Source organism: Spodoptera frugiperda, chromosome 6 (assembly GCF_023101765.2).
Source record: "Spodoptera frugiperda isolate SF20-4 chromosome 6, AGI-APGP_CSIRO_Sfru_2.0, whole genome shotgun sequence".
In the NCBI taxonomy this organism is placed as follows: domain Eukaryota; kingdom Metazoa; phylum Arthropoda; class Insecta; order Lepidoptera; family Noctuidae; genus Spodoptera; species Spodoptera frugiperda.
Genome location: NC_064217.1, coordinates 6,438,721 through 6,573,354, shown reverse-complemented (window position 1 = coordinate 6,573,354; position 134,634 = coordinate 6,438,721). Strand labels below are relative to the sequence as shown.

At 35.9% G+C, this 134,634-nt stretch overlaps 4 protein-coding genes and 1 non-coding gene across 5 annotated transcripts; 1 reads left to right on the top strand and 4 right to left on the bottom strand.

Annotated features, from left to right (window-relative positions):
* Nucleotides 1-3,297: 3,297 nt before the first annotated feature.
* Nucleotides 3,298-5,713, bottom strand: LOC118267716 (collagenase-like). Its single transcript, XM_050694496.1, has 5 exons — nt 5,556-5,713; nt 4,788-5,064; nt 4,471-4,572; nt 3,935-4,134; nt 3,298-3,620 (listed from the first exon to the last, which is right to left on the bottom strand). Exons 1-5 carry the CDS (start codon nt 5,631-5,633, stop codon nt 3,516-3,518), a joined length of 762 nt encoding a protein of 253 aa, XP_050550453.1. The 5' UTR covers nt 5,634-5,713; the 3' UTR covers nt 3,298-3,515.
* Nucleotides 5,714-13,093: 7,380 nt separating this feature from the next.
* Nucleotides 13,094-79,218, top strand: LOC118267702 (uncharacterized). Its single transcript, XM_050694434.1, has 6 exons — nt 13,094-13,390; nt 74,680-74,887; nt 75,653-75,878; nt 77,251-77,424; nt 77,662-77,896; nt 78,080-79,218. The coding sequence occupies exons 2-6, from the start codon at nt 74,717-74,719 to the stop codon at nt 78,300-78,302; spliced, it is 1,029 nt and encodes a 342-aa protein (XP_050550391.1). The 5' UTR covers nt 13,094-13,390; nt 74,680-74,716; the 3' UTR covers nt 78,303-79,218.
* On the bottom strand, nt 76,394-76,464 carry Trnag-ccc (transfer RNA glycine (anticodon CCC)). The gene has a single exon. It is a non-coding gene; the product is annotated as a tRNA-Gly (tRNA).
* A 114-nt stretch (nt 79,219-79,332) lies between the features above and the next one.
* On the bottom strand, nt 79,333-91,847 carry LOC118267561 (uncharacterized). Its single transcript, XM_050694464.1, has 13 exons — nt 91,434-91,847; nt 89,492-89,666; nt 89,123-89,228; nt 88,602-88,817; nt 88,139-88,367; nt 85,808-85,990; nt 85,277-85,439; nt 84,547-84,638; nt 82,438-82,603; nt 81,604-81,757; nt 80,891-81,110; nt 80,199-80,381; nt 79,333-79,751 (listed from the first exon to the last, which is right to left on the bottom strand). The coding sequence occupies exons 1-13, from the start codon at nt 91,568-91,570 to the stop codon at nt 79,463-79,465; spliced, it is 2,313 nt and encodes a 770-aa protein (XP_050550421.1). The 5' UTR covers nt 91,571-91,847; the 3' UTR covers nt 79,333-79,462.
* Nucleotides 91,848-91,980: 133 nt separating this feature from the next.
* On the bottom strand, nt 91,981-100,084 carry LOC118267546 (probable methylmalonate-semialdehyde dehydrogenase [acylating], mitochondrial). The gene is made up of 9 exons (XM_050694405.1): nt 99,945-100,084; nt 98,323-98,433; nt 97,931-98,037; nt 97,653-97,766; nt 95,282-95,448; nt 94,773-94,893; nt 94,239-94,388; nt 93,330-93,470; nt 91,981-92,631 (listed from the first exon to the last, which is right to left on the bottom strand). Exons 1-9 carry the CDS (start codon nt 100,046-100,048, stop codon nt 92,147-92,149), a joined length of 1,500 nt encoding a protein of 499 aa, XP_050550362.1. The 5' UTR covers nt 100,049-100,084; the 3' UTR covers nt 91,981-92,146.
* Nucleotides 100,085-134,634: the final 34,550 nt, after the last annotated feature.

The window sequence follows — 134,634 nt, the reverse complement described above, 5'->3', positions numbered from 1 at the left end:
CGCCAATAACTTGTTAATTAATGAATCAAAAACGAAATGCATTAAATTTACAACACCAAATGTTAGACTTGTCAAAACCAGCGTGCTAATCAAGGGCGAGGAGTTGGGCCCTGTAGATTCAACTGTCTTTTTAGATATAAGGGTAGTTCTTCAGAGACAAAATTTTCGATGTCTATGGGAATATTTTTGAAACCAACTAACTAAAAGGCATGTAATATTTTTTTTAGTATAGTTTAGCTATATCAGTTACTAGGACAAATAATATTTTTTAAATAATTCCAGTCTAGGTACAAAATATATTTTTTAAAGCTTGTTCTTCTGATTCATATGGCGTGTCCGTTTGCCATTTTCCGGAACAAAGTAGTCGATTTCGCATTTTCCCTTTGATACTTCAATATAAATTATAATTACATCGAAAGGAGATGAGTTGTCCTCTTCAAAAAAAAAAATATGCATTCGTTATAACTATGTTAGTATGATTATAAATAAATAAATAAGAAGTGTCCGGCGTATAATACTGATTAATATGGCGTAAGCTACGAATGACCATACTTGGTCGGGTATTAATAATGAGAGTCTGGCTTCCTGTGCGGAGGGAAGCCAGGCGTGCAACGGACAAGCTAGGAGGCGGACGTGCGGCTGGTTGGCTTAGATCCAGGTGTTACTAAGGTAAATATCTGATTCATCTGTGTTTGGTTTACATGGCATCCTGATTACAATGCCTATTTTATAAAATTTACTTTACAGTTTTAAAACTTTAATCTATGTTTTGTGTGAAGCTTTTTGGTTATACATTCGTGTAGAAAAATGACAAGAATGAAGTCTGTATATACGATGAGTTATGCATGATTGTAAGCAAAATCCTGATTCATCTGTGCCTGATTCGTATGGTCAAAACCGCATATGAATCATAAAAGTTGCGTTGTCCATTTTTTTACTAGTCTTATTTTTAAATTAACTTAGCTATAAAGGTTATAGCTATAATTTAAAAACTTTTTTTTTGAGGAATGTAATTAATATGAGTCTGAAATTGCTAATCCGCCCTGAGCAAGCGTGATGATGAATGCTCGTGATTTCTCTGTGCGAAAGTACTCGAAAATGGTATTCTAAAAAGAAATTAAAAGAATATGAAATTAAAATAAATACAGAGCTCATTTACATACAATTTTCAATTGTTCAACAGATTCATCTGTAACAATTTCTGTTTCATCTGGGCAGAAAATATTCGAACGTCGATATCTCGAAAACTATTTTTTAAAAACGAGTCCCTCATTCGAATATATGTTATTTGGTATATCTATTTTCATATGAACACGTGTTACAGATCTTAAAGTGGAATTAAATTTTGGCCATATGAATCAGTCGAAGAATCAAATTTCGAAGAACTACCCATAACTTAGCCACATATAGATGAGTTGTCGAAAAGGCTCAGGTCAGCAACATATGCCGTTAAAAATAAAATTAACTGATGTAAATACAGTGCGTCTAGTATACTTTAGTTATTTCCATAGTGTCATGTCATATGGTATTCTCCTGTGAGGGAATGCTGCTGACATTCAGTCTGTCTTTGTGCTGCAGAAGAGAGGCATTCGATCAATTTATAATCTTAGTCCGAGGCATTCTCTCAGGGAACTATTTAAAGAAATTAATATAATCAATGTTGCCTCTTAATATATCTATGAAAATGTAGTGTATGCTGTAAAACCATTAAATTATTTAAAAAGTACAGTGATATACACAATATCAACACTAGAAATAAAAATAAATGTTGTTCCTACAACTAGACTTAAGAAAATAAGCGGTTCGTTTAGATGTCAATGTATACGGTTTTACAATAAAGTTCCCAGCCATATTCAAAGTTTAAACCTAAATAGATTTTAAAATGTTATTAAAGAAAAGCTTTGTAGTAAAGCTTTTTATAAAATAAAAAACTACTTGGATGATAGTCAGGGGGCCTACTCCGGTTCTCGAATCCGAAGTTTCGTTTAATTTTCGGACGTTGGGTTTATTGATTTACTAATGAAATTACTCAAAATAACGTTTTATAAAAATAAAATTTCAAATCAAAACCTATTTATTTATCTTCATTTCATTCGTTTATTTTTGTTCACAAAGGTTCACAGTAAATGGAAATGTAGTATTTGCGAAGTTTCGAACGAATGGGAACGGGCTTGGGAATGAACTGCTATAATGTCCACATAGGTCTTGTTGACATCTTTGTACATGTTTGACTAACGGTTGGTGCGGTGGCTGGGCAACTACTGGTAGCGGGTTCGATTCCCGCACGGAGCAATTTTTGTGTGATCCACAAATTGTGATGTGCATGTAACTTGTATGTTTGTAAACTCTAATGTGAGGCTACGTATTTTTTAAAAAAAAAAAGAAAAAAACATATAGTTACATTTTTTATACAATTTGACATTAACATAACTCGACATTTCTTTTATATATTTTTTTCTTTTTTATTTTTATATTTCCTTTTAAAATTGTTAGTTTGAGGACCGTGTGAGACTTTGGCTAGTCATTTTATTTTTAGCTAATTATATTCCTGTAGGGAGGCCTTTGCCCTGCAGTGGGACGACCATGACTGAAAATAAATAAATAATATTCTGACAGTTCGAGCATTTGTGTGACCTACCCAAATGTTCTTTTGGTTGGTCTTGTTCGTCGGATCATTCAGCAACAGCCGTCAGCTGAGCTAATTGTAAACTGATACATGCGTGCTGCCATCTGAACAGGTCCGCTTAAACTGTTGTGGTTCTTTCCTCAAAAGACCACTACAGAATCAACTTGCACGGTTCTCCGACACTTTTAATTGATTTTGTCTGGACTTTAAAAGAGACTAACCTCTAAGTTTGTTTCGGCATTTCTTTTGAGAGTAGTCCGATAGGAAATGTCGGCCTCATCTAGTTGTTTAAGAGATTGACGTGTAAAAGAGTTACATTGTAACCTATTTGCAAAATAAATATAATTTATCATTTATTTATCATTTAATGTGAAAACGCCCTTAACCGGATGAAACCGGTTGCGCCGTGCGGGAATCGAACCCACTATGATGTGCGGCAGCCAGTTGCCCAGCTAACGCGCCAACCGTGCATTCAAAAAAGTGTTTGTATGATCATGCGAACTAAACTTGTACACGAAATTCTAGTTAAATCGGTTGAAGATCTACTTCAAAAGCTAGTTTCAAGATTCCACTTCACTCACATCCATTCATTCATACATACATATATGTATCAAATATGTATGTACATACATTAAAAGATAAATAAAGGAATGTAATAAATAAAAATAAAATTCGTTTTAAATGTTCTTGCTGATTTATTATTATATGCTTTTTTCGTCCTTGTATTACGTATATATAGGTAATTCTCGTGAGACATAAAGAATTGATTATTATGTTTAACCGCTCACTCGCGTAGACTGTGACACTCCCTATGTGACTTGAAACTAGTTGAGTTACCTCAGGAAATAGATACGCATGTAAGCCGTTACACATAATAATTCAAATGACATTAGTACAAATGCTGTTTGATGAAATCCATGAAACTGGTGACTCGACTGTAACCTGAAGGTTCACCTGATTCACATAATTCAGCCCCGAAGGATGTGATACCAATCTGGAACAATGATTTTCTAAAATAAATCGTTGCTGATTTTTATTTCTAAACCCAAACTTTTAGAGACAGATATTGGAAATATCTGTCTATCAAAGTAGTATTGGAAATACGATGTCTTTTTTATAGGGGGATCGCAGACGTTAGTATACAATGGAAATATTCTGGCTTTATAAATTATACAAGGCCCTTGTTTATATTTTTTAGAAAGGCACTGTGCAATAGCACAATATTTAAAAATAAGTGATTTTGTGTAATACTGTCAAAAAACCACTCAAAGGATTATTATAAGTGCAACAATTTTTACTATCACTGACCAAGACTGGGTGTCTATTGCTGTCCAAGACGAAGAGAGGTCCGCCGGAGTCTCCACTACAAATACCGACACTTCCTGCGACACCAATCCCACTAGTACAGATTGTGTTTGGCAGTATTAAGCCAAAATAGTTGGCGCATTGAGCGTTGTCGATCACCTGCAATTCGACGTGTCTCAACACAGTTATCTCTGTATATTCTTCTGAAACGAAATTTATTTTGTTTAAGAACTATGAACCAATTATGTTAATTATACAACAGTTAACATTCATAAGACAAAAAAGAAATATTGAATACGTAAAGATAATACAGTAAGCGAGAAGGTAGTGTTTTGCTATATTAAAAGAGTAACGATGGAGTTTCTTGCTCGTTCTTCTCCATTCGAAGCTACACTTTGGAACGAGCGCCTAGCTTCACTGACAGACAGACTGACGGACAATTCAATTCGACGTTTCAAAAGTGCCTTATTTAGGATTAATTGAAATAAATGCTTTGACTTTGACTTTGATTAAAATAAAATAATAAAACTAAAACTCACCGAGGTCGTTGGTATATCCAAAGCCAACAGCCACGGCCGTATATCCCTCAAATGTGTTTGTTTGCTCATAATTATTTGGCAATCTTATCGGGTGTACAAGATCTTAAATAATAAAAAACACCTTAAATTAAAATTAAAAAACAAAACAAAAATTGTTTAAAAAAATTAAGTTCTATATTTAATTTTATATTATTTCCATTCCATTAGTCCCTCTGTGACTCGAAACCAGTAGAACATTCTTTATTAATTTGCGTAAGTAAACCGTTGTAAAAATTAGTATGTGTAACTATAATTTTATAAAAATGGAGTTAACTCACTTGTAAATCGAACGTTTTGTGGCAAGTATAATATAGCGACGTCATTTGTAAGGAACTTCGGGTCATAATAGGGGTGTACTTGGACATGTCTAGTGATATGTCGTTCACCGCCTTGGTAGAGCAGGTTAGAGCCTAAAACCACTTCAAACTTCGAGGCACGATCGTCGCCATCAAAATAGCAGTGTGCAGCAGTTACCACTCGATTAGAAGACAACAGTGAAGAACCGCAAAATGACTCCATTGTTGGTTTACCGATTAACGAGATGATTAAGCCAGCCTGTGTATAGAAGAATTCAGTTACAGATCTTGAAAATCTAAAGCTTTAATAAAACGATGAACATTTCCTTTTCCTTGAACCTCTAAGCAATTAATTAAGCCTTCATAAAAATATGATTAACAGATCCCGATATGTGATATTTGGGAATCATTTTGAATGAAAAGTACTAGATGATTACTAAAATTAAAGACAATAACAATTTTATTTTTCAATGAAACAAACCCACTACCCTCTCCCAAACCCGTTGCAACACTTGTAAGCCACGACGAAAGAATACAGAAAATAAAAAATAATACAGAAAAGAAGAAGAAGAAAGATACACGAAGTTAGATACACGAAACACTGATGTCTAAAATATCAATCAGTTGCACTGTCCAAATATGTCGCCGTCAACAATACAGATCATTATTATTAGAACTTATTACGGGATATTTACCATATTTATTAATTTTGATAAGTTATAATACAGATCATTGCTCAAAAGTACATACGAAAAAAGGATAAGGGTGAGGTGCTCTCTCTCCACCGATGATTCTACTCTCGATATTTATAGTTCCATCAGCTTGCATTGCTTCTTCCAGATCCTTGATCTTCTTTGCAGCAGGAATACCGACGGCATCGTGATAGTTAGCCTCTACTTCCAAGAAAACAAACAACCAGAAAGAAACCAAAGAATATTGTAATAGTCTTCATTATTTACTCGTGTAAAGACTAAGTAATGTTAAGTTTACAGACATATTAGTTGTATTTATATCGATTCATAATGAAACATAAAGCCTTTAGTAAACTAGCGACTTTTAATCTTGTGACACGACTTGTCTACGAGTTAAGGTAAAGCCTTGGAAAACACAGTTAATTTCCTTTACTCGTAGACAAGTCGTGTCGCTGCAAAAACGTGGAGTATGTAGTATCATAAAAAAAGCTGACAGTTCGGCAGCTGTTTTTCAATATCTATTGGTAGTATGTAGTATTCAAGGTAAATGTAAGTTTTAAAATATACGTATTTATCGGGACTAATTAAACTGGATTTAATTGTGTTATCAGAAATGTTAAAATAATACATTTTGATGCCAACTCTTATGTTAATAAAAAAAATCAATGTTAGGTATATTTCTAAAGACCTATTTAATTATAATCATAGTTTTGATATTGGAAAAATATTGCGATCATGAGTCGCGACTTTCATAACCTTTTATAATATCGGTGGTGTGCAAAGACTTAGCTATGTACGAAACATTTTCACATTTACGGAGAAAATTTGCAGTATGTTAATTAATTACCTATGTGATAAGATAGCAGTAAAAATCGGTCGTAAAAAGAATGTGTAGAAATTATAAGGAATGGGCGAAAGGTATGAAATAATGTATTAATGTCAATAAAAAGTTAAAGGACGAAAATATGTCGACACATACCTTCCTTATTAGTGCTAGAACGCAGTGGCACGTTTAGTACCTTGATACCAGTCAATATCAATGTATCAGAGGAATTTCCTCCCACGGACCCTCCGATTGTGGAATACCCTGCCGAGATATTTCCTAGGCTTCAAAAAGGGAGTACATACATTTCTTAAGGATTGGCAAAGCGCATGTAATGCCTCAAGTGTTGCAAGTGTTCATAGGCTACAGTAGCCACTTACCATCAAGTGGGCCGTGTACTTTCTTGCTACCGTCCTGGTATAAAAAATATTAACGAATATTGTCATCTCGATAGACTACACATCAATAGATTTTATACATTTTACATGAACGTGAATCCGACATAAAGTCGGATGAAACCGGATTAAGATCTGAGAAAAATTGTAAACTGAAACTACTGCATATTTTTTTCTATTGTCACCTATCCTATGATTGTCAGTGGGTGTTATACATGATAGAGTAAATTGTAGCAAAGCTCGTTACTTTTTAGTTTGTGTAACATACAACTTTTTGACCCACATAATTACCTCTACACACGTAATAATCTGTGACATTGAATTAAACTGGTCAGTAGTAACCGTGGCCGATATTACATTCGTTATTATTCTTATGCGCAATTATTTTATTCTTATGAAATGCCAATTCACGAGTTATGTTTCGATTTTAATTGTTTCTGTCATATCATCTGGTTCTTTTGTGTTTTAATCTTGGTATTTTATACATATAAATAGGGAAATGACTTAATTATGGGCATATTGTTTAAATAAACATACTTATTTTACTAACTTTAATTTTTTTAAGTGTGGCAGAGTCATGCTTCGGCACAAATGGGTCGGCTCGACCGGAGTGATACAACGAGCTTACAGAAAGCCGGCGTGAAACAACGGTTGCGTTGTGTTTCGTTGTGTGAGTGAGATTACCGGAGACGATTGCTTACCATCTGTTATTTATTAACTAATTGAGAAATACTCTACTAGTTTCAAGTCACAACGAAATTCTTACCACAGAATACCACACACGTCGTCGTCTGACACACGTCGTGTTGTTGACGTCGCGCAGCCAAATTAATTTCTAATTTAGTATGTTTGACTCCAGATAGTTTTTACACAAAAACAATAACTATATTGAAAACCTTTTAGTTCACATTGTAAAACCAGTGTTAGGTATCGGCATACTCGATTTACATTAAAAAAAGCCGTAACTACCACATGTCTGGTTTACCATTCAATTTCACAATACAGTTTTTCACACCGCACTCTGAATAAAATTCCCCTGAATTTTTCATACACTTTATTTATTCCCGTTTCCACCCGTACTGTGATGAAAATACTGTGAATATTTTATAATTTGTTATTGTCGGAATTTGTCAGTTTTCGGAATGAAATGTTTGCGTATTTTCTGGTCGAATCAAGGGAGTTTAATGGACCTTTATTCAATACTGGTTGATTGTTATTGTCGTTGATAATGATTATTTTATGCGTAAGTGATAAAAAGTTATTTAGTGATTTATAATTTGACAGAAGTCACGAAAAACGGTATATCTTTGAGGATAGCGCAAGCACCTAGCTTCACTGACAGACAGACTAACGGACAATTCAGTTTGACGTTTCAACAGTGCCTAATTGAGAATTAATTTATACTAGTGGTCGCCTAGTGGTTGAAATTCAACCATATACGATTTAATTTACAATACCACTTAACATACGTTCAAGGATAATTTTTATTTAACTCAAACTCAAACAAACTCTTTTATAAAACTCTATTCATATGCGACGTCAATATCATCGCAATGTCTATCGATTTTGACGTTTTGTCAAATACGATCAGATACTATGCATGTGTGTGTAATGTTTTATTTATTAATTTAATGTACTTTATAACCATTATTTTTGAAAAATATTAGCGTCCTGCACTTCTCCTACACATAAACTATAAGTGTACCAAATTTTATGCTCCTACGTCCGCGCAATTTTCGTAAAAAGCGGTCCAAAGTTTTTGCATCACGTATTAATATATAGATAACTTTGCTTTAAGTGGCGGCTTTGACTTTGACTTTGAATGCAATCAATTCCGTGTGTCTGACAAATGCAGCTAATTTGCAATTTAAAGTGCAATTCGCTTGATATCTTGTCGAAATTATGAGAAGGTCGTTGAATTCGAGAGCTAGTTTTAAATTCAATCAATCGCGATTGAACCCACACGATCTATTTTAAGACTTAGTATTTTATTATTTTTTTTCATAAGTAATTGTTATAAACGTATTTTTTCTTGAAGCGTGTCCGTTGCGTGCGCCCGCGCTATATTTTATAAATCAAGTTGTTCTACATTCATAATTCACTTACTACCCGTTTTATTAACTCTACCGTATATAATAAGGACTTATTTATGGATCCTTCTGCAAAAACTAAAACTAACGTGTTTATTGAAATTAATATTGTTACGCTATTGTGTATTACGAATACGATTTGAATAAAGTAGTGAATTAATTTTATTGTTCATTAGAGAATAAGGTCGACTTTAATACCTATATAAAAAAATCTTAATATTACATAGACACACAGAGAGACAGGTTAACTTATAACACCCCTCTTTTTGTTTCGGTGATTAATAAATTTAGAAATGCTTCTTCTTTAACCACGGATGGATTGGCTACACACTCCGAAGGGGTCCCGATACCCAAGCAAGCCTTGGATTGGAATCCTCAGCGGAAATGGAAGCGTGGTCGACCCCGTTAACCCTGGCATCGCACAGAGTTGGCAGAAGCGGCGGGCATCGGAATGACGTCGAGCGAGATGAAGGGGTAAGTTCAATACCAGTCGCGATGGAGGACTTCTATGGCCGCCCTCTGCCCCAACTAGGGGACATAGAACATTAAGTAAGTCATCTTTAACACGTTCAGCGTCATGAGGACATTGGTGAGGGTAACTTGAGTGACCTTCCACCTTAATGTCAGCTGTCAAACTAAAACGTTATTAAAAAACAATAAATAAGTTTTAAAGAACAATAAAATTACAATCAACTTTGATCAACCATTATTCACAGTAACTCATAAAAAATGTAAAACATCAACATACTCATCACTCTATACAAAGTTGTAGCGAATGAATTGTACCTAGGTACATATATTTTTTCAATAAATTGCGTCACCCACCGATGTCGGGGTACATTCCGTACATTCATACCCTCTGATTGGTTTGTTTTGTTTTTTATTCATCCGTATTCCGTTTGCAATGTTTGGCCGGGAAAACGTTCATGTTTATAGAGGGTGTTTGTGCATTCCTCTCACGTCCCTTTTGTGAAAATATATGGGCCAGTTTTAATGAAGCTATTTGGGAAAACAAGCGACTTAATTGTATAGCGTTTCACAACACGCTGTGTTTGCTCTTTCTATTTATTTGAATGTAAATTTTGCGTGTTTTGAAAACTGTATGATAGTTTTGTAAGTACATATTTTATGTATTTTAAACTTAAAATGTGACGTTTCTGATTTTCCCTTTAAGTAAAAATTAAACTGTAAACGTTTTCTAAAAATAATAAAATGCACAAAAGTATTTAACTGGAAAAGCTAGCTACTATAATAATCTACATGTGTACCGAAATGAATTAAAACCCGGTATAATAACTTATAGAATACCACCAACACAACGTAATTAATAGACGTAACAACACCAATTAATAAGTATCAATAACCGTTAATTAAAAAATTACCTAACGGCTAATTATAATGCCGAATAACTTGATCGATTACTCGATTATGTGGCTAACGTTTCAAATCGATATAACGCTCACTGCACTAGTGAAACTAAATGATGACTTTTCATTGATTCCATAATTAGTTTTTCACGCGTTTGGTGTCCATCGACCAGAAAATAACATAACATTGTTATTGTTTTTAAATAAGAGTTAGAAGATTAGAAGAATGAAATGAAAAGAAGAAAGAACTTAGAACTTGAAAGATATCTTTCAAGTTCTAAGTTCTTTCAGTTGCGGACTGCCTAGCGGATTATCGGGGCTCCGGCTCGAAAATCAAGGGTACGAACAGGGTGGTTTTTATTCAGTGTCAAAACAATCCTTCTCTCCTCATTCAAGGCTCGAGAAGTCATTGGATGATATTCCTTCATTAAAAAGGTGTTATAATATACCTAGCTTCATTGACGGACAGACTTACTATTAATTATTTCTATATTTGTTGATATTTCAAAAGTATCTATTTAATTGAAATAAAATTGGTTTAATTGGAATAAATAAATGATTTGATTTTGACTTGACTTTGGTGTGAATTAGTAAAAAAACTACGATCATTGTTATATACGATGGTTAAAAAAATTAATAAGTAACCACCTAACTCTTTTTTGCCTCTGCTTTTCCTTTTATACCACAATATTAAGTTCTGTAATCACAGTTATGACTATCCATTATTATCTAATATCTAATAATATTACAACTATCTACCGAATTTAGTAACCAACGGTAATGCGCAGCCAACTCATACAAGAATGCTACGTTTTTAATTTACTTGCCGCGCGTTCAACAAATGGTTAAAAAATAAACTTTAATGGAACATTGACTCGGTTGAAGAGAAAGTCGAGAAAAAAATATGGATTCTTATTTATTTTTAAACGTTTATTGTTGAGATTATCTTCACATCTAACGGGGACTTGATGAAAATATTCTTTTCATATCGGACATAAAGACATAGAGACATAAAAGAAGGTTCAGAACTAATCATGGCTTCACTTCTATTGTATCTTGAAGTAGATACCTAAAGAAGGAATGATGTATGTATTACATAATTAGGTACCAACTTTTAGATAGACACTGATGTTAGTGCCGAAGAAGATAAGCATTAAACGTGAATCTTGAATTATTTTTAAACCAAACCAACCATAATATGCGTGGCTCCAAAGTCTTTTGGTGTTAAAATAAATCGATCCCTTATTAAGTTGGTGTTAATAGGGATGATGACGGGGTATAAAAATTAAAAATCTATTTAGCCCGTTAGTTAGGTAATGAAAAAATATTAGACACGTATTTATTTTGTCATATAAGATAACAATACTTAGATAAAACTAATCAAAGTTTAGGAGTGGGAGTAAATACGTCATTTCTACGTATAAACGTACTTAGAAGTGACGTCACGCGATATTTCAAACTGATATAATATCTTCTAAGTATGTGTTTTCGTAAAAAAATAAAATATACATATCGGATGTTTAAAATAATGAACAAGATGGATGTTAAAATAAAAATTAATCAGTACGTATCTATATTATACCCCTATATTTTTTTACAAACATCTTGTAACTTCGCAGTCCGTCTTTACTGTTAACTATTGAGATATCTTTTACTATACAAATATCTATACAAGTGTCCATCTAATCACTGAGGTCTTTCACCTCTAGGAGAATGTTGGGTGTTTCTCTTTTGCATAAATAATCGCTACTTATGCAACAAATCACACCAGACAACTTAGGTACTGTCTGAATAAATAAACACTTGCACAATAACTTACTTGATGGTTTTCGGAAAATCGCCGTAGGCATTTTAAGTGTCGCCATTTTCTTTTTTTGTTGTAATTTGTGGATCTAATAGCACTTGTAATTAGTTTAGTGTTTGAATATCTAGCAAAGTGTGTACATTATGTACCCTTATAATTAAAAATATTTAAATGATAAGGTAATGGGTTCATCATCATCATTCGAAGTTTTAACACCCTATTCACGCGAAGATATACAAGGAATTTAAATTTTTTTGTTGACTTTGAAGTTAATCTTAAATTACAAACAATTCCAAAAATTATACTTAATCACGTTATTTTAAGGTGTGTTACATCCAATAACTATTACTACATCTGTACTTATAACTTCTTTTAAAATTCATTCCACGTACGAAAGTTCTAAAGTGCAGTTGGAAAACGGTACTTAATTTCTAAATTACCCCCTAGGAGTCAAGGAGCAACTAGGTGCACCTACTTATCGGAGAGTGGCCGGACACCGGCACTACCGCATGCCAGACCTTGCCAATCCTGTACAGAGCAGGAAAAAATCCCGCTATCCCTCCCTTATTTAGAGATACACTACTTGCACACCGCATTTTGCACTGCGTTACAATTTTATCTGAAAGTCACGACAAGAATTTAAAGTGATGTGGCTTATTTTAGATGGTAATGCAAAAGGAGTATCGTTTTATTTATGGAGTTAAAATGATTCTGGCTGTTTTGTTATGGCAAATCGAAAACTGCAAATTCGAATTTAACCGTTAATTCAATTTATGTAGAACACTACCCACACGCGTATGAATACACCTTCAACCTATTGTAAATTGCCTTTACAACTTTTCGCATTATTAATGGCTTCTATAACGGTAGTCCAAAAGAATAAACCCAAAGGAGGTCTAAGTAATCAAGCTGTAGTTAAGTTTCTTCTATTCGTTCGTCCATAAATTATACCTACGTTCATAAACCTGCCTCAAGACATTAATAAGGTCGCCGTGTTCATTGTTGGTATATGTATAGCATGTTATGGCTGGAGGCAAATCAATGTTTTATTTTGCCTTCAAGTTTTATCTACCATGTGAAGAAAAATAGCCGACTTGCAATACGGCATTCCTCAGGCAACAGTCGTAGTCTCAAGCGGCAAGCTACGGTGAGCAGTCTCAGTTCGAAAGTAGACGCTCGGTTGTGTGGACGCCCTCGCGTTGTACAAACGCGCACGCGCGCTCTCGGAGTACGGTGGAATTCTAAATTCAAATCTGACATATCGAAGTTTTAAACTTCTTTTATATTTTTAACAAAAGTGGCCAGTGTTGTGTTTTCTATTTGACTAATTGGATTTAAATCGGCGTGTATTGCTGACTCCCGAATTGGATACCGATTGATCTATCGATTCATCGATATTGGATTGTTTATTGTGTAAGTAACGATACATCATTATGTGTGATAATTGCGTTAAATTACTGCGTTGAGTTTAATAACCGGTGTTTCAGATTTCCAAGCAATGTGTAGGTAATTTAGTTTTGAGGATATTTAGATCGCACGCATCCGCAATTTGCTCCTATCCATCAATGTATAAACTGAAATATGATTTAGTATTGAACATTCAGGTTTCTTATACTTACTTACAGTTTAATAGCCTTCGGTTGTCTTACGTAAATAAAAAACGAAACATCTTTTTTCAGTTATAATTATATTGCTTTCAGTCAACGAAACCTGTTAAAAGTTATTCAATCTTTCTACTTTCGAAGCGATCGATTATTTAATCTAAGTAACAATTACGTTATCAAAATAAAATTAAAACTTTTACAGCTTTCAGGTTCATAAAACTTTTAACGACAAAATCAGAGACATGTATGTGACATTTGGTTTTGTATCTTTTACACAAATCTTGAATATGAATAACAATAAGAAGAAGCTTGCTTTTCGATGACTACTCATACTTGCAACATCACGCTTTTTATCCCCGAAGGGGTAGGCAGAGGCACGTAATGCCGCTATACAACGTACGTTCGTTATAAGTTCCATGTAATAGGAGGTTACCATTCGACCAACGAGGCAGTTATGACTACTCATATTTATTAGGTATATAATGCCTTCATTTTAACATTTTTTTCCATATAACCCGAAATTAAAACCATCAAATTATTTAGGACCCCAAATGACTCTCGCATTAAAAGAAAAAATCAGGTCTAACCCGCTTTACAGCAGAGACTAAACATAAACAACAATACCAGGCTCAGTATAACTGATTCACAATAACTTATTGTTCATTTTGACTGCCTCATTCTTCTAGTGGCCACAAGCGTGACTACGGACACCGGGGTCCTTTACCTTATTTAATAGATATAGTTTATATACTGAATAAATGTCAATGTACCCAAAAGATTCATGATACATAGTTATTTGATTTAGAGAAGCACATACATGCATACTTGACCGCACGCCTGTCTCCCATGGGGGTAGGCAGAGACTATGAAACTCTTTTTACGATTCTTACATAGGTACCTCTTTCGTTTCATGAACAGTCATCAGTACCACATGAACAGCTTTTGGTTCTGTAGATCCTACTAAAATTTGATTTACAAGTTATGTAATAACAACATCAAAATTCACACAGCATTTGTCTCCTGTGTATTCGTATTAGGATACTGTGTATGGCGTTCGCTGTTTTAAAGGTTTAGCCCTTTGTATAACTTTGCTCTACGTTAAACGAGAGCGCGTTCGGGACTTTGATTGGTTGATTCTTTCGAGCCGGCCAATCAGAGCAACAAACTCGCTCTCATACAGATCTCGTTAAACGTAGAGCAAACTTATACAAAGGGCCCTAAACCTTCTGAAGGTACAGGTAGAAGGTAAACCGACTGAGGGTGCAGGTTTATTAAAGAGTAAAGCACAGTCTACCCAGCCCCTATTTTAGATGTTCACCTACGTAGCTATGTACCTATCCATAAACATAACATACACACATTTTAGAAAGAAGTAAATAAAATAAACGTCAGTACAGTTACTTATCCCGTTTCAATATTTATTTAACTGCCATCTAATGGTTTCTCTCAATCAATACAAACTTCAAATCCAATAAATCGCCAGCTATCATTGTTTTTATAGACAGTTAAAAGTGTTTACAGCAGATGATTTCGCTCGTAAAGATTTATTCAAACGTGCCTAGATATTTTCACTCGCATACTCTTAGTCGATTTGCATCGGAATCGAATATGCGGAGTCGATTTCACGTCGGCTCCGGATGCCGAACGGCCTAGATGCGGTTTACATGCACAAGTGCGAAAACCCGAGTCACATGTAAAATAATCTAATTCTGGTGTTTCTTATTTGTGTCTTGATTCTGTGGCGGCTCAGGTTTTTCGGTATAGATAGAATTTTCAATTTCTTAGTTGCTATCACGAAGTAATGACTAGTGGCTAGTGTTTTATAGCTATAGTGTTGCCCCCTGCTATTTAAGTGATAGGTCCCATAACTGAGTTGGTGAAAATTGGGTATTAGGTACATGTATTTTTACTTCTCTGCCTAAAGTATTAGGTAGTGAGACACCGTTAATTGTATAGTTCGTGGTCATTATAAAATAGTTGTGATGTCGAATCGAAACCTCGCTTAGTAACGACGATACCTATAAGGTTTCCAGTAAATAGCGTAAAAAGAACAGATTAAGCCGATTTAGGTGTCAACGTCTTCGTTAACTTTAATCCTATTTGTTACGTGTTTTGGATTTAATCGCCTGAGTTCTGGTAGTTTAAATATCAATAAATAAACAATTTGCTCACGTAAATTAATGGAGAAAAACTACTATTTTGGAGTTACAGAGTAGGCTGCGCGACATCGCCGCGTCTGCGCACGCTGCTCATGATGTAGAGTCCCTCTGTGACTCGAAACTAGTAGAGCTTTTCTCCATTAATTTACGTGAATAAACCGTGATTATTAGTTAATTTAGCTAGACTTGTATTATAATATAGCTATTATCTTTACGATAGTTATTATAAAAATATAACAAAACTACGAAAACATCACAGAAATCATGCTATAACTGTGAATTTCAAAAACTCAATAAAAACCAAAAAATCTAATTCCAGTTTTGTAGAAAGTAGAAGCAGAACAAAATTAAACGAAGCAATTTTTAAACATGATCTACTCATAATAAACTCCAGACGCCATGTTAAGTCGCTGACGTTATCCAAAGATTATTCACCAACACAGTCATCTTAATACAATACAAAGTTTTACAATAACATTATATATTTTTAATAACAAAACACGTTGGCTCATCCCACCGATTATTTTCAAACATTCGCTGTTTTTATACATCTTGTGATCTTTATACAATACATTCTTCTTATATGTATCATATTATGTTTGTATATACTTAATATTGTCTTGTATATCTGTTGATACGATGATACATAATGGTTGTATATATTATGTAGTTGTTGTAAACAAATAATAACTGAATTAGTTAGTCACGATAAGAACAAAGTAATTTGATTTATAGACAAATATTTGAACCTTTCATTGGTATTTAAGGTTATAAATATTAGGTTTAACTTGTTATTGAAGTGAATGATAGTTTATTAAATGAATAATTTTCAAAATTCCGGGCGTTAATTGCCATAAAACTTAGTTATACTATAAAAAAATACAATCATCCACAGTCAGCATTAAAAAAGTCCAACGAGAAAATTTTGCTTTACGCCAACGACAACGTAATGAAACTGTCGACACAATAAGTATCCTATTGTTAGTTCTATAATAGACCTTAATACAATGCGTTAGGTAATATTTATTACAGAACATGATACCATCATTATTTCAGTTTAAAGATATAAGGAAGAGAGTTTAATCGCTCATATTGTACGGGACTAATGAACTGTAAGTATAGTTGTCGTAATGACTGGATAACTGGCTGCATATCACGGATTTACGCATCGATATGACTGCTTATAGATTTTTCTTAATCTTGAATCGTGGTGTTTAGATAACTTTCGTGCACTGGAAAAGCAAGAGTCTGATACTCGCTCTCACGTCGCCTAAGATGGGAGGTATATTGAATGATTTTACCCCGCCCCCCCAACAAAAGAAGCTGCCACGTAAATCCCAGCAATAAAAAAACCATTTGAAATGACAATGTCTTTAATTACAGCTAGTCAGAATACTACATGCAGACTATAGTACAATTAAATTCATCATTTTAGTTAGACATCCTAAATGGTGGGAAAGATTGTGAAAAATTTAAAGTACGAGGACAATAAGACATTTCAAATTCCATGCATAGAACAGACAAACCTTGAGAATACATAGTTAAAGTATTATCTAAGTTACAATATTTACAAAATATATCTATGTACGATAATATTTTGGTTTAGACGTTTCCGGACGAACGTGTAACATCGGATGTTGAATTTTGACAGTACTTATACTATACATTATAGGTATATCGATACAAATTGTTCAATAGACAATATGAAACTTTGGTGTGTATAGAAATGTGATTTGTAAAGACTTTCCATAAGTATAAACTTCAATTGACTATTATTTATTTATTCTGTTTTTCATTGATACACATAAATGTGTACACAAGGTGGGCCGTAACCATTTTCTACCAGCCAAACCTTTGGGTCTTGCAGAGACAAACCAGTAGTAGAAGCACGAAGCAAGTATAACCTGGAAAAACTAAAAGTAGCAAACTTCAATATATGTTCTCACTTACACATATATATTTAAATAATATTAAATTCATATAATAAGAAATTCACAATTACTTAATGAATATAACACATTTTAAGTAAATCACCTTCAATAACGCAGTATGCATAAAATGAATTAGATTACAACAAGGGCAGCAATTACATAAATTAATTACTATTATAATTACACAATCATGTATTCCTCAAACATTCTTACTTAGACACGAAGGTGTTATACTAATTAATCCGACCTGCATTAATTAACTCGTCAACGAGAGTGTTTAAGTAACAAGAAATAGATTGCGATTATATATTATATAAAAAGTAGGTAGCTCCAAAACTCCAGAACTATAACTGCTACCAAGCGGTGGGTAGAAACATCCTTTTAATCGGTAACTTTATTGCAATATCCAAACATCCCTTGAGCTTAAGCACAGCGTTCTTTAGAGAGAGCCATTTGTTAATTTTTTTCATAAAAAAGTTGCCCCACACTAGGATTTCGCCTGTGTCCCACACTAGGATTTACAGACATAATATTTTACAGATCCGAAACAGTAATTTGTGGATCACACAAAGTGTTGCTCCGTGAGGGAATCGAATCCGCTACACGTTATACGACAGTCATTATTGTTCACCAATAGTTATAATATTTTTTATACTGATTCAACTATCAACGATGAATTTCACTTAGGAAGCATGATATTTAGATAAGTCGATACTAACATCGATATACTGCAGGTAATTAAACCGGATAATTACAATTTTCCACGATCGAACAACGGTACAAAGTAGATACAATCGCAAAACTGCTGAATACTCGTATTAAAATACTAGTAAAAGTCTACTTGGCAACTAAGTAATAAAGTTAAAACGTCTACATCGGAAGACGAATATTAAACTTAGTGGTGTTTTGATAGAGAATCCCATATAAGTTTTGAAACTGACATGGTCACTAACACTATCATTAAAACTTGCGACGGGACATTTACTATGTTTACTAAACATAAAGTCTATGAGTTTCCGATATTTCGGCACAGTTGCAAGCGATATAATCGTAAATAAACATGGAAAATATTCCGTCTCAAGTTCTAATGATGGAAAAATCCACATCTGTCAGAGAATGGAAGCGAGCTGGTGATCATTGTTTTTCGAAAGATTTACTAGATTAATCTTCAGTATCTTTAATACAATAGATATGAAAATTAAGAGTTGTGTTGCTGACAAACGATAAACAATGAGAAAACATAATAAACGACAACATAGCCAGAATATAACATAGCTACTATAAAAACACGTTACATACTATTGGCAGACTAGATATTATCTACACACAACACATCCGCCAAACCACGCAAGTACAATAACTGTTCTTAAAACTCCACGCGTTCATAGAAACAAACGTGTCTTCAAGCACCTGAGTTAGCATAATGAGTGTCAACTAATCTGCTGTCCTACATTTTAATAAACGAGTCGTTAAGTTACCGTTGCCCATGTAATAACAGGCCTTTGCTTTTGTTGTTCGTGACTCCAACTATCTTGTTTGATTGTAAAGTAGTTTTACTATTGAGATAAGAATGCGAGTTGGTTTTGCTTTCTTAAGGAGTTTGATTTCTGTTAGTTCAATGTGTAAAGAGTTTGTTACTATAATTGAAATGGCAAGCGTTATATTAAAACACCTAGCGGGTTTACCGGGATCCGGCTCAAAGGGCATAAGTAGGAACGGGGTGGTTTTTAGTCAGTAACAGTTTGACACTCCCTCTCGCCTCGCCCAAGGCGGGAGAAGTCATTGAATGATTATCCCCCCCATAAAAAAAGCGTTATAAACCCTTAGAAAGGAAACCTTATTCTCGAAATATATTACCTGTACAGCAATCTAGTTACAACTTGCAACTCGCGTGAAAAATATCAACGCATGTTAATTAGCCGGAAAAAAAAACATTATAATTATTAAAATCAGAAACTAGTTGTGTACAGCAAACACGCCAATCCTCGTTTCACACCATAACAGGCAAATAACAGACATTTTATTCAATTAAAACTTGATGAAAGTAAGGAATGTGAAAATGAATTGAATTAATACATTTTATAGTAAGTGCATAAACATCCGCGGAGCTAATTAGTTCGTCAATTACTGTTCGGGGTACGGCAGTGTAGACGGTAAAGCCAACTTTACTGGTATGTCTGAAGTTTCCAATTAAGTTATGCGGAACGATACCTCATGAACATAAGCGATATATCATGAACAGCAAGATTCTAACATTCTATCGTTCATAGCACGAATATCGGTTTCTTTGCCGTGTTTATAGATTAAACCTATTTGCACGAAACCTTGCAATTCCTTTGACAAAATGCTATCGAAATTTTACTGTCAATTTGTTCATGCTACTGCTGATGTTTGTGTGTTTTGAAGAATGTGTGCGTGATAGTTATTTGTTTCCTTTTCATGACTGAAAGTTTTACAGATATAAATCACAGTGAGTAATTAAATTCAACATGTAAAAAATATTATCAACCAGTTTATAATCACATTAATGAAACAACACAACACACATAACAACATTGTTACACCTAGCTTCACTGAGAGACTGACGGACAATTCAATTTGACGTTTCAAAAGTGCCTAATTCAGGATTAATTAAAATAAATGCTTTGACTTTGAAACAAAAGTGGTTACAATCTGGCTACCGTTTAACATTCTAAACACAACACAATACATAACATTCTTATCAGAAATATATTGAATCCAATAAGACTTAGAACAATATACTCGTAACTCAGTAATGTACCGTTTGAAATCCTTATCAACCATTTGTTTTATTCGTCTCAACATCTCACAGGTGGTCTCATAACCACGTGCTGTAGCTTAAATTAGCTACTTATTTTTAAACTTACACATAAATGTCATGCTGTCATTTTAAATGAGTAAGATTATTATTTAAAGTCTACTAATGATTAAGGACTTTTACAAATTGGGTGTCTTAAGTTTTCGGAGTAGAGTTAAAAATGGATTGTAGTATAGCATCAGATTAGTTTTCTTAATTATAGGATTTTTCGTCGCAATATATTATTAAAAGTTACGCCTTTAAAATGCAAAAAGAACAAGTTAAAAATATACATATCTGACTATTACATATAGATACCAAACTACATACCTATATTCTATTACAAACGAAAACAAATTAGTTTTAAAATTATCATACTTCCAGTCTTACAATATTCTAAAGTTTCTGTACAAACTCATTAAAGTTAATGTCTACTCATATTGCTTCAAACACGGATCAATAATCTCGAGAACAATGGGAATGCGTCAGTAAGATTTTAAAACACAAGTCAACGACACTTTTATTAATGAGCTTCTCAACGTTGTTATGGTATATACTTCCTGCCATGGTTTTCTACATAAAGTACGTCTAAGATTCTAAAAAAAAAATTGTACCTAATTAAATTCATCTAAGTTTGTTTTGCAACTCATTCATTATGTCCATTTGAACCTAAATTTTGGAACGAGCTAGCTTTACGGACAGGCTATTATCTTATTTCTATGTTGAAGTTTCAAAAGTAGGTACCTCATCAATAGCCGGAAGACGTCCACTACTGGACAAAGGCATCCCCCTTAGTCCTCCACGCTGAACAACAACTAGTTACCTGCATACACTGACTCTCCGCGACTTTGGCGATGTCATCGGTCCACCTAGTGGGAGGTCTGCCCACAGACCACCACATCTGACTTAAGTCACCGATGTTTTTATAGCATGCTACTGAAACATCATCTCAAATTGTTACAAAGTTACCCATATATCTATTTTTTCATACAAACAAATCCTATAGAGCAATGTGTTACATTCAACCGAGACCCAGTTTTTAACATTTGTTTGTTTAAAAACTAAAATAAAACTTCGTAACAGTGAATATGTGTCAGATAGAATTTGCATAGCGCAGTTCTTGGTTAGTTTTTTTAGCATGCAATGGTTAGATATTTGTTTAATCTCTCAATTATTTACCCGAGTAATGCGATAATCTAAAAGATTACCCCAATCAGTTTCAGTCAATAAAACTAGGAAAAGTAGATCGCAATACGAAAACTTTCAAATGATTTTAACAGCTCTATAGTATTTCCGTATTTATTACTTTTTCTAGATATTAATTAATTTTGTTTCTAGTACACATAGTTCTACTTTCTGTTTAAAGCAGAGAAACTTAATTAATTTTGGTTTTTATAGAAATACAGGAAATTCTTTGCAACCAATTTCTTCGTAAGATTCTTAGTTATTAATTAAGACTTAATTATTTATTATTTTTCACTTTATTTCGTAGAATAGGGGCAAACGCAATTACAGAAAAAGTTGATTAATTTTGATAATAAAGCTATTGTTAGAAATAAAACGTTAACCCAAATACCAGAGGAATCCCTCCCTGTACTTGTCCTCGGGGACTTCAATGCCAAAAACTTGGCTTGGGGTTCCCGGTTCACCGATGTTCGGGGTAGGATGGTGGAAGACTGGGCTCTGGAGACAGGCCTAGTCGTCCTGAACCGGGGTTCTGTCCCCACGTGTGTGCGGATGCAGGGTGAGTCGGTGGTGGATATCTCGTTCGCCAGCCCTGCTCTGTCACCGCGTGTTGTTGACTGGTGCGTTATGGAGGAGGTAGAGACGTTTTCTGACCACCGGTATATCCGGTTCAACGTCTCCGCCGAGTCCGCGGACCCGCCAGTCAGACAGGCCCCATGTGGCCCGCGTTGGGCGCTAAGACAGTTGGACCGGGAGCTTTTCCTGGAAGCCGCAATCGTGCAGGCCTGGGTGATACCACCGGACAGGCCTGCCGACATCGACGAAGAGGCAAGATGGCTCCAGGACGCCATGTCCAGAATATGTGACGTGGCGATGCCCCGGGTCCGGCCAGGTCAGCGCAAGCGCCAGGTGTACTGGTGGTCGCAAGAGCTGGCTGCTCTGCGCAATGCGTGCGTAGCTGCGCGCCGCCGGTACACGAGGCACCGCAGGCTCCGTATCCGCGCTTCAGATGCGGAGGTAAGAGAGGCGGAGTTATACGAGGGGTACAAGGTGGCGAAGGCCGCCCTCAAAGCGGAGATTTGGCGGGCTAAGGAGGAAGCCCGCCGGGAGATGCTGGAGACTCTGAACAGAGATCCATGGGGGCGCCCCTATCGGATGGTGCGTGATAAGCTCCGCACGTGGGCTCCCCCACTGACTCAGAGTCTCCGGCCAGAGGTCGTAGAGGAAGTAGTCGGCACCTTGTTTCCCCGACTACGGAGGGGTTTCACCCCTCCATCCATGACTCCGCCCCCTGCGGTGCCCAATGCGGGCCACAGTGACGACGACGACGACATCGTTCCGAAGGTGACCGAGGCAGAACTGAGAGCGGCGGTGCGCCGAATGGGCGCCAAGAACACCGCCCCAGGACCCGATGGCCTACATGGCAAGGCGTGGGTCCTGGCCTCGGAGGCTCTCGGGCCTCGATTAATAGGTCTCTACAGCGCATGCTTGGAGAGGGGCCAGTTCCCACTTCAGTGGAAGACGGGAAAACTGGTCCTCGTGAAGAAGCCGGGGCGCCCTGCGGACTCTCCATCCGCATACCGGCCCATTGTGCTGCTCGACGAGGTGGGAAAAGTCTTCGAAAGGATAATTTCGAACCGCCTCGTCGCGCACTTGTCCGGATTTGGGCCGGACCTCGCGGATGGCCAGTTCGGCTTCCGCAGAGGGCGCTCCACGGTGGACGCCATCATGCGCGTAAGGGACCTCACGACGGGGACTGCAGTGTCCAGGGGTAAGGTCGTTGTAGCGGTGTCTCTGGACATCGCCAACGCCTTCAACTCCCTACCCTGGAGCTGCATACTGGAGGCACTCCGGTATCACCGGGTTCCTACCTACCTCCGTCATATAATCGAGGCCTACCTGACAGACAGGTATGTCATATACCCCGGTCACCAGGGCGAATGGAAACGGCGAGAGATGTCGCGCGGTGTTCCACAGGGTTCGGTTTTGGGACCGCTCCTGTGGGATATCGGTTACGACTGGGTGCTGCGCACCGACCTCCCGAACGGCGTTGGCGTAATTTGTTACGCCGACGATACGCTAGTGTTAGCGCACGGGAGGTCGCACCAGGCGGCGGCCAACTTAATGGAGAGAGCGGTTCCGACAGTTGTTGATAGGATCCGGCAATTGGGACTCGAGGTGGCGCTCCACAAGTCCGAGGCCATGTGCTTTCATGGCCGCGGGAACGCGCCACCTCCGGGTGGGTTCCAAATAACGGCGGGAGGAGTTTCCATCGGCGTCGAGACGACGATGAAGTATCTAGGTCTCGTCCTCGACAGTCGATGGAACTTCGTGGAACACTTTCGACGTTTGGCTCCTAAGTTGGAACGGACGGGGGCTGCGCTTAAGCGGCTCCTGCCAAACCTCGGGGGGCCAAATGCCTCCTGCCGGAGGTTGTACGCGGGGATCGTGCGGTCCATGGCCCTCTACGGCGCCCCTGTGTGGGCGCCGAACCTGATGCGGCGGCCAGCTCGGGCGCTGCTCACGTCTCAGAGGGTCATGGCCATCCGGGTGATCCGTGGATATCGCACGATCTCCGGGGAGGCAGCGAACCTCCTTGCCGGATTACCGCCGTGGGATTTGGAGGCGAAGGTGCTCGCGCGCGTGTTTAGTTTGCGCGCCGACGCGTGTCGCCGGGGCGAAACCCCACTGCCGCGCCAGATCAGTGCGTGGCGGGACGAGCTCCGGCGCGATCTCATGGCGGAATGGCAGCAACGACTGTCGCAACCGAGGGCTGGGCTCGCTGTCATCGCAGCGGTAAGTCCCCTCTTTGAGGAGTGGCTAGAGAGGCGCCACGGCGTCCTCACCTACCGCCTGACGCAGGTGCTTACCGGACATGGGAGTTTCGGTAGGTTCCTGTTCCTTATTGGGCGGGAGGAAACGCCCGGGTGTCATCACTGTGAGGACCGCCCGGAGGACACGGTAGAACATACGGTGGCGGTGTGCCCTGCGTGGGCTGAGCACCGCCAAGTCCTCAGGGATGTGGTCGGCGACGGCGACCTCTCGCGCCCAGCACTGGTTCAGGCCATGGTGCGGAGCGAGAGGGACTGGGATGCCGTCTCCTCCTTCTGCGAAGCAGTCATGCTAGCTAAGGAGGAGGCGGGGCGCGTGAGAGAACAAACCTCCTCACGCCCCAGCCGTCGCGAGAGACACTCCGGGCGTCGGGGATCGCGAGACGATCTCCGGCCACCGTAAGTGCGGGCCTGCGGACGGCGAGCAAGGGTAGCTCACCGCCCGAACAGAACCAGACCCGTGCGTACGGCGCGTAGCGTTCCGCGCGCGCCTCAAAGAGCCATCAGACCACCACAGATGGGGCCCAGCAGGGCTGATGCCTGATCCGGAGCTGCGGACTACCTAGCGGGTTTACCGGGGCTCCGGCTCAAAAGCAGGAGAAGGAACGGGGTGGTTTTTAGTCAGTAAGAGTCTGACACTCCTTCTCGCCTCGCCCAAGGCGGGAAAAGTCATTGGATGATTTTCCCCCCTCAAAAAAAAAAAAAAAAAAAAAAAATACCAGAGGAATCCGTTGCTCAGTAATTTACTCTGGCTAACCAAATAAATCCAATAAGGTAAAATACCAATGAAAAATTCTCAGAACACTAAAAAAAAGTTAGGTACAAAACGATATTGTTTTAAGTACTAAGTATAAAAGAAAAATAAAACATCTGTTCTAGAAAATTAGAACACTTTCAAATTCCTTTCTGTTTTGCATTTAAAAAAACAAAAGAACATTGATGTTTGAACGTTTACAATAAGAAACAGTACCCTTAGTATAAGTTTGCTTTACATTTAAAGTAATCGAAACAAGAGCGCGTTCGGCGCTCTAATTGGCCGGCTCGAATAAACCAACCAATCAGAATGCCGAACGCGCTCGCGTTTCGATTACTTTATACGTAAAGCAAATTCGTACTAATGGTGCTTGACCTCACGTAACTATGCAGTTTGTTTTAGATCTAAGTAGGTCCTGATATTGTTTTATCTCTCTTTAACCATTTGTATAGTTTCATACTACTTATACCATCTTCTTACTAATATTATAAATGGCGAAAGTTTGTGAATTTGTGTGTACGCAATCACGTCAAAACTGCTGTAAGATCAGGAAGAAATTTGCAACAGGGGCAGATTATGATCTGGAATAACACATAGGTCACTAATATCTTACAGAGAACGTGGGCGAAAACACTTGACAGAAGCATGTATTGATATTAGTTATTTGTAACATGAGTTCAGCTCATCAAGAAATTAACCTTTTTAGGCTTTCACTAGCAATTTATTCTTTTAAATTTTGGTCATGGTATAACAAATTGATACTAGATACCGTGGTATCAATGCAAGGCTGCCTGCAAAGCGTAGTATGTAATATAAAAACAATCAAGACTCGTAATGACCACCTGCACTCAAGAGGTATCATTACTTTTTTAGGAACTTGACTAATCATAATACAAATTCTTACAAGTAAGCGTCAGCGCTTTGAATATGCACACATACATCGGTACCCAATCACTATATGTATTAAAGAAACACAAGACAAAACTCACACAACTAAACTCCTAGAAAACTGCACTACATTTTAAAGTATTATATAACAATCTAATCTGCAACCAGTAGCAGTTTTGTATGCAATACAGAGGACACAATGCAGGGGCCATTGCAACTGACCCAGCAAATGTAACGTGGCCTGGCTTTCAATGCACATTGGACAATGTTCTTTGGGTCGTTTTCGCTTCATTATGCGATTGAAACTAACTGGGCGTTCACTTGACTTGTGACAACTGTGACACCGTTAAGGCATTAGTGTCAGGAAGTGCTAAAAGTAACAAGTTGTTGACGATAGCGGTATAGGTACAATGTACATGTTAGTTGAGAACTGACCTAAAAGTCAGAGAAAAATTATAAGGTAGGTTTTTTGTTAAAAACATAAAACAGCAATTATTGTCATTTAGATTTTCGGCTAAATGAGTAGCAACAAACTCAAGGTAGGCAGAGACAATGGAACGCTAATTGAGCTGCTACGCATCTTACACATCTCTTTCGCTTCATCAACAGTCATCAGTCTTGTTCATAATACTTTCTAGGTAACTCCTAAGTTTAAAAGCAACGTAATGATTTGTTAGGTTCTATTCAATACTCAATACTTACATACAACTAACTCGATAAGTGAACTGTTACTTGGTTCTTTGGTTACGTTACCTTTTTATATTTACTAACCCTCAATAATATATCATAATTTAAAATTTCAAACGTAACACACATAACAAGAACGTATGTGCTACATAACTGCCTTGTAAGGGACCTTCAATCAAGTGTGTGTCCATGCATAAACCTGTTACTACCGTTTCATAACATTTAATAGTCGTTAAGAGTAAAAAATATCTTATTACAATATATCAACAACTTATAAATGACCCAAAGGCCCCAGCGGCTTATTTCTCTTTACGAAATTTATTGCCGATTCACCTTTAATCCCATCGGCCAAAAATAAAGCCTCTGGCAATTTTTTTATCCTACAATATCCATTACATTGTTTTTGCAACTTTAATCGGTTTATAATGAATATTTAATGCTATAGTATTTCGTGGCAGACAAAAAATTACGAGGAACACAATATGAAAACGTATTGTATTTCCTTTTTTATGCAATTCGAACTTAGATTTGGTTGTGTTGGTATTTGAATGGTGTTCCGGTATTTTCTCTTTTCGCACAGATTATTCACTAAGTCATATTTATTCTAGTTCGTGTAACCTTTTTCTTGCAATATCCGAAAAATATAAACAATCCCTTTGTTATGAGTTTTTTGGGCAATTGCCTATTTGTACCTAGGCTCATATTGATAGACTGACATACCAATACATTTTGATCATTTGTGTATATATGCAAATAATTATTTACTCTACACATTTACATTTACTAATTTCATCACTTACCAAACAATAGTTCATGCGCTCCTAACTTGCGCCGATCCGGTAAACCGCGTGTCCAATCGACTGTCCGGCGATTTGTCGTGCATCGCTTAACAATAAGCACACGTAAGTCGTTCTGTCGCAGTGTTGGTAATATCACACTTAGTCCACTAAGTAGAGGAGACACTTCAATTTCACATTGTTGGCGATATGTCCTATAGTATCGTCGATGTGGCCGATAATCCTCTCGTGGTGAGAATGCAAGCTGAGAACTAAATTAGTGATGAATTTAAATGGGGTTTTGTAGGAAAAGGGAGACTAAAGAAGGAACTGAATGATTTAATTTTGTACTTTAAGAATATTATGGATAAGAAAACGAGACGTATAATGGTACAGATTGTGAATGAAGAAGTGTGTAATCCAAATAATAACTTAAAAGAAGCAAGACTAAACGATAATCCGCTCCGCAAGCCATGGAAAAATTCTCGTAATGAACTATTGGCTACATGTAACTCAGATATTTATGAACTAGTTGTAAATTTTAAGCGAACAATAATATCATTAAACAAGATGCATAATACAACTATGCATATATTAAGCAAAAAACATTGTCTTAAGAAAATTATGCTATTTCTTTAAAAGAGGTATCTATTATAAATAACGTAAAACATTAATTAAATATGAAAAAGAAACTTGGAAGTCGAGGTTATTTTGGCTCGTTAAAGCATTCTAACTTGAAAGATAAAACATTAACTATGCTAATAAGAGGAAGTTGTTCATTATAAACTCTAAGAATCTTTCAACAAATTATTTTTAAATTTTCATGCAAAATAGATGTTGTTCGGAACAAGTTTTCATCTCTTTCTTAAAGTATATAATTGAATTGTAGTATTATTTTTTGATATATGAACTTCAAATTAGAACTGCTCATAGAAAATTCTTATAGGAGTACCTATTCACTTATATTCCTACATATAAGTCCGAGACCTAAAACTTTTTAACAATCGCCAGCTATTAAGATATCACTGCACCGGTAGCTTGTAAACCAAAACAGCTTTTTGCGGTGTTGCCATAACAATTACCTAATTAATTCACCAAAATTATTTAATAGCTCTGGGTAAATATTCACAATGGGCACTAAAAGAAATGGATTCATTTTAAAGTCGTCGTAGGTCAAAAGGTCAAGCAAAATGTTCATGAAAATGTGAATGAACTAAGAGGTGACTCTTGCGCAGCGTGCGAAAGAGATCACTCGCGCGATAAGAACCAAGGCCAGAATATACCTATATTTATATTTATTATAGCCACGCCTGGATTATGTGTTTATATGTAAATTATGTGTTTTTGCACTGTCTTGTTGTTTTTTTGGTACATTTTAATGGCGGTCTCGCCATCAATTCCACGTGTTGATGTTAATGTAACCGAAAACACAGAGAAGATTAACCATGGACAAGATTATTAAGCATGTTGTTTTATGAAATATTTTGTGCATAATATTTTTCAGAGAGACGCCACTACCAAAATTTTCTTTTACAATTTCTAGGTGTTCTAGCAAATTAATTTAACAAGTAAACAGTAGATCAGATACAAATCTACTTTTTTTTTAAGAGTAATAATCATCCAATGATTTCTCCCGCCTTGGGCGAGGCGAAAGGGAGTGTCAGACTCTTACTGCCTAAAAACCATCCCGTTCCTACTCCTGCTTTTCGAGCCGGAGCCCCGGTAAAACCGCTAAGTAGTCTGCAGCTTGGATGTAAACAGTTGATATAGTACCTACTACCTACTAAGGCATGTATATCTCAACTATATTCTAGAAATTATTGTGGCACACTTACAAAATCATAAAAGGCAATAACAACATCGAGTTGTAACGGCAATATGAGTAATAAGGAGTATTGACCCTCATCTCTTAAGGAGTGAGAGGACTGACTAGTCCTCACATTCTCTCCTTTCCTAGTAGTTAGTCTAACTAGATATAGAAAGTGTTACTTCTATATTATTATGGAGACTATTATGTATTGTAGACTCTGTTTTTAAGTAAAACTTATGTCAATTAATAGACTTAATGAACCGTTTGAATCAAACTAATGGAACCCAAATGACCGGTAACAACTTCATCAACTTGTTTGGTATTGCAGGTTTCAATGAATGGTGTTGTCAACCATCTGACCATCTGGTGATCCATCTTCTCGTTTGCCCTTAATCCCATACGAATCTTCAGTTACAGTACAGCTGATTTCTATCCTTACTCCTATTCACGAGTAACCCTTGTGAAAGTGTGAGTTTACTCATAATTATAACAGATATCGCGAAAAAACCAAACAAGTATATAATTATATTCTCAATTACCTAATAGCTAACACTTAAAAAATTAAGATTCGCGTAAATTATTCAAAAATAGCAAAAAGAAATTTAAATGTTGCTAACTGACGTAAAACAAACATGGCGCCTTTCCTATCAATTTGAAAAAAGAACAACAACCATAGTGAAGAAAGCGGAAAGGTTTACGCGAGTGGGTGTCGAACGTGAGGTTATTGCGATCTACGTACGTGACAGCATGCGCTTGCGCACGAATTGTTACCACTCCCAGGAGAGTACTGCTATTTAGGTAAACAGGTCATTGTTTGTTTACATATACGTCACGCCTTTTTATTCTCGAAGGGTTAGGCAGAAGTGTACTAGGTTAAATATAACAACCATGTTTCTAGTTGTGTCATAATTATACCTAAGTAAAGCACGAATCCATTGCTGAATACAAATTCAAAGTATTCAACTAACATAAAAGTTGTTTAAACATTTTAGTGATATTTTTATTGCTTGGCTCGGGATTCAAACTCAAGCGAGACCCCTATCTCAGCAGTCGGATTTAAATATGATCATGATCATATAACCAAATATAAAAAATACAATTGTTTGTTTACAATATAAATTATATTAAAGCTCATTATGTAAACAAGGTTTTACATTAATGTTACAAAATTTTACTTTCATTTCTTAACTGCCCTTTCACACGTGCGCCGTAATCGTAAATCTTTGGACACGTGTTTGTTTGTTTATTTGACATTATATACATGTTATTATGTTTCTGAGAAATCTGGAACTAGGTTAGATCTATAAATCTAACAGATATAACTATAACTATTACGGTAGGTACTGTAAATAATACAAGTCTAGATCTAGTCTTATTTAAAATTGTTGTCTATTTATACAAATCCAATTTTGAATGACCTTTATTGTGGGGAGAAAATCGTCCAATGTCTTCTCCCGCCTTAGGTGAGGCGAGAGGGAGGGTCAGTCACTAAAAATCCACCCCTACTCTTACTCTTCGAGCCGGAGTCCCGGTAAACCCACTGGGTATTCCGCAGCTCCGGGTCGGGCATCAGCCCTACTGGTAACCATCTGTGGTGATCTGATGACTCTTTAAGGCGCACGCAGAAAACGACGTGCCGCATGCACGGGTTCATTCTTAATGACCTGTGGATATACTTTACATTATAAACGCTTACGTTCTTTTGAAATTACAACACACGTCATGAATTTTCTATCTAGACACCTAATACTATAAGAATTCTTGCATATCAGAACATCAACACACATCACTGCATCCTAAGAAACTTTCTTTTGCGTGTATATTAGAAAGACAGGTTTTACTAGAAACCAAACACGTAGGTACAAGGTACATGAATGTGTGAAAAGCCACTTAAAACGAACAGCTACGTAAAGAGAATTACAAACGCTTCTTGGAATGTTGACTTACAGTGTAACAAATGAAAACTTACGAAATACGTTTTAGTTTAGTTTGCACTCCATGTGGTATGCCACATGAATGCAAATGTGGACGAAAATGTTACTGTATGAGATTTAGGAACTGTTAAGATTTTTATAGTTATAGTAAGTTATTGCAATCTCAATGTTTGCTAGCTTCGTAACAGACGCGGCATCGGTAAAGACTGTCACAATTTAAAAACGTTGCACCGTAAAAACAAAGCCCTCATAGAAGTTTGCTTTATATTTAGAGTAATCGAAACGCATTCGGCGCCTTGATTGGTTTGTTTATTCGAGCTGACCAATCAGGGCCCTGAACGCACTCTCGTTTCGATTACTTTAAACGTAAAGCAAACTCATACTAAGGGTATATGTTCAAGATATAAGCTGTTATACAAATTTTCAATTACAAACGAATACGTGATGCAATAATGAGAATTTGGTAGTCCCAAACTAGGTTTGGAACAAAAATTTTACGCACTTAACTGTGAATAAAAAACATCAAATAGCAATTATAAAGTTACGCATGGACATACTTATGTTGAGTACCGTATCATATGATCATTAAGACCGTCCACAGTATCTGTCAGCCGGTTCGATGACCAGATCAGACGTGACTACTCCGAGCACCGACGTCTAAGCAACAATTACCCGTAATCATGATTTATCTTAATCATACGTTACCATCCCATCATTCGAAACGTTCTGGAGCAAAACTTTATTTGAAAATCTCGGCACGCAAGGCATACATTAACTGTATACTCGGTTTATAAAATAACATATACTGGATGTTTTAAAGAAAAATACGGTTTTAAGTTTTCAATGCTCTATCTTGCAATTAGCCAACCAAACTAACCTACTAATAAAGGGCTGAGTGTATTTAGTTTAAGAGAAGATGATCTTTAAGCTAAGACTTAGGACATCGTTGAAGACATTAATTGGTTACCGCGGACCTATTCTAAAATGACAGTTTTTGAATAATATAATTCATACCTATTCAAGTGGTGTGCTATAAGAGAGGCCTATGTCCAGCAGTGGACTAGAATAGGCTGCTGATGATGATGATGATACCTATTTCATATTTTCATATAAAAATCCTTACGGAATCCAGATTGTGATCCTTTAGTTCATGATATTATACGATCTTTATAAATTTCTTGTTATACTTACTCTATTAAAGGAATAGACAAGTTGTATAGTTTCGCCGTTAGACGACTAGTGTCGCTTTCGTGTTGCCCAATCAACAATCTCCGCTATTATAATGTTGGTTATGGGAAATGGAGTGTTCGTGATCTTTCCTACTTGTCTAACAATATTAATTAGCAGTGATTCATAGGCTCATTGTATACAAATTGTAATAGATATTATAACAGGCTCGTTTAGGAAACGTTGTTCTAACTTTATAGGCCATCGTATTGTTCACGATCTGTCAACGGCTATACTAGGTTTGTCTTTCTCGAGAATAGTAAGTTGATGGAGAGGTTTACAAAGTTACAATATTAGCTTAAACTGGAGTTCAGGATCATTTCATTTATTAAACAGCACGGACGCTACTTCTTCCTCTCTCCAATTTCTATTTTCTTTTCTCTTCTTTGTCTTGTCCTTACCCAATATTAGGAAGGGTCAGTTCTGATAATCAGACGGCTAACCGATAACAACCGATCTGTTCTGAATTTTTGCTTTCAGTATTTGGGCTTTTTCTTAGTTCACCACGGTAAAGTCGAGTGTCCTCATCCTCATTTCCAACATTTTAATTCTTACAGTTTCCTAAATTTGCTTATTTATGAGTTAGGCAAATATTTCAGTAAGTATTTACATAATAGCGTGTCTAACGAACTATTGATAGCAATCGGTCGGTTAAATGAAAGCATGAAAGCTAGCGTTGAAGCGTAGATCCTTATCTTCTTCCGTCTGCGTGAGTTTTATATGAAAGAAATTGTATATCATGTTATTCTCTATTAAGCAAATAGTATTTGACAGGTAATGTTTGATAGGTTACTTCTATGGTGATTTATACCCACCAAAGAGCGCTGTCACGCTGTCGATTAACTTCAAAATAAAGATAGCAGTTACAATTCAAGTGATTTAGTTAGAAGTTTTCAATAAATATGTTCTTGTTTAATATGAAGACCTATTTCACTTAAAAACAAAATAACATTAAGGGCACATGGCACATTCTCTATCAGTTATACCAAACACTTAATAATTCTGCAAAACCGCTTAACGCTTGATTAAAATTAATTAGATCATAAACAAAATACTTATGTTCTCCCCTTGCAATATCAAGCACAACCTGTTGACACAAATCTTACAAATCTAATACCTATTCAAATGGAGATTAACGTGAGAATGTTCGAGAAACACGCGCCGGAGTTATGATACAGGGTATCCGCACAATAACTTCACTGAATGACATAATTTATGCAAATCGGCAACAGTTATACTCCACTCAATTATGTATGAATGATACGCGCGTGCTTAGTAATGCACGACCGGTTTTATACGTCCCTTTGTAGATAGTCCAGTAGTGTCGTGGACGGATAAAGAAGCTTATACTATAATATTCAAACATCTTTGATGGACATTATAAGTACAGTTCTTTGAAACTCTTAGGGTCTTTTTCCCACTTCCATACAAATACCTGATAAACGTATGTGGCAAATTCCGTTCTATATTCAAATCTATCTGGTAGGTACGTGGCTGCTATCCAGAGTTCTGCACCCTTAGTATGAGTTTGCTTTTAACGAGGCGTTCGGCGCTCTGATTGGCCAGCTCGAATAAAGCAACCAATCAAATTGTGAAACAGGCCCTTAAAGTTTTTGGAGAGGTTCTACCTTGTTATTGACTGAATTTATGTATTTATTTGAGTTTTCTTTTGTTTCAGGGTAATTATCATTCAGTACCGTGCATACATTGGGTTTATACTGTAAGTAAATAGGTTATCCATATTTGTTTGATCCTCAACTTCAGTCATCGAATATGTAAAATGTTTTTATTAAATTACTGCACTTCAAATTCTATGAACGTGCACATACTAAATTGTCAACTGGCACCAGTATAAAAACACTGAACTAACTACACGAATGTTTATTGAAACATAAATCAAACACTACAAAAAATAACTCACGAACCGTTAAAATATATTCAGTGTTAAACCTCGCATTCACTTTACTAATAGCTCACAAAAAAGGCCGTCAAATCTACGAACAATTTCAATGTAAACTATTGGCACCTGTTAAATGGGTGCTGACTGCAAATTATGCCAAAAAAACCATTATTAATTGACCTCTTGTTTGATACGGCGAAAAAAGCAAACGAGGTCTATTTATACTGGTATAGTATACTTCAATTTGCTATTTTAAAATTGCAATATGTGCGGAAATAAGCTAGGAAATGTACTCAAATAGTGTTGTTTTGTATCGAAAGGGGCACGAACGTGTTTGTTGGTTTGCACGACAATTTCCTCAAGAATTTGATATTGCTCGTTTACTGTCAAGGTTTGTAACCTTGTAAACTTTAATTGCCGTTATTTAATTAATTTTAGTACCTATTGTAAATAGTTAATGGGGTCGAAAATTGGTTAGCAATATTTATTTTTACTTTGGTTACATAATTTTTATTCGTTGATAAACGATGCTGGTTTCTTTCAGGTTTGTAAAAATGTATTTATGTACATCCTTTATATCTTTAACTTGTTTGAGAAAAATAAGTGACGATAGCAAAACAATTTCATTAAACTTTAAGAAATGAAACTGGCTTATACTTAAAGAAGCTTGTTACCTATAAATTTTTATTCATAAGAACATTCAGTATACTAGTACAATTACTACATAATATATACAAAATAAAAGGACACCTAAAATGATTGATTATTTAGAAAGTATCAACAAAATTCTCCGCATCGACGTCAATTGGAAAAGTACCCAGAAGACTGGCAGCATATACTTATGTATTAAAGTTCTTAATTAATTAAATAAACAACTACATAAAGTTTAAAACAAGTTCCTTTTCCAAGTAGCCTAAGCATTACGACTCCTTTAACAAGTCTGGCTAGATTATAAATTACAGTACGTTGCACGGATCGTATAGCGATAATATATTAATGATAGAAAAGCTTTCCAGTATGGTGTTTGAATGGTTTCCTTTGACCATAACTTGAGCCCGCACTGTATAAGGCATCGCATTGCGCATGCCACCCGAACAATGACGCCAAGCGTTTCCGATACCATTCCAATTGAAAATCTATTGAGTCAGTCGAGAAGGTATGTAGATATACAGAGTTAGGTTTACATGTATTGGAATTGAAAATGTGATTTTTGCGTTTTTAATGTCAGTATTATCGGTGAAATTTCAACTCATTATCATCATTATGTTTTCTTAGCCGTAAGATAACACAAAAACGGATAAGCTACTCTTATTGTACCATGTAAGTACTTCTCTCTACAATCACTACAAAAAATATTCAATCTAATATAATGTATCTCACTTAATGTAGACATCAGCCTCACTGAAATCTGGAGGTCTTATAATTAAGCATCTAGTTTTATAGGTATGAAAATATTTCAGAATGTCCTAATGATCCAACTAGTCTACCTATTATGTCACCAACACTCCAAACTCTAAGATCAATCATAAACACAAAAGAGATTCACCCAGAAAGAAATTAGCCAAAAGAAACAAATTACAGTTACATTCAATTACTGGCAAGTTCGTTTACACAATGGATTGTCTATTACTTTTTACTGAGATAGCACTGGAGTGACATAATAATTTGGTTACGGACTGATAGTCCGCTTGGAACTATGTAGTTACGTAAAATTTGTGGATGGAAGAATTCAACAATTGAGTTCAACATTCTATATGAATATCACACATTTTTGTGTAGTTGCAATCACTACATACGAATGTAGTTCCTTGTATTTTTTTGTGGGGGGAAATCATCCAATAACTTCTCCCGCCTTGGGTGAGGCGAGAGGGAGTGTCAGACTCTTACTGACTAAAAACCACCTGCTCCTGCTTTGAGATGGAGCCCCGGTAACCTGTTATGTTGTTCGCAGTTGTGCCACTGATTACATGAGTTACAAGAAAGTTAACTTTATTTTCGAGATCACATCTGCCACGAAGTTATCAGACTGATAAGCACATACATGTAAGGTATATTAAGAACTTTCTAGACAACTAACGAAAACTGTATAGGTAAAAGTATAGGTACTTATATATATCGTTGCCTGACATGATTTTGACATGTTATTATTTATTTTGTCAGCTGTGGATGGTACCGTGACCTGATGTTGAAACAGTAAACTTCGATGTTTATTTATCTTTCACTTATTATGAAATTATTGTGATGTTTGAACTGTAATGTCTTAACTGTCTGTCAAGACTGTCAAGTCAGTCAGGTTTTAATATTTGCAGGACTACTTTTTTTAAAGGATGAAAATCATCCAATGTCTTTTCTCGCCTTGGGCGAGGCGAGAGGGAATGTCTCTTACTGACTAAAAACCACCCCGTTCCTACTCCTGCTCTTTGAGCCGGAGCCACGGTAAACCCGCTAGGTAATCCGCAGCTCTGAGTCGGGCATCAGCCCTACTGGGCCCGATCTGTGATTAGACTACTTGGAGTTTAAACCTCCCCGCTGCCATCTGGTGAGTGCAAAAATCTCCAATAACTAGATTCATCCATCAGAATAAGTTTAAAGTCTAACAGCGTAATGATACATTTGACACTGTGTTGTATCACGTTTACATTCAGTATTTTTATAAGGTACAATAAAAGACCTTGATACAAAAAGTGTAGTGGCTACTTATGATACGTGACCACAATGTATACCATGCAACCACGGAGTAGTTAGAGAATGGAGTAATAATCTGAATATGGTAATGTTATGACGCGTGAATATTATACATTTAAATAATGTACTGCCTATATTCTATTATTGCAGTATGAATATATAAGTCGTCGTATAAAACTAGTACTAAACAGGAAAATGTATATAAGATTTTATTCAAATTCATATCTTAATTGCTTTCCAATGTAGGCTTTAGATTCGAGTTACTAAGAGACTAGCTTCTGCCAATGGATTAGCATAAATTGTCTGGAATAGAAGTCTATGTGTTATTCCAGACTATAATTTATCTCTATATAAAAAAACTTTATTCAGATCTGTTCAGTAGATTTTTGTGACACAAACAAACATTTATGTTCTTATCTACAAACATATTTTATAATATTAGTAGTATATTAGAAGAGGTTATTTAGCACTCCGTTCATAGATTTCTCCGTGTACTTGGAGGAAGCGAAGCGTTGAAGAACAAAGTTATTTATACGAGTTAAGTCAGAAGTTTCCTCTTTCCCTTTCCGAGGTTACAGCACAGGATTACCTAATAGGCGATAACCGTAATTATAATTTTATACCTGACTCATAGGTAGTTGCCTTATGAATTCTAAGTAATCGAATATAACAAATGCAAGAATTTAATGTGTTTATTCCTCTCTTCTTTTGCCTACTTTATCCAAAGTTTCACACCAAGCAGTATAATAATAATAAGTTTTTTTCGATCTTCACAATCAGACGTCATTCGATCACAGACTCCTTGCTCTTTTATACCATTCTTCTTTCTCGAAATATAGCAATGTTTTCATAATCATAAATGACGACACCCAATTTTATATAAACACAAATCCATATACGTTTTTAGACTATCCATAAAAACAAAATTAAATATAAGATGAATATTATCCAAAAAATATCCATATAAATAAAATAAAAGATGAAACATTATCCGTATAATGGTAGAAATCGCTAATTCTAACTCTTGACCTTTTCTCGACAAGATGATTTAACAAGCTAACCAGTTTTACCTGACATCACGCACATCGTACATTTTAAAGTGAATTAATGTAAAATCTTGCTTTGAGCAAAATCATCAATCACCTTTCTTCTAACGTCAATTACATAATGTGTAAATAAATCCATAATACCTATAACGTGAGTAATGAGACATTAACGACCCAACCATACGAAGATAAAAATTGGGTACTTAATCTAATAATGTTTAGTTGAGAAAAAATTTGGTTGGTAGCAGATATCGAAAGTCTAACTTTAGAAAGTAAATAGAGAAACAGTAAGTAATACAATACTCGTAAAAATAATTTATATCCACTCGAACTAAGGAAGTAAGTACCTAAATTTAGTAGTGCACTCCAGTGCAATCCAATGCAAAATCAATCAGCATTAATCACAGTTGCGTTCAATTTAGTAATAGGTTCAATTTCGCTACTAAATGCAATAATAATACATTAGTATAGATTACAAATTGCTAATTGATATTGCATACTAAGCGGAAGATATTTTTGCTTCATAAACAAATAAATAAAAAACACGAAAAATTAAAAAGGAAACGAAGTTAAAAAATGGATAATGACGTCACAATTTTGTAAACAAACAAAAGTCTGACGAAAAACAAATGCTCACAGAGAATAGTCATTGAGAACATAATAAAAAAAAAATGTCAAACAGACTCATCTCAAAGGCTCGATTACATTAAATATTCACATTCCCAGCCACAGTATGTCACAGTGCATAATAAAGTCATTTTATTGCATTCGTTCATTAAATAATACACAACTTGTTTTAATAACGACTGTTTTTTAATATGAAATTAAATAAAACTTGCTTTTCATATTTGTATCCGAATCCTGTTTTGTTATTTCCACTTTTGCTTTTATTTGCCTTCTTTTTGTGACCACATACGATTTTTTATCGTCCTTATATTACACAGTTTTATGTATCTTCTTTACTTGTAATATTTTCGTATCTTACATAACATTTAGCACGATTTCTGTTAAATCTCATCCAATCTCATTACACATTCTTATGACGACTTCTCAATGTTGGCTAAGCAATTGTTTAAAATTTTCCACACACAAACCATTATACCAGTTTATTCAGCTTTAAACCCTTACCTGTTAATCGTAAATCTGTTACACATGACACGTAAAGACAGCGTCCATTAAAATTTATGAAACAAGATTTCGATTGGCGATAGATTGACGTGTCGAAAGCTGATCTATATTCTTAACCTTAAGTAGATATAATGTCCATAAATACACCAATTACCAGCCTATACCGACATTACCCGCGTAGAATTGTGTAACTTCTTGTATCTATTTATGGTCACACGCAATTTACTGTGTTTCTATAATAACTTAACTATCGTTGGCAAACCTCCCTAATGGGAAAATGTTTCAATTTTGTTGTTACTTTGCACTCCTTGGTACTTTATAAAGTGGAAATGCATAATTTAGTTTAGAATAGGCCAACGTAATAGTTTGGAGATGGTGATGAAGAATAAATGGGAGCAGATTTGAAAGAAAAAGATTCGAAGACTGTTTCACCCTGGGGAACACGTGTACCTAGCGTTTAGGGAGAGTATTAAACAATTGACAGTCAAATTAATTTGAAGTTTGATTTATTAACCACTAGGTACTTATTTCAATGCCATCACGATTAACAATTTCTTAACCGTAATTTATAACAACAAAAGAATTAACGCAACAACTGAACACTGTCTCTCATCAAGATTAATGGTTAGCTTTCATTAAACTAATTAAAAATATGTATCGATAAGCTAAATCGATCTAGTTTTGTAAACATAGTAATCGATTTACGAGGCACTAAATCGAAGTCTGCGTGATCTCATCAGGTATGAGCCGTGGCCTTGACTAGGTTGAACGATGGAAGGTCATGCGCACGACTTGTAGTACTTTAAGTACTTATTACTGTTAAGTAAAGTTTACAGTACACTAGTTGTTCATTATTAAGTGCCATGCTAATCGGAATTGCTACAACTAAACATTGCGTCTGGTATTTCAAGTAAAGCCAAATTTTTCTAACCAAAAAAGGATGGAAAAAGATTTTTACCCGAAGGCAACCATTCGACATTTGTTCCTTCGTGGTGTGCTTATGCCTTATTGGATGGTAACCGACTCGCCATATTTTTTATAGAACGCATAACATTACCCACTGATAAAAATTGGATGTTATATTTTAATCTGCAATAAATAAAAGGCCCGATGTAACTTGTAACTTAAGTTGTCGTTCAAGTAAATTTTCTTGTAGTTCATGAGCACCTTCCTTATTTGAAGTGAATTGTTTTTCTTCTTAATGTATTCTATTGTTTTGTTAGCCATGAACTCTTACTTTTTCTGTGATATCTGTCTTGTTCGTTACTTCGTTAGCTACAATTCATTTGAAAGAATCTCAAAAGGTTTCATATTCTGAATGAATTTTCTACTAACTGTCCTATTTTTGAGAATCAGAATAAATTGATGGATCTTCTGAGTATTACATTAAGGTTTAATTTCATGAGAGTAGTGTTTCATTCATGGCTGCCAATATGAACTCAAACACAACAAATATTCACTTTGTTCTCGCATTTGTGTACCCCATTCTCTTTAGCAAACAGACAAACAGACGTTAGCACGCACAACTCGACGGTCTCAGAATCTTGCGTGCGTTCGTGAATTGCGAAATGTAACAAAACCATAGCAGTACCTATTATTTGCTACAATTATCTCTCCACCAACATTTGCTAAGTGGATAGCGAATATGGGAACAAAGGTACCGAAGCTGGTAGAATTTGTGACACTTTACACAATATACGTTTCCAAATAGTTTGTTATTTTGGATTTGTTACGTTTAATAGGCTTGACTTTTTTTTCAAGCTTTACCTTTTCATAGTTCTCGAGACTATTTGTACTAATTTAGTTCAAGCTCAACTGGATGGCTTTATCTCAACTCACTACATGTTATGCTGTTTCTAGACTATTACTCACTTTGGATCGCGCCATCGTTTTCATACGGCAAGCATTTCAAGCAAGTTTCCTAAATAATTATCAAATGAATATAATTCGGGCTATTTCCCTAGCTTCTTTAATTATATCAACTTCATTATCTACAGAATAATTCGTTTCTATTTCTAAGCAAGTGTATTAATTTGATGGTTAACGGATGCGATTCGCATCTAATAGCTCGTGCGATGAACCATTTACGTAATACTGAACGCACATACAACGCTTGAAATACAGCGTAACTTCGTTTCGTAATGAAACGAAAAATCAACATTTACTAGTACAAAGTAACTAGTTCAAATATTCAAAGAATTAACATATTTCACATATTTAACGTCGCTGTTCTTCCTCAAAGAAGGTTTTATTTTTGCTAAGAAATCAACGCTTTGCGACTAACCGTTCAGCCAGCTTTATTATTCCGCGCGAGCTTCAAAGGGTTATCAGACCACCACAGATGGGGCCCAGTAGGGCTGATTCCCGACCCAGAGCTGCGGACTACCTAGCGGGTATACCAGGGATTTTGCTACCAAGGAGCAGGAGTAAGAACATGATTATGTACTTGACTTAGCAGTAAAATTGACTGCATTCAATTATCTGTTTCATGTAAAACGTAAACCTTTTTTGTAAGCATTTAAATCTACCAGCCTAGATTACTCCTACTAAGCACGAAAGCATTCGTGCTTGCTATCAAAACGGCAATTATAGCAATAAGACAAAACAACTCTTATTAAGACATCTGTACATAGGTACTTAATATTTTAAATTGCTTGTTTGACCTACATCTTCTTATTTCAATACATCGTCTTTGCAGGTGGTCAATTCGGCACGCACCGACCGCTGGTTTAGACATCAGTGGTTTCTTAATTATGAAACGTACATATTTGTTGATTGTGGTACAGAGAGAACATGTCGTATGCGTAACTTACCTACTATATTTACCAGAACTTATGTAGTTGGAAATATTAGAATCATTTTATTTAGCTTTGTCTGTTTTTACAATTCGCATTTGTAATAAAATGCTAAAAAATATTACAAAAAATGTATCCAGTTGCAGCGATTTTCAGCAATAGTCTTGATCGCAATATTTATGATGCCTCCTTTCTAAAAACCTGCATAAACTGTAACATACAATTATATTAATGTTCGTTACATTTTATAAACCAAAAGCCTCCATATCATCCATTAATAATCACGTCAATCAATAACCAAAACAACATTTGATTCAACTACTTCATACAAGGCGTGGTCAAGTTATAGCATTCCAATGTCTTTCAAACCTTTAGTTTCCCCTTGCACTTATGAATTGATAACTAACGACCTTCTTGATATGATGGCATGAAGTCGGCCTCGGAACATATTGAATAGTAATGCGCTTGAACAAGTGTCCATTGCTATATACGACACGTCAATTAAAACAGCTTTCTAGGTTTTGCATTGGTAATTTTATTCTTTACAATTTGCATATTCAAAGTAACGAGTGTTTATTTATGTAGATTTACAGAAGCTGATTGCATCGTGATTGAATGTTGCTCAATATTTTATTTGCACTCATCTTAATTTTATTTGCTAACTGAATATTGCGCAACATTTTCAGACGCGTAAAGTTGCGTAAAAACAATTTTATTGCACAATCTTTTTTTTAACACAGGAATATAAGCAATATTATTATTTGCACATTGACTTAATTTTTCCTTGAAATACGGAAGTGTGGTTTGCATAAAATTTTCTCAGTTGCTGAGTGCAATGGAGTTGCGTAAGCGATTTGTTTGTAAACACTGAGCGTCCGTCAAATACAATTGACCTAGTTCAATAGAACCTGATGCCGGTTACAATTGACAAGAACAAGCAATTATGTTTCTTATGCCGATGGAGTAAGACATCAATAGTTTCTACTTTTTTTTTTTTTTTTTTTTTTTTTGAGGGAGGAAAATCATCCAATGACTTTTCCCGCCTTGGGCGAGGCGAGAAGGAGTGTCAGACTCTTACTGACTAAAAACCACCCCGTTCCTACTCCTGCTTTTGAGCCGGAGCCCCGGTAAACCCGCTAGGTAGTCCGCAGCTCCGGATCAGGCATCAGCCCTACTGGGCCCCATCTGTGGTGGTCTGATGGCTCTTTGAGGCGCGCGCGGAACGCTACGCGCCGTACGCACGGGTCTGGTTCTGTTCGGGCGGTGAGCTACCCTTGCTCGCCGTCCGCAGGCCCGCACTTACGGTGGCCGGAGATCGTCTCGCGATCCCCGACGCCCGGAGTGTCTCTCGCGACGGCTGGGGCGTGAGGAGGTTTGTTCTCTCACGCGCCCCGCCTCCTCCTTAGCTAGCATGACTGCTTCGCAGAAGGAGGAGACGGCATCCCAGTCCCTCTCGCTCCGCACCATGGCCTGAACCAGTGCTGGGCGCGAGAGGTCGCCGTCGCCGACCACATCCCTGAGGACTTGGCGGTGCTCAGCCCACGCAGGGCACACCGCCACCGTATGTTCTACCGTGTCCTCCGGGCGGTCCTCACAGTGATGACACCCGGGCGTTTCCTCCCGCCCAATAAGGAACAGGAACCTACCGAAACTCCCATGTCCGGTAAGCACCTGCGTCAGGCGGTAGGTGAGGACGCCGTGGCGCCTCTCTAGCCACTCCTCAAAGAGGGGACTTACCGCTGCGATGACAGCGAGCCCAGCCCTCGGTTGCGACAGTCGTTGCTGCCATTCCGCCATGAGATCGCGCCGGAGCTCGTCCCGCCACGCACTGATCTGGCGCGGCAGTGGGGTTTCGCCCCGGCGACACGCGTCGGCGCGCAAACTAAACACGCGCGCGAGCACCTTCGCCTCCAAATCCCACGGCGGTAATCCGGCAAGGAGGTTCGCTGCCTCCCCGGAGATCGTGCGATATCCACGGATCACCCGGATGGCCATGACCCTCTGAGACGTGAGCAGCGCCCGAGCTGGCCGCCGCATCAGGTTCGGCGCCCACACAGGGGCGCCGTAGAGGGCCATGGACCGCACGATCCCCGCGTACAACCTCCGGCAGGAGGCATTTGGCCCCCGAGGTTTGGCAGGAGCCGCTTAAGCGCAGCCCCCGTCCGTTCCAACTTAGGAGCCAAACGTCGAAAGTGTTCCACGAAGTTCCATCGACTGTCGAGGACGAGACCTAGATACTTCATCGTCGTCTCGACGCCGATGGAAACTCCTCCCGCCGTTATTTGGAACCCACCCGGAGGTGGCGCGTTCCCGCGGCCATGAAAGCACATGGCCTCGGACTTGTGGAGCGCCACCTCGAGTCCCAATTGCCGGATCCTATCAACAACTGTCGCAACCGCTCTCGCCATTAAGTTGGCCGCCGCCTGGTGCGACCTCCCGTGCGCTAACACTAGCGTATCGTCGGCGTAACAAATTACGCCAACGCCGTTCGGGAGGTCGGTGCGCAGCACCCAGTCGTAACCGATATCCCACAGGAGCGGTCCCAAAACCGAACCCTGTGGAACACCGCGCGACATCTCTCGCCGTTTCCATTCGCCCTGGTGACCGGGGTATATGACATACCTGTCTGTCAGGTAGGCCTCGATTATATGACGGAGGTAGGTAGGAACCCGGTGATACCGGAGTGCCTCCAGTATGCAGCTCCAGGGTAGGGAGTTGAAGGCGTTGGCGATGTCCAGAGACACCGCTACAACGACCTTACCCCTGGACACTGCAGTCCCCGTCGTGAGGTCCCTTACGCGCATGATGGCGTCCACCGTGGAGCGCCCTCTGCGGAAGCCGAACTGGCCATCCGCGAGGTCCGGCCCAAATCCGGACAAGTGCGCGACGAGGCGGTTCGAAATTATCCTTTCGAAGACTTTTCCCACCTCGTCGAGCAGCACAATGGGCCGGTATGCGGATGGAGAGTCCGCAGGGCGCCCCGGCTTCTTCACGAGGACCAGTTTTCCCGTCTTCCACTGAAGTGGGAACTGGCCCCTCTCCAAGCATGCGCTGTAGAGACCTATTAATCGAGGCCCGAGAGCCTCCGAGGCCAGGACCCACGCCTTGCCATGTAGGCCATCGGGTCCTGGGGCGGTGTTCTTGGCGCCCATTCGGCGCACCGCCGCTCTCAGTTCTGCCTCGGTCACCTCCGGAACGATGTCGTCGTCGTCGTCGCTGTGGCCCACATTGGGCACCGCAGGGGGCGGAGTCATGGATGGAGGGGTGAAACCCCTCCGTAGTCGGGGAAACAAGGTGCCGACTACTTCCTCTACGACCTCTGGCCGGAGACTCTGAGTCAGTGGGGGAGCCCACGTGCGGAGCTTATCACGCACCATCCGATAGGGGCGCCCCCATGGATCTCTGTTCAGAGTCTCCAGCATCTCCCGGCGGGCTTCCTCCTTAGCCCGCCAAATCTCCGCTTTGAGGGCGGCCTTCGCCACCTTGTACCCCTCGTATAACTCCGCCTCTCTTACCTCCGCGTCTGAAGCGCGGATACGGAGCCTGCGGTGCCTCGTGTACCGGCGGCGCGCAGCTACGCACGCATTGCGCAGAGCAGCCAGCTCTTGCGACCACCAGTACACCTGGCGCTTGCGCTGACCTGGCCGGACCCGGGGCATCGCCACGTCACATATTCTGGACATGGCGTCCTGGAGCCATCTTGCCTCTTCGTCGATGTCAGCAGGCCTGTCCGGTGGTATCACCCAGGCCTGCACGATTGCGGCTTCCAGGAAAAGCTCCCGGTCCAACTGTCTTAGCGCCCAACGCGGGCCACATGGGGCCTGTCTGACTGGCGGGTCCGCGGACTCGGCGGAGACGTTGAACCGGATATACCGGTGATCAGAAAACGTCTCCACCTCCTCCATAACGCGCCAGTCAACAACACGCGGTGACAGAGCAGGGCTGGCGAACGAGATATCCACCACCGACTCACCCTGCATCCGCACACACGTGGGGACAGAACCCCGGTTCAGGACGACTAGGCCTGTCTCCAGAGCCCAGTCTTCCACCATCCTACCCCGAACATCGGTGAACCGGGAACCCCAAGCCAAGTTTTTGGCATTGAAGTCCCCGAGGACAAGTACAGGGAGGGAACGGAACCCGACGACGACGGCGACCAACTCCCTAAGGGAGTTGTGGAACTCGGCGAGAGTTCGGTTCGGAGAGAAATACACGCCCACCACAGCGATCTCTCCGAACCGTGCTGCGACACAACCCCGGCCTCTCCGAGCGCTCTCGAGAGTCGGGGTACCGGCGGCGGCCGACGAGATGATGGTCACCGAGCCGTCCAAGTCCGCCACCCAGTGCTCCCTGGGAGGGACGAAATACGGCTCGGAGACTACGGCGACATTGATCGACCACTGCGCCATGCTCTGGAGCAGGAGATCCTGAGCAGCGGCGCAGTGGTTAATGTTCGCCTGGAGGAGGCGGAATGGATGCATTAATGGCAATCCATTACAACCTCCTCCCTGGCGGCATTACAGCCGGCGCTGACCGCGGCGGCGGTGGCAGTGGCGACTGCTACGGTGGCGGCGGTGGAAACGACGGGGGCGGCGGAGGGCCTGCCCTTGCCCCTGGGTTTGGTAGGCGGGGAACAGGCCTTGCTCCCGACCCGGTGATTGGCCGGCTTGCCAGCCGCCGCACATGCATCGCAGTGCAGCGGGGCGGTGATAGTTTTTACTAGGCTGCAATATAGTTGAAGGTTTGGTGGTCAAAGTATCTTCGGAGAAAGTAACACAAATTGGGCCGAAAGAATTGTATAAGTTTATGAATGCATTTTTAAGCAACAAGTGTGGTGACTAATGGTCATATGATTGATGATCAAAGTTCAAAACAATGAGAATATTTTATAATTAATACGATATTAATGACTCGTAAAATTCGATACGTTTTTTATGAATTAAGTTAGTGATCTGATAATACTTGTATGCAGAATTCTTTTATTATAATCAATATTGTTTGATTTGTTTACTAACTAATTAATTCACGACTGTTAATAAATTTCTCCATACATGTACCTAACCTTAAAATACCGTGAATAAAGATAGTAAATTTCGTGAGAGTCAAAAGAAATGATGTGTAACTAAACTTTTGTATGTAAAGATTACAATAACCCACTTTCTAAAACCGACATTTGCGAATTCCAAAACAGTGTCTCACATTGTGGTATTTACCTGTATATAGAAACTATGTACAGAGCTATATTTGGAAGTACATACATGCCTACAATAGGTAACTTAGGCCCATAGTTTAGCAAAATTGAAGAAGATTAGAGGCGTGTGAAGTTTACCTATTTGTTCCTGGCCTTTCTCAATAAATAATATCAGTAGGTACCTTTACTACAGAGATATGCTATGCTACTTTGCTGTGGAAGCGTTTGGCTTCCACCGATTACATTCATTGGTTGTCACACTTAGCTTAGCACTGGTGGCAACGGACTCAGCTAAACTATGGATGTGTGCTATGGATGCCTTCTCTACTATCGATACATCGCATACTCAAGCTGCGCATCTTCCTCACACAGCTACTTTGCGGCGGCGCATCTTCATAACACATCTTACTCGCACAGCTACCTAGCTTAGTATTAGCGGAAACGGTCACATAGTTTCACAGCACATCTCTAGTTGAAAGGATCCCTTAGAGTTACTAATTTCTGCCCTCCAAATACTAAAAAAACTAATAAGACATACTAGGTAACACTCGTTAGTTGGTTTATGGATTAGGTTTAGACCATTAGGTACCCTTCACAACTGTCATATTCGAATCATATAGATATGACATATCTAGAGCTACGATTACGCAGTATTAAATGATTTATAACCAATACAGGTTTAAAATTAAATACAATTTACGACTAAAGCATACTTAGTACGTAACTTTAACTGTCAGTTATCCACATGTTAACTGAAGGTTTGGCTACGTGTAGTAACACCGGTTACTGTAACACGATCATGATTTACGAGCTCATGTCTTAAAGTTAGTTTTACGACTACTGTTTAAACTTTAACTACTGGGTTAGTTTTGAACCCTGTTTTATGTATTTTGTTTCTTTTTTGTGTTTGTTTTTAAGTGCATGCATTCTGTGGTGGTCTTGAGATTTATTTTAGAACTAATAAATGTCTTAAACTAATGATATATGGTTTAAAAATATTGTGAAACTGACAGATGTTGTTTTAGATTTAGATACTATTTAGTAATACCCTTTTCTATCGTCTTAAAATGTGGTCTATTTAAGATAGTAATTAATCAAACTAGTCCAGCTGAAACGGTGAAATTCCCCTTCTCTTCTCCATGGTTAAAACGATCCTATATCATCCTCTTTTAGAGAAGGGTTTTTTTTGAGGGGGGAAAATAATCAAATAACTTATCCCGCCTTAGGTGAAACGAGATGAATCTTACTGACGGGTCTTACTGACTAAAAACCACAACGTTCCTTCTCCTGCTTTGAAACGTAGCCTCGGTAACCTGTAACGTTGTCTGCAATTCCGGATTTAGAGAGGGTACTAAATCAAATTTCATTACATAAACATCGGTAATGTTTTATATCACTACGAAATACAATAAGACACCGTAAACAGCATTGCATACTTGTATGGGACAATAGCTATTGCGTAACTGAAAACAATAGATGTACTATTGTTACCAACACCAAATATAAATTATCAGTGAAATTTTCTAATGTCTGCCCTTTCAGTTTTCCTCTTCCGGTCATATCTCAAGTTACTTGGAGTCGCCACTGTTTTTTGAGGGGTTAAAATCATCCAATCGCTTCTCCCGCTTTGGGCAAGGCGAGAAGGAGTGTCAGACTCTTACTGACTAAAAACTATCCTGTTCCTACTCCTGCTTTTTAAACGAGAGCCCTGGTAACCCACTAAGTAGTCAACAGCTTGGAGTCGCCACTATGTAGATATTTTTTGTCCATTCTCCACGTTACAAATCTTCTATTCTTTCTTATAGTTCCTCAAACAACCCACCTTTTCTTTAATCGTCCTCTTCTTTTCCATCCATCCACATTTTAATACAGCACCCACCCGCCTCTAATACAACATCTTAACTAAAAGCTTACAAGTTATTACCGAACAATTAACATCCACGCCATACCGTTGTGGAAACCCACACTATAGGTACTATACACCATCAATTTACAAGACCATAAACCTTTGTAAGCAACGCATAATAAGTTGGCAACAGAAAATTTTCTTAATAACAAGTGGTATGCCATATAACAGGAAGCCACGGTTGGTAATACAGCACGCTAGACAATAGAGAAAGAAACAGAAAAACTAGTTTACATAAATATAAAATATGAGAATATTTAAGGAATCAGATAATCTGGTCATACTTCTCATAAAATGTTGTTCTGCTCTTGTAATTAGTAGGTATCAACTGTATTTATTTAACACTCTTATTTTAATCACAATACTGCAACTAAAATAAGTTGAAAAATACATCGCATCACATCGAAATTATTAAGTGTAAATTAGCCTAAAATGTCGACCGAGCTGACGTAACTTATCATTGAAGTATGAAATTCAATGTTGACGTAAGTTGTCAGTGAAAAAAGAAATTGAATTCAACTATCTTCTTCTTTAAACAACTTTCATAAACATTTCTAAACAGCTTCAAAGCAAAACAGATCCATCAACGCCTAATCATTTTTACGTATTTTATCCAAAAAATCAACACATTCACATCTATGTCAGTTACCCAGATATTTTCAAACGCAAATAAATTCTAGACTAATTTTAAGGCCAGTGAACCTTCTCTATATCTTGTTAATGTGATGTCAGCCACAATTTCCTAGCAAATTGAATGGTGACGTGAAACAGCCGTCGCGTGACGACTCCGTAACGATGATGACAACAAAATACAACACACCAATACTCATTGAGTAAAGAAATTTATGTAGAAATTGTTTCCCTGTTTGTAAAACTACTAAATGATGTGACGAAATGGAGTGCTTCCCATAAACTGAATTTAGGAAAGAACTCTTTAGGGTTTACCATTTCTTTTGTAAATAAGAATGAAACAAATCTATAAGTCTCAATACTAACTCAACTAAAAACGTGACATTCATAATTCAAGAAAATCGTGCTTGAAAAACGAATAGTAACAAAATACAAACATATTTTGTTTGTACCCTTGATATTTAACCCTGAGAAATTGTTAACACTATCGTGCGACATACAGATATAATCGGCATTCCTAATGCTGATCATGAAAGTTATGAAATATACATACATACAAAACCTACATGACATACAGTCCAATCAAATAATGAGCACATTCTCACTAATGCCGATATATTGTCAAACTTTACAACACCTAATTGTGTGGCAGAAAAAGGCAATACAACGCAACAATACACTAGCCAAAAAATAAGGCATTGTTTATACTAGGTCCTATTCACAAGAATATCTTAGAAGTGCCAATATCAATTGATACGAGTATCTTGATATATTATGTTAAACTATGTTTGCTTCGGGATTTAAGAGATTTATGTCGAAGGTGAAATAAAAAGAGATGGTAAAATTGGTCATAAATAAAGTTATTTCTCGATAAAAGTTTCCATTGATATTTTGTGTTTCAACACTACTCCTATTTGTTCTATACTCAATTAATCATATCAAATAAATATAAAAAAAGCTTTAAGTTATCAAAAACACCGTTACTTTTTCACCGTTCTGTTTTCTTACTCCTGGCAATTTTCCACTGTGTGTCGGCAATTTTCGACTGTGTCGTGGTCAGATTCTAAACCATAATATCTACTCCACTATTACAGGTTAATGTTTTCTTAAACACAAACACTATAAGGTCGATTTTGGTCTAGATTAGGGTGAATATTACAAGTATTACTTTCATTTGGTACCATTTAGTTTCACTTAAGCTATAACGTCCGAATACTCAAACGCTACTCATTTTTAAGACGCTCTCAAAACTAGTTCTGTCCTTATCAATACTTTATAAAATGACAGAGATAGCACGATATTTAAGTCCAACTTAAAATTTAGTAGCATTTCAGTATTCGGGCGTAAGATACTCAAATAACATATGACACTGCAACTATCCACGTACAAAGCATATATTATGCATGTGAAGCAAGCCGATGGCATCACAAACGCATATGACCTTGCCTCCATATTTATAATTACGCGTAACAATGTCCCACGAGGTTTCTTTACTATGGCGATAGAATCACTGATCATTGATAAAACTTACAACCATTATAAACTATAATATAACACCTTGCTAGTGTTTTAGATTGTTATCAATGTTTATTTATGACAAGTAATATAATAAATGTCTGAACTGTGATGTCATAATTCAAGCGTTGTTTATTGTTAATGAATTTGTTTTTAAGATTAATTTAAATATTTACTACTACTTACTCACGTGGAGTGTTCAAGAAAAGATTTACTAGTTTCAAGTCATACTAGGATGTACAACATATCACATAAACAGCGTTAAATAGAATTAAATTAATAACATTCTACTGTTATAGCAACTGTAGCAAACATACATTGCTTACTAATTGGCAAATTACATAACTTCAACTCAATCCTATCTCTCTTTAATATGAAATCAATCTTGAAGTCATGTGTAAAGGTGGCTCGAGATACCGACCTTACCGGTCTTCAATTTAACGAGGTTATTCATGTAACACCATAACATTTAAGACCAAAGGTCATATACTCACATCCAACGGTATTTTCTACAAGATTCCGTTATTATTTTCTCGTAATATCTGTGTTATTATTATATGTTTACGATTGCTGAGCAAAGGATGTGATTCCCAGGTCAAACAATTTATACTATATTTTAAAATAGTGTTTTCCTCATTGAAATTCTCAATAATGAAGTCAATTGGGCCACAACAACAATATTTCATAATTAACTAGCTGAGCCAGCAAACTTCGACCTTCTGACTTTTAAAACCTTTCTGAGCTTTAAAACCTTCCCTCGACTACGAGTAATTTAAGACCAAAAATAGCCAAATCGGTCGAATCGTTTTCGAGTTTTAGCCAGACTAACGAACAGCAATTAATTATTATTATACAGATTATAATACGGGACTTGCTTTCGTAGCTATTCGATTGCCCTCAACTAGTTACCAGACACAACTGGGGCTCATAATCATGAGAAACAGGAAAACAGTAAAATGTTATCCTTCTAGGGAAATATAAAGCCTGGTACTGTTCCGTTATTCTTTTCCCTGCAATATACTTATATATTTATTATTACATATTTATATTACAGATATATCTCTCACGAGCCATCTCATTTCCGTATGTCTCTTGTTTTTGTGTGAATTCAATAAAGTCGACGATACAGATGATCACACGCCGTGGGAACTGGGAACGATCATCGACTTTTATGTGTTTGCAATAACGCTTTAGTTAACAATGCCCTAGAATATGTGTTGATTGTTTTATGTTTAATACGATTATCTGTATGTTTGTTTTTTATATTATTGTGTTTGCTACGTGACCAATATTTTAGTAGTTTGTATTTGGTATGTGTTTCAAACTAAACACTAAACTAACTAATTTAGGTTTTAAATTGCAATCATCTCAGTTTGAAATCTACAGCATCATAATATTTTTCTCAACAATTTTTTAGGAAAATATTCCCAATATTGAGTTCTTCTGAATACCTAAAATATTTCACTTTACAGCCAAAATGTTACTTTTAAATACCGATATAAATTATAATATCTTTAACACACCTTAAAATATATTTAATGTAATTCCATTCTCTTGATCATAAAACATATATTAAATAATATACATATATTCATAGAGCATCTAATAAGTTCAAATTTCATTTGTTAGTGCCGCCCACCCACGTGAAGATGATGGCGCATTCATAAGACATAGAAGGCTGCAGGTCAGGACCACACAGTGAGATCAGTGTACTCACACATATTGCAAACTACATACCAACAGCACATCAAATTATACTAAGTTGTCACATTTCTGTAATCGAATTTTGACTTTATAAGAAAAGTTTTAAGTGCGGGAGAGCCATGCTTCGGCACGAATGGGCCGGCTCAACCGGAGTACATGGCCTCACAGAAAACCGGCGTGAAACAACGCTTGCGTTGCGTATCTTTGTGTGAGTGAGGTTACCGGAGGCCCAATTCTCCCCTTTCCCAATCTTCTCAACCCCTGATTCCCCAACAAACCTTGACTTCCTAACCCCTAAAAGGCCGGCAAAGAAATTGTAACGCCTCTGGTGTTTCGAGTGTCCATGGACGACGGTGATTGCTTACCATCCGGTGATCCGTCAGCTCGATTACCGGTCTGATCCATAAAAAATAAAAGTTTTAAGTTGAAACTATGTTAACAAATATGATAGATTGGAACAACTTGACCAGCTGTTGTCGAACATAACAATTGATAATTATAACATTCATTATTATGTTATGTCTCATTATTTTCTATGTACCAATTATTATCATGATTGATTACGAGAAGTATTTTAACGACATTAGATCGCGTGTTACAAACTTGTTGACTTTCAAGGTGATAGAATATTAAAGTTGTCGAAACTTTTTATAGGATTATGTGTTATGTTATGTTAAATATCTTGTTTTTTATACAGTTTCACTGTGTTATACGTCGTTTATGCATAGTTAAACTGGTGATAAAATTAATATTAAAATACAAACGAGAAGCCCTTTTTGGAAAAGTTCCAATATTATAATCTGTTACCTTATTAATTATTATCTCTAATGTGAAAGTTGCTTGTAACTAAGGTAAAATCTGCTTATGTAAATTAGAAAGGTTCATTAGGTAGATGATAGCGTTTTACCATAGTACCTAGCTTAAGCTTTGTATATATATTTAGCTATAGAAATAGGGCACTAAATATATAAGTCATAGTTTTAATTATAACTATAATAGAACACATTTTTGAGGGTGGAAAGTCATCCAATTACTTCTCCCGCTTTGGGCGAGACGAGAGTTAGACTCTTACTGACTAAAATCCACCCATTTCTACTCCTGCTTTTTGAGCCAGAGCCCCGGTAAACCTGCTAGGTAGTCCGCAGCTCCGTATAATATAACCCTACGTATCTATTTATTACCTTAAATACCAATTTCATGTATAAAATAGACACTATATACATTTTAAATGTGTGTTAACAGTATGTAGTAGTATAAGCTATGAATAAATATGTATACATACAGGTATTTTATGCAAATTGCAAAGGATTCCAATCTAAAGATAGTGGTTTCGTAATTATCTGATGTAAAGTCGGTTGATGTGTAGCCATAAATACTGATTACGTAAAACTGGCCTATACAACTGGCCTCCATTTTGATAATAAAACACTCATAATATTATATTTTATGAGAGTTTAACTACAAAATATTCTTTAGGAAGAAATCTTTAGACAGTGCTAAAATAAATGGCAAATTAATCAAGTTGTTACATGTTAGGATATTTTATGTTTGTGGCTATAAATTAAGAATTTAGACACAAGATCTTTACATAATATAACATTTTTTTTATTAATTTCTCAATGTATTTCACCTACAAATATGTTTAAAGTTCTTCTTACCAATTTTATAAGCTACACACGCTACACATGAATAAGAGTCCCAGTATGACTTGAAACTAATAGAGCATTTCTCAAATAGCTTAGCGATGCTTTCATTAACCTAAAGTTCAATAACCAACCAGTATTATAACCACCGCACAAAATAATTCTCATAAACGAGTAATCTCGTTCACAATCTATAAATAGACATGAGACCAATTAACGCGGTTTAAACCTAACTATTTTTCCATACCGAGTTCAAGTACAGACGCCAGCAGGTTAACCTACTCCTTTCTGTCACATTACTTTATTCGATTTTCAACTATTTTTGTTATGATATAAAGTCAAAAATATATTTAACAGAAAGGAGTAGCTTCACCTGCGATTGTCTGTACCTACATAGGTAATTATCGAGTTGTAAGACGCCGCACCTACATGTTTAACCTACTTACAAGATGTACCTTTAAGGGCATGGGCCTTTGAACAAGGTTACAGTACACACTAATTACATAGATTAAGTACACTACTTAATCGCTTCACTGATTCGTCAAACGATATCCGTTAGAAAAATTTAGGTTTGTTTTTCAAGTTATGGGAATTCCTTTTACAGTAACTTTGAAACTTACGTTTTGCAACAATCTAGGTTAACTAGCTTATCGCAAAAACGGCATAATTTTCATAAACCTCACTAAACTAATGTTATCTGACTGCCCCTTTGTGGCATCGAAACAAATTCAGTGGTATTATTTTTTTCTTAAAAGATCACGTAATTTTTCGACACATACTTAGGTACCTATCTAATTAAGAGGACACACTACGGTACCTTATTATCGATATCCTTTACTAACACGTACCTAAATCATATTTTTAGCTTGTAACCCTTAGATCAACTAGCAATCTAAACCTTTCCTCCCCATGTATCTAACCATTTGCAAAATACATTCCCGGTTTTATATCTACTAGCCACCCATAGCGTCATACTCGTAGAGCAATAAGACATTCTCGCCTACAAGTTCTCACATTATCATCACGTATTGTATGTGTGTCGTACGTCGGAATGTGTGGGAGTGGCAACTGGAACGTTTGACTCCACGTCCCCAGCGGCCACTAAACGCGCTAACTGATGTATCACGAACCATACATCACTCGTGATCGGCACGCGAATATTTTGTACACTGGAACTGTTTAAGAAGCGAGAAATGAGTTATTTTGGACTGATTGCTTGATATAAATATACATTTGAAATCAATCTTTTAAGTGTAAAAAGTTTGTATAACTGTGGCGTGCAAACTTCTGGCTCATTCTTCTTCACAGTATCCTATTCTTCTGAATGAGGAACAGGTGTCACTTCTAACATTTTTTAGCTTATTAAGTAGTATGTAATGACTTTGGCTAAGTTTTAAAAACAACCAAATACCTAAATAATTTTGGTCGTTTACATACTGTAGTACATTTGCTTATAACCTACAACTGTTGAGCCATGTCTGCTAAATTGCAGAAGAATCAATGTTCTATTTTCTTTGATACTTTTGAAAACCTCATTTTATGATTTAAGTTCTCAAAAAAAACGTCATCAAAACACACGATTCTCACGATACAAGTAGCCCAATAATAATCTTCGTGTAGAAACAAACCTAAATTACGTACAAACCGTCACGCTTGCAGGCAAATACCGATGTTTTTAAATGTCAATATGATTGCAAACATTCAAGATTCCACCTTGTAACCGAACCTTATGACTTACGAAACCTGTTTGATGTGCACTAAGAATAACAAATATAGGTACTGCATGCATATAAACGACACTAGTACTGGGTACATTAATACATTCTTAGAGGATATGAGTCAATTTGATGATGGCATTCAATCTCTAGAGGCTATGATTTGTTTATTAGTTCCCTATCGGATGTAATAGAATCTTGAGTTGAAAAAGGAAACAGTCGACTTCTTTTATCTTTTATCTAGCTAAAGAGAATATATTTTTAAGCGTATGATTGGCATTGGATAGGCCGGCGACGCTCTTGTAACGCGTCTGGTGTTTCAGGTGTCCATGAGCGACGGCGATTGCTTACTATCCAAGTGATCCGTGTGCGCGTTTACAGATTTATAGCAGAAAAAAAAAATTAATAACATGTAACAAATACTTTTCCCAACTAAATTATTGTATTTAAATAATATCTGCAGATGTTCAACAGCAGCGTCTTGTTATAAAATTATTACATTATAAAATGTATAAAACATGACTTAAGATACTTTGTTATTTATATTTAACATCACATCTTTCCACCACAATGTTCACGCTTTCAAAACATGCTGTGAATGCCTTAGAACAAGAATGTCCAATGTAATACTTACTAAAAAGGTAACATAATAATATTGTCAAGTATTGAGTAATGGGTTATAAACACTCTTGATTTCAATTATTCTACTGAAGAAAGATGAACTAATACATTGGTTTGTTATGAAGCTTACGTAGCACTTAATATTAATGGTAATAAATGCTATAATGCACTATTGATAGATATCAACTGCCGGGAAACGTTGACCAACTTTAACTGCTATTCTTAGAAATTAAATTGATTGAACCTAGTATTAGTCCATGTCTTATTAAAAGCACTAAAACCCTCATTAATGCAGTTAAATACAGAATATGTACTAACTGTTGGTAGTTAGTGGTTTGTGCGGTCAGCGTAGTAACCATTAGGTTATCTGTGTGTGTGTGTGTGTGTAGGCACACGACCGCCCATTTCACGCTGTTTAAAGACGATAAACGACGTGTGCGCAGCTTTTCTATTTCATGTTAAATGCAAGGGTGCATGCACTGTTACGTTAAATTGTGGTTTATTAATTAATTGTTATGCTGGTCCGGTTTGATTTTCTATTAAGTGGTTCCGGTATTGATTTAATAAATTTTTTTTTGAGTTCAGACTGTCGTTATTGGTGATCTGACTGTAAATATTAATCGCTTAAGATAGAATTGACCAAATACCTATATTATTGGGGATAATAAATCATTTTATTTTTAAGCTTTAATACTTAACAAATATCTACTTTATGCATATAATATTCAACAACAGAACACACCTATTATCTGTAGTCAACATTCAAAATGCTAATAGACAAAATGACAATGACATTTGTCAAAACATTTATTGGACAAAAAAGTCTTGCGCATGATTCACTGTTTTGACGAACTCGTACAGAATTTCGCATATCAATCAACACTACAGTATCCTTAGTACGATTTTTTTGTTCATTGAACGAGATCGACACGAGACCTCGTTCGGCGATATAATTGGTCAGCTCCAATGAATCAACCAATCAGAGCGCCATACGCCCGTCAATTTAAAACAAACTCGTACTAAGCCCTCTGATGGCAAGACAGCTACATAAATATTTGCAAACAATGTTCTTGTTATATTTTTAGTTCTTTTTAAACACTGTGTATACAAAATATCGAACTTTGTTTAAAATATGAGAGATTCGGAAGTGGATTTGTATTAAAACTAGGGCATTTGATTTGGCTGTGCATCGAAAATAGATTTAAACCGGATTTTTTTATGAATGTAAATGTTAACATCAGGATGTTGATCTGTCATTTTATTTGACATGTTTATTAGGAGCACATGTTAGTGTATTTAGTTACCGTTTTGATATTAATATAGCGATGGGATTTAAGTTTTTTTTTTCATACAGTGCTAATGACAATGGTGTTTTTAGGTAAGAAAATCATCCAATGACTTCTCCCGCCTTGGGCGAGACGAGAAGGAGTGTCAGACTCTTACCACCCCGTTCCTACTCCTGCTTTTCGAGACGGAGCCCCGGTAAACCCGCTAGGTAATCCGTAGCTCTGGAGTGACAGTGGTTTAAGTTATAAATTCTAGACTTACACACGTCAACATCTGAATGCTAAGCTGAATAGAATACAATTACCAAATTGTGTCAATCTTACCATCTTATTTTTTAAAGGTTTAAATAACACAATTAGAATGGAATGTCTATAACATTTACATAAACCCTATAATAAGACCATTGATCTCAAAATGTATATTTTAGATTCAGTCATAAAAAATCTTAAAAGTTAAACTGTGGTACTTCAAAGCGAATACTTTAAGCTTTTTATTACTGCTACTAAGTCCAATCTTTGATGTTTTTCAAAACTGTTTACTACTTGTTTAAAAATGATTAACTCTTCGCGCGTGTTCTTTTAATCACTCATAAAGAGTTCACCTGGCAGGGAATAATGTGTTAAACTCCAGTTGCTTATAAAATGTAATGTTTGTTTAAATATTCTCTAAACTTTGCTACAACTAGGTAACATTGCTGCAACAACATTGTTTTTATCATCACCATCAGTCCCCACCATTGCTGTACATTACAACAAACATACAATTTTTCCAAACCCCGATTCCCCTACAACCCTTAAATTTCTAACCCCCAAAAGCCGGCAACGCACTTGTAACGCCTCTAATGTTTCGGGTGTCCATGGGCGGCAGCGATTGCTTACCATCAGGAGATCCGCCAGCTCGTTTACCGGCTTATATCATAAAAAACTAAGCTTTTATCTTTGTGAACACAGTTGAAAAGAACGACGGAGGATAACAGGACATCAACACATTTAATAAACAAATATTTAAACAAAATACTTATAAATACTTTGATATAATATAGAAATGCACATCGTTTATCTAACGGATTACTTTTAAAACAGACCCCGTATTCATATATAAAATATTTTGGCATGTAATTAAGGTTAAGTAAACAGCTTCAAACATTTCATATTTTCGAAATTTATTTGCTTAATATTCGTTTAATCGTTTTCAATCAAGTCCAATCGTGTGTGTTTTTCATTTAGTGGTAATTACACTGTAGTAGTAGGTATAGTCGTTATAATAAGTGAGAGCATTTATTTGAAGTAGATTTCTCATTTATTTCACCTTTTTTAAAACGCTATCCCACACTAGGATTTTCTCTTTGCGTTTACAAACATACAAGTTTACACCACACCCAGACCCGAAACAAAAATTAGTGAAACAAGTGAAGATATAAATCACATAAATACTAAGTCGTATAGTTTGTCAACATTGAATTAAGAAAGTAACTGAGCATTATGTTTGGACATCTCAAGTTATACTTACTTATCTAGTCTATTTAAGATAGATTAACTATTAAAACATAAGACATACAAACTAATGACTAAGTAAGCATAACTATTAAGCATCGAGCTTTCAGGTAAAATGAAATCGAAACACAATCATTAGTTTTAATCACACCATTCATGAAAAGGCCAGTCATTCATCGTTAGATACGAATTACCCATTCAATAAATCCCCAACAAACCTATTAGTCCCAATTACATTATAAATATTTATTACTAAGTAAACAATATCCATTGAACAATAATGATATTACTTACTACATGGTCCATTTCCTCCGCTTCCTAACCCCGCCCACATCTGTAGGACGATTACCTCTCGGAGGTCATTGCCCCAACTCTCTATCGAGAAAAGACGGATACCGGCATTTTGTTACAGCCCATTCACACGTTAACTGTCCGGATTTTCATTGACGTTGATTGAATTATACCCGGAAAAAATAAACTATTATGAAGGAATCGGTATATTATTTTTATTTTAACACGATTTAGTAAAACGATTGCTTTTTGCTTAATAAATGAATTAGAAGTGTACATTTACACATTTTAATTTTATATTTACGTTTACAGAATTGTCACCATTTATCTTATTGGCTTTGATTGAATGCGTTCAAAGCCAAACCCAATTTACATAATTACATAATATATTTTAAAAATGCTAATATTGTTACATTTGTATAAACCAACCCGAAGTTTCATATTCAGTAATCGCTAAATTAGAAACAATTTTTTCGCTCCTGATAAAATATAATAACGCAAGAGTTGCTTCGGAGAGCCACTCCAACAAAAAAAAATCTGTTTGTACCTTTCATTCAGATTTACTCTTTCGCAATATAGCATTACAGTGATAACATTCTCATAAGAAAATAAAATATGTGCACATAAAAAATCCAAAGTTCTGAAAGTAACAATGTTTTATACTTTTAATGGTTAACATGTAACATTAAATATATTAAAATATTTTTCCTTATCCCCATCATCATATAGCAAAATAACAAAAACGTCGAGCAGTGTGAAGAGGCTTTCACAGTTCGAATCGTGACAGCGAATATTTTGCTTGTTACTTTTTATGAGTCGAATTGATTTTGACGGTTCAGAGAGTGTCTTCAAAAAATGCGAACTCATTTTGTAGTTATTGTTGTTGAAATAACTTGTAATATTATATATTGTATTAATCATATAACTATACTGCCTCGTTGGTCGCAAGTGTGACTGCCGAACAAGGGGTCTCGGGTTCGATTCCGGGTCCGAAAAAGTACTACTGGCTTTTTTTTCGGTTGTTCGAACTTGTCAGTAGTACCACGGTGTCTGGAATTGTGCCCTGTATATGGAAATAGGCTCACTTCCTATAACATGGGAATTATAACAAAAATGTTGGAAAGTGGGTGTACCTACATCGTACAGTGGTATTGCATGCCGTAATGTGCACCTCTGCCTACTCCAGCGGTAATAAAAGACGTGACTATATAAGTTATAACACGGAAACGGCTAAAGCTAAAGCTAACTCTGTGATTCAATCACTTATATTAGTCCTTACCATGCCTTATTTTGTGATTTTGTTTTACTTTAAGATTTGTCTTTAAGTTTTACTTTAAAATTTGGAAAATTTTAACATTTTATTTTGTGATTCAAGAACTTCGCACCATGTACTATTTAATTTTTAGGCTCTTACTTTGTATTCTATATATTGCTGTATAATTCGACTTAGTTTATCTTTAATATCTATCAATTTCGCTGTAATTTAGATTCACTCAATAGTCCTACCTAATAATGTACTCAAGATGCCTCAACTCAAGTCCCCAAGATACAGGATTATCCTAGTTTGGGGGCTACCGATACACTTGATGACAACACCAAAATTAAACAAATTATTATGATATAGTATAAGACCATGATGATTGTGAAGTTCATTAATAAATTTATTCTTATTCTTATTCGTAAATATGTTCTCCATTGACTGAGTAACCGCAAGCAATCATTTTATTCACGATTTTGACTTCATTCTTCCGTTGTTATTAATTGGATTTTCTATTCATTTCGACATTTTCAGTGAAGCTTGGAATAGTGCCCAATATTTTGCAATAGGCTCGTTCATATTATAATGCAACAGTGTTCTTAATTTAATTTTGGAACAGAACAACGGATATTGTTGAAAGAATTCAATTTCTCGACTTCACATGTGACGACATCCTGTGTAAATAGATCAAAACATTGATCTGAAGTGTTTAATAGTATGGAGATAATGTTAACGATACGAAAGAGTATTTGATTTTAGGTCGTAAAGTTATAAGACAATTTTAGCAACAGCTAAACAGAAGAGAAGACTTGTTATTTGTTATGTAGATTTTCGTAGTGTAGATTCACTTCTTGAATTGGTTGGAAAAGAGAGGAATACACCCGAAACACCAGAGGCGTTATAAATGCGTTATCGGCCTTTTGGGCGTTTGGAATTCAAGGGTTGTTGGGGAGTCGGGGATTGGGAAGATTGGAAAGGATGGTAATTATTATGTTATCATCCGAAATCTCCGTATAAACCACCGTATCAAAAAGTATAGTATAGTAACTATACAGTACATATAATACACAAGTACCCACAATCCAACTCCTAATTTCATATATAGACGTACGATATGCATTTCGGTAAGGCTTTCTAATGAACCGTGTGTCATCATTTCCATTTAAAGAGTTTGGAGAAAGCAAAGCATTACGTCACATTACAAATATAATACAGGTGTTGAATGACTCGATCAAGTTCTTTATACATACCATACTCAAGTAGATATGCTTATGTTTATAGTGTTACGTAATAGGAAGCCTATGTTTTTTGAAAATACGACTATTGATTATATGAGAATTTTGATAATAATCCAAGTTTTCAATGAGTTTTTAAATAGGAGAATGGTTTATTTATTGGATTAGCGGGAAATGATCGGATGCTAGTAGAGTATTGTCGTTCGACGTGGGTGCCTGACTGTGACGTGTTCTCCTTACTTTGTTCAGCTTTTTGTCTTCTGGCTTATAATAATTATAGTGTATCATTGTGCTATATCTGTAATTGAAAATATATCACAATTGAATTCTGGTTATGAGCGTTTAAGCGTGTTACTTACTATACAAAATAATGTGACTGCTGCTTGTATAATTTTCATTTTGTCGTAATATGTATTACGTCAGAACAATGTTCTTTTGTTAATCAGTTATTCAATCAAAAGTAGATCTATACTTTTCAGTAATAAATGGCATCTTTGACTGTCTTTGTCTTTATTAGATCACGGAAGCTATAACAAAACTATGTTTAATAACACAAAAAAAAAATCTGTCACATATTCCTCAGTTTCCTTAATCAATCAAACTTTATGAACGACAGAGCATTAAATACATAACGTGAATTATTACTTCACATGATTAAAATAGTTAAAAACTAATATCAACCTTAATAATTGCTAAATTAAAGTCTATTTTTCAATCACTACTAATATACAACATGCGTATGGATGAACGCGACACGAACGTCCGATGCGACAGAAAAGTCGCGGGTCCTTCACTTTCGACTTTCACCGATGCGTTGCGACTTGCGACCACTCCTATTGACCTGAACTAATGGACAAACAATAGACAGGTACCATGAACCTTCTATGCTTTATTCAATCACGTTCTTTGTTCAAAGCATGTTATTATCACGCCTCACTTTCCCTGTAGGTGTAGCAGAAGGGTACTATAGATGGGCACTTATCGTTAGTAATGAAAGGGTCTAATGACATTGGCAAAATTATTCCTAAGGCCATACTTTCCGCAACGTGTCATTTGACGAATGCTTGCAACCTACACATGACATATGCTTGCATCTTGCTTAGAAATAATACTAACTGTTCACGAAGCGGCAATTGTAGGCCGCCTTTGATGTTTTGTACGTTGCATGCATTTGGCAAATAACGTGTTGTAGACTGTAGACCTTAGTTCCAAACTAGTAATAGGAATTTCTCATTCTAGGACCTCTCGCAATCAAAAAATCATGCATTGTTACTACAACAATTCCTAAGCCTCATAGTGAAAAGAATTTCATCTCGAATGCTCAGTTATTTATTAAGAAACCCGTTCTGTTTGGCTGCATAGGCTCGTTTCTACTAAAGTAGCAACAGCCACACATAGACCTATACAAAACCAGTATAAGCTGACCATTGAATGCGCAGAGAGGTCTTACGAAGTCAGACCATGATAAACTGGTTTTGTATACTACAAAGAGTTACGATTATTTCATGCTTATGTTACGTAAATTAGATAGTGATTTGTTTTGGATTACAAACTAGCTCCAATTAACATACATTAGTCTACTTTTAGTATGTATGGCGATGCTAGAATTATTTAATGAAGAATCTTCGATAGGTCTTCTTTATTGTAAAAGCAGGTAAACGAGCAGACCGACGGTCACCAGATGGTAAGCAATCGCCGCACAACAACGAAACATAACGCAAGCGTTGTTTCACGTCGGTTTTCTGTGAGGCCGTAGTATCACTCTTTATTTTGCACTAAGATTCTTTTACATGTCTTTTATAAGTTTCTTATATAATTTAGACTCTCCTTATATTATTTTTTCGAGCAGATAATACACCTAATATACAACTAAAAATTATATTATCATATTTTCTCTGTCACTTTGCGTATACTTTAACCCACAAAATAGCATTCATTCCATTAAGTACTTTACCTAAGCCCCTACGTATTAAACTAACCGTACATTAAATACGAAGGTGAAGAAATTTCAACATTAGCTATTTGTCCACTATATTCACTATTTACTTACAATAGAATATCCAAACACGTAGCTCAGTAAGATGTACATATATAATTAAAAAGTAATTTAATACAACAACCGACAGACAATGATGAGATGATACTAATCTCAACACATGCTTATGAAAACAATGGATATTTCAAATTGTTTGTAATTGTTATAAATTTTACGATATACATCAAGTTTTTTTTCTATTTTAGTGCAGTTTATTGCTGCAACTGAGGATGTAATCATATTTGGACCAAGGCCCGTACTTAGCATTAAAATCATAATTTCAAATTCATTAGTAGGTAGATATTTGTGAAAACGACGCCTTTGGAATTTTTTGTGAAGGTTTTCGTTTCGTTTTGACGTTAATATTTTGGTATAGCAACGTGTTTATACTTACATATTATTTAAAGAATTTATTTCGATATCTGATATTACGTCACTAATGGTGGTTTTTGGATACCTATTTATTTACATACGTAACAGCTATCACATCAGACATAATACGGAAGAAACCTTAACGCTCGAAGAAAGATCAGATGATCGGATCTGACCGAATCGTAATGAAGTAAACAGCCTTTCAAAACGCACCCTAAAAATAATTGGAAAAAGACTTATAAAACAACACAACCATATTATACATATTATTTTAACACGCAATAAGTAGCAATTCAAAAAGTAAAGTAACAACTACATATTCTACATTTCCATACTTTCGCGGTAATTTCACTTTTACTTAGCGTATTTACATTTAATTCATGTAATAATTGGCCAGGGTAGTGTTAGTAGCAATTATATTAAAGTTTACACACATTCACGGTCAGTAAGCGTATGTTTATTCACACATTAGGTAATTGAATAATTGCACACGTTGTTCATCTTGGAGTACGCTAAAATGGCGCTTGCGTTTTGGATGAAACAAGATGGCTGCCTTATGTATATTATGCCTTGATTGATTTTATTGTTGGATTATATTTATCTATAATATAAAAATAAGTCGGGTTTTCCTTCCTGACGGACTGTTATAGCGTCAGCGTCTCCAGAACGCAGGAACCGATTTCGACGGTTTTGCATTCGTTGAAAAGATCTCGTGCTAAATGAGGTTTATAGCAAAAAAATAATCAGGAAAAAGTTCAAGAGAAACGCAGGAAAATAGGGACTACCATTGATGGCGAAACGGACTTCGCCGGGTTTGCTAGTATGTTATAAAAATGATTTATTAGTGACTAATGAGACTCAATGCCTTCAATCTGAATAAATATTTACTGAATACTCATATACCATAAAATTGCCTATTTATTACCCATCAATCTACATATCTAATCATACTAAGTACATATTATTAAACGAACATTAATTACGTACTCAATACTTATTTAAAGGTCTACCTGGTTACGTGTGAAGCTTGTTCATATTAGAAACCATTTACAATACAGCCACAGTCCACAGGATTCCCTTAGTGAAGTCAACGACAAATTACAAGAATTCCCTCGACCATTGAACAAGGTTGCCACTATTATTACGAGTACCGTATCATTACCTGTCAATTACGCGTTCCTATTATACCTTGAAGCGAAACCATTACAACAATTTCACTGAACTTAAGTGGTATCAATTGAAAACACGGTGGAATTTACAAGAATCAATAATACGGAATTAGCTATTGGTCAGTGATTTTGAATTGAAGGGAGATATTAACTTTTTGAAGAGGAATTGTAGGTAATTTGACAATCCAATTTTAAGAAACAACATTTATGCAGAACTAAATAATTATGATAGAAATCAAATTGTATTGAAATGTTGTTGTACTTTCAATGTCCAATCACACACACAGCACAGATTTTGTATGTATATAACATTTATTCCTTCTGACTAAAGGAAAAGGTAAAGTTCTGCAACATTCATATCAACACAACACATTCATTCATCACTAAAACATCAGCCTCAACAAAAAACAGGACGAAATCATCCACACGTATTTACAAAACAAAAAAACTAGTAAAAATAAACAGAAAGCAGCATTTTAAGTCCCCGTTCGTTACTCAACGCGTTTATTTGGATGCGCTCGGTCTCTTTCAAACTTTTTGTGTGTTTTGTGGCCGAAAGTGAAACTAAACAATCGCACTGTCATGTCAGTTACGCATACAACTGAAAACGCATTACGTTACGTGTTAGTTAGGTAAGTTGTTGCTTGTCTAGTTATCACTTTTGGTTTGTGATGGCTGATAGGCAGGTAGTGTTCGGGTGTGGTTGCTAGGTGACAGTTCTATGTTGTAGTATCTAAAGTTTAAAGAATAAACTGCCGAAAGGAAACAATTGATGGCAAAAACATTAAAACACGTTAACTGCATCATCGTCATCATATCAGTTACAGAACGTCTTCTCCCCCATGAATTCCAGACTTAAAGAGTTTACAAATAAATAAACTCTTTGGTAGAATTTTGTTTTATTTTAAAAAGGGGCCGAAAATTCTCTGTTTTGTTTTCATTATAGTGTATTATACTAAGGACTTATTCCACTATATCTAGATAATTTTGAATTAAGAACGCAATTTGTATGCGTTAACTGTCATATAATTTTATCGGGCACATATAGGATGGTGGTGAAACAGGCGCTTTGTAACGACCATAATAAATCGCAAATAAACGATGCTAATTACCGCTAGTCACATCGAAAATGGAAAAATCTAATCCATCAATTATTTTAACCAAAAGACTGCATAAGGCACAAACTGTCTATAGAGATTTTAAGATATACTGTATATAAAGTACTCGTAGCTTTTATTACATATATGATTTATTTTACTATGTGCATAACTTATGACATATTAATAACATAGACACAGACAAATGACAGTTAGACAGCCGCTATATGAACAAGCTCATGAAAATAAATTTGCAAGCTAACGACCGTGTGTAAGAAATTAATAACACCGGCAATACAGTCCTAAGTCATTTAGATTTATGCTTTACACTCGCTCTAGTATATTCAATACTTATTAGTTTATTAGTAGGCCTATACAATTTCCGGATAGACCAGTTTTATCTACACACATGTTAGATTTGGAAACTAGCTGTTACGGACTTTTGGATTACTGATGCATAAAAGAAGCCTAAGTTATACCTTAGTACATCAGCTACCCGCCAATAAAAACTCCTTCAAAATCGGTCCTGCCATTTCAGATATATTAGTCAGAACAAACAGACAGACAAAAATTGTAAAATAGGCCGGAGGAAAATTGCTTTTTATTTTATATCCAGATTCACTCACAATGGGACAAGATACAACTCAAAAATTTTAAGCATTTAACAACTATGCACTTTAGACGAAACTTTCTTGTTTAGAAATGCCGTAAAAGTTTCCGTAGCACTCGCCGAGGCAATAGCAAAACTCCTCTATGTTGTAACTACTGATAAAATCGTCCAGATAATTTTATTCTAAGAAAGATTAAACACGTTACTTGCTTAGCAAAATATTTCTCAATTTGCATTACTATAGACTTTGCAATTAGCAATATTACTTTACTTAAAGCAATGTAAATTATCAAGTTTTTTTTAGTTTTGACACATAGGTATAAGTATATGCTTGCTTAATATCTAGATACAAATTATACACTGATAAATAAAATTGTATCTATACTAATATTATAAAGCTAAAGAGTTTGTTTGTTTGTTTTTTTGTTTGAACGCGCTAATCTCCGGAATCTTTGCGTGATCCGAATTGAATAATTCTTTTTGTGTTGGATAATTGCATTTATCGAGAAAGGCTATAGGCTATAAAACATCACGCTATGACCAATAAGAGCCGAGCAGAGCGGGTAAAACCGCGCGGAAGTAGCTAGTAACAAATAACATAACAATAAGTATCTATTACCAACAATAACAAGTATCTATTACCAAGGACTAAGAAAGGTCTGGAGGTAGCATAACAATCGATCGGTTGTGAAACCGCGACACTTGGATAATACTTCGTATCATACACTAATGTGTGGGCGAAGGAATCACGCAGACTGAATATTAATCGCTGTCAAGGGTGCTTGTACGGGTAACCAGGTGTGGTGCAAGTTAGAAGACAAATGATTGAAGAGGAATTACTACCTAGTTTATGTAGAAGAACGTAGTTTTTTGTGTCTTTACTAACAGTTGAGAATACTTGATGTTTTGTAGATATAGTAAAATAAACATAATATTAGAAAATAATAACTGCGACGATGGCGAAGATTCATAAATGGTATTTCTAGATAGATTTTATCACAGTACGCACGTAATAATTATCAGGAAAAAGTAAGCAACACGTAGAATTTTATTTAAAAACAACTGACTTTAATTATTATGTTTATCGGCTTACTCAAGTAAATTTTTGACGAGAAACTGGACTAGTTTCAAGCGATACTAGAGGCTTATAATTATGAGCAGCATTCCGCGACATATGACGCGGACTAACGCGCTGCTACTAATAATTACGTGTGTCTTAAGCCGAAAAACAATAATTAATTTAGTGTGTTTCACGAAAGTTATAATATAAACAACTGAACATATGAACGTCCGTCGGTATTTCCGAACCGGCACCGTTATTGCTTAATTCCATTGGCGGCGCTGATCGCTTACCATCAAGCAACCCATCTGCTCGTTTGCCCCCTATTCCATAATAATAAAATAATAAACTAACTTTCTTCTAAAAACCGCTACAGTTCACCAAATGTACCAGGGGCTCATTAAGTGTTAGGCAACGGTACCGAGTCTATAACGAAACGGTCCGCAACGGTTGGGCGGCGCACATTACATATCGCACGGACGTGTAATAACTAATTAGCTGCACTTACCTATCATTTGCATCTTATACCAACTGCTAACGATTATGTCGAGTCATTTCATTTAAATATAAATTGAATCTAAAGTAGGTAGGACCAGCAAACGTTTATAATTTGTGGACCTTCATAAAATGCTGAATTTATAAAGTAATGGAGTCACTAAAAGGCTCACCTATTACATGGGACTTACAACATAAATTGTGAAAAGTAGGTTTAAAGTAGGTACATTGTACAGTAGCATTACGGGCCATAATGTGCACCTCTGCTTACCCCTTCGGGGATAAAAGGCATGATGATGTAGTAGTAGTGGAGTCACTAAAATTAAATCAGGTACATTGTGTTAAAAGTTAAACTAATATAGGTTAAAAGGTATTAAAAATATTCCGTTTTCATTGAATTTACTCAAAACCGGAATAGTATGCACGCTCATAAAATACAACGGCATTTCATTTAATAAAGTTAATATTGCATTTAATAAAACAATTATGTCAGCTCAATTCCTGATTATAATTAGTTGATTGACAATTTGACACGCTCAAATTAAGATAATCTACACTCAATCTTTCAAGAGATCGTAATCATGTTTGAAATCTGTCTTTAAAACAATACACTCAATTTTATTGATAACACACTGTGTTTAATATAGGTAACAAAGGCTTATTGTACCATTCAATCTAATCGTCTTCGGAGATGAAGATATCGTCTATAGATTAATTGAAATTGATTGGGATTATACCGGAGATCACACGTGTGTTGTACCTATTAATTTAGCTATTCAATATGATTAAATCAATAAACTTTCTGCCTCGTACAGCAAAACTGTGAAAAGAGCGTATTCCTTTTGACATTCAATCTTTCCAGAAAAGGCCGGCAATGCACCTGTGACTTTTCTGATGTTGCGGGTGTCCATGGGCGGTCTATCGTTTGTCCTATTCCATAAAAATATTTATAAAAAGGAGTATTCTTTGGTCCTGCTCTGAAGTCTCCTGTAAATAATAATTCTAAAAATTCTAATACTAATTCAACATTACTTTTAACCAATAACATTATTGTGTTCATCCGAAAAACAAAGCACATTAAACAACCGTCCACTAAAGTTATTTAAGCCATTACCAACTTTGACACTGAAACAGTTCTCAGCTGTAAGCAATTTGTCATGGATCGTAAGATTTTACGGCTCGACACACGTAACCATTACAGTCATATAGAGATTCCAATAACCGTCTAAATCCAGCCTCCCATTTCTGAGAACAAGTATAAATGGTACTCGTATCTTATTGCAAAACGAATAGCAGGACACGGGATGAATATCTCGCGACAGACTCGCAGGATATGCTAATTTTAGCACAGCATCCATTCCGAGATCTCACTTGAACCGCTTTATAGTCAGGAGCGATGCAAACCGGCTATGTCGGTTTGTAAAATATCATCGTCATCTCAGCTGCTGTATATAAATGCAAGTCTTTGATCTGCCCGTTGATAGCTGTTTCTAGTCTTATCTTAGATTTTGCTGAGTGCAGATTGCGTGATGATTGGACATTTTTTCTTGACTTTGCTACCTTTATGACTGTGTGTGTCGCAATTTTATAACTGTGATAATAGTTTATGATAAGTGTTTGTGACTTTGACACTAAAATAATTTCTTTTGCATGATTTCACGTTTTATATTCATTTTAGTTGTTGGACCTAAAACACCTCCTTGAGAACTCCGACTTTGTACATTTTTATCTATAGAAGGTTATCCAAAAGGAACATCTTTTAAAGGGACTGATTTTATTACTACAAAAGCGAATGCCACAATGCCGCCTACTTAAAACAAAAGCAAAGATTTCAAAGAAACAAATAAAGATCGGGGTTTATTACATCTTAGAAGTGAACTAGTAAAGTGCACACGCATTAACTTTATTAGACGCGACAGATTTAGAATGATAATAAATTAGTTGGTATGTCTTTCAGCGGTTTATTACTATTTAGTTCTTTAATTAGACCATTTAAAGTACCAAAAAGTTCTAAATTCACAAATGTGTTGGTTTTAATTAGTAAAACAGACTCGTCTTTAAAAAGACGCTAATTCTTCACCTACGGCGTTTAACCTTGATCTTGTGAATAAAACAAAAAGAATATTCACAATGTGTGAAACTCCCACGTTTTTGTTCGTCTGTATGTTGGATCATGTCACGTAATGATATAGGTACAACATCTTCCACTCCTCATGTAACTATTAGTCTCATGCCATCCGATTTACGATGTTTTGTTTTGTATTTAAGTGCCGATTTTAACTTTTCTTCCTATTGTAAAGACATTATAAGACGTAAGTTTAAAGACCACAAAAACTCCTTTCTATTTTAGGAATAGTTTACGATAACCGCCTATGAAATACACTTTAAGTATACCCTTGTCTAGAGTAAAACAGAAGACTATAAATTCTTAGACCACAAAGCAGGGCAATCAATCGACATCGTTGAAAAACGACGTATAAATGGCAACCACTTAGCAACAAATGTTGGCACCTCAGTCACAAGTGCCAATGTTTTTACCGGTCAGCTTTCATGCGGAACCGACGCGACTGTCGATCGAATAGAAAAGGACTTTCTTCTAATAATAGGGGCCTATTACGAGAGAAACCGCTGTTCAACAGTAATGGCCGGTACATTGATATCGACTATTTCATTCCAATGAGCATCGATAAAAATTGTAACCACTGTCTTTGCAAACGTAATTAACATTTATTGCTTCGGTTAGATATTGTAAAGAAATAATGAGTTTATTTGGCTTTTAAATACATAGGCAATTTATAGTAACAACATAGTTAGATGTAGTTATAGTAAATTACTTAAATAAGGAAAGTCGAGAGAAACTTTATGTATGATTTTATAGACATTATTCGAGTGATTAAGAATTACCAGTTAGCCGCATCGACTGTTTATAATGAAACCGTAGATCAAATTCAGATACTAATGTCGCTTAATAGATAAAATCAAGAAAACATAGAAGATAAAGATATTCTTAGAACTCGAAACGGGATATTTACCATGTTTATTTAATTTTAATGAGTTTCCGATATTTCGGCACTGTAGCAAGCCCCATGATCACGGATAAACTTCACACGCATCACGAGTTCATCCGTGATCATGGCGCTTGCAAATATCCCGTTTCGAGTTCTAATGATATTGTTAGTGACCATATCAGTTTAAAAACTTACCTATATAAAGATATTCCTCAAGAAAACAACAATGAAAACATTAAACAGACACACACAAATTGAGATGCAAATGCAGCAGCTGTAAGTACAATAATAGGAGAATGTGCTTATTTGCTATTGTTCGAACGTAGAACATGGGTGCTATTATAGACGTAGAAACAATAATGGAAAAACATACACATGGTGCTAATGGTTTTGTTAAAAAATATTCATTTCCTTTGTAAGATGCGAGTCAAGGATTTCTTCCTACACATAAGCATCGACATCCGGCAATGGTAGTGCAGACGGCTGTGGTTAATAAATCAAAGTAAGAAGAGTAGCATACAATAGTTGTTTATTTGTTTAAGTAGGTACTAGGTAGTAGGTACATTGTATTGTACAAATTGCCGGGTTTAATAAGGCTCGAATGTTATGTTTCAATCTTCAGTTAATGTCACATGGTTTATTATCATTTAAGAAATACCAGTTGCATATTCAGGAAATGATGAATAAAATTGGGTATATGTAAAGAAAGATTAAATTAATTCTACAATTTTATAACCATACAATTTGGACTATTCATTTAAAACAGCCTTACAATAAATAACTGTTGTTTCAAATACCTTGAATTTTAGTATGTAGATATATGAAAACCTATAACGTGGTTAGGAATATAAACTGAAAATCAAATAGACAACAAGAACAATAAAACCACAGCACCAAATGATAGGAAATACATTGTCTATACAGCCAACAATAACAAATAAAGTGACCACAATAATAAAGGTGTTTATGAAACGTACCATCCACCACATTTCTCGATAGATGTAAACAAACTTACACTCAATCGACTATTTCATGCACATCTATTTCAAACAAATATTTGTCTTTTAGTGCTCTAACAAATAAGGATGGATAGTTTTGCTTAGATTTAAAAATACGTCTTAAGCTGCATATGTTCACAACTACGAAAACACTGAAAAGGATGTACCTAATGATTGCAAACAAACGTTTAAAAATTGACTGATATGTCCGCTTCTGATTAGAAGACTAAGGACAAAAAAAAACGTGACTCGTTTTGTACATTTATATTTCGTCCTAATCTACGCTAGATTAGGACGCAGGATGAGACATCCCGCTAGACTATTTAAATCTGTAGATGGAAATAACTTTCCTAAACCCGAAATACTTCGTATCATCACACTTTATTCTTCTTTTCAAGGACATTCATCTCAATGTCAGACATTTGCCTCTTATCTTTATTTACTTTCTTCGCCGTTATAATCTTTACGTCACAAAACAATAACTTGATGTAATCTTGTGATCTTGACACTGACATTGTTAACCGTTACACAGAATTCTTCACAAACATTAATTGAATCAAGTATACTCCCACCGTCGCACGCGGTTCTAACCAGGTCAAATAACTCCGATTCTTCATTGCGTGGCAATTTTACTACAAACGCACTTATTATGGAATCTTACGCTTCGCTTTAATCAATTATTCGTAACCCAGATTCCTTAATCTAATAAGTTGGTATGCAATTGATCAGTTACGCGAATTATGTAACGATTCGTGACCGATGATTGAGTTGTTTCGGAAATTGTTCTATCTTCAATTGCTGTAGCACCCAAGATTGGGTGTTGTTCATGCCTATCATTAAAAACCTACTTCTGAACCGTAAGAAACGCCATCAGTTTAACTTACTACGCCTACGGCTACAGAGGTGATGTAATTAAATATAACTAATTAAAGAACAATGAGATGACGCAACGAAAACTCAAATTCTGGAGATGATTTCAACATTCTGAGAACACTCATCGTAAGATCTTTGCGAATAGATAAAATTATATTTGAATAACTGAACTACGCAATAGGTACGAGTAATAAGCGTTGATGTGTTAGGGAGTCTATGAGAGACAAACAATAAGATAATCGTAGTTATAAATTATTATAGCAGGACTACCTGTCAGACAGATATTCGATAGTTAGAAAATTATCCACAATACTAATGAAAATCCATTCCTTGTTACAGATCGAGTAAGAAATAATGTTTGCACACTGAGCCAGAAATGGACGCGCTCACGTGGTTATCGCTCGGCTTACAATTCGCGGCGCTATGCTCCATTGTGGGGGCATTGCTGCTGTACCTGCTGAGGAAGGTCAGGGTGGCTGAAGTGCTGCCAGCCGACAGCGCTAAAACAGTGCTAGTGACATCTGTTGATACAGCACTGGGATTACAAGTAAGTTTACTGAAACAATACATTATTCAGAAAATGGAAAATTCAGCTCACAGCATGGCGTTTCTTTCATAACTGGACAGAGGAGGATGCAAATCCTGGTCCCACGTTTCAATAGCTGTGTGTTAGATCATTGGATAGGTAATTTTAAGCTGAATAAAAGTCACTATAGCGCCAAATTTCATATCTTAGTCCGTTCAGAGATATCCTTTATTAAACATGGTAGTTTTGGCAGTTTTATCAGTAGCCAAGTAAACAGTCAGATTAATATTAAACAACCGTAAAATATCCTACAAATAGTTTTGATAATGAAATACCACCAAAATCGGACCTCGATAAATACCTTCCCTCGTGTTCGTATTAAATTTGTTATCGCCGTAAAATGTTATTACTTAGGGACCATGTAGCCAACACGGTCAACACCCACTTGGTCTGAAACCTGATTCAATAACTCTAGGCTAAGTCTTAGCTTCAAGAACATTGGAACTGTAGGTCAATTTTAACCAGCTGATCTATAAATAAATCTCATGATGTAGACGAAATACTGTCACTGAACACAAACACAAAACTAATCTTTGTTCGATTTTATTAGCATCAAACAGCAGCAACTATCTAGATACTCCCAATCTAATTTAATTAATTTCCAACCTTATTCCTTAGCTATAAAGTATTTTCTTCCACAGATCACAACATACCTAAGCAGTCGAGCAGTTACCCCCAATTAATTTCCAACCTTATTCCTTAACTATAAAGTATTTTCTTCCACAGATCGCAACATACCTAAGCAGTCGAGGTTGGCGAGTGATCGCCGGCTGCAGGACAGGTGGACTTGGAGCCCGCCTGGCCGAATCCTGGCTGCAAGCCCATATTGCTACCACGCCCGATGACCAGCCGAAGCCAAGGCTCGTCACCCTCGAGCTGGATGTAGCTAGAGAAGATCTATTGGAGGAAGCCGCGAGAGCTACTGCCCAGCATTTACCCGCCGGAGAACATGGTATGTATCGTCTTGTCTTTTATTTTTCAAAGGGATGACGTAGGCACCCGTTAATATCTATTAAAATTACAACACCCACTTTACCCCTATTATGTGACAAGTCACAGTCAGCCAACCTCCTTCTTAAACTAACCCAATGGCCCAAATTCAGGCACCATGCTTTATGCATCATGATTTTCGATTCAGGCACCATGCATCATACATTTTCGAAAATAACATTAATCCGAGAATTGAACCCAATATGTTACCAATTGGGAGAATAGGAACTTTGTACTTAAAATGGTAATACAATTACCGACAAAATAAAGTTTAATTATATTTGAGCTAAGGTCAAATTGATAAAATACGGTCTACCCACCTATTTAGATAAAACAAACTTCATTACATTTCATTGTCATAAACATTTAACGTTGTAGCGTTGTCTATACTAAGATTGATTTTCTGAAAATCATTAGAAAATACAAAAAAAGACGAGGGCATACCATTTTCAGAAGAAACAAGTGCAAAACGATAAGTGCACTGCCCGGGAATCGAACCCGGGTCGCAAGAATGGGAATCTTGCATGATACCACTACACCAGCAGTGCTTATTTGTAGGTGACGAAATAATGCTTCAAGATTTATTAAGATCCTTGAGAATCCTTTGAAATTTTATGTACTTTTATCATATACAGAAAATATAAAAATAAAATACTGATAAAACTTAATTACGCACAAATATATGTTTTCATTTTAAGGATCAATAGAACGCCATCTATCGGACTTTATAATACCTACTCACGTTTCCAGCTCTCAGGCAATGTAATGCGATATTCAACTCACACAAAGTGATGACGTCAATTGCGCATCTTAACATAGGTGGCGCTATTTGCAAATTTATTTTTTATATTTTAACATTGTGCTGGTAAATAAAATAAGTCTTTGGACGACTACTTGTATATGTACCCACATTCGCAACACTGAATAGTAAGTTCTAAAATATGTCGATAGGTTTTTAGATTAAATACCAAACCATTCAGTAACAAAATAACAAACTATTGCCAAACACCCCTTTAATTTCCCAAACGGATACGCAGAGGGTGCATATAGGTGCGGTGCGATAATATTACACCCACTTTTCGTCAGTTATGTTACGAGTTACCTAAATCCCATATAACGTGTGATGAACCTTTTGCTTTTAAATCAGAGAACCCTTGCGGGGCATTTGATCTTGCGACCTCTCGACCAAACAGTAAGTCGGAAGTCAAAGTCAAAGCATTTATTTAAATTAATCCTAAATTAGGCACTTTTGAAACATCAAATTGAATTGTCCGTCAGTCTGTCTGTCAGTGAAGCTAGGAACTTTTGTAAACCACCCTATTCTCTTTTTCCAGGCATCTGGGCGGTAATCAACACTGCAGGCAGTAGTGGTCGCGGCGGGGCTACATGTTGGGAGGCGGCGCTGCGGGGCAACGTGCTGGGAGCTCTCCGCGTCGCAAGGACATTCTCTCCCTTGCTGGCTGCGGCTGCGGCTGACCATCCGCATGCTGGCAGGCTGTTTTATATTGGTAAGTTGAACGTATGATCGCCAGTTTTAAGAAAAATAAAATTAGAGAAGATATGTACCTACAGCCGACGATTTCCACAATATGTAATATTGATAAAATATATTTTTTTCACGTTACAAACATCTTTCAAAACATTTCTTTCTTATAGTGGATGCAACAAAGATTTATCTAGTCTCTCATGCACTTATCTATAAAAGAATTCACTAAAATAATATTAATATTATTTTTTCATTACAGGATTGACATCAGACACAGCTTGCGACAGCCTATCTCGTCTCGAAGCAGGAGATACGGGTGAGAACAGTGCCGGTGCAGCGGCCGCGCGCTGGGGCGTGTGGGGCGCTGCGCGGGCGCTCCGTGCCGGCCTGCGTGCGCGCAGGCTACACGTTGTACTGCTGCACGCACCAGATCTAGCCACGCAGGAGATCTACTCGCCACCCTCACTGTTACAACCACCTAGCCAGCCCGCAAGGTACGTTGATTGTTGTCGTTTTATTCGTATGCTTTTAAGGTTTTTATGGTATCTAGATACCATTTATCTTTCTTAGAATTCAATAAACACTCGTGTTGATACTAACATTAGATTAAAAATGTTAGTTAGTGACTATGTCAGTTTAAAATTTATACTCATGGTCATGTCGTTACTCTTTTCCAGCCGTCCCGACACCCCAAGCTCCGAAGTAAGCGCTGGCACCGCCAGCTGTGCAGTCACTATGCCGGGAGAAGCGGCTGAATACAGCGCCAAGATCCTACCCACCAGTGCTCTAAAGATTCTAGAAGACGCTCTTACCGTACCTTCACCAAGAGACGCCTACTATCTGAAGGTGAAACAAGACTCCTGGTTCACTAGGATGCCCTCGCTGAGAGCCGCACACTGAAGGGAAACAACTCCCCAATTTTTTCACTGCCAAACAGATCGCATGTCACAATCAAGTTATATTCCAATAATGTCCGCACAGAATGTATGAACGTCTGCTTAACTCGAGAGAATGAGTTTGATAATCAAAATATTTTATACGTAAAGTATTAATTTTTAATAACATAACGTTAAGCTTACGTCGTTTTGTTACGGATTTAATCAATTGTTATTGATGTTTGAGTGAATATTCCTTGTCTGATTTTTACACACGATCACCAATATTGAGGTGAAGGGTCCAAAACTTTGTCACATCGAAAAACTAACTTCTAATCATTTTATTGTTATTTGTATGCTTTAATCGAGTCAGTTTTAATTTTATGTTTTATTAAGTTTGCCATTCGGGCTGATTTTGCAATTTATACTCATTTATCCGTACCTAAGTATACTATGTAATCATACTTTGTAAGTTTGAGCGACCCGTTGTTCCCAATGATATCGAAGACTCGGGAGGACGGAGGTGCAGCGCTTCGCAGTGCTATTATATAGAACGATGTTTCTAAGAGCAATATTCCATGTTGTAGTAACTGGAATAGTGCCTTTTCTTCAACGGTGACTGAAAATCTTTGCTTAGCGGCGCATTCTTATATTATAAAGATTGTTTTATTTGTGGGAATTGTACATAAGTATTTTCAAGCTCACATGGTGCCAAGAAACTTAGCGTTTCAATATTATGAAAACTGTATATTAAACACTATAGCGTCTTAGATCCAGTGGAGCCATTTTAACAAGGTTTCATAATATATTTCTATAGTGTTTGTACGATTTTCTGTGTTGTTTGTTTTTATATCGTCACTTATTGTGTGTTAAAACGATATGAATCATAATCATGTAAATAATGTTTGTGTTGTATAATAAACATTTTGTCTATAAACAAGGTTTTTATTTTTAATTTAAACTACATCGCAATCATGATCCCATCCAAATATTATAAAATACTATATCATTCAGAAGTGTCCATAAAAATAATTTTATTAGAATAAACACTAACTACAACAAAATAGTAAATTCATTATAGGGTCTCACAGGGCACACTTTTAGGACCAACTCAATTTAGGCCCTCACTCGATTTGGCCAAATTAACTACAAATCGCAATACCCCTACATATCAAATTTAGAAGATCACAGATCAGCGATGTCAAGTGGTGGACATTGCGGTTCAGTTACTTTTAAAATATCAAATGCACGCCATATTTGGAAATTGGAAGCGCAAGCGACAATGCCTCCTTTAGCACTTGGCGGTTGGTTTTCTATGTTGCCAGTACACATCCAATATTGGTGTTTACTAATACCAGATCTTTGCCACGCTCCTCCTGTGCTGACGGCAAATCCCATGCTGTCAGACGAATTGGTTATGTAATAAACTTCTTGGTCCGTAAACTTTAATGCTATTGAATTGATGTTACGTATGCTGAAACGAGTAATAATAAATTAAGACTTATTACTGCTACAAATAGTCTACTTGTTTGGGATTGTGTCCGATTTTCTCGCATCAAATATAGATTATCGATTAGGGAATGCAATCTCGATCTCGCGAGTTTAATGAGATTACTTTACTAAGAGATTTTGTTAAATATTAGAAGAGACGACTGGTTATTTCATTTTATACGTACGATAGTTATGTACGTCAAAGTAGAATTAGTAAAGTACTTAAAATTCATTAAAAGACTAGCTTCTGCCTTTAACTTTGATATTTGCATTCCCAACAACCTACTGATTAGGTATATTTAAAAGGGCCAAAGTCATTGAGGACTTTCACAGACTAATAGGTGTACGACTTGATAAAAGTACGAAAAAGAGTTTTTTGGCGTAGATTACATGGGTCAGTCTAAAACCAGCTGTTAATAAAAGAACTAACCTGTATTTCCTATCGCATTCTACCAATGCATTGTGTTCTTTATGGCCATACACATCCATCACAATTCCTTTGGTTTTAGCGAAGCTCTTGTACAGGCAACGCGTGTCCCCTGGACTACGAGCCAATATTAGACCACGTAAACTTTTGTCCCTTGTCACAAAATGTAATACTTTGGTTTTTCTCCTGTAAACACGAATAAATTCAATGTAAACAGAAAAGATTTGACTCAAAAGAGGTTTCGAAGCTACTGGATTCTGGACTGATTTAGGAAGTAAATAATGGTATGGTGAGGATCGAAATGTAAAGGCCGACAAGGCACTTGTGACTCCTCTGACGTTGCAGATGTTCATTAACGGCCCAGATCGCTTACCACCAGGCGATAATGTATGGTAAGGTATGTCCATTTCAAAAAAAGCTCGGACTTGGTGTTTGGCGAAAAACCACGAGCAATGGTAAAATTTGCTATCGGAAGTCAAGAGAAATTCTTAAGTGATGGGGTAACCCATTATAGATACACGCCCCTAATAATGTGGACTATGTATAGCTAAACAAAAAGAACCACTAGGATGTAATATTAACACATTAAACGCCATGGGGGGCAAAAATGACCGGCGCTAGCGGAGGATTTGCCTTCAACAAATTTTTGTTAGCAGTCAAAGTCTTAATAATTAAAACAACCAACTAATACTTACACGGAAGTTTTCGATATCTTTACTGGTTTATCAGGGATCATTAGGTTCCCCCATTCTGGTAAATAGGACTTCAGCTTTACTGGTATATTTATCCTTGGCACACTCGGTTCTGTTTGCTTGATGGCTATTGCCAGTGAGTTCAGTGTTGCTAGGTCTAGTGTCAAGCACATTAGCATGTGGCCATTCTTTAACTCTTCTGGAGGAAATATTGGAGCTTCAGCTGAAATCGAAACGCCTATCTATATTTATCTATACTTATTAAATAACATGCCCTGACGGACTGGCTGATTCATCATCGCCAAGCGCAAACTATCAAAGATGAAATTCGGCCTGTAGGCTGTATGTTTGTTATGTAGGAACTCACTAAGAAATGATTTAAAAAATACTACAATCATGCCAATGGCTTCAACACAGCATAGGCTAGGTTTTAGAAAATCTTTAGAATTCGATTCAATCTACCTAGTTTAGTATTCTATTTCTAAAATCTTTAGTATCTAGAGTACCATTTTTGTAGTAAATTATTTTGTAGTAAAAAGAAAAGTTTCTCAGCGTCCATCCGCGCAAAACAACGCCTGTGCAGGACCTTAGGCTTCACCTTGGGTGGTTTCAGGAAATAGGACTAGTTGAGTGGTAGAGAATGCCAAATTGGCATTAAGTACCTTTGTATAATAATGTACATAAAGTGTAAAATAAATTTGGTACTTTTCACTTACGTTTTAAATCTGGGAACCCAGGAACAGTATGCCCTATCCAAATGCCGCCCGCCGCATTGGCCATCATAATACCAAGAGACGCTGATCCCTTAAAATTTTCTTTGGGCTCACGGCCTTCGTAGACTACCAGTGCCATATAGTCTAGGTATTCTACCTGTAAATAAATAATTATAGAAATTATGAACAGAATTGAAAGCAATAAATATTTACTAGAAATGTTATAATAAGACCAATTTGGTCGCGACTAGGACAGTACCTAGATTTTTTTAACTACCTATACCCACGCGGTTTCACCTTCTGCTCAGCTCTATTGCTCGTTACGTGATGTTCTAACCTAATGGACTATAAATAGAATATCCAACACAAACAATTATTCAATTTGAACCAGTACATTAGCGCGTTCAAACAAACAAACTCTTCAGCTTTATATTTTTATACTAAAGTATAAAAATAAATGAATAAATTGATGAAGTCAGCATTATAAACATAGAAGATTATAATATAGGGTAAATAAATTTACAGATCGGTCTCTTGCCTTTTATGCTTACATTACTATTACATGGGACTTATAACACTAATGGTGAAAAGTGGGTGTACATTGTATAACGGCATTATGTGTGATTATGGGGACCCCTGCCTACCCCTTCGGGGATAAAAGGCGTGACGTTACTGTACTAAATAGCCACAGCCAACTCCAACAAATCCAACACAGCAACTCCTGTAAGCCTTATGGTTCACAGAAGTCGTTTTTTTTTTTTTAAGTACGTGTTGCTTTGAAAGTTATATAAGCTTATATAATAGGCAAGGATCATAGTAAAAGTAATAGATGCTTACATTGAACATAGGTGCCATGGTATACCGTAGCATGCCGTTTGAGAATATATGGCTGCGTCTACCGGCCGTCAACCTTCCAGACTCATCATTAGACGCGATATACGTGAAGTTGATGCCTGACTCCATAGTGGGGCCTATGTTGCTTGGAGGCTTGTACATGTACCACCTTCAAAAGAGACTTTACTTTGATATATAGATTCCGCTGTACCGGTACGGAGTAGTGGGAAAGGGGTGATTACAGTCAGTAAGAGTCTGGCATTGCCTCTCCCTCATCCAGAGGGAGAGGATGTGACATGATTAATTTCTACGCTTACAAAAAGTATGTGCGCGATGGAAGGAAGTGAGACCGATATCCCACAACTACACTTCAATTCCAAGTCAAAGTCAAAATTATTGACCGAGAAGGCACTTTTGAATGTCAAAGCAAATATTACAATATAAAAAAAAACAAAATGTCTATCCGTAGGTCAACCCTCTAGTGAAAATATTTGCTCATTCCAAAGTGTAGATTCCTGTAGAGAAGAACGAGCTAGAAACTCCATAGGTTACTCTTTTGCAATCGGGTTCACAATACAATTCTTATATATTCTACATTACTTAAGTATATCCTGATATAGAACATCTATAATATATCGGTATGACCTATGGGAGTCCTATAACTTCGATGTAGGCAAAATACAAGTTAAGTAAGACCATATTTATTTGATGAATGAAAAAGTTCAATACCAGTCCACAGGCTCATTGTTGTTATCTCTGCAATGTAAATTCAAGTACTCCCATCCTGCAACTAGTTTCAAACTAACACAGCACTCTAAAAAATACAGTATAAAAACAAATAATAAATAAACATGCTGCATTATTTTACTTTTAAAAATATAAACGACAAATCCTGGCCACTTTAAATTTTGTCCGTCAACGCCAATTTAAAATATTATCGAACAATAAAAAATAAATTGAATTTTGAATTTAGAATGCTATAAATGCGCCGTAAACACAGAAAAGAATGTGTGTGTTAAATAAAAATGCATCGATCTTATAAATGTTTTATTATAAAATTGAGTAAAAGACTTAAATATCTAAAGTTAACCTAAGAAATCGTAGTGTAAGAAATTCAAGAATCATATTTACGTATAGAATTGAGAATTTAGTACAAACTCATTATTAAATTTCGATATGACCAATGACTGAAATAAATATTTTTTCTCACTAACGCAAATTCGTCATTCGGTTATAAAATACATAATTATCGTACATTAGGGAATCAAATCGTGAATTTAAGATGTAAAAATTTCGAATTATTTTTTGCTTAAAGATTTATAAATACCTTTTAAGTGCTCTTACGACTAATGTAACACAATCGTATCCTATGATCACAGATCATAACACACCTTTTGTACTAACACTATGTTTTATTCAGTTACTTTTATTTCATTCTAAGCATTTCTATGTAAAGGAATGTAAGTACATTGCAAAAGTACGTATACAAATTGTAATCCGAGGGCCAGCTCAGACAGTAGCTAAGATAAAATCAATATCGTTTTGAAGTCAACTTTAGTGACTGAGAAATATGACACAAATTAGCATGACACTATAAATTACACATCACTATAAGCACTTTTTGCTTCGGTGAAACACAACATAACGCATCTTTCATTCACTATTTACAATTAAAATCTAATATTACTATAAGAAGACTACCAATATAATTAGGGAATGCTATCAACTAATATAAAAATGAGTTTAAGTAACCAATTGGAGGACCAATTCAACAGCAAATTCATCAAGTTTGTTAATTTTTGGTTCAATTGATTTAATGAAGATTATTTTATATATATACTTATTAACTACAATGTAGGTAAATTGTAATAATTTATTCCGCACGCTATGGCCGCTTTTATGGTTAGACAGATGGCATTATGGAAGACAATTAAACCACGTCATTAGAAGTTTCTACTACAAAATTATTCAGACAAAGTCTAAAATGCATTTTATTCACTTTTTCAACGTCATTTTGAGCCATTGAGTTTTGAACTTTATTGACAGTTACATTACGAAACAATTTCTTCAAACAGACGTTTTGTGTGTAAAGCAATTGAACTCTAATTACACGTCTGTACAGATTCTATGAGATGAGCAAAGTTACCCCATAAGATGGGACCTGACGTGCATACTGTACCGCCACCGCGTGACTCTTGTGGTAGCTGGAACAATAGGAAAACGTTTAAACAATAGAATAAGTGATTAGATAAAAGGATATTTATTTTATGCACAACAACAAGTCATAGGAAAACATGCAAAGAAAATAAAAGTGGACTGAGTTGATGGGAATGACAGAGTAAGTTTATTATAAATAAAGAAGAATGGACCTATAATTTAGGAAGTATAAAAAATATTAGGAGCCGTTTGTCCTAACATTTGAGACTACCGCGAATAAGTTTACTTAGGATCCGCTAGCATAGAGTTTTGATTTTGTTAATGAGACTTTGCGAGCCTGTTATCTTACTTGCAAAATTTCCGAAGCAAGTAAATTATCAAACCGTTATGTTATCGTTAACCAATGACAATTATATATTCAAAGTTCGACACCTACAGTGATTGGACAATCATTATCTGCGCTCCATTGGTACCACTTGCACTAAGGGTAGATCGAGTTTGTTTTACGTTTAAATCATCGAAACCAGAGCGCGTTCGGCACTCTGATTGGTTCGTTTATTCGAGCTGGCTAACCAGAACGCCGAACGCGCTCCCGTTTAAATTATTTTAAACGTAAAGCAAACTCATACTGAAAGTACTGGTGGTGGCAGCGGTGGTGCTTTAGAATTATAAAAAAAATACTAACCGCTCTATTGATATCTCCGACGCAGACCCAGTAGTCTGCAACCTTGGTGTCTTGGCTGTTGTGCATCTTGTGTGCCACCGCCACCGCCCACTTGGAGTGATCGTTGTGCGACGTGAACGACATCTTCGCTATCGGGAACTTCAGTCGCTCTATGTTCCGTACTCTGAATATAAATAAAACAACATTTAAGTTTTGTTTATTCTTGCTAACTTAGAATAAACCAGGTATATTTTTTAAGTATAGCATGTGAAATGGTCCTATCAATCTTTTACTGCTATTAGTTCTATGAGTTCCTCACCCATATTATGTTACCTATATTTTTTAAACCCCAAACTGGAAAATTCTCACATGAAACATCTTCGCCTCTTTTTTGGGACTGCAAATAGGACTGTGAGATTCTTACTGACTAAAATCTACTTGATTCCTTTATAAACTGCGAGAGCAGGACACCAAATCAAGATGATTTTCTTTACAAATAAAGTAAGTTAAGCCAATACCCCTTTTAAAAGAAAAAATGAATCAGTTACTCACTGGAAATTCCGACTACATTCAGAGTCTAATGTGCCAGGTCCATTAGTCCAGGATTCCACGAGGAGATCAGACTGCAACACCTCTGCCACCAAACCGCTGTACAGGTCATCGTTGAACATCGCACTCTTTGCAAACGACAAGAATTTCCTTCCCACCAGAGTCTCGAAACTTTCAATGTGGTACCTGGAAAATTATATAAAAAAAACACGTCAAAAAGCTATAATTAACTGATATAAAGCCAATAAATTAAAAATCATAAAAATCTGCCCAGCCGTTTTTGAGTTAAGAACGGAATAATGTTCCAAAATCTTAATATCCTTACTATGTCTTTATTTTTGATACATGCATGTTTTTAAAAAGGTGTTATAGTTTATTTGAAAGCAAATTGTAGAACACGACACATAGATTAAAACTACCGCAGACAAAATTAGAGTTGTTTATTATATTATTATAGTTTACCGCAGACAATTTAGTTTATTATAGTATTTAGTGGCTTCCAAGATTTGCGTGTCCCGATATTCAAAAGGTTATTCGTTATTAAATTGGCCAGGATACTTAATAAATAAACTGGGCAGTCACATGTAAAATAAATGTATTGTAAAGTATAAAATTCAATTCCATTCATTCCATCCATCAATCAATCATTCATTAATTCAGTAACTGACACAACTTCAAATAAACGATGAGCTAAGATTGTTTTCCGAAACATGGTCAGTCGTTACATGCACTATAAAAATACCACGACTTGGTATTGTTATTCTCATGTGCAGAAAAACAAACTTTTTACCATAAAGTTATATTTTTAAAACAAATTCTTTCCTGGACAATTCTGTCTAAGTTTATAAACTAGAACAATGGCATAGTAAAATATTTTTGTTTTTAAAAGTAGATAAAGTAATGACACACTCTTTATTACAATAACTTATCATATTACGTAAATTTTTGTTGTAACCTTTTGTGATCAGAGATCATATTATAACAATAACTAACTTACATAAGGATCTATTGTCCTACATTCCAATATTGGTCATCCATATCTCATAACTATCCTTTTAAGTAGGTATATAAAAAGATTCTAAAAAAAGCTAGGATCGAAGCATTCTTAGCCAAGTAATTACGTGTGTTTTATAAATAAGATGCATGAAGCTAAAGTATGAAAGTTATACTGTTTCTGACGCCCATTTTCGCATGGAGAAGGTTTGATAATTAATCACCACGGTTACCTCAATGCAATTTCGTTAGTGGTGTCTAAATTATATTAGAAAGTACATATAACTCTGAAATAGTCACATTGGTACTTGCCGGTGGTAGGTTTCGAAACCGAACCCTCATGCATGAGAAGCAGGCGGCGAAACCTCCGGGCCACTAAAGACTCAGAGTCGGACCAATGACGGGGACTCAAAGGCGCAAATATGTTAACTCTTTTGTTTTTCTTTCTTTTATTTAAAAAAGTTGACATAGTATGGTTTATACCTAGTTATTAGGCCTTTAGGCACATCTTTTCGTGTTGCTGAAGCTTTTTGTCATACATCAAATACAAAACCCATAGTAATGCATAATTATGCACTGCTCTAATAACAACAATACAGAAATCACGTCTGCCCAATTATTGCATTAAAACAAAAACAGACAGCATTCGTGACATTTCCCTTTTAAATGTTATGGTAACCAATTTAATAAACAAACAAACATCAGATTCGTGACACAATGTTTGTTGTGAATTACTTTTAAAGTGAATTGCATTGAGTCATTGAGGATGACCCAGTGTTTACATTACATAAATTAATTATGCAGTAATTTAAGAACAGCAATCAATTCATCATTATAAGGTCACATTACTTATTGTCAGATTTTTCGTCGTGTTTTAATATAAACTTTAAATATTTTAACGTGATTCAATTCTCTCTTTGCATAACAATCGCCATTTCCTTTAATATATCGACAATATAAACAGTATTGAGAATAATTTCATTGAAACATACTTTTCTGTACTTAAAAGGTTATATGATAAAATAAAACAACATCACGGCCCTTAGCCCCTGAAGGGGTGACCAAGGATGCAGTAGACATACAATTTAACCCAAATTTTTCACCAGTTATGTAATAAGTCACATGTAATGGCCGGCAGAGCCGACAGAGAGTACTCTTTACAAATCTTTTTGTGCAGAACCTATGTTTTGGAGTCTTGACATGAAGTTTCATAACTTGGTAGGTTCCTCTAATGGCTGATGTTTGTCAATATATCCATGAGAACGGAATATCCGAATCGTTTGAATGGAAACTACCTATGTTCTACATACAAAACTTTAAAAACATAAACATCCGACTTACCAGGGCGATGCGTCGATCGTTTTATTCCGTATAACTTCGACTAAGTTCGGTAATTCACTTTCGAACTCCGCCGGTATGTGTGTGTAGACTAGAAGAGGCTCGTTGTACTTCAACTGGGTAGCGATCTGGTTCAGGGTTGATGTCTGAACGGAGACGCAGAGGAAGGATTGGCCGTATTTCATTCCAGTAGAGGGGTAGTCGTAACCGGAGACGTTTAGACCACTCATAACTGTAAAAAAGAGGGAAATTGTAACTGATGACTTTGCTTAACTTACTAAGTATTTTTTACTTTAAAGGGTAATGTTACGATGAATATACTTTACAACTTACGAGAGGAAACATGGATAACCAAAATGTCTTAGGGACAAGCCTTCTACAGTTATTTCCTTCTTAAAATAAGGTTAGTTATAAACTGTAGAGTAGGTAACTTAAACAAAAATCATAAAATAAAGGTACCACTTACAGTCAGGTAGGGGCGGGAACCTCGGCACAGAATGCACTAGCCACAGCGAAGTGAACTTGTCTCCCAATATGACGCCCTTCGTATGTCCACTTTCAACTCTAGTCTTCATGAATTTAGAGTGCATTTTGCACATTTCAGCTAAATCATAGTCATCGTAGTACTTGTCACCAAGTTTGAATTTCTTGTACTTTCGCACGCCTGCTTGTTTTTGTTGACCTGGAAGTAACGAGTAAAACAAATTATGTAGCATGAAAATTACACTGATTAGCGACTGTCACGCTGCTATTGAGTCGCCGTATTGTGTGTCGCAAAATACTGGTCATGAATATGAGTCCCAGTAAGGCTTGAAATTAGTCGAGTTTCTCGTCCAACAGGTACGTTAGTAACCCAAAAAACGTAATAATTAATTTAGTATGTATTATTTCAGTGGTTTTTGAGACTAAGTAAAGATCTTTGACCCTTATTTTGTTTTACTGTAAATGTACATACATTTAGTAGTTAGTAGGTAGTAGAATAGTTACCTCTTTTACTCTTGGAGTACATATCAGCAACCGATTGCAGAAGATCAGGTTGGTTTTCAGTAGCAGGCGGCTGGTCATTGTAGATCAAAGATATTATATTTTTATCCTGGAAATAAACATGTTCGTGTTCAATACACATCATTTCATTTACACTTTATGTACAAACTCTTCTACTTGGTCTGAATGAGATGTATTTGATGCATGTTTGTAAACACCCCAAACGGTGCGTTCATATTTGGCGAATGCGGAGCTTGCGACTTTTTTTTTATACATATGTAATCGCCGCGCGATTTTCGCCGAGACTTAAAAATAATTCTGGCGTATCTTAAAGATAATTCAAGAAAATCAAGCGTTTTAATATCCTCTCACCTGATATAGTGGTGACAACGTCTTCCCCACCATAGACCTTGAGTCACTGATGGCCAAATCCGACATGATCCATCCTCCACGCAATTTCGAAGGCGTCAGATGCATGTATGCAACCCCTCGACGTACCAACGGATTCAAGTGATTCTTCTCCCGCGGTAATTTGTAAACATAGAACCTGGAATAACATGTTTTGATGATTATGTGTTTTTAATGGAAAGGGGGCATGGTTGTAAGCTATCAGCGCCACCTATAGACACCCGCAACACCAGAAGCGTCACAAGTGTGTTATAGGTCCTTTTAAGATGGTTTAAAAGTGTGTAAATTAGGACATTAACAGAAAACGGGCAAACAACGCTCTTCTGATAAACCTGAACCTTCCAATCTCCTTGCCAAATGTTGAATTTATGTAGAAGAGACCCAACAATTCAATAGTAAACTTTCAGGGATTGTTAATGTGTATAAATGTTTATCTACTGATTAGATACATACCAGAGCTTTATCAGCACTGGCTTCGAGCTTCCTAGGACTTCAGAAAGTAACTTAAACATTTTTGTTAATCATCTGGGTTACGAAATCGAAGTATTTAGGATATTAAGATATTAATTATAAGACTTATCAAACTTCAACTTTGCATGTTAAAAAATCTACTACTGACAGAATTTTGTTTCTGCGGTATAATCCAAACAATTTGGAGATCGTTCACACATATAGCCAATATACGGAACTTAGGTAGCATTGTGTTGATACAACCCTCATAATATTTTGATTGCACAATGCGCATACGTTCGTTGGTCGTTTTTTCAAACTCGTAAAAACGGTAAAGTATAGGGTCCCCTACAGATTAACTTTTTTATGACTTTTGAAGGGATCATTGCATTTCAATAGAATGGTGGATATAAAGGGGACGTTTTAAATTCCCAAGTAATAAATATCATTAGTGCGTTATTGAGATTTTTTGTTTGTTACATACAAATAAGTGTTTTTATGAATCTACTTGATGCACACATATATCTGAGATTGAAAGTATGCAGGGAGAAAGAAAGGAGATACATTCACGTAGGTGAAACCGCGTGCAGGAGATAGTTTTTATATGATTTAACATATGTTGACTGTACGGTTGACACAAAGGCTGTTGGCGTGCAAGGGGTAGCGGGTTCGATTACCGCACGATTCTTTGTGTGATCCACAAATTGTTACTTCGGGTTTAGGCGTCATGTTTATGTGAAATTGTATGTTTGTAAACGCACCCGCGACACAGGAGGAAATCCTAGTGTGCGGCAACGGCAAAAATGGTGCTTGATTGAAAATGGTGATTACATTAGCGTGGAGGGATTGAGAAGTTTGGTTATCTACCTGACATATGTAGGGTGTTAAAGGAAGGGACAATGGGTTTCCTTAAATATTGAAATAGTACGACTACTTTATGTAAATGGGAACAGTCATGGCATTAGAAATAGCAATGACAATTAAGTGATTCATACTTTGATGATAAATTCTTGACCTAAAGAATTTAGATTTGTATAATTAAAATAATTTTATGCATAACAAGTTTGTCTGACTCATTCAAATGGATCTAATAATGATTTTAGTAAGTTACAATTTTCCAAACAACTTACTTTAATAATTTTACCACAGAAACAAATAGATTGGTATAGAAAACAAAGGCTAAAAGTAACAAATATGTATGTAGTTACCATACTGTACTTGTTAATTTCAAAATTAACGAACTTAAATATGCCAAATTTCAAAGATTTTATTCAAATCGTTATTCAATAACTGCTTCTCATTCCCACATTATGTTTTGCAAAACACCAAACTACTTATCAATTCAAACAGGAAATATTTAACCACAATGTACGCGATGTAAACAAAGAACCGCAAAAGGATAACAAAACGCTTTGTGTTTATTTAAAAAGAAGAAAAAAATAAAAAATGTACTAACCAATCAACGGGCTCTCCTTTTTCATTCCTGCATTGTGGAGTCAACCCCGTACAATCAGTCACAAAAACAGAAAACACAAAAAGTACTAAATAATAAAAACACATCGCGACGCGTGTATGTAGCGCGAGTACCGGCATCGAAGTAACAAGAGACTCAGGAAGTTCGCGTTGCTCGTATGTTTATGATGTCATTCAACACGATCGCATCACTACCGGTAAAATGTATCAAACAATTATTCTATTTACACAACATCCCCATTTATTCCCTCGCTTATTACGCATGCGAGCCGAAAACCAAATGATTTCATAGTGTTACATTCGACTGTCAAACAGCTGCAACCAACAAAGGAATGATGCTACAACGTTGCTGAGCCGATAATAATACGCAATGTAGACTTTATTTGTAAACACATAAGGAGATAATGGCCTGCAAAATAAACCGACCAATCAGATGACCTCACTGGTGACTGGCCCATCTTATACCATATCATGCGCACGCGCATAAGACGCGGTTGATTTAAAATTAGTGTAAAATAAAATATATACAGTTTTTTAAACAAGAAATATTTAATTAGATTTTTATAAAAATATAAAAATAAACATTTTCCAAGATATAGTTATGGAAGACTTACATTAGATTATGGCGTAACAATAAAATATATACTTTGATTGTAAACAGTTATAAAAATATACATACACTTTATATCTTATACTCTACTGTTGTGTGGGCATGGCTACTGCGGACTTGGCGTGGGAAACATCACTTTGTCTCCAGAAAGAGACTACAGTTTTCAGTTCAGTGAAGAAGTCAATGCCTTGTTTGCCGCAGAAGTGGTTGGTGCCTAGGAAACTGCCTCGGGAGCCGGTGAACGAGAACATGGAGAGAGGTACTGGGATGGGAACGTTTACACCGACTTGACCGACATCGATTTCGTTGGCGAATTTCCTAGCGGTGGCACCATTGGTTGTGAAGATAGCTGTTCCGTTACCGTAGGGGTTTGAGTTAATCATTTGGATTGCCTGGTCTAAGGTGTCGACGAAGAGGCATACGATGACAGGTCCGAAGATTTCTTCTTTGTAGCACTCCATGTGAGTTTGTACGTCTGTGATGACGGTGGGGCCGACGAAGTTGCCCTTTTCGAAGCCCGGTACTACGATGCCGCGGCCATCGAGAGCCAACTTAGCTCCCTCCTTCACGCCTGTCAAAATTGATTTGGATTAGAAAATGTTCACTTAAAAAGAATTACAAGTTATCTTCAGTGTGTGGTATGCCTAATTTAAATATTCCTGTAGTGATGTGACTTAACCCTTAAAAGTATGCTTTTATTTGTTTTTCTGTTATGAGTATCACGTTACAGAGGGTTACGAAAATAGGAAAATTAAAATTAAATCTGAAACCCATTGTTCAGAAGTCTAAATAGCAACCACTTTGGTTTCTAGCGACGATACTTTCCTATTGTAATAATTCTACACATGCATTAACTTTAAAATAAGTACATACATATTATATTTTCCTGTTTATTTTAACTGTTGTTATATACTATAAATAACAACACAGCTGCTGTAATTCGGTAGAGTAACCTTTGCCTACATTTGTTTGTTAATAATCAGTATATTCATAATAATTAATAACAGATTTTTAATATTGGCCATAAAAGAAGTGTGAGTTTGGATTAAGATCAGTTTTTGACTTTAGTTATATGGAATTATTATCAAAAACGTCGATCCAGATATTTACATTAAAAGCGGCTAAAATTCCGTAAATCATCATACATTTTTCCAACTATCGCGTTGGTCGAGTGGTAAGCCGCGGGCACAATTCCTAATCCCAAACTTTTACTAATTTGTCTTTCATGTTGCAATTTAATCTTCTTTGTTGAATCCACATTAATCTCACCTGATTCAATAAGCCTGTGGATCCTTTCCTTAGCCTTGGGGGAGATGACGGGGCCGACATCAGTGGCTGGCACGTGTCCTGCGTTCACCTTCAGTGCCTTGGCGCGGGCCACCAGGTCAGGGATCCATTCCTTGGCCTCACCTGTGGACAAATATATTTATTACAGTGGTGTTTCAACAGATGAGTTCTACGATTGGGACACAGTACAATCGTCTTGGGTGAGGTGTGATGAAGTGCCAGACTCTTACTGACTAAAAATCACCCCGTTCCTACATTTTGCTCTGAGCCAGCATGCAACTGGAAAGATGTGGTGGACTCTGATTTTTACTTTTAAAAACCGCGAAAGTAGGCTTTTCCGGTATTCGGTATTAGATTGATCACCAAGCGAACGAAGTAAGTACATAGCAGCTTTTCGCCAGCTATAATAATAGCATTTAATAATAGGGGCACAATTTCAGCCTCCGCGTTACTGTGCATGCACTATATGTGCACTTTCTAAAGACTCACATTGTATAGGGTGAGTAGAGAAAAGATGGCCTTATAGCAGAGATGGCGACACAGATGAGAATACAATTGATAGAAAGTGCTAGTAATAAGGAAGATGACCGATAGGATTAATGTCCATCTTGTAGATTATTTAAAAATATTAGACACGTATTTTTTATTTCCTTACGCAATCGGTGACGGTGCGCGCGTGACATGACTTCAAGGTACATTTTATACTTAAAAATAACGTATTTGCTCCCACTCCAAAACTTTGATTCGTTTTATCTAAGTATTGTTATGTTATACGACAAAATAAAAAAAAAACGTGTCTAATATTTTTTCATTACCTAAATGACGGACTAATTAGATTTTTAATTTTCATACCCTGTCATCATCCCTATTGTAGTACCAGGATATACATACCAACAAACACAGCAGTGCTGAGCGCCATGCAGCGCTGTCCGGCGGCCCCGAAGGCGGCGCCGGCCAGCTGGTTGAGCGTGTGCTCCTTGTTGGCGTCCGGCATTATCACGCCGTGGTTCTTCGCGCCCATGTTGCTCTGGACGCGCTTACCTGGAACGATTAGAAGGGGTTATTCTCTTTTAGCATTTTGTAAAGTATAGATAAAATAGATTGGTGTTCAAATACTCATAACGCCACTCAATTTTAAGACCCTCTCAAGAATAGTTTTGTCTCTACTGCTGAACAAGATAAGACCTCCTTGAGGGGAGTTGTCATAACATCGCAGTAAGCGGTCTGTCTGTAGCGTAAACAGACAATGAAGTTTGAACAGACATTTTCAGGTTCTAATTAGTGCTCCTAACAGTAACTATGGCATAGATCTTCATATAACCATCAAATGTAAGTTAAATCAGTACCTACATTTTACTAATAAAAAACCATTTCTGAACATTGTATTGGTTTCTAAACATTCTACACACTTATTAATGAACTAACCGTTAGCAGAAGCTCTAGTGTAGATATGTTTGCCGGCGGCGTCACCACCGACGAAGGAAACTGCCTTGATGTCAGGGTGGTCACAGATGAAGTTCACCGAGTCGTGAGTACCGTGGATTACCTGTAACGAACGACATCGTCAATTAGTATATTATGAATATATAAGTATTAATTAATTGAATAGAAAGCTTTGAGTTTTACTCATTTATTAAGATATCAGTTTATTAGTAGTCACGTTTAAGTGAAATTAAAGTTAATAAAAAGGTTTTTTTGGTTGGCCCTAGTGAGCAAAAAGGTCTTGTCGGAGGTCGGATTAATTTACTAAGGTTCTAAACATTTGTGGAAATACAATATCAGGCAAAAGGTGATCTATTGGTATTTTAAAGACTACAGTGGCCCCACAATCTATGTAACCCGATAAATTATGAAAACTTTACTTTTTTCTTTCATTTCAATACATGCAGTTCTGGATATTCTCCATCCGTTTTTAGTATTTTAGGAGTACTTACGTTAACAACACCAGGAGGTGCTCCAGCCTCGTTGAGGAGCTCCATCATCATGACAGTCGCGCCAGGGTCCTGCTCCGAAGGCTTGATGATGCAGGTGTTACCGGTCGCCAGTGCCGGAGGGAACATCCACAGGGGAATCATCACGGGGAAGTTGAAGGCGGCGACACCTGACAAATAACACATTTATTTAAAAACTATGTTATACTGTATTACAACAACTTAACGCCTCGAATAGGTAGGCAGAAGTGCACATATTAAACGGTTTACACTTTTCACCATAATTTGTTATACTCACATATAAGTATATGTAATAAATTATGTTTATGTTTACGAAATAAAACAATTATGTTTAGTTAGTAATAAAAATAATCATTTTATATTTTTAATCCAAAAGTACGAGATTAATTCTTCTTATATTTTAGATACTATCTCTATACTTATAATATTTTAGATACTCACGCAATCATAGTACGACCCTGAATTAGTATTTAATTATTACTATATGCAAAACATATAGTTACGTACGAGTATGAGTAAAAGTGACATAATAATAATACAACATCATAATAAAACATGTTTTCATCTTTATCAAGTTAGCAAACAAGATAAATTGTGTAACTATGACGTAAGGATACATCAGACCATCGAAATAAGTAATAAGTACAAGATGCATTCATGAGTTTTTTTTTTTTATATTTTTACTTTTATCTTATTTTTCTTTAAATGGGTTACAGGTAGATACTCAATAAGGTCTTAAAATAAGCTATACAACGTGTAACAAAAAGGGGGTATACATATCAAATACACAGCTTCTAGATAACATAACAAACGATACGGTAAGGGTTTTTAAACAATTTTTTTCATGGTACCAAGTTATGAATTTTTCAAATCGCGCCGCCGCGTGATTCAAAATTAGGTAGACAGGTACTAGACGATCAGATTGACAGAATAAATGTTTCGTAATATTAGCGAGTGATCCCTGTAGTGTTGTGACACGTTTGTATGATTTAAAACGAAGTACCATGCGATACCAAGTATTTGGTACAAATTTTTTTTTAAACGTATTTTAAGCTGAAACTTCGTATAGAGACTCTATTCAACCTGTATTCATCAGGGCTTCTTGATGTATATGGGTATTTTGTTACACGTTGTATAAAAATCATAATTGATAGTAGAAGTGGATTTTGTCTATATGTATAATTTAATAAAATACATCGTTGAAAATATTAGATACCTAGCGTTATAGTTTACATTTTAGTTTTCGTAAGCACCAAAAAGGCCTTTACATAAGAAATACCCTTTAAGATACATGTATGGTGATAGTCATATTCGCCCGACATAGTCTTAGCGCAATAGTTATACAACCTAATATTATTTATTTATTAAAAACTACGTAATGTCTTAACATCTACATATAAAATAATCACGTGTTACGTTATCTTGTTTGTGATATAATGTTATTGTGTTTTTCATGGCAACTATATCAGTTATCATTCATTACCTAAGTAATAAGATAACTATGTGTATCACATAATGTGAATCTAAAATCACTGTATTATCAGTTCATTGTACATTATTATATTTTTAAATTTTAACTTTGTATTTTATTTAACTTGATCAACTCGATTTCTTTAAAGAATGTATCCAAAAATTATTTTATGTTGTGATTTATATGCAATCGCAAGTGTCTGATAAGAGAGAATGAAAAAAGAAAACAAATTATGCCAACCTAAAGCCTCAAATATCTTAAAATAGAAGCAAGAGGAACAAGAATAAACATCATTTCTGTAACCGAAATACCTTTTCGCTTCATTTTGAAATTAATTAAATGAAGGAGATTTTGTTCATCGAGGGAAAATAAGCATTCATTTACAAAAATAATGGTTCTATAAAGTCTTTGTAACGATCATTATTCGAGATTGAATCCAAGGAGATACAAAGGACATTACATAAATAAAATACTCGAGTAGCACAGATTATAAATGCGTTCTCTACTCCAAAATAAATGTTCAATTTGCGTAATTGATCTGGCAATTCACTGTGTATTCGAGGTGCGTGGGTCGAGCGCAGCGTAAACAAAAATATTAGATAGTTATTTTTACTGAACTTGACTTTTGTTTCACCCGGGTATATCCTGAAACTACGACTACGGACAAATGGACAGCAGATCTCCTATAAAATTTTGATAACCTGCATTGCTCAATGTGAAACAAGCGAGAAAAAAACATCTAGTATGATTAGCTCGCGGTAAATATGGTAAGTATTATAATCTAAAGAGGGACGTATTTAATCTGTTGTGAAAAACATCAATGTTGACGATGCAAATGATGACGATTCTGAAGATTATGATGATTCATTTATAAGTACTGACCTCCAACAACACCCAAAGGCACTTTGTAGCTGTGTGTGTCCATGTCTTTGGCGATGTTCTGGATGCAGTCGCCCAACTGAAGGGTTGTGATGCTGCAGCTGTTCTCCACTGACTCTGTGGATTAAGTTTAAAGAAAGATTAACTTCCCGTATGCCGTATATAAGACAACAAAAGAAAACACATTGTATCTCGCGTGGATCCACGTTCCAGACATACGAATTAATGACACATAATAGCCTCAGGGTGTCTACTTTTCTATATGAATAAGGTTTACTTACGGATGCCTCTGAGAACATCTCCTTCAGCATCAGCGAGAGTCTTGCCTTGTTCCTCTGTGATCTTGGCAGCGAGCTTACTCTGGTTCTCTCTCAACAGACGAGCGAATCTGTGAAAATTTGATGAAAACTTTATTTGTCATTGCTAAGGATATACCAGCTTTACTATATTGAAAAGAAAACTGTTTTGTAACGCAATTCCTGTTGAAAAATGTTGTTGTATCTAATATAAAGATTTCCAAAGAAGCCTATCAAACAATAATACATGAAAGGCCGAATAGGATAGTATTCAAAAATGGACATTAGATAGTCACATTTCATCACAGAAAAAACGTACTTATAATTACTTCCATACAAGCTATTTTCTCATAAAGCCTTTGGAGTACAATACATACCTGAACATCAGTTGTTGTCTGGTCATAATAGTGCTTTGGCTCCATGATTTGTAGGCCTTCTTAGCTGACTCCAAAGCAGCGTTCAATTCGTCCTTAGTGGCTTCAGGTACCCTTTAAATAATCACACAAATTGCTTATTAATTTTCGTCATTATTCTCATGCAGATAAGGTATGCATTTTTTGTCTGATCTTTTTAACCTGTCTCTTATCGGTAGGTATGATAAAAAATACGTCATACTTCAAAAATATTGTAGTCGAGTGGTATAGGCTCTAGAGTAATAAAAATAGATACCATTTCTATGATATTTACTTAATATGATATAGTTTTATATTTGGTATAGGTCTGAGGCTTAAAATATTACATACAAAGAGGGTTTGTATGAGGCTCAAACAATTTACCTTAGTTTTTCACAAAAAGCGTTTTGCCACACCCCCAAAAATGAAAGAACATTATGTAACACATTTTGCCTCTGACTTTGTTTTATTATATTACATAAGCATGCTAGATAAATAAAAACCAATCGTATAAGTTATATATGAAGGCAAATAAATATGAGATAACCAAAAGTAGTGTTATCAGTAATCAAGTCAGCATGAGGCCAGATTTGGTATACTTATGTGTGATAAAATACTGAATAAAATTTTGATTAAGGTGTGTCGCTAGGCTGTATAATCTAACTAGTAGCCACTAAAAGAATATCTACAGATTACTGTATGGTCAATAATTTAGAATGTGGTTAGCAACACACTCACTACAAAAAGACCATTAATGTTTAAGCAACCTGTAATAACTATAACGAATATGCTAATTACTGCCAAACAACAAAGCTATTTACACAATGATAATATTTCTTTCGAGTTAAAAATCATTGCGTTTGGTAAGATCTAACACAAAGAATAAATATTGACCAAATTGACTATGTCATTCACACCAATGAAAATAAATTGGCTACAATTGCTTCTCTTGTAACACTCAAAATTGATTGCAAGTATGCCTGCCAAACATGCATGACAAAATATGCATATTGATTTAATGTTCCATCTGCATTATACAACATTTTCAAAGAAATAAACAAAAAAATAACTGTAACTATGATAATGAAATTGTTATTGTATTAACAGGTGCTTGAAAGACTAAATGCATGAATGCAATGGAATCTATAGAAGTATACAATGACTACAATAGGCAGTGTTAGATACTATGTCAATGATATATAATTCGTTTTAAACCAGTTCGCTCCAGTTTCCCCTGTCACTAGTATATTCTCGTGTGCTGTAAGTGCATTAACAAACATACAAATTCACAGACAGACACATACCAACAATCTGTTAATCACATGAAGAGTTATAACTCTAAACTTACGTTCATAGGGCATACATAGACCTCACAGCCTGTCTCCCATAGAGGTAGGCAGACCTACCTATTCTAAACGCCAATTGCTATGATTCTTGTACACCTCTTTCGCTTCATCAACAGTCATCAGTCTTTTCATGCATGCTCAGTTAAAGGTAGTTTTAATTTGTCCTTCTTTAATATATCGTCCAATCAATGAACAGCTATATGTCCGTTTAGGATGCTCTCTACCTACCTATTCTAAACTTATTATAGCTATGTGACTTACCTGCCAATAACTTCATTGGTGGCTGGGTTTGTGAGCTCAATCCAGTTGTTAGTCTTAGATTCCACAAACTGTCCGTCAATGAACAGCTTTGTGGTATACATCATTAATTATATGTATATACTAAGACTACATAAACTACACTACTGAACATGTTTTTTTCATTTGCAGGGATCATTTCAAACTATCTATCTACCTTACTAAAACCTTATAAAGCAAACCTCTATTTAACTTTTAAAATTCTATATAATTGTTGACAGCATCAAAACAAACTAATAAAGCTTCTTTTTGTCACTACATACAAGCATCTTAATTAATTTAAACAGAAAGAAATAGAAAACCCATTACATAACAATTACCTACTTGATAAGAGATACAATTATACTAATTATGGTATAATTTCTACCATAATTCCTTTATCTTTAACTTTAATTTCATTACAAACATAATTATAGTTATTTGATGATACTGCTCACCACATCACGATCACAGAACAAACAACTTTATGTATATGTAATTAAGTTCCAAAAAGTCTTTGCATTGCTGAAAAAGATAAGTTAATTGATTGAACTATACTTTGGACTGTTACTGACATTGTTCAACTTTATCACTAATGTATAAAGCTGAAGAGTTTGTTTGTTTGCTTATGTGAATGGAACTACTGGTCCAATATGAATAATTATTTTTGTATTGGATACATTTTACAAGGAAGGCTATAAAACATTTCACCAAGACCAATAGAAGCTAAGCATTGGGTGCAAAATTATGTAAATACGAAAGTAACTTGTAACATCTCTGTTTTTTCTTTATGCCTAAACCATTGTACTGATTTGAACAATTCTTTTTGTGTTGGATAGTCCATTTGTTAAGGATGATTATAGACCATGATCTATAGGAGCCGAGCAGAGCGGGTTAAACTTGCAGAAGTAACCTTAGTGATAAAATATGACTGTGACATTTCTTAAATAAATCTGTGTGGTATGCTCAATTGCGCATAAACTCATCACTTGTAAAAAATATTAAATTTTTGGTTGAAATTTATCAGACAAACTTAGTTCAAATTCTTTTGGACTTGTATATTACATCAGTTGTATTGCTAATCCCTAAAGTAAGTTCCTCCTGTATTTTTCAGTATAGTAATCTATCACTGTAGACATGATGATTCCTTATTCTAATAGCCTATTCTCACATCGGTATTGTGTAAACTCAATGAAATTTTCAAAAGTGAATAAATGTGACATGTTGAAACTAGAACATCAACATTCAACTGCGCAGCAGCATATCTCTATAACTTATAAATAATGTAGCCAGTTTAAATACCAAATCATGTGAATGTATAAACCTCCTTTGTTTGTCTATAAAACAGCTACTTATTGACAGAAAAAGGGAAAAGGAAATCTTTTACGATATTCTTTGGATGGAGATGTTTACTGTTATAGAAATATTTTAATGAATTTTTTTCTATCTGTCCAAATCTGTCTGTATCTGACCAATCACCTAATGGTAAGCAATCGCCGCCGCCCATGGATACTTGAAACTCCAGAGGCATTACAAGAGTGTTGCCGGCCTTTTGAAGTTGAGGAATTTAAGGATATAATTAAATCATATAATTATGAAAAAATGTGGCTTCATGTAACTGGCTATAGCACCAATAGCACTAGTAATTTCTTATCTAAGAAAAACAACTATCTTACACAAAATCTTAAGACCGACACGTTCATATAAGTGTAGTTTTATTTTTAACTAAGAATTAGTACTGGAATGTATGTAGTAGTGTAATTCAATTCCCATAATTTATGATACCGGTCAGAGCAGTTCTTGTTTAAATATTTATAAGCCGATAACGTGACTGCGCACAACGTGCAGCTTTATAATACACATGTTGAATTAATAATGTCTAATGAATAAAAATAAAAATGAAACTCACTTCAGTTTTCAATAACTTCAGCATTGCAGAGGCCATGGCTGTTTTTTTTTTATTTTATCGTGTTAAAGATAACAGCCAGATCTGTGAGCGGCCCTTAGGCGTGAAGGGGGCAAAGCCAACTGATTAAAATACATATATCTGACCTTGAATAGATAAACTTGAATTTTATTTGTCGTCATGTATCGTAAAGTAGGATTGTTTTGATTTTCGGTAAGTAAAATTATTTGACATTAACGTTCCGTTTCAAGTCAAATTTCACTTTATTTATTTTACATCTACAGTTCGTTAATAACTCACAACATAATTATTTTAGTACATATATAAATATTTAATCATACAGATTAATTTTTGCCGTATACTTTAGCGGTAACAGAACATTGTTTATTATAAATTTCAAACTACTTCTCGTATAATGGAACGGACTAATCAGTTTTGTGATTGACATTTTGCAATTATGAGTTACCAGTAACCTAAATTAATATGCCATAAAAATTAAATTAAATTATTCTAATATTAATCTAGTTTAACCAAATTAAAATTGGATCAGAAATTATATTATTTTTGCTACATTTAAAATACTGCTACATCATTTATCATTGAACTAGTAACACCGACACAACATAATTCTTGTTAATAACACTGATTATTCATAGATGTCGCTACAAGTCTCAACTAAAGATCATTTTTTATTATTTTCCTCTACCTTCAATAATAAAATTCTTTGTCACAAAGCATGATTTGTATAAAATATGAAGCGGAACTGTTTTGAGACGTATAAGTTATGATAGGCAACAACTACTACCTTTGTTGTGTCAGTTCGTCCGTTAAACAGCAAATTATGGTAAATCAGGAAGTAGATAATGGTGGAATCTTAAATGATGGAAGGATAAACAAGGGCTCGATGACATGTCACGACATGTACAATATTGTTGTTATTTTAGTAGCACGTTTTGCATCCGGTAGGGTTGCCACCGTGGTCACAAAGAGCCGTTGATTGCTGACTGGAGCACAGCGGGCCACTGTGCTGATAAGTCGACACTTGATCAAACAGAGACATAGTAACTCTACTGTGCGAGGTATTTAATATCTACTTACATGTTTTCTTCCATAATATTCGTATTCAGTGTCCCATAACAATAACGAGATTGAGCTACCGTGACACTGGTAGATACACGGGTAGATAGGTACTTATGTATTGTATTACTACCTTCGCACTTCGGTATAAAGTAAAACATTATATTAAAACTATTAAAAGTACTAATAAAATATTAGCTGACATGACAACATGATATCCTCTACATTTTTTATACCTTGTTATAGATATTTCACCACCCATTATTTTAAAGAGAAGTTCCATTATATAGATCTTTCTGCATCTAGGCATCAAATCGTAGATATTGTTGCAAGTTGTAGGTGTAAGTGCTACAGTGCGGACAAAGTAACAGGTTAACCGGGGCTCCAACTCAAGGCGTGAGAAGGAACGGGGTGGTTTTTAGTCAGTAAGAGTCTGACACTCCCTCTCGCCTCACCCAACATTACTCTTAGAGCCACCAACAATACAGTGTAATGCTCTTAGGTTCTATTTTAGTGTGTAGAAAGAGAATATTTCCATAAACATTTACACAGGTAAAATATCTAGGTTGCTGTCATAATCTCAAGATTACGAAGTTAGTGATTTTGTAAGTTTTTTAATTCAATTCGTATTTCAATACGACGCGACGTTTCTTGGTTATCGAATCAGTCTTCCGTATTTATTGTGCTCAAAACTCAATACAAACTATAAGTGGAACTCAAACAAAACAAAGCTGGTGAGTGGTTGTTTGAAAGTGAGTATGAGTTAGGTACATTTCGAACTCAAACTACCGGCTTCAAAAACCGGCAACGCACCTGTGACTCCACTGGTGTTGCGGGTATCCATGGGCAGCGCTGATCGCTTACCATTAGGTGACCCGTCTGCTCGTTTGCCACTTATTCCATAAAAAAACTCATTCGTGCACTGCTCCTCTGCAGACCCCTTCTAGACGTGAAGGCGCGATGTTATGTAATGTTATCTACCTAAGTACCTACATAACATACCAAGTCTATGATTATCTATCTAAATTCCAACAAGGCGAAAGTTGACTGATAACACGAAAATAAATTCGATCAACAGCTACCTACCTACGTTTCGATTAGCACGTAGGAAAATCTCCGCAGTTTAGGTAGGTACAGCTAGTTGGTGCCTACATTATGTAAATGTCTAGCTGCCTAGGTGTGGAAACGATCTTTCAATGCAACAGAGGCGCACGTAGGTAGCCTGATAAGAGGGTCAACGACCGGCCTATCGGTCATGCACACAACGACTCACCGTTGCGAATGAGTCTACACACACACATGCGCACACATTGAAACAACTGATTGAAAATGCGGATGAAAATTTAATATCGTAAAACAGTTTCCATCTTATAACCACGATAAAAGGCGACATTTCCACTATTCGAAACAAAACTTCACTCTAAAGAAATTTTCCTGCGTTCCGTCGCACCATGACTCACTTTCAGCTAGAGTGACGAGACAAAGAAAAATACATTTTAAAATTAAAACAAAGAGCAATGTCCATGTAAATCACAAAATTATACGCTTCAAACAACATTTTTGGCTTGTAATTTATTTGCCGTTTAAGTAGGAAGAATGCTGATTTTCCGTAAACAAAAAGAAACTATTTTTAAATCGATAAAACAATGGCTCATTACATAAATCAAAGCTTGGTTCGAATACGAATCAAATAAACGTTGTGGTTCCCTTCGTTTGAACTTCGGATCACGTTGACTGACAAATGGATTAATCCGTAGTTTAAACAGAGAAACGAAATTGTTCTTAAAATATGCCAGGAAATACAGCTATCGCATTCGATCACATTTATGTTTTCAGTAAAATAGGTTGTATGTTAGACGGTACGAGCATGGCTTGTAGCTCGAACAATCAGCAGTAGTTTCAGTGCATTTGTTTCGCTAGTTCAGCTGAACATAAACTATTTTATCTAACTTTATTATTTCATGGAACTAAATCAATTTAGACGGATGGCATATTAAAATGTTTACTGGCGTGTGTGGCAGGCAGTTGGTATGACGAGGTCCTGAGCTTGTTACTGCTTAGCGGTGGTAACAGCACCTAAAATCATCAACAAAGTAAGTAAGTGAGTAGATCTTATCGTAAAACATGATTTTATCCAAATTGAAATACCCAACAATACATAAACAAGATTGAATGACTTTGCCATGTAACTGTTCGACGAGGTTACTCGACTAGTTTCAAGACATGTGCGGGGCCCTTAATCAGTACGTATGCGCGAAGAATAGGCAATAAATTAATTTTAAGCAATAAATTAATGAGGAAAGATGAATTATAACAAAACAAAAATATTAATGAAATAAGTACGAGTGTGGCTAGAAAATCCATACTACAAAATTAATTATAACTATGCATGAAACACTGGACTTTATTAGTTTTATAAATAGGTTAGTTAATTGCACACATTGAACGGATTTTATACAAATAGATGTGACTGTGTTACTATTTATCTCTGTACGAGAATCAATGCTTTTATTACATTATGTACATTAATTGCGCAACTGCAATTACTGTACACAATACACAATAAATAACACTATGACTGTAAAAGATCATGTAAACAACTACGTAGTCTTACATTTTGTTTTGTTGCTGATAAATAATCGACTAATAACTGTCTCTATCTGGTACTTATAATCGAAAGTCAGTGTAATTTGTAGAGGATTTGTGAATGTTTATTTCGATGACGCAATAAAAAGTAAATAATCAGTACCTATATCCTTTCTAAATACCTAACTTTAATTGATTCGTTAGAAGGTGATAGACATGCTACATTTCGCGTGAATTTAATTAAAACAGTGTTTAAATGTTATTAAAAATCTAAACTAAAATAAAAATGGCTGTTAAGGAATGTGATGCATTTAACAAACTGTTTTTATAGGAAGATTGTGTATATCTACCATAAAGTTATGCCGTTCGCGGATGAAACCGCGGGTTAGTGAGATATTAATTTAAATTACGCAACCGCAATGCAATAAAACGTAGAGAAACCACAACACATAGGTAGATATTATTATGTAGATAGGTACTTACTCTGTCTGAGATTTTTAATCTTCACGAGACGGTAACTCACAAATTACCTCATTATAATAATGAATATCCCGATGTAAGGATTCCAGGAGACAGGTCATGGAGATAACCCCTCCCGTCTCGTCGGAAAGCATTTTCAATTCATACCAAGTTTAGCATGCAGACACAATTGATCACGATTTTCATGCAAATATTTCAAGGTAAGGACTCGGTTGTAAATAAGATAACGTATAATACAATGTGTGAATCACAATCAACACGTTGTTTTGATGTCGATCCTTATTTTTAAATATGACGTCCGCCATGTTACATTACTTACGTTCGTATGAGCTGCGTACGCGCTGAAGTCCACGTTTTTCGAAGAAATCTCTCTGTCTGCTGTCATTAATTTTCCTCGAATGGTGACTAAGAAAGTACCTGTACAACATTTTATTTGGTATTTATATTATATGAAGTTGCAGAGATACCCCTGCCCTATCCAGTGGTAACGCAACATTATCACTAATGGTTTTCCAAAAAATATTTAGGTACATTCGACTCTGTATAATTCAAACCTTCGATAATTCAAATCTCCCAGTAATTTGAAGATCTCTATATTTCGAACTAAATCAATATATTTTTGGGCACTCAGTAATTCGAACAAAAACGTCATTGCTATGTAACCGAAAGGGACAGAAAGACCTCAGAGTTTGCAGAGGAAAGCACACCTAAATTCTGAGGCAAGTTCAAATGTCGGACCATTTGATAATTCGAATAATCGGTAATTCGAAATTCATATTTGAACCTACTAAACAAAATCAAAAACACTTTCTTTCTGTTGCAAAAAGCAAGTAATACATGATTAATTTACTGACGCATCAACGCTAGCCGATTAAAAGATCTTATTTATGGTTGAACAATAACAAATTATTTGTCACAAATATCTTAATTACTAGCTTATGTAGATTACTAAAATAATATACTCGATGATGTACGATTATGAAAGTGAAATAACGAAATGTTTGATAAAAATGTACTTACCTTCACTATCTACAAAAATGTCTAGGTACATTGTATCGAAAGATGAATGACCTTACGTTCGTTGCCAAGGCGACTCGCTTTATTATTAATGTACCTAGTTATTATGTTTAATAGAGTGTCATAACAAGGGATTACTGAGTGCTATATTACTTGGACCATTAATCAAATGACTGCAGGCGAATTGAGAAATAGGTAGTCAAAACGTTTATGGGTGACTCTAGTATTTGTTTGTGAAAGACTAAATAAAAGGTGTTTTATCTAAATGTTGATAACGGAGTATAAAAACAATAGCAGGCAAGTGATAAACATATTAAATATCCGGATCGTACTTTGTTTGTGTTAGAATTCAAGAATGTTTTTTTTTCTGATTTTTTTGTTTACAAAGAGCCTGGCCTAATAGACTTAGCTGCTGATGAAAAGATCAAACGAAGGATTGTGAAAAAGCCAATTGAACTGAGATCTTTTTAATATAACGGGTTTAATATTACCCTTTAACTGCCATCAGAAAACTAATGAAGGCAAATCCTTCAGCACGTGATGTAGTTGAGTCAAGTCTATAGTTAGGTCAAAATTTTCTCATCTGCGCAGGCTCTTAAATTCTATGTTGGTTGACTGGTCATAAACAGACTTATTTGGATTAGGAATGCAATTTACTCGTTTACTGATTCGGATATATCTAAGTAGTATACTAATCTTACAAACTTCTTACTTAGATACCTATTACTTTAACAACCGCTGAACCTGAAGACCTTTCTTTTTCTTAAGATACTTTAATCTTCTGAACTTAAAGGTCACTCACTTCTAACTTCTATATTTATTTAAACATTACTTCTGACTAGAAGAAATCCTATAGGTACATCCTATGCCCTGTATAGGACATCAAGTCAAAAGAGGTCTTAAACAACAACCTAGGACAACAAGCAGTCAAAACTTAGGCTTAGTCGCTGATAAAAATATTTTGGCCAGTTCTTTCAGTTTCAAAACACGTAGGTTTAATAGATAAGCGGTATCATCTCATTATTATTTAGGTACCAACCTACTTGAGAATTGTGAATGATATGATGCTTCAGACAGCCGGCTGATAACATTGTTTTCTACTTATTTAAGTACGTATGTATGTATTTGTAGATGTCTACAGTAAATAAGTATTCGCATCCGCTCCAATTTATGCTAAGTATTACATTTTCATTACAATGTTTGCACAATTTTTAGCAACGATATCTCGAGGGTGCCTTCCCTATAAAACTTGTGATGAAAGTAATGATGTTTTGAAATACATATTCTACTTGGCTACTTCGTATAAATAAGCAATGAAAGGCATATTTCCTTCTCAAACGATGTTCGAATCTCAAAGAGTTCTCATGTTGTAGAGTCTAAAACACCAAACGATAATACGCTTTGTTTTCAATTGCATCTAACCGGACCTTAAAAAGTTCATTTGGTTTTACAATAAAATTAATTTCGTGTACAATGTATGTATGCTTACGGTAAGAGTGAATAATTGAAAATATTAATAATGATCTAGGATTATTAATAATTACCGAAACTCGATAAAAGTGATAAATTAATCACATTTGTCGGTTATTATTAATAATATTACCCTTGTAGTGATAAATGTAATAAGTGGCCAAGATGTTATTAATATTTCCGTTAAACGGTAATATATACAATGTGATAGGGTTGGGACTTCTAACCCGTTAAGGCTGAGTACTACATCTAATTTTATCGCCAAAAAAAATAATATGGGTGGTTGAACCCCTAATTGATATTGAAAAATAGTGATTTTTTCGGTAAAAATAATTCACAAATGTTTTTTTCTAAAAACATTATCAAACATATGAAAAAAGTAATGAATTAGTTATCCAAGGTTATTAGCTACCGTTTGTCGTTTTTTTTTTGTTTCTATGACGCATACAACCTTTGATATCAAAAAAATTAAAAAAAATATTAAAATAGCCATAATTTTTATGGGGAGGGGATTCGACCCATTCGACCCCCGACTTTAGACCATAAAATTAGGTGTAGAACTCCCTTAACGGGTTAGAAGTCTCAAGTTCACATTGTGTTTACCGTTTATTGACTTGCACAAGAAATTTTGTTGGATTCTAATAATACTTTTAAAATTTTAATTTGTTACATTTATAGTGCTACAAAGATTTACAGGCAAGCCAAATATGATTGTTGATTTTAGGATTCGTGTTGATTTTATTAATGAAACAATAATTGTTTAATTTTTTTTTTGTTATAATTTTATGTACCACGAAAGACTTTCTTGCATAAGTTATGGTAGATTAAATTTTTAAAAGAATTTTATCAATTTTGTGATAAATGTGCCCTTTTTGGCGAGGCGAGAGGGTGTGTCAGAATTTTACTGACTAAAAACAGTTCCTACTCCTGCTTTTCGAGCCGGAGCCCCGGTAAATAAGCTACGTAGTCCGCATTCCGTTCAATTTTCGATTTAAGCTATTATTATTTTCTAATTTTAGCACTATTTGTGTACCTGAAATGTATGCTGAAATCTTCAAATTACAAAACTTAAGGGAATAGTTTTCATAGTTCACAATGAGTGAATTTGTTGTCCTTTCGTTTTAAAGCAAGTTGTACAAGTAACCTTGTTTGTGTGATTTCTAATTAATATAATCGTAAGGTGTGTTTAATATTATAAATAAATACCGGCTGATCAAAAAACATTGGGTTTATATTTATTTTATTACTTTCACCAATATGTGTCGTGAATTATTAATAATTACTGCTAAAAGTAATAAATTTCGATCAATTTTCACATTTACCAAAACGTGTGATTATTATTAATAATTTCGTAAAATTATTAATAATTTTCAATTAATCAGATTTACCGTAACATGTATATGTATTCAAATGAGTCAGAATGTCATTTGGTGGTTAAATTATTTCATTGTAGGTACAAGTTGTGTACGATCAGCTGTTTCAAGACACAAGACGTTAGTTCAATAAAATTCTCCATTTCCTTTCTTTTCACTTGGTGACAATAACACATGTTACACATGGGGTATCAAACAAAGGTCCTCGGTTTACATCACGGAAGAATTTTTGGGTTTAGAGTTTGTAATTGTCCTTTTTTTAGATAGTAGGACCTAAGGACGCTTGAATTTACGTCTAGCATACTATGCTCCTAAATAGACTAAATCTGGGTCCCCCACGGTGCAATATAAACATGGCTCATCGAGTCTGTAATTTTCCTAAAGGTTACGTAACAAAATCTTAAAATTAGTACCTACACAAGCTTCTTTACCTCTGACTACGCCATCTAAAACTGAAGAAAAAGCCACAATATTATTACTTTATTAGGTAAGTAGGTATCTACATAGGTATGTTGTTATATGTATTTGTGGGAATTAATTCCACTAGTAACAACAAACTGTAGAGGTATTATAACGTTCATGGAAAATAGTGTTACAATATCACAATATGACGGTTTTAAACTCATAATACTTGTGAATACTAATACATATTATTACAACAACATTTATTATTTAAACACGATCTAGTCAGCCGCTGAAATTTCCGAGAAGCGACGGTGACTCATGTGCTGTGGTGCAAAGTAACCATGCACCTCATGTGTCTCCCAGCTGTAATTTAGCGCGAAGAACTAACAATGGCGAAGCGTTATGTGCACGATTACCAGAAAATTAATCAAAAATGTGACTAAACAGTGACGCTTCGAAATTTTTTGTGAACCAGGTTTCGAATTGTAGGTATCCCCGGAACAAAAACATTAGGCAGTTTTCCAGGCGTTATACTCATATGACGTCATTAGGATTTTCGATCTGAATCACGAGTATAGGTAAAAATAGTTTTATCTAGAATTCTAGATTATTAGATAGACATTTCTTAGGAATAATGAGGAAGAATATGTGTTATCAGGTACTCAGATAATAAGATTTTTTTGTCTCGACAATAGTGTTCTACATCTCGTGTTTAACAATTATGACTTAGTGGATATTAGTCGCATATCCATTGATACTATATAAATAATACAAGTCCCAGTCGCAGCAGTAATCCAGCAGACCAATCACGTAATTGGTGCGCAAACGCATATCGACGCACAATCTCGCAGTACGTTCTCTATTTGAGAGCTAGGTCAACGCACGCCGTACTTATCGCTCATTTAGCTATAAACAAAGTTTATCGAACGCACACGCACCACACAATAGCTTGGAACGACATTAAATTCACGTATACTGCCTACTACCTACAACAGTAGCCAGTTTTCAGAACAATCACTCGGTTTATACGTTGAACTTTAAATATTTGCATGGATTTTTACATTTCTTGAATAAGAATTAAGTGTTTAATTAAATAATTAGCTGGGATTTATTAATAGATTGTTTCATCATTATCGGAATATGTTCACTGTGCTGAATGAACTATCATTTTCTTGCTTGGCTTACCGCTGACAGCAGTACCGTAGTTAGAGTTATAAATATTGTAAAATTGTGCTGCATTTTAGGACGTAGTACGTGCGACTCAGTAACCTTAGTACGAGTTTGCTTTACGTTTAAAATAATCGAAACGAGAGCGCGTTCTTGGCCAGCACGAATGAACCAGCCAATAAGAGCGCCGAACGCGCTTTCATTTCGATCTCGTTGAACGTAAAACTAACTCGTACTAGGCCCTCTGATTGATTGATCGATTGATTCGAGCCGGCCAATGAACGCGCTCTCGTTGCGATTACTTTAAACGTAAAGCAAACTCATACTAGGGGTACAAGTCTGACGAATACTTAGATTATTTACTTATTTCACTAGTGTTGTTTAGATTATACTTATTCTTTACGCCATATTTAGTACGCAGTATTTTGGCAACTATCAAATATCAACTTTCTTATTACCCACCTACCAGGCGATATGTTTAAGATAAGCTACACAAACATCCGGCAACCGTTTAGGTACTATTACCTATCTATTAAAAGCCTCTGTAGATAGGCCTTGCTTATCATAAAGTAGTCTCACTAGACTTTTTATCGTTCTAAAATATATTTTTGTTATAAAAACACACTAATTAGGTATGCAATAATTTTAATTACAAAGACGGTGACGGAAGCATACATATGTTGACCGATAACATGTTTCGTTTTCGACGTAGGTACAGGTCGTTGCTGTGGTAGTCAACAGCTCATCAAGCTACCCAAAATTGTCTAATTTCTTCAATAGATACTCGACCTTATTACAAGATATTATAGTTGAAAAATTACAAAAAGAAATACAGTTTATGTACCAATAACCATGTATAAGTGGTTAAACAAATGGCGAGCACTTGGATAAATAATAAATGTATCCGTATTGTTCTCTTTTCCTGCTTACGACGCGTTACACTTGTACCACCTCACTGCATTAAGACTTACCACCACCATAATTAGATGGGTGCGTTCTTTTTACCAATAATACTTCAATAATACAAATGCATTCCTAAAGTTCGCGCAACCGGATCGATTTTGGAAATATACCTACAAGCACCTGCTTTTTTGCACCTTTTTTTATTTGAAAACCGGTAAATTGGCGCCGTTTAGTTAAATTTAGATTTGGTTGGACCCGTCGAACGAGAATCGAGAAACCGAAGGCATACAAATACGAATCGATTCGAATTTAGAATGTTTTGATAACAAATATTCTTAAATTGCATTTTTTTCTGCTAAATTTTGTTAGGACATCTTAAGACTTGGTCGTGAATTGGAAAGATAATGACCTAAAAAAAGTTCTTTATATATTTGTATATATCGATCGACAGGGACTACCCTGTCCCTCGATATATACTGATATATTATAGGTATAATACCACTAAAGATTTATAATATGGCTCTAGTTACAACGTGACTGAAATGCTGTTTTTTACGTAACTATCTTATAAATCCCATGCATCAGAAGTGGCTATATCTTGCCATATTTTCGGTAGTATTTCTAAACTGAATCAGAATTATTCAGGATTACTGATGAAGAGGAAATAATAATTCACAAATTGCAATACCAACCGGAGTTTTAACCTCGACGATACCTGATGCAGGATACTACATAAATGTATGCAGATATGTCAACAAGTAAATAGGTTTTCGTAAAAGATAACAATGTTTGTTTCTTACATTTTCACGGCCAAATCTCAAGGAAAAATTGAATAAAATTGTATATGGAACTGTTTTGAAGATTGTTCAGTCCTTTTTTCGGTACAGGAAAAAACCTTCAAAGCTTCTAACTCTTGAGGAGGAAGACTAGGGAATGTTAGGAAAGGAGAATTGGTTAGAAGTGGCAGATCTCCAAGAAATTTTGTAGGACATAGGACACAAAAGACGCTACTGCCAGTAGCTAACAACTGTTCTAATAAGTAAACAATTAATACCACAGCCTGTCAAATATCTGTAATACCATTCAAACCTTATCGTGTTGAAATAAAGCTGAAAATCTAATAACCCAAGTAAACCCGTAAAGTATTTTGTCCAATCAAAGGGTCGATGGCTGTGTTTACTAAAAGAAATGAAGTGACACAGGTGATTCTTCTATTTGTTTACTGCATACCATTCCCTAATGTTACGATGTTTGCTTCAGACAAATATATTCACACATTTTATTATGTCTTCTTTACATTTTAAGTTGGTTTTACTTACTTTGGTACTTAATTTTGATTAATTTCTGCTATTGAAAAGACTGCCTTGTTAGTCGAGTCGCAAGTGCGTCTGCCGGGCAAGGGGTCTCGGGTTCGATTACCGGGCACAGTATTGGTGGGTTGTGGTATATGGTAATAGGCTCACCCTCCATTACATGGGACTTAAACGCAAAACGTGAAAAGTATGTCCCATAAGCCCATTGCGTGCTGTAATGAGCTTCTCTGCCTACCCCTTCTGGGATAAAAAGCGTAACGATATGATACGTAAATACTTAAATTCTAAAACTCCATATCGTACAGGGTTCATCATCATCATCGGCTTCTTTTAATAAGAAAACTAGCGATAATCCTAAGGCCTAGCGAGATTAAGTGAAGACCGCAATTTAAAGGTTCATGTTTATCAGGGCACGCTGCTGTCCAATCTTTGTCAAATGTGTAGTCCCTTTGCCGGCTTTTGCAACAAACTAGAAGAGTCGGAGTACACATAATAATATATTCTACTTTATCACCACACAACTCCTTTTGGTTAAATTAAACTGATTAAACATATCAGTTTCCAATCGTCCATTGTTAACAAAGTACAAATTCCGTTGTTGACCTCTCTTGTTATTTAGTGCATGATAAACTCACATTGTTATGACTCGATCAATATAATCTTTTATTGCATAAATCATCGGGAAATGGTCGTTACGTGTTATCTTATCAGCACTCCATTATGAAGTTTACAAAAGAGACACAAAAAGACGTGTTTGGAAGTTGGAGTTTATTATTTTTTATTTTCAGTTAAATCCAGCCATTTCCACATCGATAGCCCGAAACCTTACACTGAGGGACTTCTTCCTCTACATAAAAGGAGTTTGCCATTATCCCTACGCTTACCAGATTGTAGTAAAGGTTCAGGTTTACCAAAGTTGGCTCTATACCAGCGCGAAGACTATTACTACAACATCAACATCAACAACAGGCTATAAGTGGCCACTGCTGACCAAGGCCTCTTCTCACACGGAGAAGGTATATTACTATACGGGAGAGTATTATACATAAATGTATTGTATTCTGTCGTCACCAGAAGGTATATCTAAGATTATGTTAGCTAAATATTTAGCCATCATCTTAGACAGATCCAATAGGAGATGAAATTGACGAACTGGAATCCTTCTACAAGGATATACTGGCCACAGAGAGCTTTCCACTGAGGAGTGAATCGCCATTAGGGAGGCATTAGTCCTGCAGTGGACTAAACACACAATCACGACTAAAAACAAATAAATAATGTGTGCTAAAACATTTGACTTTGACTTTCATTGCAAATACTTTCATTAACAACAAATGTGCTAACATTTCATAACGTAACGGATAAAGCAAAAAAATGGCAGATAAATTGTTATAATTTCATAATATTGTGTAAGTAAATACGATCAATGTAGCAATTACTACAATCATTACACGATTTAATCATAATTAACGATGATTGCGTGTTTACTTGTTGATATCTTGGTTGCGTGTGCGCAGACAACCGCACAGGACCGGCAAAAGCCATTAAATGACGTTCTAATACTTGCTATAAGTCGTGTCGGCGGAAATTGCTAACATAAAATTATTTTTACAAAGGGGTAAATGAAGGTGTCCTTATCTTTACATAACAAACCTAACGTCACGCCTTTTGATCTCCGAATTAAATAGCTAAGAGTCATCGCACACATAAACGGCACGGCGTTTTTTGCTTTGGTAACAACAGAAAAATGCTGTAAGCGCGCTGCCAGCGCGCGGACCGTGCAATTACAGCCTTACTGTATTGACGTAATGAAATACATCATATTTTCAATGAGTTCTTTATATTAGGGGTCGTGCGACATTGCCACATACTGGACTATAATGCTATTAATTACTGACATTATTCTAAAACTTCCGATTTTCCCCGAACCCGCACTTATTTATATGACCACAAAATCAACGAAGCAGTTTTAATGAAAACTCTATCTAACCATGACTTTTCTACCCGTAGAGAAAAGCGAAAACTTAGTGTGACATTTGCGTTTGCACCCATTCGACAGGCGATACGGAAATTGTGTTACTAATAATAAATAAATCAATATTGACTCAGTGTTCGTGAAGTGGCGTTGAGACCTACTTTCCACCGTATCATCAGACTGTAAGTCTCCAATAACCATGTTAATGGAAGGAAGTAGGTATCAAGACAATCGTCTATCGAGATTACAGCTATCAGTTTATAAATGTTATCATTATCACAATAAAACACACCACAAATTTTCCTTCACGCATTTGGGTGTCAATTAAGATTACTTATTCTGTATGTTTTGCTGATTACTTTCGTTTTGGAGAAATTTTAGGTCTTTTAGGATGTTTTATCGCCATGATCACATAATGGGTGTGTCTCCTCTACAAGGGTAAGGATATTTACAAACTCGGAACATTTTAAAAATACCTATACCGCTTCAACTCAGCAATAAACTTGTCATTTTGAACATTAACTATTATATCGTATGATATATATTTATATAACATAACGTCAAAACAAAAAGGCCGAAAGCGCGCGGTCTGTATGCTGGCAGCGCGCTTACAGCATTTTTGTATTATTTTCAAAGATGATCCATTATGTATCCTTTAAGACATAGCGGAAAACTAGTAGTTAGTTAATTAAATAACCAAATACGGATTACGTCTGATACGAAATATTTAGCTTAGGTATTACCTACTTGAATATTAGGAATTAGATTTCCCTATGACACATGATTCGGCATTATTATTAGGACATAGGTTATAAATATTGTTGTTTTTGCTTCTGATGACACACTACTACCTACATTTATATTTGTTTACTAGGCTATAGATACGTAGTAGATGATTGTATTATAACCACAACAAAAACGTCACGCCTTTTATCCCTGAAGGGGTAGGCAGAGGTGCACATTACGTATGTAATGCCGCTATACAATGTACACTTACTTTTCAGCATTTGTGTTATAAGTCCCATGTAATAGGGGTGAGCCTATTGCCATATACTGGGCACAATTCCAGACTCCGTGCTACTACTAATGCAAAACAACAATGAAAACATTGAGATTAATTCTATGAAATTGAGTCTGAGAGTTTGACATTGATAAAGATCTGTGTTTTCTTTTATCTGACTTTGTTTTCGTAGTGCGGTGTCTCCGGAAATGCCACAGCTAAGGATTTTGCATGAATTTACATACTTCGTATACATACAGGTATAATACTTGCTTGAAACAGGTTCATAGGATTATGTGCAAGTTTTCACGTTTACTTCTATTGTGGTGACGACACATGACAAATAACAAGTCAGATGACGCGCATAGACGTAGTTTACATGCGAATAAACATAGATAGAAAACCCCAACGAACAACCGTTGGGCAGAAAGCCACGATCAGCTGGTCGGAGGATCCTTTTCCGATGTAAGAGAACTATACTCTCTGTTCCTATTATTGAATCTTTCCAATTACAGATTTAATGTAAATTAACCCTATTTTGGTCCCTACAAAAATTCACAAGGAATAGTAAATTATTAGCATTAGTAGAGTGCTGTACATTATGTCAGTAAGTACCAAATAAAACATTAGATTACCACAATCAAGAGTGACACTCGTTCATTATTTTTAGCGAATATATCTGATAACCAGTTATGTGGGCTATTGCTGGCTATGATAAAATTGCCAGGTCGCTGATAAATCTGTGGCCCTAGTGAAAAGGGGTATAAGTCCGATTTTGCCGAAAATGAGTTAAGTACACCAAAGTGTTCAGAAAAAAATGCTCTATCGATTGGTGTAAACGGATCTAACCTATCTCTAAAAATAAAGAAGTTACTGTGTGCAAAAGGGTTTAATTCAAACAAAAAAAAATTGAAAATTCGGGTATAAGTATATTCAAATTTCTTTATACAGAACTATGACATCTTTACTTTGTGAGTAGGAATTTAACTAATTATAGATTTCCAGCGTTTCGTTTTATTTGGCGTAAAACGGCTTAAGTGTACTTGTTCTTTAAAAAATGTTTAGTGAATAATGGTTTTACTAGACATAAATCTCTTTTCACCTACATAAAACAGAAAAATCAAAAACAAGTCTGTTGACATCTTTTTTCACGTTTTTAATATTGAAATTAATAAATTTAAATCGATTTAACTGTATTTGTATCCTACGAGTATGTTTCATTTTACGTGAAAAAAGTTACGAATGTACGACTCGGGGTACAGTGCGGGTGGGTGGGGAGCGCGCTGCAACTCGATTTACTCGATGCATTTTTTGCTAAACCAAAGCTGTTATAGTTATTCCGTTTATTGATTATTATTTTTGAAAATCGATAATTACGCGAGTGAGTTGTATCCTAATATTTTCCACTTATTTTAGTCGATTATTTCAATGTTATCATAAAATTTTATGGATTTTAGTCAACATGTACCGTTTTACACTGAGTTTCTAGTCTCTGTTCTAATAATATTTCCTACAATAATAAAATTAAATACGAATGATAAGTGTTTATTCCTGTAAAGAGTCGTAACTTGTTGACATAGGTTATTCTACTTACTACTCGGTGCTTTTTTTGTTATTCCGTTTATTAATTGTTACTATTTTATGTTTGTTATTTTCCTATCTCGGGACCACAGGGTCCCGGACCTTTGGAAGGCATACGAGGAACCGAAGCCAACTCGCAGAGGCCCGTTGAACAATTTTAATCTAAATGTAATGGGACATCAGCCGGCGATTATCCCTGAAGGCGATATGAATCCCTGTATGCACTATGGAAGTACACCAAAGGACAATCCCCGGTTGATGCAGGACTATTGTGAGATATGGTAAAAAGAAATGATAGGGATATGGGTGTGGGTGGCTGTGGAATAGTTAACCGGTTAAATATGGGGGGTACTATGGCCCCTGCCCCTGACCAATATTGATACATACGGATAAACAGGCAGGGGGTGACTCGCAAACTCAATTACTGGGCCCCTGAAAATGGCCGCTAGCATGTAGCGACAAGGGGGCAACATACGTTGAGCTGCTTGAGGAAGGAGAGGCATCCCACGGCTGTTAGAGCAATCCCGGAAGTACGGTCAAGGTAAGATGCTGGTAGGGGACCAGCATCTCACTGGGATACATCCTTCCCCCGAGTTGGAGTTGAATTCAAATCCACTCTTGCGAATCTCCACTCAAACTAGCCGGTTAAGGCAAGAATGAGGTAGGAGAGGCCTCTTCGGTTAGTCGCAGGTACTAACCGGAGTCGAAAAATAGGGCCTCTCTCGGGAGTCAGATCCGTGGGGTCGCCACTGCCCAACAGCTCGCCACAAGCTGCCTTGCGGACCTATTTTATGTTATTATTGTTATCACTAAGTATTAGGAGTCATGCCCGCTCGTCCCCCCTTCGGACGACTGGAAATGTTGCGTTCTGTTCATCTACTCTGTGGACGTATAGAACGCATTGTTCCTAGTCGTCCGCACCCCGTCATCTCACGTGTAGTCTAAGAATTAATCAAGAAAATATGAAAATTAGTTTAAAACTACATTTCTCTAATAAATCTAAAGATTTTTTTGCGTATTTTATACCTACTAAATGTATAACATAAAAATGTGTCACATTTTAATTTTACATTTTTTATTATAAATATTAGTATATCCAGGAGATTGTATCTTTTAAAACTTTTTATATATTAATTGTATTTAAACTCATATTGATACAATACTCAGTGTGTAAAATTAAAATGTGAAACATTTTATGCTATACATTTAATATAAAATACGCAAAGAATACTTTAGAATTAGTAGGTATGTACTTTTAAAGTAATTTTCATATTTTCTTTATTAACTCTTAGACTAGACGGTGAGGTGAGAGGGTGTGGACAAGCGGGAATGACTCAGTATTAGTTTTTTTTTTAAACTTTATTTATTATTTACACAAAACAATAATACAATAAATAACAAATAGCAACCAAAAAACCACTAAGGTAGAACCGTGCTATGGAATCTGCCTAAGTTGTATAAGTACACCAATTTTCCTTTTCGATTTCGTACTTACAGCCACTTTATACGCCAAAGGTTTTTGCAGCGTTTCCCAGGGGCATTTTTTTAAAGTAAATAATATTTTGTTTTTGAATTGCTGATCGCGGTTGCATTAATCGTTTGATAGATCTTGTTCACAAAGATATGGCAATGATGACCGAAGATGATTGGGTTACTGACGAATCTATACCACCGTGTTCCGAAAGCTATTCTCCAAGGGCTATGTGTGAATGACACTTTTTATTTTTTATTGATTTTATAAATTATTTTCATAATAAAAAACACTTAAAGTAATTTATTACTTTTACTTGTGTTAAAATAGATATAAGTTACACAAAATGATTCACATAAGTCTTTATGTCCCCCTTAACTTGTCTATAATCAATGTGAAAAAGGGGACAAATAATTACTTTTCATATTTTTTTAATTTTAATCATGTTGATGGTAAGTTTATTAAGAATACACGTGTTTCTGATAGTTAAACACTTATTAATCCATTGCATTACTTAGTTATCATAAAAAATATTCCAAATGCGTATCCTTTTTCACTTGTGTAAATGAACTTTTGATTTAAATGTAAAGGGGTATAACTTATTTTATACCCTTGAGGCTTTCATTTTGTGGTTGGTATAAGTCACTATTTCGGAAACTACTAAGTTTACATAAAAAATAACTACATAAAAGGAAAGAGCATACATCGTTTACCTATAAAACACATCACATGTATTTAATTCGGCAGCAGTTTGACCGCTACAAATATTGAAACATCGCGCGGAGCGTTTTTTGCGTCTCCTGTAAAGTTGCATTTTTAGACTTACATCCCTTTTCACTAGAGCCACAGAAATATGCTTAATATTGAACTCATTCTTGAGGTTTTTGGATTTATTTAATCCCTATTCGCCGTACTCAGAGTCGTCTAAAGGTTACTTAAACCAGCCCTTACCGATAGTTTTAGAAACCAAATCGTTATTAAGAGATAGTTTAAGTAATCATTAAATGTGCAGAAGTAGTAGTAGTAAGAATAGAATTACTTTAGTTAACCTTTTCGCCGCCCAGCTATACTAAACACGATGTGTCGCCGTACGCCAACGTATAAATGTATAGCACGAAAGTAGGGATGGCGGTAACATCATGTCGATAATGAAAAAAAATATGTGTAAATTTAAATTGGTACTCAAATTTACAATTAAAAATATAAACTGTTAAATTATAATGGTAATTTGTTTTATTTTATGAACATTTATACTAAGAAATATGGGTATCCGTTATCGGAGATGAAGATACATGCATAGAGTTGCTAGAGATAATAATAATAATTCGTAACATTAGCCACTTCACTATTCATTTCATAACGTAGTCTGTTAACTTCATATCAAGTCATTGGCGTTCATAGCACGATAAATTTCGTAAGGAATAGAGTTGTCTATGCTTTTCTTTCTTTCTATAGAGTTTGGTTTGCTTTTGGTTTTAGTTTACATTTAAAATCAGGAAGTTTGTAGTGATTAAAAGTGGCAACATATGTGTAGTTTTGGAAATGTAACTATTTTAATACATTATCGTCCTCTTCTGATGTGCTTTCCTATTCAACATCAAGGTCAGAATCAGGTTCCACACCTTCTAACAGCCGCAACAACTCATCCGAATCATATTCGGTCATTTTGCACTGCATTGGGAAAGAAAAATGTGCGTGCACGCGTCGCCCGGCACTATGACACAATGACCTTGACGCCTATGCGCTTACGACGTCACAGGTTTACTTCTATTGAAGTTGACGGCGCTAGTGTCACTCGACATCTTGCCATTACGTAGAGATGGGTCTAGCAATATCGAAAACCCTCAGTACATAATAATTAATTTTAATGAAATGATTTGATAGGTAGATGTACATTAATTTTTAAACGCATTGTAATACGTTATTTACTGACCGGAATTTCTTTTTATTCATAGAATTCAAAAACGATTCGATGGAAAAGAAAACAAATATTATAGTAAATAAAGATTCTAATGAATGCAACTTTCGCGTCACATCACTGGCCTACTTGATATGAAGTCGTTGGCGTGCGGGACATAAAATTATTTGAAACCTTTTATGTTTTACCTTTTTAAAACAGAAAATAGTCTGTTTTGCATGAGAAAAAATAGTTCGTCGTGTCCATATTACAAAATTACAAAGAAACAAATGTTTTATGTATCGTAAATGTATTTCTTATAGTAGGTAGAGACAATGAACTTCTATAGAAGTAATGGCGTGGACGGCACGAAAATCCTGAACTTCTATAGAAGTTGTTGGCGGTGAAAAGGTTAAATAAAGAAAATTAGGTGATAGATTAGTAGGTGAGGATACAGAGAGTGTCCAAAATTCAACGGTGCAAAGTTCCTACTTCTCTTAGTCTTATCTTTAATTGCACAATTACCCTTTAATTGTACATACACTCTTGCAATAAATACATAGTCATCCTTCCACTGTACCAGGAATTTCATTATTTCAATTTTGTTTACAGAATTGCGTCAGATTTCTATCAACTTGTTCATAATACATATAGAATGATTCAGCACATTGGGCAATCCCGTAAAGGAAGGACACTATTCGTGTGTTAGAGAGAAAATCTTGTTGAAATATTAGTGACACTGACGAGTCATCTAAATGCCATGTGCATAGGTATAAAGTTTCTTTGTTTTGTGAGAATAAAATAAAACATAAGTACTATTCGGGAATATCCCTGTTAATAAACAATCGACTAAATAACATTTAATTTCCCGAAGGTCCTGTTCTGACTGACGAATAGGACGAAAATTACCTGTTCATGCTGTTTACTAAGATTCATACATGGGTGCGTTTTCCGGTTTTTATTCATACCTTGGAACATAAGAAAATGTATATGTTCTTCAAACCCATTTCTAAATTTCCATAAAAACATTTAATAAGTAAGAAATTGCAGTGGGTAACTCTATCACCTCATCATGCGAGTAGGAAAGGCTTCTCAGAACAACGAGGAGTGTTGTCTGTCGTCGTGATGTAGTACAGTCGTATAACTTTATATAAGACATTCATACAAAATTCTTGCAATTAGTCACATTACTACATCTCAAATGAGGTCACGAATCCTGATTCATGTCCCCACTTACTGTGTAGATTACTGATCATTTGGCATTATCATTCGTAAGGTGAATGACCTGCATGGTTTACGTACTTAGTTGTATTTAATGTAGCTGCTGTTGTTAAAGACCCGGGTTCAACTCAAGTGTGAGAGAGCCATGCTTCGGCACGAATAGGCTGGCTCGGCCGGAGTGATACCACGGCCTCACAGAAAACCGAACAACAAAACAACGCTTGCGTTGTGTTTCATTGTATCGAGTGAGGTTTTCAGAAGCCTTTCCTCCATTGCCAATCTTCCCAATCCTCGATTCCCCAACCACCCTTAAATTCCTAACCAGCAAAAGGCCGGCAACGCACTTGTAACGCCTCTGGTGTTTCGGGACTCCATGGGCGGCGATTGCTTACCATCATGCGATCGAAAAATAATAAATTTATGCGGCTATTTAGGTACTAAACATATTTCCACCATTTTTAAGTTGAGGGGAATAACAGATACAATAATATTTCCATGTTATATAATTTTAATTATCCCCATGACTTCTAGATTAACGAGTTTGATGTGAAAAAGATTTTCCTTGCTTGACGCGAGGGGAATTCACGACTCGTGTTTTTTAACGATTTGTATATGACGTGACGTCAATCTGATACATGATCGAATATATTTTTTGTACACCTAAAGCAATTATATTGAAATGGAATGTGTGAATGTGCAAAAAAAGAGAATTCAATCACAGATGAGTCAAATAACCTTACTTAGGTATTGTGACCTTTCCTTGTTAATAACATATGTCGTGGGTACATCTGGAGTGATTCATATTTTCATAGTTCATCCTGAGAATGTCAATAAGGGTACTTATAGTTGTAATGAACTAATTATCCTCTAGAGACCTGCGTTTCTAGCCAAATGCCATTTAGAGCTTTCCTACAAAATGAGTAGAAAACTAAATTATATGGGATTGAAATTTTGACACTTATCAGTGTCTTCCCCATATATTGTGTTTTCTACTCTCTTTATAGACGAGCACTAAAGAGGCATTTGACTATAGGCTCTTGTGTAAACATCCACAGTCTATATACTACTTTCTTCTAGGAAGACGAAAGTTTCTTGAGTAAAACGTCACTAAAAGAAAAAAGATATGTAAAAAAACAAAAATAGTTTTATTTCTTAAAAATAGCTTTTATTTTATAGACTTTTGAGTAAATGCGGTGCTGCGGACTGTCTAGCGGGTTTACCGGAGCTCCGAAAAGCAGGCATCAAGAAGTAAGAGTCTGCCTCTCCCTCTCGCCTCGCCCAAGGCAGGAGAAGTCATGGGATGTTTTCCCCCATTAAATAAAAAAACTTCTAAGTAAAAAGCTAAAAACTTATCGGAAGAAATCAGCAATAAAAGTTTGTAAAAATGCTCATCGCGTCAACACATACAAGTCTACAGTTCCCGAATAGAAAAATAAAACACTTAACGGTGCACTAAACAATAAAAATACACGTGAGTGATTCCAAGTATCAAATAATATTGTTCTAGGATTATCACAATGGTATATTATAAAACATATTATGTATTATGAATATTAAAAGTCTAAACAAACGGTTATGAGTTGCTAAGTCCACGTTTTGTACGTGATCAGTGGAGTTTCGTCATTTCACCAAGGAGCTATCCTGGGACCAACCCAAAACGTGACGATAGTTTAGCGACAAAATTAATATTGGGAAATATTGACGAAGGGTGATTCTGTTACCTGTTCGTAAGTGTTGAGTTAAAATTGAATTTCATTCCTGAGTAGATGACAAACAGATAGTATAGGTACCTCGTTTCATTATTTCAAATAAAATTGGTTCGAGAAATTATAGTTTAAAATGAATCTGACAATAAGTTTATTAAAATTAGTTTGTTTACTACCGTATTGCAAATAACTAATATTACTAATGTCGTATACGTAGGTACCTATGTAATTAGTACAATTAATAAACTTGGAACACCAAACCTCTACGAAACTCTTACGCAGAAAAATGCTAATGACGAAAGGGGTCAGTGCAAACTTCAAAATACTAATGACACGTAATTAACTAATTACGTTATTAACACTACGTATATAAACAAGAAAAACATGTTGGTGGTCATGTAGTCATGTGGACGTAGTAAACCATTATCGAATAACAAACACTCAAATATTATGAATGTGACTAATACGTTATATTTAAAATAAACCAGAGATAGCCTAGAAGCAGGCTATCAAGGCAAATGCGATAGCAACGCTCTCTGTTATTGGAACTGTGCAAAATATTTAGCAAGAACTGGATCCATCACTATTTTTCATAATGTCGAATGTTATGAGGAAATAAAATTCATTACTAATGCTTTTAACGCTAAATGCATTCATGTGTTGCGCAGGATACGAACAACCCACTGCGACTCTGTAGCGCCAACGGCAATGTGTTCCTAGCTAACACACTTCGTAATTGTGTGTATGTTATTGTGATTAATTGCTAACAAAGTCGAGGATATAAAGAAATACAAAGGACATTATAGTGTTGCAAGCAGTAAGGTGAGTCAGGTTATGAGATGAGTAAGAGCCACCGCAGACTGGCCGGTTGTGCGCTGCGGTCGTAACAAAACTGGTTCAATCCATTAAATTTTTATTTTTAGTAATGAACCTACCTCTTGCTCGGCCACTAAGAAGGAAAAAACACACCGTTTAATACGCAGTTGGTAATAAATGTATTGTTTATTGGTTCAACTTTCCTTTGAGCTCGAACGACAGATATAGCCGTATCTAAGGGATTGAATCGTCTTTAATGATCCGTAATTAGTTTAAACTTTACCGAACAAATGTGAGGAACCTAGTTTGGTAATCGAAAATTAATTATGCTATTATCTATTTTGTTGTTGTGCATTTATTTATTCTGTAACTTAGGTAAAACTTGCAACAACAGTAAGACCAGCGAATCGATGGCAGACCGGTTACACATGTCATGTACCGATTAATAATAATTAAACTTTCAGATAGCTTATAAATTAAAATGTGAATTTAACTTGGTTACACGATTCCTCGTTAAGATAAATAATTGTTTTGATAACAAGAACAGACGGACGAATGGATGTTCATATAAAATGACAAATACGGACACGATACCTTATTGCATTTTATGTGCACAAATTACGTTATCTCAACAATTATTGTGTTCTTCATACATTTATTATAGGAATCATGGTAAACAGGAAAATAATAAAGTGTACGTTTAATGTTAATTTTCATTCCATAGTGCAACAGCTGTGATCAATTTACCGTATATACAAGTCCAGAGACAATTTGTGTTCGAGTACCTACGGCGCGTACAGATAGCCACAAAATTAATGTATATTTAATTATTAATATAATTTACGTTACGATACCTTTGTTTTATTAGTTAACTAGCTTATGCCAGCGGCTTCGCTCGCGTTCTTCTGAAATAAAAAGAAGCATATATTCAGTTATTTCAGACCATAATCTACCTCTTGTTCAAATTTCATCTGGATCCCTTTCAGCCGTTTTGACATGACTAACATAAAAACAAATAAACATACAAACTTTACCATTTATAATATTATACATAAAGTTTATACTACATATTATTTATTACGTTAATTGATATTTGTTGTTAACTAGTTACGTGACACGTATTTTATTTTATTTCTAGAAAGGCCTGAGGTATAGCTGTTGTGTTGGGTTTTGTTTTAATTTTACTTCATATGTTATATTGTTACGTATGATTCAATGCGTTTGTTTGGAAAAGTGATAGTTAAATGAATTATGTACTTAGTGACACATAGAATACATTAGTAGGTTATATTTATTTATTTTTATTCGTTTTACACATTTAAGTAGCCTAGGTTACATTTTTAAGTAGTATGCGTACAATGGGCAGTCTTATCACACAATGGTGATTCTTCCAGACAACCTTAGGATGGAATATTTTAATAAAAAACTTACATTTTACTTTATTTAAGAAAGTATTTTCAGAAGTATAAAGTTTGTTCAGATAAACTAAATAAAACCTTGAATGTGGGTCAGTAATATGACGAATATATCATTAAAAGTAATGTATAAAGATAAAACATTTGAAGCGTATACACATTGATATTGTAACTGAAACGACATAATAATGTAATGTTCATAATAATATAATTTATAATAAGTAGGCATTTAAAGATAAACGCTGTTATCTGACACCACACTGGATTATTAATAAACATGACCCAATTTGAGGCCGAAATTGGAGATTTCTATGTATTATGTTTGTAGTACATTGTGATTATTATTTCTGTCAATGTATTGATTAGGATAGTTCCTTGAAAATTTATTTTTATTTAAGGTCAGGGATTGATATGGTAGACAGACAGACTACCATCCTGTTTGTGTTGATATGGGTGTCTTTTGAGTGTATGTGATTAGAAATCAGGAGCTGCAGACAACGTAACAGCGTGAGACAACAATATGAGAAGGAACGGGTGGTTTTTAGTCAGTAAGAGTCCAAGGCGGGAGATGTCATTGGATGATTTTACCCTCTCAAAATATGTGATTCGAAAATTATACCGATACTTTTAAACACACGAATCTCATAGATTGTTACAAAGTTAAATTACGGTGTTCATAAATAGATTAGTAACTTAATGATTCATCTGCTCATGCGTGTATTTGTTTAGTCATTTTATTAATAGTGTTATATAACATTGAAGTATAATTTATAATTGATAATAACAGGATGTGATGTAAATTAAATTAATTTAATATTAACGTAATATACGCTATTAAGTATAATGCTGTTCAAAAGTTATTTAAGTGGAGACTAACTAGGATAACAAAGAAAAATATTCATCATCATCATAATCAGCCAAGAGACGTCACTGCTGAACAAAGGCCTAGTCCTCCACGTAGAACGACAAGCTGCCACTCGCATCCACTGGCTCCCCGCCACTCACTAAAATTTTAAAAACCAAAATTTATTTGCTAACTGTATCTTTAAAAAATGAAGTGCGAAATAATACGGTGTTTGACGGGCATTCCTCAAAACCGTAGTACAGTCGGAACACCTGTTAGTTTTTGTTAAGTTCTGCGGTTTCAGTCAATAAAAAAAGAATGAAAGTTTTCGTTGTCCTTGAAATAATTCACAACGAAACGAAGGCACTTTAATTCCTTATGTCATGTAGTATGATGATTATGTACAGTTATACGTTGGTTAAACTTAATGGTATTTTATACCTGACTACAAAATTATTCAACCATCACATATTTTGCCCAAAAGGAGATGGCGGGACAAACTCGACATCTATGACAAGGATTGGCTGCAAAAAGCTTTAAACAGAGAGGAGTGGAAGGAGGGTAGGTAGGCCTTTGCTCTGCAGTGGGACGATCATGGCTGAAATCTAAAAAATCATATTTTTATTATATCCTAGCTTATATAAGGAATCTCTCGAAAAGTAGGAGTAGGAACGGGATGGTTTTTAGTCACTAAGAGTCTCACAATCTCTCCCGTCTCACCCAAGGCGCGAGAAGTAATTGGATGTTTTAAGCCCCTCAAAAAAAATCCTAACCTCAAAGCGTAAGACTGAGTATGTACAATTTAGTAACACAAACATGTACAAATGAGGTAAGTTGTATCTAAGATACAATTAAGTTAATCTATTGAAATAATTTCTCGTAGCACTCGTAGTAACTTCGTAGACGTCCCCCTATGTTCCGTAGCAAAAGCGTAACCTATGAAATTTAAAAAGGGATCTATTTAATATCGCTCTAATGTTTAAGGACTTAAGATTCTGTTTAGCATAAAGACGCTATCAATACTGGCTTACTGCTGTTTGATCTCGTCCTTGAATGAAGGTATTAGATTAGAGGATTTATTAACGCAGCTCCACGTGGTAAGAATTTTAATCAATACCTACTGCCACACTCAGAGACGATTTTGTATCGTCTCTGAGTTGCTAATCTCCCATTGCTAAGGACTGGGTTAGGTAACCATTAAATGACTTTAATTACGGTGGTTAGATATTTTTCGCTTTTGCTTGGTTTTGTTGGTTAATTCGTATATTAATAATGCTTAAGATTGTACTGTATGTAAGTTTTAGAAGATTCTCTTCAGTATCAGAACTTCTGTACTTAGAACTCCTCTGGTGCAGCAGGTTGCAGCTGTCGGTGCATGGCTGATGCCAGCAATTCGTCTGCTTATTTGCTCCCAATTCCATAAATAAATTACATTTTGACTTTTGACAGAATCCTGTCTGTCTAGTACCTATGACTAGGTATTGTAATTGTGACAGATAATAGACATATTCCAATAAACTAGGATCGTTAAATTTGCTTACGAGCCGTAGAATTTTGACATAAGCTCCATACAAAATGTGTCAAAATTCTACGGCTCGTAAGCAAATAAACGCACTTCAGGTCATAAACGCACGTGCATTGTCAATATCCGGCCCAATATCATGGTCGTTGATCAACAAACCAACGTGGTCTTATAATCACGCGATAATATCGTAATTAGTATTTATCGTAAAGTCGTTGTGTTGTTGTGTATTAAGAATATATACAAATATTTGATAGTTTTCTAGTTAGAGATACAATTATAGGCACAATGTTGGAAATTAGGTAGTTATAAAGTACCTAGATATGTACCTAAGTATTTACTCTGTTTGAAAATACCTGACCAAAGAAACTGGACAGCAGCACTTTCTGATAAACCTAAACCTTTAATCTGCGGTCTTCAATCTGCCTGCACACCGTATGAAGAATTATAGCAAGCCCCTCTTGTAAGTATAGAGGTAATGAAAACGCAATAGAATGGCGCTGGCTGTTAACATGACTCGACAGTTTCTCGTGTTTTTATGTTTTAAATTAACTATACTGGGAATCATACATACTTATTTATGTTTTAAATCACACCCAAGACACAGAAGAAAGCGTCGTAGCTACCAGAACCTCAATTCCACCAGCATTCTCATTCTAGAATTTACAAGCAGCGGTTATCACGGCTCATTGTTTTTCTACCACGGCATTCAATGAAGCATTCACGCATAATAGTAGTTATGTTACCATTGGTTGGAGCAAACTTATAATGCCTTCTCCACTTATCGGCTACGTAAATGATCATGCAACCACAACGTCGGCAGTTGCTTAACTGCAGTGACCTAACACGGTGACGATTACCAACACTAAACTGCAACTTACTGGCCTGCCGATAACTACACTTCAGTATAGACACATAATAGATTTCACCAACTTAGTGGAGAAGTGACGAAATTCACGCAAAAGTAGACTTTATTGCACAGAAGTTATTTGTTGGCTATTTGATGTTACAATAATGTCACGTTATTTATTGTACCTATACTTTTATGTAACGTAATGTATTCTAAAGATATTTTTGTTAAATAAGATCACTTTCGACGGGAAACACGTCGTTTTGTAACAGCTACTTTTCACCAATTTTGTAATAAACTCCATATTATGCTATTGCCGTACATCTAGCACAGTTCCAAATTCTTTATCATTACTGATTAAATAATGGAAATGAATATCACTATTCTTTAGTCAACCCAAAACTAGGATCAGTTACAGTCACTACTAAATCCACCTAATAGTTATAGCCTTTAAGAAAAACATGAGTAAAAAAATAAAGCAAAGTACCTATGTTCCTTTATGAGGATAGTTTACAAGCGAAGATGGATGGCTTCCCTGAAGGATGATATGAACGAAAACTGTAAAAGGGAGTGAGTGATGAGGTGACGCCGTCACGGCTGACGAGGGAGAATGGCGGAAAATATATTACTCCACGACCCTAACTAACTTAGTTACTTGGGCACCACTCGGACTCGCGTAGAATAAAATTCGCCTTATTAGCTGGCTTGCGTTGCGTCGTGTCGGTCACAGGTTGAATTTCTTAGATTAGCTACTGAGGTTTTCAATAAGTCAGAACCTAATAGCAGTCTGGACCTACGCTTGTTACATGTTTGCCCCGCACAATGGCATAAATATATGAATATGGCATCGACCACATCGGGCATAAATTCTGCTTACTATTTCGGGCAACAAAAGCCGCAATGTCATAATCTGGTTTTATAAAAGAGTTCTCCTACAAGTTTTATTCTTATACTTCCATCCTCAGGTTTGGCAATAGCAATAACCTAGAAACTAATGACGTAAGAACTATTGTGGACATATGCAACAAAGACCTTTTAGACAGAACTTTAAACATTAAGAATTCCATCGAATATCGACTCGCCGACCTCTTTATCAGTGAATGAAAAAATCTTTATCGGTTAGTTTACTATCGTATGTACTTTAAATACTTTTTTATCGTATTTATCGACCGCTTGCAATATATTAAAGCGGCATTAATGGATAGGGGCTGCGATTGTGTGTAAAATGTAAACAAACTACAATTATTTGTAGACTTTTTCCTCGAAATTTGTCTTCCTACATGTAGATATTGAATGTTAAGTTATAAAAACGAAATCATCGTATAGATATCTACGAAATCCATGAATCATCTTGAAGGTGTACCTTTAGACAGGACACAAAAAGTTATGTACAAAATAATTATTGGCTTCACATCGGAACGTCTCAACAATTTTAAACTTTAAACTGTGAATGCGATAATTGCAGCCGAATGTTACACGACAAGGGAAACTGGTGATGTGACATCATCGATTCGTTGTTGTTAAATCGCGGGTTATCGCTAAGTAACGCGCAGTCGCACGGCCCACACACTACGCTTGATTTATACTCAAGTTAGCAATGGTTTAATATTCCTCTCTTTATGAATACGAATTTGACCTTTTGTAATTTATGTACTGCCAGAACAGCGATGCGATTACATCACTATTGTGAAGAAAAAAGTGTTAAACTTGTCTCGTCAAGATTCCTGCGTGATGGATCCGCTCTTACAGATCAATTGACGGATGAATGAGAAAAGTTGGCGATATGTGACTGTTGGTAATATGAACTGCCATTGTTGACATGGCTACTTAATTAGTAGGGCTCATTCTATGTTTATGAGTTTGTGTCATAAGGATTCAATCCTATATCTAATAGATAATAATAGATTTAGTCCAATCTAACCCAATATTGATTTTCTTTTAAATTCCAGTGTTATTTTCATATCATACTAATATTATAATTGTGAAAGTTTGTTTATTACTCAATCACGTCAAAACTGCTGAAGGGAAAGAGATGACATTTAAAACAGAGGTAGATTATGCTTTGGAATGACAGATAGACTATATTTTTACCCACGGGTAAATAGGCGAAACCGCTGGCAGAAAGAAGCTAGTTAAACAATAAGATTTTGGTAATGTTTGAGACGAAGTGACCATTGATGTAGCGATTACCGACCCTGGAATGTACCCAATAGTTTTTCCCTTGGAAACTATGGGCAGTCATCGTTACATTAAGTAGTTCAGGACTAGAAGTGCTAAATCGTATGATCATTATTCCAGCATGGGAACACATATAGGAAATATAACGGGAACCCAATGTCATTGGCACATATTTTTGTATTAGTTTACGGTATTTCAGAATTTAAATTTTGGCTCGTACGTTTTGCATGAACAAAAGGAATATATTGTATTAATTTATGGCACACCTCCAAGCTGATTTGATATTTAAAATAAACTAGACACTGTTATCTTTTACTACAAGTTTAAGGTTGCTTTTCCACCAGAGATGTGCATGTAGTTATGCTACGGAGATGTAATAGCTAAACTGTAAAACTATGTTACCGTTTCCTCTGATACTAAGCTATGTCGCTGCGCAAGGAAGATGCGCAGCTCGAGTATCCAATGTATTGTTAGTAAGGAAGTCATCCATAGCACGCATCTTTCCATATAAAATATATCTTAGTTGAGTCCGTTTCACCAGTGCTCTATGTGTACCATGAATATGATTGGTGGAAACCAAACGCATCTATAGCAACGTGGTATAGCACACCTCTGGTGGAAAAGCATCCTAATATTGGAATCTAGTCACAAGTTTATTCTAACGCATGAATCTAAATCCAAAAACACCATATAGTAAAAAACATTGAAGGAATATAGTTAACCTTCTGTTACTCTTTGTAGAGACGAAATAAGGTTGGAATATCTTTGGCGTAAAATCATTTGACGTTATGATTACTTTCTACTTAATGCAAACTCGTACTAAGGCATAGGTCGTGTTATTATAGTGCCGTATTTTATATTCCCTTTGCAATGCTTATGACCTCAACCACTGATTAAAGGCTTAAGTCCAACATAACACTCAAAACAATGCATCATAACGGGCAATTAAGGGCAAACAAAAAAGTGCATGAACTTTGTGCAAGGCTTAGTGCGTACCTCGTCACTTGCATGTGAGCATAGAGAGGGGGGAGTGTGTGCACTCCGAGGTGAGTGCCTGAGTTACGTAAAGCGAGCGATACCTCGCGTATCTTTACGAGCCTTTGTCTTGATTCCTGCCAACCGTACTGCTCAAGTAAGCTTGCCCACAAAAATATTTAATTAAGAAAAAGTCTTTTTGCTTTTACAAAAGTTAACAGTGTATGTTTAACATGGTAGAAAAGCTGTTTCGTTATGTGCAGCTATGTAAATAAACTGTAATGAGGACCGTAACTTAACATATTCTATTTAGTTTATTGTATATTTGTTTTAATTCTTAATCATTAGGATGGATTACATGTTCCAGACGGGTACAAGTATTCGCATTAGTTTGACGAATATCCATCTTCTTTTCAAAGTTTATAGTATTTAATCACACACCTCTCAACTTTACCCTTTCGTTGTTATTTATTCTCAGGCTCATTACAGCAACCATGGAATCGAATTTCTACACAAAATATTGCAAATTGAAATAACAATTACTTAGTTAGTTAATTAAATAATTGGCCACAGCAAAATATTTTGAATTCGCCGAACGGAATTTGAATAACTTTTGTTTCCCAAACCAATTACTGATAATGTTTTTCCCTGAATCGAAATTGTTTGTTGATATTTAACCGTATTTTTGTAAATAAAACTTATCGCGTTTGTTGTTAACCAAAGGTTACAAAGTGTATTTTTAATGAAGATAAATGTTGTGTGCACGGTAGTACAGGCATTGAGCAGTAAAATTTATATTGCGTTCACCCGGTAGCGGGTCACTTGTCGCCGTGCCTAACCGTTGATACAGCATTCTCTAAGCTAGGCTTATTGTAATAGAATATGCGCCGCAACGCTACTAGGGCTACCACGCCCCGTCCAACGTCGCTTAATGAAAAATATTCAACGCCGATCCAACTGTAAAATCTAAGATTATTGTGGCTAATGAAATCGTTTAAGAATTTCACTTCATTGTCGAAGAGGCAGAGTTTAATTTTGTTTCAAGAGAAAACAGTGGCCTTACGTAATTGTGAGACGAACTCGTACAGTTATAACTCACTGAGCACTTTACGATTGTTGACTATCTTTGTATTGTTGTAGTTATCTCTAGTAAGTAGAATTAGTGTATTTTATATGCAGTTATGCAATAATTTAATACAGCAATCGCATTGACAGACTATATCAAGGTATGTTTGAACCTCTCAAGTGTCCTGTTCAATTTACTTAGTTTATCAGTTACCTTCACACTATCCGAAGCTTGTATTTATATTTGTGGGCACAACAGTTCCCTCAAAATGTGTTATCACGTCCGTTTGCCCTTCTGTTAATCCTATAAATAAACACGGAACGGCCAGGCTTGTGCTTGTCGCTACGGAATGCAAATTTTGTGATTTCCTTTTTTACAACTACCCTTGAAAACGTGACTTTCCAAATATTTCGCGGCATTAACAGGGCAGGAAGCGGACGTGACGCGTCCGCCATTCAGTT

What these genes read in the sequence shown, in the direction of transcription:
- LOC118267716 (XM_050694496.1), bottom strand. Translation starts at nt 5,633, where the DNA reads ATGCAAGCTGATGGAACTATAAATATCGAGAGTAGAATCATCGGTGGA. An exon ending in TGGATATACCAACGACCTCG is followed by an intron (nt 4,135 to 4,470) that starts GTGAGTTTTAGT and finishes ATTTCGTTTCAG; the next exon opens with AAGAATATACAGAGATAACT. An exon ending in GCAATAGACACCCAGTCTTG is followed by an intron (nt 3,621 to 3,934) that starts GTCAGTGATAGT and finishes TCATTGTTCCAG; the next exon opens with ATTGGTATCACATCCTTCGG.
- LOC118267702 (XM_050694434.1), top strand. Translation starts at nt 74,717, where the DNA reads ATGGACGCGCTCACGTGGTTATCGCTCGGCTTACAATTCGCGGCGCTA. An exon ending in ATACAGCACTGGGATTACAA is followed by an intron (nt 74,888 to 75,652) that starts GTAAGTTTACTG and finishes TTTCTTCCACAG; the next exon opens with ATCGCAACATACCTAAGCAG. An exon ending in TGGCAGGCTGTTTTATATTG is followed by an intron (nt 77,425 to 77,661) that starts GTAAGTTGAACG and finishes TTTTCATTACAG; the next exon opens with GATTGACATCAGACACAGCT.
- LOC118267561 (XM_050694464.1), bottom strand. Translation starts at nt 91,570, where the DNA reads ATGCCGGTACTCGCGCTACATACACGCGTCGCGATGTGTTTTTATTAT. An exon ending in GAATGTAGTCGGAATTTCCA is followed by an intron (nt 85,440 to 85,807) that starts GTGAGTAACTGA and finishes ATTTATATTCAG; the next exon opens with AGTACGGAACATAGAGCGAC. An exon ending in GAATGCGATAGGAAATACAG is followed by an intron (nt 79,752 to 80,198) that starts GTTAGTTCTTTT and finishes TACTCGTTTCAG; the next exon opens with CATACGTAACATCAATTCAA.
- LOC118267546 (XM_050694405.1), bottom strand. Translation starts at nt 100,048, where the DNA reads ATGATGTATACCACAAAGCTGTTCATTGACGGACAGTTTGTGGAATCT. An exon ending in ACCAATGAAGTTATTGGCAG is followed by an intron (nt 98,434 to 99,944) that starts GTAAGTCACATA and finishes GATTATTTAAAG; the next exon opens with GGTACCTGAAGCCACTAAGG. An exon ending in CCACAGGCTTATTGAATCAG is followed by an intron (nt 92,632 to 93,329) that starts GTGAGATTAATG and finishes CAATTTTGACAG; the next exon opens with GCGTGAAGGAGGGAGCTAAG.